Here is a 144,179-nt window from a genome sequence, read left to right on the forward strand (position 1 = left end):
TGAAGTTGGATTTTGACACAAAGCAAATCAAATCATAGATGCAAACATGCATCAAATAATCACAAAATCCATTTGAATCACCTTTTGTTTGAACAAAAAATCTGAGCATTAGACAAATGATGATGGTGAGGACAATGATGCAAATGACGTCGTATTCGCTGAGTTAGTCTCCATCAGGATGAGAAAAGAAGAACCAATTCGCCTCAGTAGGGGGTTTCGAGAGAGGATGGGGGGCGGGCTGTGAGAGTTTCCGAGAAAGGGTGGGAAGAGGGCTCGACGCTGGTGCAATATGGTGGGTTCGTCAACGCCAATGCGAGGTGTTTGCAAGAGGGGAGAAGGCGGAGAAGAATTTCGAGAGGGGGAGAAGATTTCTAAATCCTCTGTAGTGCGGTTACAATGTTGATAAAATATAACTCATACGTGGCATTTTTTTATTGAATGACTGTTATTTGAAGAAAAATAAATCGACCGGTTTAAAGTTTTTCTCAATAAAAATAGTTTCGTAATATGACATGTTACATATAGTTACATTAGTTTATAAAATAATTTTTGTGATTATTTTTAAACAAATTAAGTATTTTAATATAATGGCGATAGATTTAGAGAGTCTGTTATTTGGTATTGTTGAAAAGTGACTAGTTAAATTTATAAAAGTAAATTCTTTAGCCAAATTTTGGCCAAACTTTTTTGAGTTCACTACTAATGCTATAAATAGTTTTCAAAGAAAAACATAGGGTCGTTGGGCAAGCTGCAGCATGCAAAACAAATCTGTATAAGTATATTATTGTATATTCATGTATTAGTTATATAAATATATATATATATATATATATATAGTATTTAGTACATTTAATACATTGATCCCAAGCAGTAAAATGAACGTTCTAGTTAATTACTCTCAATGAATATAAAATCTCTTTTTATTATTATTATTATTTCATATATATATATATATATATATATATCCAGTGACCATGCATGTCTTTGAAAACTTTAATAAAAAGTGTAATTAATTAAGATTAATTATGTACTTCTTTCCTTAACTATCACGCTATCGAAAATGATACACATACAATCATTTTTACAATTCTTTACACAATTATATTTTAAATAAGTGACATTTTTATAAAATAATTATACGAGTTGTACGTATATGATTACTCTTCACACTACATATGTCATCCCATCACGATCGTTCAAATTGTTCGATATAACCTGCAATGGTGTTAACCAGAGATACTGGAAAGTCTCTATTTTCTTGAATTTGCACGAAGCCAAAAGGGAAATGAGAGAAATCTATGGATCATTCGGAATGGAAACCAAGTGGGGTTTAAGTAATTTGCAACACCAAGTGGATTTTTTCAAAACAAAGGATGATATGATTTATTTTTGGAAATGAACACTGCATACATAAATACATACATACATATATATATATATATATATATATATATATATGTATGTAATGTGCTTTCCACATAATGATATGCTCTATTATTATTTTGGGAAGAATGGGTTATAAGGCAGCTTAATTGGGAGTATAAAGTAAAGAGGACAGACCGTCCTGTTTTCTCTGATGCATAAAGTTTTCCAGCTTAAGTAATGGGGTAGTTTAATTTTTCACTTTCAAGCATGGCATACCAATTGCATGGCGTATGCAGATTGAATAGATTTGGTAGTTTTTACTTCCAGACGCATCTCCATATCATTAATTGAGTTGTCTACTGCTTGGATTTGTATTCTAATTAAGGTCTGCAAGGGATGCCTTTTTCACTTGCCTCGTTCTTTCCAACTCAAGTACTGTGTTTGGAATGTAGAAAAACTATCTGGGGAAGCAGTAAAAAAGTCTTCAATGGTGAAGAATTCCAGATATGTCTGCATTGTGTTCATATTGTGAAGTTTTTTCCTCATGACTTCGGTTGCAAGCATGGGTTGTTCTCAGCTGCTGTTATCAGTGAAAATACCCCACCATTCTTGTAAGAGACATTAATTCTCAGAAGCTTTGATTAGACATATGCAACTCATCAGCTTCTTACCTTTCCTCCTCATCTTTTTTTATACAGACAGGCTCCTCTCTCTCTCTCTCTCCTAAAAGCAAAAAAAAAAAAAAAAACTAGACTCAAAATAAAAGTACCTTCTTAATTGAGTGAGACTTTTCTCTCTGGGGGGCTGCTTCTTAGTTCTTATATAGTAATTCAACTCACTTTCTCAGCTGCAACTTCATTTTCTCAACCTCCCTGTCACCTCTCTCTCTCTCTCTCCCCCCCCCCCCCCAGCAAAGCTCCCTACAAATCCATTCTGAGCCGCCTCCAGTTGTTGCTGACAGTTCATCTAGGATTCAGCACCGTTGCTGTTTAAGGATAGATTCTCCCTCATAGGAGGTGGGTTTTACTCTGAAATGGGAAGGCACTCTTGCTGTTATAAGCAGAAGCTAAGGAAAGGCCTTTGGTCACCTGAGGAGGATGAAAAGCTTCTGAGGCATATTACCAAGTTCGGCCACGGATGTTGGAGCTCCGTCCCTAAGCAAGCAGGTAGCCTTTTTTTTTTCCTCTTCCTCTGTGCTTTCTAATCTCAAAAACCAAGTCTTTCTGCAATGTTCAGAAAAACAGAGATCTAATGTTCCATCACCGTGTGATGAATTCGCAGGTCTGCAAAGATGTGGGAAGAGCTGCAGACTGAGGTGGATCAACTACTTGAGGCCTGATTTGAAGAGAGGCACATTCTCACAGGAAGAGGAGAACCTTATAATTGAGCTTCATGCAGTTCTCGGGAATAGGTAAAATTCCTCTCCTGTTCTGAACTTTTTTTCCCATGGTTCTGGCAATCTTTGACTTTGCTAACATTTTTGGGATTCTGTGCCTTCCCTAGGTGGTCTCAGATTGCAGCACAATTGCCTGGAAGAACCGACAACGAAATAAAAAATCTATGGAACTCTTGCTTAAAGAAGAAGCTGAGGCAGAGAGGCATTGATCCCGTCACCCACAAACCACTTTCCGAGGTTGAGAACGGAGAGGACGAAGATACAGCAGCCAAAAGCCGAGACAGAATGTCGGTGGTTGTGTCCAATGAACTGAATCTCCTCGAGACACAGAATTCAAAGCAAGAAGCAGCTTTACTCGAGCAGAGAGCGTCTTCAATTGCTGCACAAGGCTGCTACCCTTTGGATGTTCAGGGCTCTTCTATCCCCAAAACAACAAACTGCAATAACAGCAACAATTTGATGACACCCACATCAAACAAGGACTTCTTCCAAGACAGGTTTGTAACATCCCACCAAGAAAGTTCCTCCACCGACTGCCGGTCTTCAGATTTCGTGGGTTACTTTCCGCCTCAGCAATTGAATTATACATCCAATGCCAGGCTTCCCACAAACTCCAATCCCATTCACTGGTTCACCCAAAGTGGGAAGACCTTTGACATGAATTCAGAATTTACCTCCAATGCAATATCTGTTCTTTCACCTTCAACCAGTTCATTTCTGCCTACCTCTACTGGTTACAAGCCTCCACCTACTTTTCCCTCAGATAACGTATCCATTGGCTGTTTCACGGTAAATGGATCCCGTTACTGGGAACCCAGTGCCGCAACAAACAATAACAATTGCGGCAGCGGAAGCAGCAGCAGCAGCGCTGAGTTGCAAAGCAACAGCTTGTTTTCATGGGGATTGGCGGATTGTAGCACGTCAAACAAAGAGACCCAAATCCATCTGATGGAAAGCCAACCGGAAGAAATAAAGTGGTCAGAGTATTTTAGTAATCCATTACTGATGGCGGCTGCTTTTCAAACTCAAACTCCACAGTCTTTATACAACGAAATAAAATCGGAAACGCATTTGGAGAATGATAATTCAGGTACAAAGTGGCCTCACAACCAGCGGCAAGGACCTCTTCAAAGTACTGATATATGTGGGAAGGATATCCAAACTCTTACAGCTGCTTTCGGGCATACTTATTAGCTAGCATTTACATGTCCAGCCTCTGTTCAGTGTGGCTGGAGAATGAAAACTGCAGAATTTTCAGTTACAAGAGGCTCCATTCAAATCCTAGCTAGCTGTTTTCTTGGTTCAGATGTGTGCCATTTATTCTTCTTTTGTATATAAGTCATATACAAAACATTTCTCCAGCCTCTGGGTTTGGTATATTTGCGAGGAAACATCCATGCTGTTACCTTATTTTCTTCTTTGGTTTGAGGTAGAACTGCAAAACAAGGCTTGTACCGGTGTCTTTTTACTCTTGTTTAATTTCCTCCATGCTTATGCTGATATACAGCGTTGCAATTCTATCTATCTGGTGAACATTTTGGAATATTTTCTGTTATTTATTCAATGGATGCATTCTTCCATTTACTAGTGCATTCAATATCTTCATGACTCTGATCACATACATCATTCTTCAATGAATCCGCTAGACACGCCAATAAATATTTGATGAAAATTACATGGATTGATTACCCATTGAAATCAGTTCTGTTTGAAGCTTATGGTTCAAAATTTCAGATGGTTGCCAATCACTTTCTCCACGGGACGGGCTTCTTGTTCACCTTTATAACATCGATTTCACTTTTGCCCATCTTTAAATTTGGACTGTTTTGAGTTATGGTCGGCTGCCTTGTGATTTTTGAAATAAAATATCATGACATCTGCAATACGTCTCATTTGCTAAGACTCGAATCTCTCTGTGTGTGTGTGTGTGTACGTGTGCACGGACGCAAGCAAGCGCGTGAGAAATGGCTGAGTTAACTCCATAAATGAATCGAGACTTGTTCACTTCTGAATCCGTACAATGGGATGTTGATTCCCAGTCTGATAAGGACCATACGTTTGTTTGCGCCATGAGCTTTGTTGTAGCTTCGAACTTTTGAGGCAATAAGCATCATCTTAACAAACACTTGGGGGGTATATAAAAAGGAAGAAACTTCCAATTGCAAAGGGCAAAAAACAAGTACGATTATTTTTTTCCCCCTGGCCTCGCTCTTCATGGATGCTCTGCTAAGATCAAATTAGTTTGTGTGGTTTGAAAAGTGAAAGGGCGGAGCGGAAGAACACAAACTCAAAGTGAAAGATGTTATCTTGGTGGACGATCTAAAAGACACTGATTTAACACTCACTTTGTCTGCTTTCTGAAATCCAGTAAGTTCATTGACATGATTGACACAACTGGGGAGCTTTGTCGCTGTGACAGATTTGGGTTTTCTGAAATTTTCAACTTCCTTTTTAAGAGCCAGTTGGAATTGAAATCTCAATTATCTCACTATTATTATTATTATTTTTTTATTATTTACAAATCATTTTAATTTTACAAATCATTTCAATTGGATTCGTCTCGTCTCTCAATCAAAAGGGGGGCTATATCTGTGGAAATAACCCAAAAGATATAACCATTTCCACATCAAGTCTGAAGACATGTGAATAATAGTAAGAGATGGCTTTGGCCTGATATTGTCTTATTACTAAATTTATAGAGCCATGAAGATCGAGGAGTAATGGAGCCAGCCATACTCCAAAGACAGAATAAACAGTGTCTTATAATTGATAAGAGCATTATCACCATGAAAGCAAACTCATGTGGGATATAGAAATCCTACAACGTGTGAGAGACTGTGCGTTAAATCAGTAGTTGTCCCGAAAATTTAAGCTGATAGGAAGATAGTTATATTTGCCGTAACATTCTCTCTCATGTGTGGACAAGAATCACTTTCAATAAGTAGGCTCAACACGTAGAATATTTAATTAAATGAATGAAATGTAGCTTTGTGGTTTGAACTTAAGACCTCTATGAGACCATGGGATTAAGTATTCTACATATTAGGTCCACTTATTGAGAGAGAGTATTAAAACAAATGTAAACAATTAAATATGAGAAATGCTTTTTTTCTCGAAAATGTGCCCGAATTTGTGTCTGGAATGACTTTTTTTTTTTTTTTTTTACTTAGTGATTAAGAAAGTGTTTTTTAATGATGTTGTGAATTTTTTATTTTTTTTTAAAATTTTTATGATGACTAAAAAAATACATGAAAAAAAAGAAAAAAAAAGTAAAATAGCCTATTCGGAATGTTTTTTCAGTCAATGTAGCAGTTCTCATTAAATATACTTCTTTCTATCAGCTTTAAGATTATACGTGAGAGAATTATCTATTGTGGAGAGCTCAATTTCTCCCATATCTCAAAGGTTAGCAGATTTTGTGGTGATAATAAATGTCAAAGAAATAATTTAGTCACAAATAGATTATACAAAAGTAAACTTATAAATTGACGTGACTTGATACAATATATCAGATAATGAAATTAATTTTATTATAAAATAGATTTAAAGGATCACATAAACCCACATAAATTTGTGAATTTATTTATGTATACTCTCTTTTTATGTATAACACTTCTCAAATGTTATGTTAAGGTGAGAGAGAGAGAGAGAGTTTGGGCTGCCTTTGCTTAATAAAATATGGGCTGCCACGTTTACAGCACTGTACACAAACTGGTGGGCCTCTTTCCTTGTTTGCTTTGTTCAAACTTCGTTTTTCAGTTTAGATAGCCAGTTGGACCCTTTGTTCACTAGTCTACGATCATTTTTCCTTCTTCTTCATTTTCTTATAACTAACAACTAATGCTATTTGAAAATCTTTATACTATATATTCATTATATATATATATATATATATGATATAATTTGATTTATAAAATTAAAATTTTAAAATTTATTTTCTAAGAGCTGGTTTGTTTAACAAAACCATCTCATTTCATCCCATATAATCATTACAATTTTTTTTTAAATTTTTAAATAAAATATAATAAACAATTCAATTTTTTTAAATTCAAAACAAAAATTATATTCTAGTAATAATTTATTCAACTTTCATCTTATCTCAACTCACTATACAAATTAGGCTCAAATCAAATTATATTACGCGGATAGTGTGTGAGGTAAATACTTTCAAATAATATAATTATTCATAACTATATACATAATATTTTTTTAGAGTAATGTTACTTTTTTCAAATTTGTCACACCCATTGATGCTGAATATGTTGGTCTATTTCTATATTTTCGGTGAGAAAAATAGCATTTCTCTTATTATTATTATTATTATTATTATTATTATTATTATTATTATTCAATACTTGATATTGTAGATATTAATTATACATTAATCAGTCATGTTTTTCACAATCGATTTTCATCCCATTAAGCAAACGATTTCATAGGCCAAAGAATCACAGATAAATAATGATGGAAAGAGTTTAGTGTTTGGACATAGTTTTTGGTTGGGACAGCAGGAGGAGGAGGAGGAGGAGGAGGAGGAGGCTATCTGGGATATTAGCAATCGACAATTGCAATTTACATCAATATCACTATCAAAAGCAGCGATTAATTAATAAAATATTTAAAAAAAGTCTCTAAAAAGTAATAAAAATTAAAAAGTCTGTCTCCTTGAGCCACCGTCCCCCGATGAAAAAAAAAAAAAAAAAAGATCGTTCGTGACTGCAGGAAGAAAGACTTCACAAAAAACGTGTATGTGGGTACCATTTTATTGTTTAATAATATAAATAAAACCCTCCAAAATCGAGTCCTTTCTAACATGATAGAGGAAAAGGACCTCTTCAGCCAACTTTTGGGAGGATAGTGGTAAGTAATTAATAAACTGTGTTTTTTTTTTTAAATTAATTAATTAATTAAACAATGCAATTACCTATATATATATATATATGTGTATGTGTGTATATGTTATGTGTTTGATTAATAACTCATTTGAATTCTAGGAGCATTTTAAAATTTTGTGAATAATAGTAAAAATAATTTAAATTAAAATATTTTATTGAATTTTAAAAAATAAGAGAGAAAATATTGAATAAAATTATTATAAAATTAGAAATTAATTAATTTTTAATTTTATTTTAATTTTAATTTTTTTTAAAAAATTAATAATTAATAATTAAAAAATATTTTATATTTTAAAAAAATTTATAATAATAAAATAAAATAAAATATTTTTTATATCCAAAACGGATCTAAATAAATAAATGAAAGAAAGCCAAAAAAAAAAAAAAGAAGGGGAATGATGAATCAATCAATCTCTTCACCAAAGTTGCATTAACTCAATTCTATCCGCACATCATATCAAAAAATAAAAAATAATTCTATCCACACAAACTCCAATGTCATTTGTCCTCTCCGGCTACTACCCTACTCTTCCCCGCTCTATTGGACCCACATTTCACGTCATTGTTTTTATCGGTCCCATCTTTTTTGTATTTTTCCCCTTTCTATAATTACACTTTATTTTTTATATAATTACAAAAAATTACTAAGACATATTTAAATAATAAATTGAGATGAAATAAAAATATTATTTTTATTTTAAAATTTTAAAATTTTAAATTATTTTTTATATTTTGTTTTAAATTTTTTTTAAAAAATATAATAATAATGAGATAAAATAAATTAAGATGATTTTACTATCTAAATATAGAGAAAATGCATTATTGGAAGGGTCCTATAATTATATTATCCATTCTTTTGTATTTTTTCCTTAACTAAAATCACACTTTGTCTTTTTTATTATTATTATTATTATTATTTCTCTTTTTAAAATCACGAAAGAAAAATATATGAAGCAAAAAAATCATTACATGAAAGGTAGTATTTTTCATAACTTTGGAATCATTATTTATATTTTTAAAAGAAGAACTAAAAATTTAATAAAATATATCACCTCATCATAATATGATAAGAGTAAAATAAAAGAATAATTTTACTCATTATCCCTATAATATATACTTACTTTAATTTTTTTATTTTTTTCCTTAATAAATATGTAATGTAGAGGTGATGAATAGAATAAGTTAATTAATTTAATAAAAAAAAATTAAAACAGATGCAACGTGTAGTAAGTGTAGATGACTAGGTAGCAAAGCCCAAAATAAAATTGTAGTTTGTAGAATTCTTCTAAAACGAAACAACGTGAACAACTGAATATTGGAGGATACCACAGATTAATTTGAGATATTTAGGTTTGAAGAACATGATAATGTGTTGCGAAACAGTGATAATTACAGTCTAATTGAAATTATTATAAAAATAAAAACTTGTCATTCTCAAATAATATAAGATTCTATACACTGTCTACCTTATAACTCGATACAAGATATCATAATATATTTATCACATGATTAATATATATTTGTGATATTTACATGGAGTTAAAAGAGATTTTTTTGCTAAAAATATATAGCCTGATTGGCATAATTTTTAGAGTGTGTTTGAATGTTGAAGTGAGTTAAGTTGAGCTGATAAAATATTATTATAATATTATTTATTATTATTATTATTATTTTGAGATTTAAAAAAGTTGAATTGTTTATTATATTTTATGTTAAAATTTAAAAAAATTATTGAGATGAGTTGTATTTCTAAACGAAATCTAAAGTCTCTAAAATAGAAGTTTGAGTTCAAAATCTCCCTCCTATAATTTAAAAAAAAAAAAAAAAAATCTCTAACTTAATAAGGGAAAAATCTCCGTATATAAATGAGACATAAAAAAGAATGAAATAGGTGTGTGCATCGAAATGGCCATCATGGGAAGATCGAGCCGTCCATTTACGTTGCCATCAACGAAAGCTGGCTTGGGGAATACGAGCGGTCGGAGAGATCAAGGGTCGGTGTTTACTACTGATTTTAATTAATTAATGCAGTCCCCAACGTGGAATTAATAGTGAATAGAAATATCAATTTTTTTTATAAAAAATTATTCGTATCAACCTATAACCGCTCATGTGCTGTGATAAATAAATAAATAAATAAATAAAATTATGAAGTGTGCTATAGCTATAAATTGATGCGTAGTTTTACTCTTCTTTTATATACAAACGTTAACCGATATGTAATTGTCTATACTATATTAAATGCATAATATTTTTTTTTCTCTAAATATATATATTATCTCTCATCAACACTCTCTATCTCTCACTATTCGAATCGTTCAAGTCATCTCTATCTCTTATCAACTCTCTCTCATCAATTTAATTTTTGCCTCTCGTCAACTTTCTCTCTCATCAATTTAATTTTTTTCTCTCATCAGCATTCAGCTCTCTATCATAATTTGATAATATTTTGAATTCAAGAGATTTGGGACGATTGATTTTCATATCAACCTCGTTTGCGCACGGTTTGTACGAACGCTTGCAAGTTGCAACTACCGTTTTCGAGAAATATATAGAGAAATCTGATGACCCACTTCTCCTACATTAGAGGCCACGTGGTAAGGTAGCTGCTGACTGGACCCCACTTTGACCATGAGGTGTTGCCGTCATTTGTCATCATGACAGTAATTTAACTGATAAAAACTGGTAAAAGGGCCTTCAGTAGGGAATGAAAACGCGGACAGGTGTCGCCTATTTCACCTCTCTGAGAACGCCTACAACAGTGAACACGGTTTCATTTATTTTTTTATTTTTTTCATTAGCTTTAGCTGCTGAGGCGGAAGGCATGCGTATAGAATAATTTTACGTATAATTATAAATAAAAAATAAAAAATTTCATAATCGTTTAAAAAAAAAAAAAAATTTATTATAAAAAAATTAATTTTTTTAACTAATTTAATTTTTTTATTAAAATTGAACATATTCACGAGCTATTTTATTTAAATAAAATAGAGTATTTATATTATATTTTATAATTTTATTTACAAATTATGATAAATGAATTTGATTTTAAATAAAGATTAACAAATGAAACTTAAGAATCTACTAATCACGTCCAAAAGAAAGCAAATGAAACTGTTTTAAGATGGGAAGATGAGCTGAGCACCCCCAAAAAAGTTAGGAAGAAGAAGTCATGTATTTATTATTATTTTATTTTTTGTGGATTATTGTAAGGGTGGTGGGGCTTTGCTCTTATGGATATGGCAAATGTCTTAGGTATTCGTGCTGGCAGGTTGGATAATGTATATCTGATCTTTTTCGTCTCCTTTTAAACACCTGGCCAGAAATCTTAGTTGTCTGACCCCACTCACCCCCTTTTCTGTTTTTCTCTTCCTAATACAATATGTAGGAATTACAGCCACGTGTCTCTGCCATAGTGGCGTGGGCTTCTCTGTCCTTTAGAGTTTTAGGCCAATTCAATAAGTGGGTCTATTTTTTTTTTATATAAATATAAATATTAATTTTTATTATATATATTATAAAATATATTAACGGATGGCATTTTGGATTGTATTCATATAGTGTAAATCATAAATATTTGATTATATGAGTCAACTAAACCTAATCTATTAAATTAAACGTATCAAACTTTCAAATCATAACTAAATTTATTTAAATAACAGATCATGTTGTTCAATATTTTTTATCCTTATAATAATTAATTATAAATAGATCAACATAATACGACTCGTTTAAAATCGTTTCATATAAATAGATTGAACTAACATACATAATCTATTTGACTTGATTAATATAATTTTACATAAAAATTAAAATCTTTATTTATTAATAGCCACAATATCTTACAAAAAACAAAAAAAGATGGTAACTAACAAAAAATATCAATATTTTTTAAATTTTAACATATAATAAAACAAATATTATAAATTCTACAATAATAAATATGAGCATAGTTCCATAACTACAATCTCAACAATAAAACGTAAACATACTAACAAATACCAATATTACAACTCAACATTAATAAAGTTGTGATTTTGAAATAAAATCTAAATAGGTCATGACAAGTTGATTTTGAATAAAGCGGATTGATCTGTTATTGACTTGTTTATAAATCGTGATATAACAAGCCTTCTAATTTTCTCATAATAATTGTTTCAATTATCTACTCTGGCGACAATAAATTATATGAAACATTCATTATCTCAGTGGATTTCAAGCAAAACATAGAATACATGCGTGTGAGATAATATTAGTTAAATACCGCACATAATTATACTAAATATTATAAAATTAATGAAGCTTTGAGTTCTATAAACATACTATTTACAAGACTTATTATAGTTATAAAAAAATTAAAATAGATTTTTCGTATAAATTAACATGATAAATTTATAGTTCAATAATATATTTATAATAATGTTAGAGACTTAAGCTCTAGCTGCTACTTTTAGAAAATAATACAATCTATTATTAAAAAATAAAATTTTTATATAAATTTTAAATTTATTTATTTTTATAAAATGAATACGCAAGAACTATGAAAATTATTTTCAATAAATGAACTTGTGGATAAACTCTTGCTTAAATTTCAGTCAATGAGTCATAACAACCCTATCTCCCACCTCACTGTCGTTTCAATGTCTTTAGGACTGAGAAATAGTAATAGAAAAGCGATACACACTTGGATGACAAGTGACACGTGGACTCATTGCCAATGGAAAATGAAGCCACGAAGGTTGGAGGGCAAATTAGGAAATAGTAGAAAACGAAAGCTACTTGTATAAATAGGGTGGATGGCTGCTGTTATCTGGCTTACCTTTATTCCTTTTTATCCTAAAGTAAAACGAATGATTCACAACAGCCCAAACCCCAGTCTCTGCTCTCTTTTCCTCACCCTCTCCTCCAAAAAGTTTCGCTTTGATTCACTCATAAACGCTTCACTTTCCTTCTTTAGTTTTGTGTTCTGCCCATATCTTTCTCACTCGTGCTTGTACCATCATCAATAATTGATCATACTTTGATTGATTGTTATTAAGTTGATATCTGGGTGGAGGAGATTGCAGGACATGGCTTCGGATGAGACTATGAAACTCCAATCTTCAGCGCAGGAAGATGACTACGAAGATGATATCTATGATGGGTATGATCATGAACAACATCCCAATCCCCACAACTTGTCCAGGCTTTCTGTGTGTACCAGCAGTTCCATGTACGGGAATGATGAAGATGAGGAGGAGGAGGAGGATGGGAGCTACTTTCGAGCTATCGAAGCAGACAATGGCATGAGCATTTCAGTTGAGAGCTTTTATGCAGACGAAGAGTTATCCGATGAAAGAGAAAGTAAAGAACTAGTTTCAGGGCTGTGGTCTGACTCCGATAGCGAACAGGGCTTTTATTCACTGCCGGCGACTCCCCCACGACGTAGGAACAGGCCGGGTGGGGTTCTGAATCTGAATCATCAGCAGCTGATAGAGGTCAAAGAATATGCCAGCGAGAACGAAGCTCAAAAGGGTCTTTTGGGAAGGAAAAAGAGGAGGAACAATGAGAGGAGGGAAAGGAGAATCTTAAGGGAGAGATGGCTGCTGGAAAAAGCTGGTTGGGACAATTTTGATTGCAACAACAAGAGCAAGAACAACATAATGAGGATGGGAGTAGTTGATGTCGCTGGTGGTAATTCCAACTGCCATAGCTTCAGCGCAGAAAGTGACCAGGGCGGTGGCGATGGTGGCAGTGGTATTGGTACAGGGTTGATGGTGATAACAAGGCCAAAGGGAGGAAGAAGATCTCTGTGCATGGATTTGGAGGAAGTGAAGGCTTGCAGAGATCTTGGGTTTGAGTTGGAACACGAGCGCATGCTGGAGATGCCCTCTCACCTCTCTGTTTCTGGTTCCACGCTTGACACCAGCAGTGGTGGCAATTCCCCCATTGGCAACTGGCGCATATCCAGCCCAGGTTAGTAGACGTTGCAACTCTCTGATCATGCATGCAAATTGCTTTGTCTCAATCTAAAGCTAGAATTTGTTTTCTTTCAATATTTAGGATCCCCAGAGTTGCCAGTAAGTTAGCGTTTGAACCGTTTTTTCTTTCTTGTTTGGCTCGAGGGAGAATTTAGAAACACGTGCATATGTCAAATCTGATTTGAGTGCTGAACTTGTGGGTTTAGGTGATGATCCACGAGATGTCAAGGCTCGGCTCAAAGTATGGGCACAGGCAGTGGCGCTCGCATCGACATCTCGCCAGGGAAGCTGACAACTTTTTCTAACCATCGGTTACCCGTTTTGTGTTTCTAATTGTTTTCTTCAAGCCTGTGTTCTTTGTGGGATTAAGAAAGTGGCTGCTTCATTTTCTTTTGGTTTTGGATGAAAGAGTGATCCGTTTGTGAAGCCTTTCTCCATTTTCGTTTTCCTTGGGAGTGTTGGGATTTCAAGGTTCAGTTTCCTTTTTGGTTGCAATCTCCCCACTGTAAATACAGCATTTTGGCAGAATTGAGGATGGAACCATGATGACAGACTGATGAAACAATTGAATGCTGGTATAAGTTTAGAGTTTGGTCTGCCCTTTTCTATTCACTCCGTCCAGCTTTTGCTTCTTGGTTGATTTGAGTTCTTACTGCGTTGTAATTGGGATTGTGTAAAGTACCATGTGCTCAAGAGAAATGTATCTCAGCTTGTTCAGTTATTTACATGATATTGATGGCCAATATATATTTTGGTGAAACATCCCATTGACTTGAGTTACTTAAAAGTGTATCCTTCTTTCCTCAAGTACTCAAAAGTACATCTGAAAGGCTGAAACACAAAGATGATAAGAGTAGAACATCTGCACAAACGGAAAATACCTTAATAATGGTGATCGTAGGTTTATTCTCGATTTTTAGGCAAACTTTCTCGTATCATTCATTGAAATCCATAAGCCGTGCGTGGAGACAGAATCGAGGATGTACTCGAGACTCCCAACCGGAAAAATAAAAACGCCATGGTATCAAGAACATGTTCTGAGCATCAAGAAGACACTTTTAGCAGATGGAGAGTTTATGGGTACAACGTTCTGAACTAAGGTTTTGTTGTGAAAAACACACCAATGATGGCAAACAAATCAAAATCACACGACACAGTTTACGTGGTTTGACAACGTACCTACGTCCATAGAACTGTAGAAGTTTGATTGATTCTAGGAGATTACAATCACACAATCTCAAGTCACACTTTCTAGGACTTTTTCTCTCTCTCACAATATACACTTGCCTCTCTTGTTTTCACTAAAAACGTGTTTAAAAGAATCAAAGTATAACATAGATATAGAGACGGCGCTATAAATCCTAATTTGGCAAAAAATAGGTTCTTCGCTCAAGCAGCATATTGAGTGCGCTTCTAGCGAACAACCAATCAACATTAGCTTGAGCGATGTGTTGATCGCAACTTCAGCGAATACTAAGATTTGTATCTCGCTTGAGCCCACTATTATGTGAGACTCGAGCAAACTCACGGGTTGAGTTTCGCTCGAGCCTACTGTTGAGTGCACCTCGAGCGAACCCATGGGTTGAGTTTCGCTTGAGCGACAACCGAGCGAACTCACGGATTGCACCTTTTCTGTTCACAAACCAGATTCCACATGCAACACAACCAGTTTGTGAATATGCCATGGTGGCTCCATCAACACTAACTAAGAAGATCTCATTCTTGGTTTCTTACAAGTTACAACATAGGAAAATGATGAGAAATTGAAAGGGTGTATCTGGATATTGGAAGCGAAGAAACCACCTCAGGCCAATTGCAAGCAAGGAATGACATTCGGAAATTCCTCGCCTGAAGAAGGAATTGAAAGACAACGTATACGTGCATTCCCTTTATAAAAATAGAAGGTTCATTATTAAAAAAATAATTTTTTGTATGAATCTCAAATTTACAAATTTTTTTTTGAAGTGCACGAAACATACATACTGTAGAATTACTAATATAATTTCTATTGATATAATTATCAAGTTGTTGGGTCCAAGCTGTCCTTAAGACTGAAGAATAATCACTTATAGTCCTTTCATCTTGTAAGGGTTTATTTAAGATGCTGAAATTAAAAATTTTGGGAGGTCTAGAACCTCCTAAGCGTTCTATTGAAGAAGACCCATCATCAGTTTGACAGCAAAGCAGTTGTTCTTGCTCTACATCTCTTAAGGCACCCCCCAGTTAGGTTTTTATGAAGTAATAGGATCCACTGGTTAATATGCCTATCCAGATGGGGTTGGAGAGAGGTTGGTCATGTACAGATTAGGAATTACAAGGTTAATTGTGAAAAGTCAAAGTTGGGTTCCTGCAGACAATTTGGATATAAAGAACTAAATTTTGTGGGATGTACAAGGTTTTAAGGTAAATTTTATTGAAACAAATGAAATAGGTATAGCCCGTATACATAGGAGGTATTCAAAAGAACACTTAAATACTGTGTGATGTATAAGGTTGGGAGTCATCTCTGGTAATTTTTGTCTGAGAAACCTTCAACTTATGCTTAAACAACATTCTCATTCATATATGTATGCCAAAAACCATGAGCAAGAATGTAGTAGCTCTTATAGTTTTTGCACCCTTCAGCAAGGCATGACTTTGTTACTTGAATCGATAAATGTTGCAATTTTACAATTGGCAGTGGAAAGCAGGACAAATAAGGATGCCATACAAGCAGAAATCAACTAATTTGGCAGTCACTTGAAAACTAGATTGTGGCAGGTGTTATCACAAGGGTATGCACAGTCAATAGCTTTCACATCCTCTCGATCGAAATACCAGTCTCCAACAGACTCTGCAATCCCCTGCATAAAGAAATAATGTAACCATATCACCATGGACAAATTCCATACAGGATGATGTAACCATATCACTATGGACAGATTCCATAGATATTTTTCTTTCTTTTCTGAATTACAAAATGTGTACTGAAAAATAAAAGACATGCATCAGATATTAATCCAGGGAGTAGAGTCCACTTTAAGACCTATTTAGACCTCACTTACATATCGCAGTACAGAAGTATTACTACCAATCCTCAATTCTTATAGCATGTTGTTGCAGTATGTGGCTCATATTTAGTACAACACGTATATAGAGAAAGCAGGCTGATGCTGAGAGTGAAGCGGGGCGGAGTGAGTAGGAACGATGGCTAGGGTTTAGTATAATAAATATGATGTATCCCTAATTTGAGTTTCAGTAAAAATTCAGCCCCCACTCCTGTGGATATAGATATCCACACACTGCCGAATCACATTAAATCTATGTTATTGTTATTTTCTCTTTTCCGTAATATTCATCATAATTGCCGCACGTAGCACAACACATGTAAAAACAATAGAGTAAAAAACAAGGAACTCCACCTCACATCACAGATAAATTTTAGGGGGAAAAATGTGCTAGAAACTAAAGCCTCCATCTCCATGGACCGGAAATGAACCGAATATGCTGCTATGCATCATACGTATAATTTTATGTCATCACATTATGAAACGATGTGAGATATATCTCTATAGATATCAAGATAGTGCATACCTTATTTGCGATTAGAGGAGAATCATCAGCGAACCATGTGTCCTGCCTCTCAGACTGGCAATGGGCAAAACAGGAATTTAGGAATAATCCATTTTGACTGGACCTCGAGAAATCTCTAATGGCATCGAGCATTTGATTTCTAAAGTCTGCTTCATGGAATAAAGAAAAAAACATAAAAATTACTTGATATTCCTATTTAAAAAGTCACGTCAATGTTTAATGAAATGTTGTAATGAAAGCATAATAACATAAATAAAATATTACCCTGGAGAAACTGGATCTGTGATGAATTACAAAGCGCATGGTTTAATGTGCAGTCATTCCAATGGCCACGAGGATCAGCCGATCGTGGAGCTAAGCTAGCTTGGAGCTGATGAAGAGAAATATATGAGATTTCCAAAAGAGATTTAGTCCTAGTAAATCACTAGTTATCTTGGTTAGCAACCATATTAAGTCAGAATATGGTGAAAACGCACAGACCAATGATAAATCTGCCTGACTCAGAGGTATTATTTTAAGCTTATAGGAAATCTATTGACTCTGCCAAGCTATGAGGGCATTACTGTTGTTCAACAAAGGCCATTTAACCAAAAGAGCCAACACAGGAGAGGGCTCAAAAAATGAATTGTCTAAACCAATCCACATTTGAAACTTGTGGGCAGTCAAGGAAGCATAGATAACAAATTATCAATCCTCGCCACTCATGCATAACTAAATGGCAGTATAAATTGGGTAAGGAAAAATGCAACATAAATTTAAAAACACAAAAAGAAAATAAGAAAGTTACCTGCCATGAATCATAGGCTGCATTAAGAATAAACAATGGTGTCTTAACATTTGCAATCAAATTCTGAGGAAAGAAGCACTGAGAGAGAACGAGCGAGAGTTCAAATACGTCAAAATCTCAGATTATCTCTCTTACAAAAATCAACTCATGAAATTTCATTAAAATAAATAAAGATAGAAAATCACCGAAGTTGGATCCAGGTGGTTGATGCAAGTCTTTGGCAGATTCTTTTCAACTTCCTAAAATTGCATAGAGATAAGTAAAATTGAAAATTGAGACATGCTACGAAAACATAAAAAATATTCAGAACCCATAAATTTTATGTTGCTTCCATTGAAATAAAAAATCTTCATGAAGATAGTAGTTCTTCACGGTTAAATAACATAACCTCAACAACTGATCAACCAAGACTTTAATGTTTAACAGGTAAATGCCACTGAGTTTGGGATAGTAGTTTCAAAATTTTCAGCATAGAGCAATCAAGCAGTTTAAATTAAAGCTTACAACTTGTCCTTTTAAAAATCACATGAAAATCATTTCTTAAGATTTTGAACAGGGGTTTGACATCCATGGAAATAGAAATATTATTCAATTACCTGTAAGTTAACCACACCTCCAAACATATTCCTTAAAGTGCGGCCTCCAGACACATCAACTCTACATGGTCAAGTGAAATTATCAGTATAACATGTATTTGTGAATCGACAGCTTACACTAATAAAGTCATAAAGGACTTTAAGCATTATAGCTGATTACGCATCGAGGAACAATCCAGCATCACTTAGACATTTCACTTTTGTAGTTCCTGGAAACAAATCCCGAAACTCATCACAGTGTAGTATGGATGCTAGACCCCCAGCAGAGCATCCGGAAAGAAGAGCCTACAATACATTTGGCATAAAATAAAAACTTTATCTTAAGACAACAAACAAAAAAATAAGCAAATGTTAAACTATAAACCTGGTTAGCATTCTTCATTCCCTTGGACATTAAATCTTCCATAGCAGCTAACCAAATCTGCTGTCCTCGAAAATTGAGTTGTGCAGCCTAAAAGGAGAATCAGTCCACAAAACAAATTTAAAAGGGAAAACTTGTAAGTCCAAAGAATCCTTTTACCCCAATTCACCATGCAAATTCCTTCCATAGCATGCATTAAAAATACCTAAGAATATCTAGTCAGATAAGGAGACAATCTCTATACCAATAAAACAATTCACTAAATGGTAAAACGGAGTTTTCATGCTATATATAAGTTTAGAAGAAAATAGAATTTGGTTTATCAAATAAAAATATGTCCTTGTTCTTACATGAAAACGGGTTTACCCAAGTATAGGCCACGAAAGTCGCAAAACTATCACAGCACTGGGTCTAAAGAGAAGGATGAACTATTAGCTTCCAAGGCAAGAAACAGTGTATCAATCTAATTGTCTAAAATAAAAGACGAGTGTCTAAAACTGAAGCAGCATAGGTAGAAGGGCCTTGTCATATACCGAACTCATGTCCTGTAATAATTGGCAGCCAAATCATGATATACACTGATCTTGGGGTTCATCATTTTGCAAATGATTGCACTTCACCTCTTTAATAGGGTGATCAAATGAAATAATATATTTTCAAGGTCTAAATTATTCACGAAACTCATGCCATAAGTAGCTACGGATTCAGGAAAAAGTGTTAAGAGCAGATATCGCTCCAACCAACCTCATTCTGACCACTCCCACTGAAAGATGCCCCATCACAATATCGTAGCTTGACTCTGTTCCAGTTGAAAAAATCTGCAAGCATAAGAAGCCTGTCTATTGGTATACGCCCAGGCAAACATATATTCAGAGCAAAAGGGAGTGAATTGACAAATGAAAGAAAGTTATTTATATTGATAGAACGTATCAAGGCTTGGAGAAAAACCAGGATTTTCTTCAGCTTTATTGCTCAATATTCCCGTGAATGGTATTTCTTTTTCCATAAAATTCGATGAACCACGGCGAGTATTTTTGCGGTAAACACAACTTCTTCTTGTATAACACCATCCCCCTCCCTGCATCAAGACATAATGAAGTATAGCCACAAGCATTGGCCACAACAAAGCATAAGGAATAGAAGGCAACACTAATTTTTAGTGTAAAAGCCACATGCCATTTGCATTTAGCACCTAACACAGTATAAGAACCGATGACAAGCAAGGAAACGGGCATAAACTTTTCAAATTAAAACATGGATACATATTGGAACCACCGTTCTTCAGAATCCTAGAATCCAATCACTTAAACGAGGTGTCACACACCTCTAAGTGAATGAGCCAACTGTTTTCACCAGATCCGTGACCACGATGCAGATGATAACCGGGCAGGGTCCCATCCAAGCAAACTGTTGCAATAGAAGACAGCTAAGAAAAACTCAATTCCCACATGATACTAATTATGTTGGGCATTTAATGATACTCAAATTTATCAGCAAACAGACATCTCAGACAATCGTGAGAAATTGAAACACGTAATTTCTCTCTCGACATTGAACAGCTGAGATAGAAGAAGGAAGACGCAAACTTGGTTTAACTGTATAAGACTTGATAAATCATGTTAAAGGGAACCACAAATAGTGCGAAAACTGAGGACAGTAGTAAATTTTAGCATTAAACAGCAATGACATTGTGGCAGTGAATCAACAATTTGATTGGATAAAGATTCTAACAAAGTTCAGTGCTGACAGCAACGAACATTAATTAAAAAAAAAAAAAACAGCTGCCATGGTTCACACGGAAAACAAATTGCTGTCCACAACCACAACCCAAATGTAAGCTGAAAAGTTGAAAAAAAAAACAAAAGAACGAAAGAACGAAACTTTAAGAAAGAAATCAAGTTGTATGAACGATGGCAAGAATGGAATGCAAATATAATGAAGACATGAGTGAAGCCAATGTGCAAGACATGCATTTCACAAGATTATACATGCAAGAAGAGAGAGAGAGAGAGAGAGACCAGCTGCTTTAGAAGCAGCTCCCTGAATAAGAGTTAGGGGGACCATGAGGGGATTTGGCGAGGAAGGTGATGCTGCTGCCGCATGATTCTCCAAGAAAGAAAGCAGACCCTCTTTCTCTTTGTCTATGTCCAACTCCCTGGCATTGAATTCCTCAAAATAACCAGGTTCAGATCCGCTCAGGACGAACCCAGCAACACAAAAAGCATACCCCAGCACGGTCAGAACCACCCTCATTCTTCGTCTTCTTCCCCTTCCTTTTTCTTAGAATTGATTTTCCCCAACTCACTCTCCTCACTTGGTCATTCTTCACTACACATTTCCCACGTTAAGTAGAGCGGAAACAAAGAGATATGAAATGCAATGGCGGGCCACCACCTTTACTTTTGTCTTTGGCAATTTCACTCAGCACGATGAAAAGCATGCTGTTGTGATTAAAATATTTTTTTGGAGTAAGTCATCATCGTTAAACATCATTAAAAACAGGTTAAAATGTCGCAACAAATGGGAGGAAAGAGAGAGACACGGGAGACCTTTGTCCGTCTCCTCTCTCTCTCTCTCTCTCTCAGTCGGTAGAGCGGGTACGAGTTCTGGAAGCGGAAGCCAAGTCTAATTTGGATTCTGATAATATTTTAGAGGAAAAATATACTTTGCCTTCTAATTTGACGAAGTTGGCCGCTTGATAATTTTTTTTTCTTAATAATTAAAAAAGTGATTTTAAGTATATTAATATATTTTTTATTTTTTTAAAAATATTTAAATATATTAAAAAATGTAAATAAAAAAAAATTACAAAACCACTATGGATAAAAAAGAGTGGACTACTATATACGGTAGAGTAGTTCTAGTTCGATTCATATTTTAGATATTTTTAGAATATTTTATTTTTATTTTTTATTATTATTTAATATTTTATCATTACTTTTTATTACTATTCACATAATATTTAAAAATATCTAAACACAACCTAATCACTGGTTTTTTTCTTTTCTTGTCTTTGTTGCTGCTTTTCTATTTCCTATGCTCTTAATCATTTTTTTTATCAATTTCTTATTATAATTTATAAAAAATAAATATAATATGCAGATCATACAATATTAAATACTGTATCTATAAAATAAAAATTAAAGCTCATATTGCTATGTTCATGAATTGTAAAAAATATTTGAGATGAGTTATTTTTCAGTCATTTGATAAAAAATAGTAAATTTCTTTTATTTAAATTCAATAGTGATTCTCAATTAAAGAGGAGTTGATTTTTTTTTTTTTTTTCTTTTTTGAGAAAAATGGTACTAACTTTTTAGACGGCTTGCCGACAGTACATTCACAAATGAACTATCTGTCATCACCTTTCCCAAATCAACTTTCCATCAATTGCGCTGAGAGCTGTCCTTTTTCGCGCCCTTCACCACCCACCTTCTTCCTCTGTTTATGTTTCCATGAATCATAATGACCGGTTTGGGCAAAACTTCATCTCAATTCAACACAATTTATTTTATTTAATTATTATAATTTTTTTAAATTTTATATAAAATATAATAAATAATTTAATTTTTAAAATTTAAAATAATAATAATATTTTATTCAATTTCTAATCAACTTACTATCCAAACATACTTAAAGTGGACTCAAAGTGATTACAAATCTTTAGTCATAAATAGATATAAAAAAATTAATAAATCGGTATAATTTGATGTAATATATTATATTATAAAATTATTTTTATTACAAAATAGACTTAACATAGAATAATGTTATATATAATTCAAAAATATATACTTCTCGCATACTTCTTTTAAAAAAAAATGAGGATTACTATTAAAATTATTTTTTTAAATATGTGAAAAATACACTCTAAAACTACAAATATTATTTTCTTTTTCTAAAGCATGAAATTTACTTTTCTGAATTTTTTTCCCGGTTGTGATACTTATTGTCTGCAAAACAAGCTTCTTTTGGTATCTGAATAAAGATTTTTTTGGAGAAAATAAAAAAGACGATTCTTATTTAAACTTACTATATTTTTAATCAATTTTCTTACTCGAATTTTGCAGTAATCAAGATTCAAAATAAATCCTGATCCCATATTATATGGCTGAAGGATCCCTCACATGCAACTGGTTCGTTCTAATTGGCACATAGACTGGCATGAAGGTAAGACTGTCTAAACTGGAGCATGGATCCACATGGTACGCTTTCAAACTATATTTCTTCATATTTCATTGACAAGTATAAACCTCAAGAGTCTTGTCTGGTCTGGCTCAGATTCTTGCTTGCTTTTATCTCAACAGGGAAAGAAAATTACAACTCTCTCTCTCCAGTTCTGGAGCAACAACATAAGGAATTGATGATGCTCGCCAGGCATAATTGCAGGCGATTATTATTACATGTATGCAAAATAATTCAATTGAGTTATACCTATGAAGAACTAGAGCCACTTGACAAGATCTCCCCATCTTCTTCACCAAATTGATAATGGTCATAAATCTTTAACAATACTTCCCTGCATGGTACAACAGCCCCAAGCTTCATGCAAGCCAGAAAAGCACCAGAAAGCTTCCGATGAAGACTGTAGACTTCATCAGGCGGTGGTGTCTGCCTGTGCTTAAGCATGGTTGCCCCAAGGTTTGAGAGGTTTTGCGTAACGTTGGTGGAACGGAAGTCATATCCACCTGGCTTCGAAAAAGGCAATCCCACAACAAAACCAGCTTGAACATGGGCATCGAACATTATCTCCGACTCCTTTCCTGTGAGGAACCCTAGTCTTATTGACATCTCAATGACTGCATCTCTATCACCATTTGCACATGCAATCACCTGCTCAAACACATAATAATAATAACTCAGGAACATAGTGCTCGGTCTAAAAAAGGTATAATGCACTCAACTTTTTTTTTATCAGGAAAAAAAAAAGCACTGTAAAAACCAGCAGCATTAATCCAAATATCCAGAATAAACTTGAAGGATTTAATTGTAGTGCATTGAGGTCTAAAGACTGAAGTTATCTATCGCACTGTCAACCTGATTCACCCCACTATGAATTAATGTCAAATTCCCCAGAGCCAAGTTCGGGCACTAGAGGGGCCTGCCACAACTGCTGGCCACAACTGCTGGCCACAACTGCTTATAGCCTGCACGAACCTATCTTATTAACTCACTTTAAACTGAAACAAACAACGTGGGGCTCTACAAAAGTGTCTTGTCATGGAGGTTGAGAAACCCAGAACATTATAGAAACCTACATACACGTCTAGAACATTAAAATTTGTCATTACTCATCATGCCCAAGCTATTTATAAATTCCCCTTTAAGTAGAAAAATGATATATGAATGCTATCTTATCTACTTGGAAGTGTTCCAGAAAGTAGGACAGGTGAGTCAACCTTAACACCTCATAATATGCTTTTAGATGCGCACACAGGGTTCGACAAAGCCTTAATCCTAACTAAATTGGGTCTTCCAAAGATTCAGAAAACCAAATATGTACACAAGCAACCAAAAAATAAGAGTGTCATCACTGCCATTATAAGGTTTAAGAGATAACGTAGACTGCTCTATTAGCTTCAACAGCCTTCTTTGCAGTGAAATTTAAGCCTGTATTGTTACTATTGTCTCTCCTTCTGTGTGATCTGCCATATCTTTCTTTTTATTTATTTATTTTTTTTTTATAAGTAAAATCTGCCATATCTTATAGATGTATCAAGAAAATTGTTATTAAATGTGAACCGCAGACTTCTGAAGGAGGAGAATCAAAACTTTAAACATTGATAAGCGCACATCCAAGAGAAGATGAAAACGAATACAGATCAGGGATAAAAAAGTTAAGCCAGATATTAAGCTCACCATTCTTAAGTAGTCATCAACAAAACTTTTAGGAAAATCACGAGCAGCTCCAAAGTCGATGAGATTGATTAATTTTGTTGCATCATCATACAAGAAATTACTCCAATTAGGATCAGTCTGCACTAGGTCAAGACCAAATATAGACAAGACAAACATAGACCATAGTTAGGGGCAAAATCATCAGAAATACCAATGGGTAATAGCAGAGAATCCAATAAGTAACAACCATATCGACAGTACAAAATCATGCATGCCAAGTAAAACAGATGCTTTCATTTTCGATATTACTAAGGAAATGAGTAGAGAAACTATCAAAGATGTAAATTCGACCAGATCGCTGTTTGGGCTTTACGCTTCTAGTAACCAGAATCCATTCTTATTACAAACTTTCCAATAGACGAGGTCTTAACATTTTTTATTGGACAAAATTTCCCTAATACTTTACTCCATGCCTCTGCCAATTACATTATCTGATCCAAGAACTCCAAACTATTTGAAGGGGGTTCGATTTCAGATGATTAACTCATATAAATAACTGCAGCTATGAACAACCTCAGTAATTGATAGCAAATGCTCAAGCCTCAGGCGAGGCAAAATTGACCATGTAGAGGAGGAAGTTAAAGAAACTCAAACAAAAAAGTAAGAATGACTACACATAAAACTATAGAAACTTCTTTTTGATAAGTAACTACACACAAAATTATAGACATAAAATTATAGAAACTTAATTACATGAAAAAGAAGGAAAGAACATGCCTGCATGAAACGGTATACAAATAACTCATTCAACGTGAGCTCCAGCAACTTTTTGCCAATATAATTACGAGTTTTCTGGTCCAGTAATGCCACTTTATCAATTGGAATTCCTGTAACAGAGGAAATCAATCCTGCGTATACTCCATTAATCATAAAACCAATTCTTTTATTTTGCTTAATTTTTTCTTCTCAGTTAAATGATCAAACGGATTGTGCCAGCATCATGCCAATATAAAAAGAAGGATAAACCAGGAATAGAGTTGTTTAATATTTTCCACGTGAAACACAACAGAAAATACCATTTGCACTTGTTAAAATTACTGTTACCATATGAGGAGCAAATATAAAATTTCATTAGAAGGAGAAATAAAAATATATGAATCAAATATTGAAACAATTATTGGCTCAACATGTGGGGGCCTCCAATAAAAACTAGCTGCCAATTGCTTTATAGTGGTAGTAAAACAATCATATATTTTGATGCCTTTTTAAAAATGCCAATTTGGCTAAATGGCAATTTTAGTTGATGGTTGCAACTACTTAAAGCATGAAGGTGGCTTTTCTGCTGGCATTTGGGTGCATATCACATGTGTCCTGTTTAGGTTAAGAGCAGCTCAGATTTATTAGAAAAACCTTGGAGAAGTTTACAGTCTCTCCACCATAAAAATTCATTGATAAACTCCCCTCTTAACATCGTATATTGTTTAAAAACAATACTTCAGAAAAAAGGGGAACTTTCTTATTTCAATGTAACTGCAGAAACTCCCCCCGCATTTTTCAGTTGGAGTCTTGAGCAGTTGAAAAGCCTTGGGTTCAGATTGCACACATCTTAATTGAAGCAAAGTAGAGGATGCAGTGTTCTTACCAGAAACGAGTTCTGTACTTAAGACTTTTCTGCTAGAAATATTTTCCACAACCAACGGAACATAAAACCCCTCTGTGCCAGATAAAAAATTACGGAAGTGTTTTTGATTTGCTGCTTCCACTTTATAGTCACATTCACGAGCTAATTCTTCTCTTGCCACCTATGACAATTCCCACAAGAAGATAATCATAAATTTTAAACAGGTCAATAATATAATTCTTGATCTTTCTTAAGCTTCAGCTAGCATCCTCCATGAAGCAAACTCCATCCCTAATCATTCAGTTGGAAAAGAGAAGATAACTGGGATTGCGAAGAGCATCAAGTTATTTTTAATCTCTCAGAGATTGCATCTGGACGAATGTGGTGTTGAAGGCTAACCAATACTTTGACAGAAAATCAAGACACATGAATATATGAATGCACATAAATATACCTACCTTCATAGCTCTGTCAAGATAAAGTCCTTCTGGAATTAGATTTGTATAATCTAAAAGAAGTCTCACGTTCTCTATGTCACTTTCAATGCTATCTGCAACACCAGGGTACTGAATTTTCATAGCCACTTGCATACCATCCTTTGTGACAGCTCGATGCACCTAAAATTGTTGTAGAACTGTTAGGCTAACAGAAGCAACATCCTGAAAATATCACATCTTCTGATACCAATCATCTAAAACAGTACTCCATTTTCTTCTTTCAAAGGCAAATTCGATAACACTACCTATGGGATGGGGTTCAGACTTGGGAGGGAGGGGGGTGTGATGGGACTAGCCCAGAGAGTACCAAATAATGTAGCAATGTCTTATCACCTGTCCTATGCTTGCCGCAGCTATGGGTTCATAATCAAAGCTGGTCAACTTCGACGACCAGTCAAGACCCAATTCAGCATCCAACACTTGATTGAGCTGGCTCCTTGGCATCACATCTGCACCTTGGCGGACTATATCCAGAGCAGCCAAGATCTACACAGAATTGAAAAGGGTCAAGAACATAGTAAAACACACACTCAGAGACACATATACGTAAATATCCAATAATTTTTTTTATAAGTAAAAATATTATATATATATATATCAATATGAGTAACCAAGTATATTGGACGTATGCAAGAAAACATCTAGCCCATACTATAGAGAGCTCCTAATGACCCAAAAAGCCCGTGAAAATTAGAAATCTATCCGAAATACACCAAGCCTGAATGGAATAGAACACACCTCCCCATCCCCAACCCCTTTATTCCCTTAAGACTAATATTCCTCCCAAAACTCCCTCTACAAGGACGTCTTCATAAAGCTCTATGTTTAGTCTTCCCTCGACTTGCTCCCTTAGCGTCGTTGTTGATTGCCCAAGAAAGACACTTTAACTCCCCCTACTTTTCTTAAAACTTGATTTGCTTTCAAGCGAGTAGCCCGCCTCAATCACAATGAGTAGTGCTTTAAATTGGTCTTCACATCCTCCATATGAAAGCCCCACAATATGCTGGATCTCGTTAACCTTACACATAATCCAATCCGATGGTGAACCCGCTATATTGTTTATCGGAGGGATAGAAACTAGGGAAACAACATTATCCCCAGACATAGTTCCCAACTGCACTCCCGCCCCTAGACAATCCTCCTCACAAGGCACCAACGACAAACCCATAATTTCCTCCCTGCCATATCCGGCATTCAAATCCCGAACCTCCTCAACAGCTATATTGTTGCTATCCATGTTGCTGTCACCATTAAAGGTTCCTTCACCTCCAGCATAGGTGTTGTCGTTCCATTGACAAGGACATTGCTTGTAGGTGCCCCACCCCCCGATTATCATTTCTGTGCCACTTTGTCAGACCCTATTGCTAGGGATGGCAATATATGACACAACTCGTTAACGCAACAAGAACATGACACGATAAAAACGGATTTGGATTTGAGCTTAACGGGTTTGGGTCAAAACGGGTTGACCCGTTAAGACACGATTGCTTAATGGGTCACTAACGGGTCAATCCGTTATAATCCGTTAAGAAAGTTGAATTTACATTTATATCATATTTGGGATTGTAACATTAATATTTTACAATGTGTGTTTATTATATTTGGGATTGTAACTTTAATATTATTACAATGTATGTTTATTAAATTTGTGTAATTGTGTGTTTATCATATTTGGTACTGTTGGGATTTTAATGTCGGTATTTTTATTGTTTGGATTGTAATTTTGGACTTATAGTTAGTTTTTATTTTTTATAGAAATTGTTTATATTTTAATATTTATATAAAACCAATCAGGTTAAACGGATTGAAACGAGTCTGTTCAACCCATTAACGTAAACGGGTTGAAACGGATCATGTCGTGTCGTATCGTATCGTGTCAATCTATTTCATATTCAGTAACGGGTCAAAACGGGTTGTATCGTGTCAATCCATTATCTTAATGGGTCGTGTTAGGATTTGAGATTTTGACACAAAATCCTTAACGAGTTGTGTTCGGGTTGATTCATTAAGTATAATGTACATGTCTTAACATGACACGAACACGACATGTTAACACGATTTGACACCCCTACTTATTGCTCCCTCAGGAGGCATAGACCAGGTAGGAAAAGCACTACCTTTTGTTACCCTATTTTCATCTTCTGAAAGAGGCTCGTCTACTTCTTCCAAAGTACTCAAAACCCTGGAAAAAGGTACCAACCGCATTTGCAATTGCTGACTGAGGGCAGTCAGATGACAAGTTGCCGAAGTCTTGAGTGATACCGGCGTTCAACAACCCTATCGATGTTGGTGTCGAAATGTCTTGTGCCGGCGCACACAGACTTGATAAAATAGGAATGATAATAGATCCACATTTAGTTAAATTACTTCTTTTTTTTCTTTTTTATTTTTTATTTTTTATTTTATTTTTATGTCGGTGAACCTCTCCAAGGCAGGGCCCTTCGGACCCACACTTGCAAAGTAAACTCCGGTCCCATGCACTACACCCTCATAAGTTTCCCTACACTGAACTAGTTAAATCGCTGGCTTTTCACCAGGGAGTGTGGCTCCAAAGGATTGTTTGCACTCATGAGGTATTGAACCTTAGATCTTGAAGGGAGTGATACCTCAAGACGAAGACCTTCACCCCTTGGGCCAACCTCTTGGGATTCACATCTAGTTAAATTACTACAATTGACAAACAATCCTTCCCATGGAACCTGGCACTCATCTTGCAAGATGCCAGTTCGTTGTCACTGTGCTCAGCCACTATCTTCAGATGTTAATATCATCCTAGCACTGCTGATCCAAAAGCCATCTTTTATTTTATGAGCAAGAAAAATTACAACAAATGGGGAGTTGAATACAAACTTGGGGTCAAGAATTTGGGTTGGGAAGGAATGTATGGAAACGCTCCTAATGATATGTTGGAAGCGACTCATTTGGCTATGTTGTGTTGGCACTTCTTTTGATCTTTGAAGTCTTCCATGATATGGTGTCTCTGAGTGCCCATAATAGCTTTTACAAAGGGGGCAACTTTCCAAACCACAGTGGGACGATCATTTGTATGGCTGTGATAACGTCTAGAGAGTCTCCTTCTAGGATCAGATTTTTCAAAAAGTTCAAAAGTCATCTGGCAGATTTACTTCATGGGATAACAAACAGTTTAAAAATGTATTGGGTCCACTTGCTTTCAACCCCAGCTTCAGCTCAGAAATGCCGACACTTTGTAATTGATTCTCATTTGTCTCTTTTTCTATTTTAGTGGGGTGTTTCTCTTGTATGCTTCTGTGTACTTGGGCTATGCCTTTCCGATTTTCAACAGAGACCTCGTTTACTTGGCAAAAAAAAAAAGTAACTGATTCTCCAAAGTCTATAAGAAGTTAGAACAATTATCATTATCCATAACGAATTCTTCATCTGTTAATTCTATAATACACCTCATGATAAAAAGGAGTCTCAGGCAATCAAATTACGTTGCATAAAGGAGAAGAATTGGAATACCGGAGGAGGGACAAGGGATTCGTCCTGTATACTCAACATCTGGCCTATTTTGAGTGCTGCTCCACGCATTCTGCAAAGCGCAAGGGCCAGACGCTGTGCATTTTGTTCAGAGAGGAATGGGGAGACCGCAGATTGATTGTCTTGTGAGCGTGGCGTGCCAAAGACAAGCCTCCTGGCAGACTCCTGAACCGTTCCCCACGCAAGCCCCGCACCAAGGCCAGCAAACCTTATATAAAAAGTTCAAGAATTTTAAGTCAGGAATCGATGAGCAAGATTTTATGCCACAACACAAATATATGATACACTAACCATAGAACAGCAAATCATATGATAAAAGCATGAGTAAGGCTATAATAAACATGCAGAAAGAAGCACTGACCCAAGCGCTCTGGAAAATGGGGTGGAAGGAACTCTCCTCTCCCTTGGCTTTCGCCTCTTAAATGCCACTTGGGCATTGTCCTTCTCCACCAAATCCTGGAGCTCACCTTCATTGACAGGCCTAAATCCGTCTCTAACATCCGAATTCTCCGCCGCAGAGTTAGAAGAAGAAGAAGAAGCTTGTTCTATACTACTAACAGTATCACCCTGATCGTCGAATGATGAGGAGTTTTGTTGTTGTTGTTGAAAGGCAACAGGCGTGACCTCCTCCGAGGACGCGGAAGAATCGTCAGCGGTGGCGGTTGTGAAGTGAACGACGGAACCGGAATTAGAGGAGCTTGGGTGGGAGAGGATGCGGACCTTTCCCTTGGTGAGGCCAGAGATATCAGTGGCGGATAGAATGGCTTTCTTGATTAGGCATTGAAGATCTCCATTCTTGGCGGCTTCCACAGCTTGAGAACGCCCCACGACCTCCTTGGCGACTAACGATAGTCCATTCACGACCCTACCCAGCTCCTTCAGCAACCCCATACCTCGCACTATTTTTCGCCAAATTTCCTCTTCTTATGCTTTTGCATCCGAATTTCTCTTTAATATATCATTTTTAATAAATCATTCGATATCTTACACATCAATTTAGCCGCGAAAATGGTAAATGGTGCAGAAGGTTAAGATAACATTTCTCTATACCATATAATTTGACTGACTATATTGAATTTTTTAACGACTGTTTATCTATGAGAGAAATTCAGTTTTAGAATGTACAAATCTCGTACATTTTTTTTAAAAAATTTAAATAAATATAAGATTTACATGAAATAATTATTTTTTTTAACCATGAACCCCACTTTTTTTTAAAGGGAGTGAAAGAGCTTATACATCTTAAAATTGTATTTAATATTACTCATATATTAAACAATATATGGATAAAATAAATACTTTAACTACAAATAAATTATATAAAAGTAAATTTACAAAATAACGTGACTTGATGTGGTACGTCAAAAATAAATATAATAGATCACATAAAGCCGCGTGAATTTGTAAGTTTACTTTTATGCAATCTTTGTATATATAATTTATCTTCTAAAGAGATAAAAACGGATTGGTTGGACATGAATAATCTAATCCTACTTGAATGACAAAAACTCGATCGACAAGCTTAATAATATTAAGGGTGTGGTTGGAAATACAAATATTTTCAGATATTTTCAAACTACTTCATTACTATTTACAAATTATTTTACTATTATTATGAGATATTCTTAATATCCAAACTAGCCCTAATATTAACCTTTCTTATGACCTAAATTCGACTTGAATGACACAACCCCTCGCAAATTAACATCCCTAATCAAAAGATGGAGAGAAGGATCATAAGTTTGTCTACTACATGGTGGTCCAAGCTAGACGCAAGTAATAAATATGAAATACCCGACTGATTGGGATGGGCAACCGAATCCCAATTTGGGCTTAGGCCGAATTAAATTTTGGACTATCATTTTGTAGTACAAGAAATCCAGAGATCAAATTACAAATTATAATGATGTTTCTTTTTCAGAGGATCACTATCTTATGATTTAATTTACATGCACATTTCATTCATAAGGGTCCGAACTCCATGAATTTTGATTCAAAAGTGTGTTGGACCGAGCTTCATAATCTTCCTCTAGTGTGTATGGCGAAGGAAATTGGGGAGAAGATTGGTAATACAATTAGAAGGGTGTAAGAGGTTGATATGAAGGAAGATGGCATAGGATGAGGGGACCTACCTCAGAATAAAGATTGAAATCAATTTGAGAAGACCTATTGCTCGGGAAAGAATAGTCAATCTGTTGGGAACTGAGAGATGGGTACCATTGCAGTATGAAAAGTTGGCCAAAGTTTGCTTCAGATGTGGATGTTTGGTCCATGGGGAAGAATGATGTAGCAATTTTGATTCAAATGATAGACAATTAGGGTCTGGGAAGAACTAGTACAGAACATGGCTAAGGGCAGAAAAGAGTCATAAGAAAAGATATTTTACTTGTAAGGAGGAACAAGAGGAGTCGACGGAGGGAGGTAGGGATACCTGTTAAGATAGCACAAGATGTGGTGGGGTGCAGAAGGATCCAGCAGTGGCGATGGGTGGTGGAAGGAAGAGCGGAAAGCCCACTGAGAGGAGAATAACATAAACTAAAAAAAGTGGGAATTCAAAATTAAATTTAGAAGCTGCTAAAATCTCAGATGATTGTTCTTCTTTGAATTTCAAATGGATTGGAGAGGAGAGCAATATCAAGATTGTGATCATGGAAGGAACAACTTGGAAGCTACTAGAATTTTGAAATTGAGCAGAAGTTGGGTAGCGGTAATTACGTGGAGGAGAGTGGGGTAGAAGTTGATATTATAAAGAAGTGGGCTAAGGCCCAAACAAATAGAGATGGACTCCAAGCATTTAGGAGAAGGGATAGCAGACAATGTTGCGAATAAAATCCAGCCTAAGAAATCATGGAAGAGACGTGCTCGACGGCAAGGTATTACTACTAAACTTTGTATTGGTAAATTGAGTAAAAGAAGTAGTGAAGTGTTGGATGAAAACAGTAGTGAGGAAAGACCTGAGAAGTTTAGTAGAGGAAATGTGGTGGATCAAAACACTAAAAATACTGAATTATTTGAATTATTGGCGGAGGCTATGTGGCAGCCTCGCCAAGCATTATGAATACCTTTTATTGGAACTATCGAGGGCTTGAGAATTCTCGAACAGTTCATGATCATTACCATATGATGAAGGATAAGAAGCCCAAAGTAATTTTTCTTAGTGAGACAAAATTACTTGCAACTAAGTTTGATATGGTGAAGAAGAAGTTAGCTTTTAAGGGATGTTTTGTTGTTGATCGATAGGTAGGAGTGGAGGTTTGACCTTAATGTGAAATGGGGCAGTTGAAATTATTAATTTCTCTCAGTACCACATTCATGCCAAAATACCTTATGAAGAAAAAAATACAAGCTGGATTTTAACTGGTATATATGGTCACCATGCTAGCAATAAAAAAAAAAAAAAAAATTGATATGGGAGCTATTATCAAGATTAAGGCCACAGTCAGATTAGGTCTGGTGTGTGAAGGAGATTTCAATGAAATCACCTCTCAATCTGTAAAGTGTGGAGGAAGGCAGAGGCCTAAAAGTCAAATAGAAGATTTTAGGAATGCACTTGAGGAAAACAGTTAGATTGATTTGGGTTGGAAGGGTGAGAAGTATACCAGGAGCAATAGACATGAAGATGAAACCTTTACCAATGAGAGACTAGATAAGGGGTGGCAAACCTAAAGTGGTCAGAACTCTTTGGAAGAAGGGAGGTCGAAGTCCTAATTGCCAGATGTTATGATCATAAGCCTCTCTTCTTATCATTGCATGATGATAGTGTGGTAAAGAGGAAAAGGAAGGGTATGTTTAGGTATGAATCAAAATGGGTATTAGAAGGAGGTAGTGGTGTTGTGATTGATGAAACATGGGATAGAAGCATATCTGGACATAATAATTTAAAAGTTATACAAAGAGAATTAAAGGCATGTAGAGGGGCTTTATCCAGGTGGAACCTACAACAGATTAGAACAAAGGAAAGGGATATCAGTGTTGTTATGACATGATTCAAGTAAGAATAATTAAATGAGGGACCTCACAATGCTGCCACGATTAAAGAGTTACAAGATAAAGTTAGAATTCTCTTTGAGCAGGAAAGTATAAAGTGGAGAGAAAGAGCTAAGAGGAATTGATATCAGCTTGGGGATCAAAACACAAAATACTTCCATGCTTGTGCAAGTCAAAGAAGAAAAAAGAATTGTATTAAGCAAGTTAAAGATCAAGAAGGAAGAATAAATATTGAGCAAGAAGGAATTGAAGCAGATTTCAAGCAGTACTTTTAGAACATATTTAGCTCATCAAACCCAACTCAAGAGGCTATAGCAAAATGTCTTGAACCTATATAGAAGAAAGTAACTTGTGAAATGAATAGAGACATGCAGAAGAAATTCACAATTGAAAAGGTAGAGGCAGCACTGAAGCAGATGGCACAATTAAAGTCCCCAGGACCTAATGGGTTTGGGGCATGCTTTTATCAAACTTATTGGCACACAATGAGAGAGAATGTATGCCAAGCTATTTTAAGTTTTTTAAATAGGGGTAGTTTAGATCATTGTATCAATTTTACATATATTGTTTTAGTCCCAAAAGTAGTCCATCTGTTGTTAGTGAGTTTAGACCAATTAACTTGTGTAATGTTTTATATAAGCTTGTGTCTAAAGTACTAGCTAACAGGTTAAAGAAGGTGATGCCCTCCATAATTTCCAACTACCAAAGTGCATTTGTACTTGGCCGACTCATCACTGATAATGTGATGATTGCTTATGAAACTTTGCACGCCATGAAAACAAGAAGGAAATGCAAAGTGGGAAGCATGGCTCTCAGATTGGATATGTCACAAACATATGATAAAATTGAGTGGAGGTTCCTAGAAGAAACTATGAAAAGGCTTGGTTTTGGAGAAAGATAGATTAAGCTAGTTATGGAGTGTGTTACCTTCGTGACATGCTCTTGTCTAATAAATGGGCAGCCTGGTGAGATCATCGAGCCAACGAGAGGGATAAGACAATAAGATCCATTATTCACATACATCTTTATTATCTGTGCTGAAGGTTTGAGCAGATTAATTGAAGAATAAAAAAGAAAGGGTGAAACTAAAGGGGTTGCTGTTACAAAAGGTGGAACTAGCATTAATCATTTGCTATTTGCGGATGATTGCGTTATCTTTAGAAGGGCAACTACTAATGAATGAGTGAAGATACAAGAGATCTCGAATATATATGAGAGGGCTTCAGGGCAGTTACTGAACAAGCATAAAATAACCATGTTTTTCAGTTCTAATGCTACAATGGATGTAAGGAAGCAGATTTTGTAAAAGGCAAGAATTTCAATTTGTGGAAGTTATGAAAAATACTTAGGCTTACCTTTTGTGGTAGGTAAATCAAAGTATAATACTTTTAGGTTACTAAAGGATAAAGTGTGGAAGAAAGTATGTAGTTGGAAGAATACCTTCCTATCTCAGGCAGGAAAATAAGTTATAATTAAGGCAGCATTGCAAACATTACCTACTTATTCTATGCCTGTGTTCAAGCTTCCTCAAAGATTGTGTGCTGAAATGTCTTCTATGTTACTGAGGTTTTGATGGGGACATAAAAATAGTGAAAGAAAGATTATTTGGAGAAGCTAGACAAAGATATGTGAATCAAAGGGAAGAGAAGGGTTAGGATTTATAGATTTGGAATAGTTTAATGTGGCATTGCTGGTAAAGCAAAAATGGAGGCTGATGATGAATCCGAACTCGATGGTTACCACTATTATGAAGGAAAAGTGTTTTAAGCAGAAGGATTTGTTAAAAGCAAAGCTAGGATCCAGACCATCATTCATCTGGAGAAGCCTTTTCTCATCTCTAGAATTAATTCAAGTAGGTATGGTGTGGAGAGTAGGTAATGGGAAAACATTAAAAATATGGAAGGATAAATGGCTGCCTAGACTATCTTCTAACATAACTCAATCTTCCTTTAATACTCTTGACATGGAATCCAAAATTAGTGAGCTGATAGAGGAAGGGGTTGGTGAATGGAAGAAAAATATTGTAGATGAAGTTTTTGGTGCAAAAGAAGCTGCATTGATTAAAAGTAATCCTTTAAGCAGATTAAACAAAGATGACAAATTGATATGGGGGCCAACTAACACAGGTATATTTATATTTACAGTAAAGAGTGCTTACCATTTATAGCACTCTAGATTGAGATTGAGGTATGAGGAATCTTCTAATGTAGCAGATAAAAGGAGGGATTGGAATCTGATATGGAGACTAAATGTGCAGAACATTGTCAAGCAGTTCCTATGGAAGGCCGCACATGATATACTACCTACAAGAGAAAACCTCTACAGGAAGAAGATATTAGAGTCAGATTTGTGTCCAGTCTATGAGAGGGAAACAGAAACTACAATACATGCACTTTGGAGTTGTCCTACTTCTAATGATATAAGGTGTGAGGGAAACAATCCAGTTAAAAAATGGGTGAGTATGGAGATATATTTTTTGGAGCTTTGGAAGAGATTACACGAAAGATTAGCAAGTGAGGAGATTTAGTTGATAGCATACACCATGAGGAGAATATGGTTAAGAAGGAATGCCCTTTTGTTTGAAAACAGATTTGACCATCCAAACAAAGTATGCAAAATTTTAGTCTAGCACAAAACTCCAGACAGAATGGAGACCAGCCGGGAAAAGTAGAGAGGCAACAAACAAGATGGAAAAAACCACCTGAGTTGATATATAAAGTCAACTGGGATGCTACAGTTGATTCAAAGAGTAATAAGGGGGGAATTGGAGTTGTGATAAGAAATAGTGATGGTGAGTTGATTGCTTCTCTATGTCAAAATATAAACCACTCTATTACACCTGCTGTAGCTGAAGCTTGTGCACTTAGAAGGACAGTATTCTTGTGTCAAGAGTTAGGCATACCTGATGTTATGTTTGAAGCTGATTCAAGGGAGGTAGTTATGGCTGCAAATAGCAAAGAGATTATTAATACTAGTTTTGGGGTTGTGACTGAAGATGTGCAAAGTTTGCTTGAAAATCATCAAAACTGGAACATTTGTTTTACTTATAGAGAAGTAAATAACGTAGTTCATTTGTTAGCTAATCATGCTATGTCTTTATCTGGTGAGAGAGTGTGGATTGATGAGGGGGGCTATGTAAATAATCCCTTCAGTTTTGAAGGAATAATATTGTACTGATCAAATGCTATTCAATAAAGGCACTATATTGGATTTTCATAAATAATTATTGAGTAATGCTAGATACAGTCGTGCAGTGTGTAAACGTTGTGCAATCATTTTGAAAAAGTGTGGAATCCACTATTAAAAAATTAGATTTTTTTTTTCAAGTGAGTCCAGTATTTACTCACTTTTTCAAAAAGATTGCATGACACCTGTGCACTCACGACTGCAAATATCATTTCTCATAATTATTTGTTGCATGTAACATAAGAGTGTACAAGTAATACTAGATACAATAATGAGTTATGCAAGCACCACACACTCTTTTTGAAAAAGTTTGGTTCTATCATTAAAAAATTAATTTTTTCATATGGATCTCATATTTATTCATTTTTTTTTAAAAGGGATGCGCAACGTTTGTGCATTCAATAACTACAAATATCATTTTTTTTTACTTTGTTGCCTCAATTTATCTTCCAGAGCATGCAGAATCCATTAGGTTTACATCTATTCGTGGATAAGAACAATATTACCTCAAGTTCTCAACCAACATTTCTTGAGAAGCACTGGCCAAGGGCCCAGAATGAACTTGGAACGTGGGCCATAGGGTTTTCTTTTTCATACTGAGGCCCAAATATGCCATGTGAAAACCGATGGGCTTCATACTGGACCCTTGGACCCCGATTATTCGGGTATATAAGTCCTCGGAGCTTGCCGTCAAGCAAGTTTGCGAGCAAAGCAAAGATCGAAGGCAAACATGCCAAGACGAAAAAAAGCTTCAAAAAAACACACGGATATCTCAAAAGCAAGCTCTGTTCCTCCTCAAAATCAAGAGTACGACACTTTTTCTGCCATGGGTTTCTTTTCTAATACTCAGTTCTTCTTCTTACTTGTTGTGGATGAATGCTAACTCTGGTAGCGTCTTCATATATGCAGTTGTTACGAAGGGGAACGTCTCGCTAGTCTGCTAAAATCGATTCGGAGGTTAAACTTCGAACCCAATACCATATTTCTATGTTTTCTTTTTTTCCTATTTTTCTGAGGTCTTGTTTGATTTAATTTGTTAATGGTATAATACTCTTATCATGCTTCAATTTACTCTTTTGTTGACGTACGTGAATTGGGTCTGCCTCTCAGTCCAAGTGGTGTTGTTGAGGCTCTATCAAATTTACGTCGTTTAGTCTATGAATTCAGATTCTCATTCACTAGTAGTCATCAATGTGATGGAAACATTGTACAGGGAGACAGAGACAGCAAGACTCTTGGATGGGAACTCCTTACCTGAAAAAGTATGGTTCAAGGTTTGCTTTCCGATTTTTCGATTTTGTGTTTGGTTATACATTGTTAACTTCACCATTAAAAGTACTTCTTCCTCTGATAGATGTGCGTTTCTCTTTGTTTTAGCAACAGTTCTCAATTGGGGTCAATGATGTCACTCGCGTCCTTGAACGCATGGCACCAATACCTCAAGTGGGAAGCTATCCTGCTCAGCCCCATTCAATCAGCAGCAATCGTAAAGTGTCTTCATTTCAGCTTCAGGTTGGTCACCTTTTGATTGGTTTCTTGTGCGGTGAAATTCCTCGTTTATCTAACATTGTGGAATCATATCCAAACTTGAGGGATTAAAATGAAAAGATGGTGAATGTGATCTTACATTTTTTGGAAGGGAAATATTCAAATATTATTGCAGATTATTATAATTTCGACAAACTGTAATTGTAAGATTGACTAGTTCTTTTGGAACATAAATCCTAACGTGGTTTGGACTTTTCTTGAATTGTTGGAAATTGTATCGAAATTAATTTCAACTAGAGGTATGAGAATTGAATTGTGCCACCTACAACAGAATGACATGGCTGTTGTTTATAACAGTTTTAAGAGAACTCAATTATAACACTAACTAGTCTTTTTGAAATACACGTCCGAATAGATATGACTTGAAATTTCTGTTATTAAATCTAATGTAATATATCAAGACCTTGTTTGGATACTTCTTGGTTAATCTAATGTAGCGATCACTCTTCCTGCCCATTAAACATTCATTTTCCAATACATATTTCTATTCCGACATATATAATGCATTTAGTTTTGCGTTTGTAGGCCGTGTTGCTAGCTTCTGACTGCAACCCTCGGTGGCTCACAAAGCATCTTCCAAGCTTGGCCTCATCAAGGAGGGTTCCACTGATCTATGTCAAAGATAAGAAAGGGGGCTCTTTAAGGTTAGGTGAACTTGTAAAACTCAGAACAGCCATTGCTATTGGAGTGAAGGTAAATGCCACCAGTTACAAGGTGAACATCTTATTCTTCTTTACCATAATCTTGCTAATCTCTCGCTAAATACAGGCTACAGGAAATGCCATTAATGAACTTTTTGGGAAAATTCTTCATGGCGATGAAATAAATCGTGAAACCAAATGCCTGAACACAAACGAAATGCCGGATGCAGCCGTCAGTGACACGTAAGATGCACAGACATGAAAGGAGTAATGCGAACTCATGGCAGAAAGGGAGAGCCGTCGGTCCAGAGTCAGCCACTTGAAACAAACTCGCACAGTTTGTTGGTTCTTGTGAGATTTATAGTTTCTTTCAGGACCCTGAAAATATGCATGTCAACTTTTTGCAACGATGTGGTTCTCTACTTTCCTCGGGCTTCAAATTGGTCTTATGTATATATTTATGTTCTTGGAAATCACGGGGATTCATGAAATGCTTTGAAAGCTAGATAGATATTTGATGTCAGTGTTCCAGACTTGCATATGAGACAATATGGTTGGATTAGCCCCTTATTTGTATGTTTTATATATTCAGTTTAAGCACAAATATCATTGCTTTCGATAAAGCATATTTGATTTCTTCTATTTCTACATCTAGGATATGACCCCCTTTTAGAGAGAGAACCTCCCCTTCTCTCTAGAACTCCTCCAAACCGAAATCAGCCAGAGAGGGGTGAGAGCTTCGTCTCCTCCCCCCTCCCAGCCCAGCAGCTCTGTATGTTCAGGTTGTTTTCTTTTCCAATCTGTGTTTTCTTTTGTTTCTTCTGGTCAAAGCATGGTGAAGCGCTGTTTGGAAGTTTTCTGGCGGCCAAAGGGGCCACAGGCCCTGCCGAGGGTTTCCCCAGCCGCCAATCATTCAGCTTGCCAAAGATCTCCCAAAAGGAGCGGCGCGTGATCTACATGCTCGGGTCAAAGTTCGCGCGTGGCATCCACGCGCCACCACACGATGTGCATTGCAGCCGCCACGCGTGGCGATTCTGGAGTCAGTGAGCTTGGTAGCTTCAAGATTGACCGCCCGACACTCTCCAGCGTGGCACGTGTCCTTCATGCACCACTACAGCCTCTTTTTTTTGTGTTTTGTTCGGTCTTAGTGCATTTCCAATTTCTATTTTGTTTGTAGATCTGTTTTTTTAGTATTTTCTATGTATTTTCAGTTATGTTGTTTTGCTTTAGGTTAAAAAAAAAGAAGCTATTGGACTTGATGTCCTTAGTAGAAGAGTCTCGCTCCTCCTTTGGAGGATAATGAGTGGTTGCCCTTTCCTCGTTTGGAGGACGGAGGGTGGTTGTTAGCTCTGTTTTAACATAGTGGTTTTCTCTAAGACAAACCAGAAGGTTTGTCAGTAGAAAGTTTATAGAAGTTAAGACAATGTCCGTCACAAAAAAATTTGTGTGCGGGAAAGTCCCAAACAAATGAGTATTTTGGCTTGTAATCTTGGTTTTTCCCCGTATTGATTAGTCACAAATGTAACTTTGGTTTCATTAAATAAAATGAAGTCTATTTATGATAAAAACCATTATGGCAAGAGAAAGCTAACAGGAAGATGAGACAAAAATTATAACAATATTATTTAATTCGTAGATCCCAAAAAAAAAAGTCGTATTGTTTAGCGAGAAGTAAAAAATTCATGGAAGGTAACAACCTCCACCACATAATAGTTTAGGTAGCGTTGGTTCATTGACACAAAAACCTTCCATTAACAGTCTGCCATAGAGTGTGAATATCAATCCGGGTAATAGTTGATGTGCAGCTCCACCTACTTGATTCCCACTTTGAGAAAATCCAAACTTCAATGAAAAATATGTAATTACTATGTTAAAACCATGTGGATTTACAAACATCATTGTGGTACATATCTACTGATATAGATATAACTTAAGACTCATGTACTCACAAAAAGTCTGAGGAGCAATTAATTAAACGAGCACTTACATGAGAATGAACTCGAGCCTTTTTAACTTGTTCTTTCTGAGAGCTAGAGATCTACTAGATCTTATGCGCTAGCTTGGTTGCTGGTAACTGATGAGGAAGACTACGCAGCAACAACTGGATCAGGGTCATTTTTACTCCTACCAATTTTGCCTGATTTCTCATTTTGTGTTTGCTGCTCATCCTTCTTTACCATCACGGGTTGAAACTGCCAACAAACCAAAAACCAAGATAATTTAGAACAAAACAACCAGGTATATTTAAGCGGCGTGATGTCATTTTAAACCATCATGTGAATCATAGATATTGCACGAACCTGATATATGGAATATATAACATTTCTTCTTATTTGTGCCATCATGTCCAAGAAGAGATTATAGCCTTCAAGTTTATACTCAATAAGTGGATCCCGCTGTGCATACCCACGTAAACCTACAGCTTGCTGAACAAACTTAAGAGCTTGCAAGTGTTCTTTCCACAAACGATCAATGTTGCTCAAAATTAAGAACCTCTCAGCTTCTTTCATTAAGCCTGGTGCTTGTTTCTCCACAATATCCTAAAATAACATTCAATGAAAAATAAATAAGAAGTGATTGAAACAAGTGATTGACATGTATCACCCATATATATCATATTCACAATTAAGCCAAAACATTGGATCCCACACCGGGTGGACACCAAGCTTTTCTGAAGTTTCCTGTCATCTGATTATGCTAAAAGAACACCACCTATAGCTAAAAGAACTGAAGTTTTGAAATAAAGTAGAGTCAGATTAAGCAGCCTATGATACCAACCTTCTTCTGCAAATATGCTTCACGACCACGAAGACGAAGGTAATCCTGCAATTCCCGTAGCTAGAACACTTGCTCCTTAGCAAATCTGGGGTCAGATCACCCAAAAAATAGCAATACCTAAAAATACAGCAATACGATTGTCAATTGGGCCAAGCAAAATAAGGAGATCCACCACACTATATAGTGCAAATTAAAATTATTCCCACAAATTAGATAGAAATTAATGCTCAATTTACAAGATAATATCTCAGATTTTAACAATTGAATTTGGCTGGGAGAATATTTAATTTAAACATATCTACAAGTTTATCAGAAACCAAAAGCTGTGACAAGCTGCAACACTAAAACCTTTTTTAGCCATCCATTAGAATTCTTGTCAATTTTGAACCAATACAAAAGCAAGGGTGCCCCTTACTGTTGAAGTTTTGCAATGAGCTTTTCCAAATCCCAGCTTTCCTTCGGGGCATCCGAGCCAATATTTGCCTATTCATTATAGAAGTACAAAAGAGATTTACTTGAGGATTGCATACATGTTAATTGTACCAGAATTTTTTTGGGTGGTGTAGGGAAAAAGTGTTTGGGGGGGGGGGGGGGGGGGGTGTTAGGAGAGGAGATGGGAGAAAAACCCAAAATCGTATATTAGAAACATACCTCTAAGATATCATCCATTGTCAGTTCAGCAAACTCAATAACAAGAGTTTGGAGATCATCAGATCCGAGTGCTCGTCTTCTCTCTTTATATACACGGTCTCTTTGGCTGTTTAGAACTTCATCATACTCAAATAATTGCTTCCGAATGTCGAAAAAGTAATTCTCCACTTTCCGCTGAGCTTCATCAAGAGCTTTAGTCAGCATCTTGGACTCAATTGGTAGATCTTCAACTCTAAAAGCTCTCATTAATCCCTACAAATTGCAAAATCCACAATTTTGTTTTAAAATGATATCCTAAAGAAGCATTACCCACTATCCTGATACAACCACTTACCAAGAATTAAAAGAAAAAAAAACAAACAATTATCCTACTGCAACTACAGTTTGAACCTGAATTCTGTCTCCACCAAAAATCCGGAAGATGTTATCTTCAAGACTTAAGAAGAAGCGCGAACTTCCGGGATCCCCTTGCCGGCCACTTCGACCTCGCAGCTATATGAATACACATTGCAAGTTCAATTTATATCAAGTTCTAGAAAAGCATTCTCATGTCAAGAATATGTAGAGAGGAAATTTTCAAATAAAAAGGTGGATGAAGAGCCCTGAGTTTGATGGGAAAAACTAAACAATTTGACAAAATTAGACCTGATTGTCAATGCGGCGAGATTCATGGCGCTCAGTTCCAACCACATGAAGTCCACCAGCTGATACAACCTAGGGGTTTGGAGATATAAGAAATTGTAATCAACACTTATTAAGTATCAAAAGAGAAATTGTAATCAACACTAGCAAAGAGAAGCAACTTAACTTTACTATGGAATATCAAAACTAACCTTCTTTCTCTCTTCCTCAGTGTAGACCTTGAATTCCTTAACTATTTCGAGAAAGGCATCACGCAGTTTGGCAATGACTTCATCCTGAGCAGGACCCTATAAATGCAAAGATACAAATATTTCATTTTGCGATTACATAGAAGAAATAACTTCATGGAACACATGAAGAAATAGGTCATATTTCATTCATTTTCTAATTGTCTGTAATGTTGATCTGCAAAAGAAACAAAATCGAAGCTACAAAGAGGTTCACCTTTTCACAACAATAAGATAGGCGCTCCTCAGCTTCAAGCTCACTTAAAGATCTCAGACCCCATGTTTTGACAGCTAATTGTACAGCTTCCTCAGCCAACTTGGTTTTTTCATTTGATAATTGGCATGGGAATAAATTTTCATTCACCTGGAAAATTATAAAATAATGAGTTCCAGGATTAATCATGTCACAGAAAATTGTAACTTTCAGAAAAATAAATTTACATATGTAAAATACAATTACAAATACCATGAACAAAACGAAAATCACACCTTCCATGTCTTCTTTGGAGGAGGTTTCTTCACTGATACAAAAACTCCTTCGGTTGGCTTAACAACTCTGTGATTATATTATATTAAAAAGGTTGCAATGCATGTCTAAAGATGCATCATCTAGTAGCTGATGCAGAATACATCTATCAGAAATTTCAGAGTAGAAATGGAGTTAAACAAGTCAACTATAAAGAGGCAAGGCAGGAAACTTGTGTAACATAAAAACCATCAGAAACAAAACATATATTGAAGCTCAGATGATACCTTGGCATAAGCATCTCACGTAGCTTCAACCTTGCCATAAATTCTGCATTACCACCAAGGATTATATCTGTACCACGACCTGCCATATTGGTAGCAATTGTCACTGCGCCTAGACGACCACTCTGTGCTACAATTTCTGCTTCTCTCTCCACATTCTCTGGTTTCGCATTGAGAACCTTTAAAATATACATCCATTAAAGTTCTCCACAAAGAAAAGACTTGAATGAGATGTTCAGTTTTATTCCCTGATTTTCAGAATGAATGGCGGTTGATTTAACAAAATGAATACACAAGCATGAAAAGTGATGTAAGTAAAAGACCTAAGATCCTACTTGGTTGATCCCTGTAAAGTTATTTGCAAGTCAGATTCCCCCAAGTTATAGTGCTTGTATCCCTAGAGATAAGAAGCCCCACCTCATGAGGAATTCCAGCTTCTTGCAATTGTTTTGCCAATACATCACTCTGCTCGACGCTGGTAGTGCCAACAAGCACTGGGCGGCCTGTCTTGTGCATTCTAGAAATCTCTACCACAACTGCCCGCCATTTTCCAGTAGTTGCCCTGAAAACTACATCAGATTCATCCTGAAAGATGAAGAGATCATAATGAAATTGATGGACTTCAAATATTTAGATAAATTCTGTATTATCAACAAAACTCACATCTGCACTAAAAATATTTTCCAGGCATTTTTTTACAAGCAAAAAGGGCACCAGTGGTGGGAGGGAGAGAGACTAGATGTTGGTATCTTCTATCCCCGCATGACCACAGTAGCATTTTAACTCACTAAGGAACTCTTCACAGGGGTTTAGACCGGCCTCCAGAGCGCCTGTAAAGGGGGGCTGATTCTTTACAGGCACTGAGCAGAGGAACTTGAGGCACTCTCAAGATGGAGTTGAGTCATGGTTTGACCCCAGCCCCACCAAAGGCAAAATGGTACTAAACTGGTGGCAGGATTTTGAAAACTTAAAAGTCAAAACAAAGAAAAAAAATTGCCTCTCCTTTAAGGGAAATCTAATTTTTTTCTTTTCATTGAAAAGAAAAAAAAATCCGGTAGTATAGTTCCTCTTTGTTTGCCTCGGTACACATAAAGTGATTATGCTTTACAATCTGCATTGCAATGATAATAACCAGCTGCACTGTTGATATTTCTTATATGAATGGATCACTAGGAGATACCTTTCTTATCATAGGCTTGTTTGTAGGCACAATTGTAACTTTAAGTTTGTATATGCTCTCAAATTCTGTACTTTCAGTTGCAGCAGTACCAGTCATTCCACAAAGTTTCGGGAACTGCAATAATGAAAGGAAAAAGGCATTGGTTATGGAGGATAAATTTTCCCGATTCTTCAGCTAATGTAATGAGACTACAAAGCTCCCACCTGGAGAAAGAAATTTTGGTAGCTAATTGAAGCCAGAGTTACAGTCTCGTTTTGTATTGGCAGACCTTCTTTCGCTTCAACTGCCTGGTGAAGCCCATCACTCCATCGCCTCCCCTAACAAATAAGACAAGCAATAGACATTATGTTGTGCTTTGAAGATCAACATCTTACTTTTTACCTTTGTTTTCCTCATATCCTTGAGATTTATATGTGTGTAATTCCATGGGTATTATAATTATGGTAGAATTATGTACAAGACCAATAATTTCAATTATGCAGCAATGAGAATCTAATTCCTAGATTTATAGTTTTGGCATTGGCACAACCAAAGTCGCTCATTCTGTACTCTTATGCTGCTACGATATTTACAAGCAACTGTAAGTTGAAGGAACTCATTGAAGTGCTTGCCACATGCAGTGTATTTTAGAAGGATTCTCTTCTGCTAACTACACCATCAAGTAAACTGTATATTACATATGCACAGAGCTAAACAGATTTACAGACTCATTAAACTCTTTAACCCAAATCTATCCTAGCATCATTGTTAATTTTATTGAAGTTAGGTCATAGAGAGAACGAAGAGGGAAAATAGCAAAAATGGTAGGTGATTCAAAGATCTTCCCTACCCTCTTACTCTTGCAATATATTAACTTAGCTTTCATTTGACATTTATAGATGGGGTACACAAAATACAGTTATTCTTTAACACTCCCCTTAAGCTGGAGCGGAGTATATATATCGTATAAACCCAACTTGGAACAGATAAATGTCAATGTCAGCCTCAACAGGAAGGACCAATTAATGATTAGGGACTGGCTGCACTGTTCATCATTTGTAGGAAAGAAAAATTCTTCTCATCAGCCACTATTCACTACCCCACACCCCACACCTTATGAAAAACACCCCCACATTCTATGGAGAAAAAAAAAAAAAAAAAAAAGCTATAGATGTGGGCTGTGGGAGTGAATAGTGGCTGATGAGTAGAATTCCTCTTGTAGGAAAATCTCCTTCTCTAGTTAGAAAATTGAAGTGACCTGCCCACATAAGCACCAGATTTTTTTCCCAAGCAAATCATTCTTCATCACATAAGCCCATGATAAGTCATTTCCAGATGCTTAGAGAAATTGGTGGTTAAAAACCGAGATGTAGAAATCTCAAAAAATTTGGGGGTGAAATTGTTTACACCTTATTGTGATCTAAGAAAATAAACCACTCTCCACCTTGTCTGCTGAGGGCAGTTACCTTTGTATCCATATAGAAAGAAGCATCAGGAAATACAGAGATTTCTACAATGAAAGAGAAAAGAAGCAGGTAAATGCATTGCCTAAAGAATTCTGTATAGAATTTCCTGTTCAAAGAAAAGTTGTTTATACGCATGTCTGAATAAGTTACAGGATCCATATTGGTTATGATATCAGATCTTTTTCAGAAATCTCTGAGGGAAGGAGAACGTGACTTCTATGTGAAATTCATTTCTTTCTCCTCTAGTGAAAAGGGTAAATGAAAGGAACAATCGACAATCATATGCAAAGCATCCAGTTTCACAAATTTCTCGACTTGCTAACAACTTTCTTTGTGAGACACAGAACCTAGATGGAGATTCACCTGCATGACTCGACCAGTAAACTCATCCACTATTAGAACCTCCTTGCCACGGATAATATAGTTTACATCTCTAAGAAATAATTCTTTGGCCTTTATTGCATTCAGAACAAATAATGCCCACTGCTCTCGAGGATCATACAAATCCTTTACAGCCAGAATTTCTTCAGCATCTTCATAACCCTGTTCAGTTAGTAGAACTGTCTTCTGCTTCTCATCTACCTGCAACAACAACCTTGGTAAGAAAAAAATGAAAATATTTATATTTCTCCCTGATCCATGATGCATCTACTTCGCTATTAAGTCCAAGGACAATCTATTTTAAAAGTATTTCATAATGGAACCTACATGGGATCAACGAAAGATGGGTGGATATAGTTAAGTTACTGATGTAAACTTATGAACTTGGTTACCAGACAGATCAGACAGTGAATGGAAATGATGTGGGAAACTGGGGATTCCTATAAATACAGGACACAGATGTTGCAAGGACAAACTAACTATAAATTACATATTAATGCATAAAAGTGAACCACACAAGTTTGCAAAATATAATCATATCCTTCTTCTAACACTTCTCTTTCTCATTCCACCTAAAAATCAACGTCTTACTCAAACACAAGTCTTTCAAGAATGGCCATTTCTATTTCTTCCTAAAAGGAAAATCTATATTGTAGTTTTTGTTGCAATTTTATTCCCTTTTCGGTATGATAATAGAATAACTCTTCTCCTATTGATCCATTTTCTCCAAACAATAGCAGTCACACATGTTCATGCCAAATCAAACTGTCAAATTATGTGCACGTCAATAGCATGTTTGGCACATGGACGGGTGTTGCGAAGTTATTTATGCCTGACACAGTGCCCCAGCACCAGTGCAGAATCAACTTATATTGAACACTTCATGAGATGATTCTGATTCACCGTTTTTGGGTCCAATATTATTCGTTAGTTGAGGAAGAAAACCTGTAAAAAAATGAACATACATTAATTGAAATATATGCTTAGTAGTCTTACAGTGTAATGCATATCCCGTCCAAAGGCTGCAGCTATCTTTGCAGCTTTATAATAACGATCACTAGGTCTGTCTGCAGATCCAGATATGATGAGAGGAGTTCTGGCCTCATCAATAAGGATGGAATCAACCTCATCAATTACGCAGTAACTGAAACCCCTCATAACAAGCTCCTCAACGCTCTGTACATTGCCAGAAAATTCCTTCAGCTAAGGCAGAAATGAAATTTAGCAAGCTTTAAATTGATTGAAATTCATGCAATCAAGTGATAATCGTACAAAATAGCACAGTAAAGAAAGAATTACTTTCCGTGGCAAGGTTGTCTCTCAAATAATCAAAACCAAGCTCGCTATTGGTCACATATGTGATGTCACATAAATAATTTTCCCTTCTTTGTTCACTTGTCATGTTCTCTGCCACAAATGCATCCAGTTGTTAGCTAACAATGAAAAGCAAATTTGGCAAGGCAATATGTAGAAGCAGTAACCATGGACTATTAATGAAAAAAATATCAACTCCCCAGATAAGAAGAATGCAGATCAATACGGTTCAACAAGTCAACTAGAAGCATCCAACGACTAGAATCAAAATGAAAACTCGAAAGCTACTACTATTTTATAAATTAAAATATATGTATAATTGGACAGTATAAGAATATTTTCCATCGTTAATGTTTATTAAAGCGGAAAAATGATGGGCACAGATAACAAAATGAAAAGAAGAGTGATCTTCAAATCAGGCACAATTCATTGACATTTGGCATTATTTTTTTTTTATAAGTAAAAATATTATATATATCAATAGGAGTAACCAAGTACACTGGATGTATACAAGAAAACACCTAACCCATACTAAAGAGCTCCTACTGACCCAAAAAGCCCGTGAAAACTACCCAAAATACATCAAGCCCAAGTTGGAATAAAACACACCTCCCCAACCCCAACCCATTGATTCCCGTAGACTAATACTCCACCCGAAACACCCTCTATGAGAACGTCTTCATAATGCCCTCTCTTTAGGCTTCCCTCGACATTTGGCATTATGCACTGTCAATCATAAGAGGTGCTAAAAAATAGAATAAATTGCACGAGGGAGGAGAAATAAAAAATTTAATATGAAGTGGAAAACCCTTTCTATCTTATTAGTAAAGCACTAACATGCTTCACTGCAATCAAACTCAAGTTTCGCCTGTTGAGGCCATGGCCAACTCGAAGGGGCTGAAGTTCAATCCAGAACTTTTTAGTTGTTAAGTTATAGCAGCACCAAGCAACCTCCACAGGTACAATTTTTCATGTACTAAAAAGAAGTGAGAAAGCATATAACAAACTAGGGAAAGCCCAAACCATATTTGGGTTTATACCCCTAAAGGACTAGTCAAGTTTACAATTGGAGAGCCTAAGGCCTCGTTTGTTTTCACAACTCCTCTTAACTCATCTCAACTCATCTAATCATTACAACTTTCTCAAATTTCCATACAAAATAAAATAAACAATTTAATTTTTTCAAATCCCAAAAAAAAAATTAATATTAAAAAAATATATTCTAACAATATTTTATTCAACTTTTAACTTTAATCTCAACTCATCTCATCTCATCTGTGAAAACAAACGAGGCTAATTCTACCTAATAAGGAATCGATTTGGGACAACAAACAAACAGCTCATCAAAAAAGGGCACAAATGCACTCAAACAAATAAAATCAAAAACTTTAAAATAACCAATCCCCGAAAGATCACATGTGAGCATCCATCCATCTAAAAAAATGCATGGCAATAGATATTAAAGTACACAGAACATGGAGTATGACAAAAATAAAAGAATGAGACATACGTTGGATTAGGCCAACCTTCAATCCAAGAAAACGAGGAACTTGACCAACCCATTCACAATCACGTCGAGCAAGATAATCATTTACAGTCACAACATGGACTCCTTTTCCCGCTAATGCATTTAGATAGGCTGGTAAAATAGCAACAAGGGTCTTTCCTTCTCCAGTCCTCATTTCAGCTATTTCTCCCTTATGAAGAACCATGCCACCTGCATAACGAAAGCTTATTGAACATACACTGGCCACTTATGACTATGCATACACAACCTTAAATATTGATGTGGATACAAGTGTTGAGGTTTAATATGGACATCAGGTGAACTACACGACAAACCCCAAAATTCTAGATATGGAAGTATTCAGGCTACTATGCATTGACAATGCAGAATGTGTGCTTCTTGTTACATTGAGGCTTGACGAACCATAGGGGATAGCATGGAACATTCAACAGACAAAAATGGTTCCAAACAGCGAGCACAGGATTGTATATTAACAAGTGTTTACCTATCAGTTGGACTTGAAAAGGAAGAAGTGGGAGAGAATAATTATGCATAGCAGTTTTACCTATCAGTTGGACGTCGAACGGACGAAGGCCTAGCACCCGTTTTGAAGCCTCTCTGACAACAGCAAATGCTTCCTGCAATAAAAGTGCCTCTTGTTATAGTCAAAAGCAACAAATATATTAGCTATAATTGGGGGCTCTCTATTATGGGCTAGGTGTTCTCTCTTGTATACACTTAATTGGTTACGCCTATTGATATTAATATATTTTTACTTATAAAAAAAAAATATTAGCTATAATTGGAACCACAAACAACAAGAAAAGCATAAATAAAAAGGAAAAAATTGCAAGCAAAATTCCCTGGTTCCTTCATGAAGACAATGTAAGCAATTAACATTTTGTACAGACTACATTTGTATTAGGATTTATAATATTCAATAAATTCTGGGTCAAATTACAATCGAACCCGCTCCAAACTTACGATTACACTATATGAAAAGACAAGAAAAAGTATTTTTATTTAAAAAACAAATGATAATAACAGGCAATAAGAGTTTATCATATAAAACTTACAGCTAAAAGGGAATCTAAAGATTCACCCCGCTGAGCTCGTTCTTTCAACATCAGCGTCTTATCCCTTAGCTCCGAATCCGACAATGCCGACATCTGAGCTTCCATTCCATTGATGACACCTACAATTGAGGCGTACTGCTGCCGAGTGGATTCTCCAGTGTCGTTCCCTTTGAATATCCCACCTAAAAGCCCTCCCAACGAAGCCATTGCACGCATCCGCCCGCTCCTACTACCTTTCAATTTCGGTGTTTTGGCTCCAACATCAAACATTTGAAGGTATTTCGACGACCCCAAGTGGGAGATTTGGTAGTAATCTTTGTGGGCGTGAAGGAACTTAGAAGAGGAAGGTGAAACAGAGAGGTAGTGGTAGTGCTTCACTAAAGGTGAAAGAGAGAGTGAAGATGCCATTTTTTAAAATTTTAGCAAAAGCCAAGATATGGGATGATTGGGTTCAGTCAAGAACAAGGAGTTATTGCAACAAGTAAAGAAATTTGCAGCGAAACGTTGTGTTATGCTCGAAATCGTTGGTACTCTGTTTCATATTGCGTTTCTGTTCACTACAAAGGAGGCCGAGGCTTTGTTCCGGTTTGCAGAAGTTTCAAAAGAAATAAACGGAGAGAGAGAGAGAGAGAGAGAGGGGTGCGGATAAGGCAAGAACGGACTAGAAAGATCAACTGGTCTAAGGGTAATTTTCAACAACAATTAATGGTAGATTCTTAAAATAAATGGGGTCTCTTGGAATAAATAAATGGGCTTATTATTAAAAAATTTATATAAGATCTTATTTTTATTTTTTAAAAAATTGTATTAGATTGGATTTTAAAATTATTTCTTTGCAGTGACCAAGAAAATATTCATATTGAATTAGAAAAATGATTGAGCTCCACAGTTGTGCCGCTTGCAGCTTATCGCTGCGAATGACCGCTAGTGTAAAAATAATATTTTTTTTATTTATATTTTTTATTATTTTTAAAAAATATAAAAAATACATTAATAAACTTAAAATTATTTCTTTAATCAATAAGTTAAAAAACAAATATTGAGCGGCAAATAGAACAATAATCATTGGGCGGTATAGTAATTTGCTTCAAATGATTTCTACATGTAAGGTTCGCACTGTCTCTTTAAAAAGAAAGGAGAGTATATGAAGTGGTTTGAATTTAGAGATAAATTGAGATAGTTTATGAATAGTAAAATAAAAATTAAATTATTTATTATATTTTATATAAAAATTTAAAAAAATTATAATAATAAAATAAGATGAGTTGAGGTGAGTTGTGAATCCAAACGGCGCCTTAAGATTCATAGGAAAAATTTGAATTTTTTTTTTACAGTGAGTTCAACTTTTTGTATTAGAGATTGTGCGTTCTAAATTTCTTTTTTAAAGAGACTACTCATGATTTACACAACGTAACTGACTCGTTTGTTTTTACAGATGATGAGATGATATTAAAATTAAAAAGTTGAATAAAATATTATTAAAATATATTTTTTTAATATTATTTTTATTTTAAAATTTAAAAAAATTAAATTATTTATTTTATTTTGTATGAGAATTTGATAAAATTATAATAATTAAATGAGATGAGACGAGTTAAAAATTTTCCTGAAAACAAACGAGGCCATATCTAATGTTAATCAATAAATTATGCTAAACTACAAATCTATCTTCTTTAATCGCATGGAATAATATTTATATTTTAAATAACTTTATAAAATATAAAAATTAATCAATATGATTATTCGATTTTATTTTTTATTTTTTCCAAGTGGGGCTTTCCTAATTCCTACCCGGTTTTGTGTAACGGTGTTGAGTGGTATCCTTTGTGGATTTGGCCTGGTTTTCTTTTGGAGTGGCAGTGTTATCCTTCCTCGGGTTTTATTTTTTATTTTTTTTTCCGTTTGAGAACATAACAATTTCATTCATAGAATAACGGAAATAGTTATGACGATAAACCATGTAATTACACATCAGTATCTAATAAGACTCTGGATTAAATAAAATTTGGATATTGAGATTATTACTAGGCCTCATTTGCATTCAAAACTCACCTCAACTCATCTCATCTCATCATTACAATTTTCTCAAATTTCTGCGCAAAATATAATAAACAATTCAACTTTTTCAAATTTCAAAACAATTTTATCAAATTTCTATACAAAATATAATATATAATTCAACTTTTATTCTACTATTTACAAATCATCTCAACTCATTTCTGAATCAAAACTACTCTTAAATTGTATTATCCATAAGACGAGTATGTCTCGCAAGTAAATTTACTTTGTTTCCCAACATGAAGTACATCAAAGTCCTCAAAAGAATAAAGAAATATTTGGATCTAGATATTATATTTTCCTTTCTAGAAGAGTTAGATTCTTTAGAGATAATAGCTTCAATCACAAACAAAAAATCTCATTCCAATAACGAACTGGAAAACACCAAATGCGAGATCATCTGTAAACCCCTAAAAGCAACCAAAGCCTCAATGTCATCCACTTCAAACATTCAAAATTCTTTATGATGCAAAGCAAATAAAATACCTCATTTATCATTTCTTAAAATAGCCCACACACACTCAAAATCAGAAGAATGAAATAAAGACCATCAAAATTAAGTTTTATCGAGCCTTGCAAAGGAGGTTTCCAAGAAAAAATGATATTATTACATACAATCGATTGATGCAATTTAATGGTAGTGTAACCCTCGACATATGTCAAACAATTATCAACCACATCATTAAGCATACAGTTAGAATTCTGAAATAAGTTTATATTCTTATATTGCCAAACACATCAAGAAATAGTAATAAAATGTGAAACCGAAGTTATATGATATTGCATCAAAACCCCAACTCGATCAGAATAATTACAAACAATCTCCAGAAAAGGCATAACAAAAGGACAATGTGCAGCCATCAATTTTTTTCACATTTGGACAGTACCAAAAATATGACGGCAATCTTCCACTACCAATGAGCAAAGAGAACAATCTGCATTAGAAATAACACCCATTTTTAGCAGATTCAGTTTTGTAGAAAGACTATCCTTATATACTCTACACTCAAAGTTCTTAACTTTATTCGGAAGATTTAAATTCCAAAATTGATGTCAAAAGAATGAAGAACCTTAAAAATCAGAACTACCAGCACCAACAGTATAATCAAATAATGTGATTGCAAGATGATATCTAGACTTTAGTGAATACATGTCATTTTTAGTGTCAGTCCATACAAACTTATCACCCCAACCCCTTGACAATAAAAGAAGTTATACAATAGTGTTAGCAACAAAGGAAGAAATATAGATTGAATCAAATCCACATCCCAATAACCATTACGTTAATAATGGTTGATGCATAAGTATATTAACTTTCGAATCATCATGAATGACATAATTTGGTGGAAAAGACTCAGGTAACCAGAAAATTGAGAACTATTTTTCTTGAGTTATCTTTACATCAGCACCCTTCCCTATCTTCCAAATACCCCGAGCTAGCAAAAGAGATTTAGCAACACAAATATTCATCCATACATATGAGGGCTTACCACCCAAATGTGAATGAAAAAAAATATCTGTGGAAGGGAAATACTTAATTTTACAGGACAACAAGGAATTAGGATTTTGAATCAATTGACAATTTTGTTTTGCTAATAAAGCCAAATTAAAAAACTCAAGAAAACTCATACCACCTCACATCTTTGAAAAACACATCATCATCTTCTTCTTCTTCTTTTATATTTATAATTTTAAATTTTGGCCGAGTTACCCTATGATTTGTTTGTGAACTTGCATTTTTTCTCTCTTAGAATTATATATTTTTCCTTATCCAAAAAAATGTCCCCATAGAATGTTTATTTTTTTCCTCATAACTTAAATATTTCATTTAAAAAATCTGGAAACAAATATATACACAATGTTAAATTACCAAATAAAAAATGGAAAAAAAAAAACGAACGAACAAACGACCAGAGATAGCACCCAAAAACATAAATAAAATTGTGTAATATTACACCTATGTTGAGCAACGTATTTTATGGTATTTACAGATGCTTTGTCAAGCTCATTCCTTGTATGTCTAGTTTTTTAGCATTGCTGATTTCTTGGCATGCCAAACTGGTTGAGAAACTAGAAGAAATTGGTGCCAGAACCCAATAATCTAGTAACTTCGGCCCCAGTATGTCCACTTTTTTGCAGGCTTTCCAGAAGCAAAGCATTTAGTACCTGTGAAAAAATTCAGAATAAACATACAATCAAACTCGTGTGTGATGAATCATTCAGAGCACATAAATGTCTCAGAGAAACTTGTTCATTCAGTGGCACAATGTTGCATCATCCTACACTGTAACTGACATAAATATCATATTTCATAAGGAATAGCCATTTTACAACAATGTTGCCAGACGTTGGAGCAAACATCCAAACCAAGTGTAGTTTATGTTATCATTTTTTTAATCAAGTATACCATACCATTGGATTAACATGCAACTTTCAGAAAATAACACAAGTACTATTGACCATGCTTTCTTGATCCTTTGGTGATGCAAATATTTTTCAATGGAGGGCAAAATATTTTCAAGAAAACTTTACCAGGCAATACATCAATAATTAGATTATGAAATATAACAGCAGTCAGAGAGATTAGACAAATATCACAAGGAATAATTGAGACTAGGGGAGGGCAAAATACCCAATCCCAAGCACCAACGTGACCGATATTGACCCAAGAATGGTTCCTTTTTGTTGTTAGGCAGTGGTGGCTAACGAAAATAATGTTTCCAAAAAACTCAGGGTGGTTTTTGGAAATAGGGTATGAAAAACTGATAAGCTCAACCAACCTGACAGCCCTGGCACCTATTTTTGGTGGTGGCAAGGTGTTGAGATCTCTCAAACACCACAACATTCTTCCACTAGATTACTACCACTAGATTACTAGTGGAGAGGTATAGTAATCTGGTGGTAGTATCTCTCGCCACCACCAACAAAACGATCAACAACAATCATTGTCTGCAATTCATGACCCATCATTGGTCAGTTTGAGGAATCATATTAAATGGCTAACACCCATCAATTCACCCAGTGAGAACTGCTGCCAACCAGCCTGAGGGGGTTGATACCCGCCTCTATTTGAGAGACATTTGAAAGTAACATTCTACATTTTTGTGATACACTTACACCGATGAAGGTTCCAGTCATGGCTGCAATCAATCCCACATTGTTGCAGCACCAATTGACCAGAGATGGCCTTAACCACAACAAATTCTTAATTATATCCAACAATGACACAAATCAGAAAACAAGTGAACTAAACATCCAAAGGGTGAAATTAGTGCACATGTTGCGGTAACTAGCTGCAGCTATTGCCTAGCTAGTGACAACTCTAAGACAAACCATCATGGCCCTTTCAATTTTTGATCATCTTCAGAGGCAAGAACAGGTAAATTTGGAGCAGTATCAACTTGAGAAAAATGGTGGAAGATTATATAAGTTGAGTTGACGTCTCAAAGTGGAAAATGAAAGCCAATAAATGAAACAACCCTTGCATGAAACATGGGGCCAGTACCTTCTGGGAGCTCTAGCTAGTGAAATGGGGAACAAAGGCTCTTAGCGGCTCCCATCTCACCTTTTGTCCTTGCCTTCACATCTTTCTCCACCTCCTTAAGAGTTACATAGCAAATAAATCGTGATTAACCAAATTTATAAGAAGCACAAAAAGGGAAAAGAAAAAAAGAAAGAAAGAGAAGATCAAAATAATGTTCATAGCCTCTCAAGAGACCATTCTGCAGTATGCATAACAAAACATAACTTAACATCCCAATTTGATAGTGTGGAATAGAGTAATATGAACTGAAAAACCTAAAAGAAATACATTTCAAGTATTTAAATGAGTGCAAATGTCCATTGAAAAAACTAAATATTTGAAATGTATGCAAATGTCCATTGAAAAAATTAAACCTATTTATCCATTATTCGAAGGACAAGAAATCAATGGAAAACCCTGAGATACTGTAGGACATATAAAACCATATAGGCAATTGCTAAGCTGAAAAATCAATATTATACCTCCTCATCACACCAAGGAGCTAAGATCAATTTCTTTTGGCCGAGTGCTTCCACAAATTCATTCCAAGTTTGTATGGTCTTAACGCATGCATCTTGCTTTTGTTTTGCAACATCAAATAGGTTATGTTGGATATTATCAAGCATTTCTTTCACTTGCTCAACCAAGTTGGTTCTAGAGATGTCTATTTTCAATGAATTATCACAACAAATAGCACATACCTATGAATAAAACCAGGGTGTAACAATTCATCTGGTTGATCGACTAAGGAATAAATATTAGAAGACAATAGGTTCTGCAAATCAATGGCAAGTAACAATGATAGAAAATCAAAATAGACTGGCTAACCTGACTATTAGCCAAGTCTTTAGGCCCAATTTCAATGCTTAGAGGAACACCTTTCATTTCCCAATGTGAGTACTTCCAACCAGGAGAATAGTTATCTCTAAAGTCTGCCTTAGCACGAATACCGGCCCCAGACAAGATATCCACTACAGAAGCACAGGCATCAAATATTCCCCGAGTATTAGCATCTTTGTACGACACAAGAATTATAATAACTTGGACTGTTGGTACTTTAGGTGGCAACACCAAGCCTTTATCATCCCTATGAACCATTACCATCACACCAATATGAACATAACAAGTAAAATAAAATTAAAAAAAAAAAGTAGTCATATGTAGTAGCAGATGTCAATAAAAAAAATCCTACTGATGTACACATTCACCGTGCGGACCCACCATCTAAACACTCCCTCCCCCCAAAAAAGAAAAAAAAGTAAATATACCAAAAAAAATCCTCCGAGACCAGGCATGCTTTCATTTTTTGTATTATATACCACAACGAAATGCACAAGCTAATTAATTACAACAGTTCATCAAACAGTTAATAGATGTTGAAAAATTACTGTCCGAGTGCTATAGGCCCATGAGTTATGCTAGACCATACCCTTCTGTCCCTTTTCATTTTCAAAGTTTATCTCAAATATTTTTGCAAAATTTTGACCCAAACAATGTGAAGTTGCACCTTGTATACCACGACCGTTGTTTGAAATAAATGCCTGAGATACGGTACACAGAAAATATTGACAAACAGGTTTCAGAGTAAGATTTTAAACTTGTCAAATATGACAGAGAGTGAATTAAGCATGAGCAGATTTAGTTGTTATATGCCTCAACACTAGTGGTGTATAGTCCACCGGCAAATTTCTCCAATTCACTTTTATTTCCCTTTACAACAGGAAAGGCCAAATATTCTTCATATATTTGTCTATAAAGCTCCAAAATATCTACAACCTGCAATAAACCATAAGCCAAATAGACCATGCAGTTAAACTATGGTACTCACGTGCCAATGTTTCTTTGTAGATATAAAAGATTAGAATAATTTTTTTTTTTTTATAGGGGAAAAGAAGGAAAAATATGTAGGCCCAGGACAGTGGAATCATAACACAGACACACTAGGGTTTTCCCAAAAAAAAAAAAATTTATTTTAGTGATAATAAGTTAAAAGTATGTCACATACTTACCAAAATAAAAGTTACAAGTATGTCACACTTGTTGCAGTTCTAACATTTGATGCTAGTACACACTGACACATGAGTTCACCCTTTTTCACATGCTTTCAGAAAACTTCATTGAAGATGACCATTTTGCCAGCAACATCAAATAATTTAGGTTTCTGTGTTTTAACAATATAAGCCCATAAACCCCAGAAAACAACTTAAAAGATTACAACAAGTACTATGAAAAAACTGGGCTATTCTGATTTCAATCTAAGAAATTCTTAAAGTCTTTTTCTTTGTTATTCCTTATCAATATCCAGAAATTTATCCAGATCAATTAATTTCTTATTTAAAGCTTCTTATCAATTGAAATTCTTCTAAACAAAATTTGGTTCTCAAAGGTGGTAAGCAACTTGACATGATCGCAAAGCAACTGCAATACTTGGTTCGGGATAGGGGCATGCAAGAACAAGATGCATTGCATAATGCAACGGAATAGAAGAGATTAAACAAAGAAAAACATGTTCTCAAGAAATCCTCAAAGGAACCGAATGGGGGGATGACAATTCTAAGATATATGAAAAGATAAGCGACTACACAATAACTTAGGATGGAAGCGCATATCAACAATTCATGAGGAGGGAAAAGTTACCAACTGGTCTCTTGCTCTTCCAACTCCATTAATTTCTATGTATAAACTATAAACCTCTATGATTCCAATTTTGGGGAAAAAACAATCCAAAGATCAGAGTTTCATACCTCAGCATCTGCTTCTTCTTTTGTTGCAAAAGCTGTATGCCCTTCCTGGCCAAAGAAACTCACGACTCCTAGAATCAGAGAACACATGCAACCTATTACCATACAGTATTCTAGATAACTCAAGAAGTCATCTTAACAATTTCAACCAACTTAAACGAAGGTTATTTAGCAATTAGCAGAGACAAATTCACATCATCTTATCACCATTTCAGGAACAAATGCATGCCATCAACATGGCTAAATGAATATCAAGACAAGTAAAAAAGAAAAATTTGAGAAAAAGACTACCTGATAAATGATATGGGATTGCTGAATTCCCATCGCACAACATTGCACCATTGATTAAGTTTCAATGGCAAGTCACGGTGTCCCCTTATCCATTTGGAATAATAGGGATACATGACCGTCTCACTAGTTGGGCGAATTGCAATGTGCTCTTCCAAATCAAAATCCCCAGTTTTTGTCACCCATGCAACCTAAGGAACCCCAAGATCTAATGAGGTTGGCAACCCTCTCTTCTAATAAAACAAATTTGCCAATGAAAACAGAAGTATTCAAAAAAATAATAGGGAACAAACTATTTCAATCAACCAAGAATCGCCAATATAAAGTATTCTAAGATCCTGCCCCACTTTAAAAAAATTATGAACTTTTGCACTGACCAAGAATCCAATGGTAAGAATTAGTCCTAACAAAAGAAACAAACAATGAACCATGTTGGGCTAGACTCTAGATTAGCAATAATATCTCCAAGATCAATAAAATTGCACTTTTAAAAGGAAAAAGTTCAAGAGAATGTTTCAGTTTCCAATAGACACCAGCATTGGTGCCATAAGTGTAGCCTAGAGTGAGTTCAGAATGATCACATCAGTATAAAGAGAAACATTCATACTATGCAAAATGAGTGTATCCAACCCAAGATAGTAAAATTAGCTTCGTTTGGAAGCCAAACTCCTCTCAACTCATCATTACAACTTTTTCAAATTGTAATACAAAATATAATAAATAATTCAAAATTTTCAAACCCCAAAATAATAATAATATTAAAAAATAATATTCTAATAATATTTTATCATCTCAACTCAACTCAACTCAACTTAGTTCAACATCCAAACACAGCTTAAATACCGCAACAAAAGATTGTGAAGGACGAAGATTTCAAGCCTCACCTCAGGAGTAAAACCCTCCACATGATCCTTCTCCTTATGCAATACGCCTGGAGAAACAAAAAGTAGGAAGTAGCAGTTCTGGATGTTCATTTTTTTTATTTTAGCATTAAAGAATTTATGCAAAAATAATATAAAATTAGTCATTCAGACGCTAAATCTGAAAAATGAAGGGGAAAAAATACACTACTCCACAAACAGATTGAAATAATCGGAATTTTTAGCCAAGCTTACAAAATTTCATCTACATCAATCTTAAGGAATAAAATAAGGGATTTAAATAGGGATTCAAACTCACTTGCATGGTCTCCCAGATCGACATTACCCACGGTCTCAGAATATAATAGCCCGAGATATCGTAATACTCTATTAATTCTCCATTGACAACTACCTACAAAGGCCAATATTAGGATTAATAGAAAACGGCCTGAAAATCATATATTTCGTTGAAGTCAGTAGGAACCATATGGATTAAGACCTGACACTTCCCATATAAAAATTTTGTACTTTTGTGTGGTCTGTTTCTTTGCACATGAAAAGGCTAAAAGGCCTAGCATCTGTAAACTATCTACACCATATGTATAATGTCTAATGATGGATTGATTCTCTATCCAAAGTAAAGAGTTCTTGATCTTAGTATGTGAATGATCTTGCCATGATTGAATAAGTTACTCTATCTGAGAAATTGTAATGAGGTAATTAAATGGTATGTAATTAGGACGGGCAATTTTTTACACGATCAACAAGCCCAAAAGGAATTTAACACAAAACGGGTTAGGTATAACAAGCTTGGGAAATCGCTAGTAAGTAGTCAACGCAGGACTGAATATCTATGACTACTTTATAACCTAACCACTCTGTACGGGTTAGAGCACTCTCATTGGATTTGCCAAAGTTAAAGGATATTTTTTATGAATGTAAGTGAAATTTGATTTTTAGCTATTCCATTCACATAAATCTCCACATTGGAATAGCTATTTTTTTATTATATAACAATAAAATAATATAAGATGAATTTGATTTTGGTTATTCACATCAAATCTCCACATTAAATTATATATTTATTCATTATATAGTAATGAACAACTAATAATTTCAAAAATATTTAATTTTTTTAATTATTAATTTATTTTATTTTATCATATTTTACAATTCTACCTATTATATCTTAATTAATAATCATATTCTTATTAAATTAGTATATCACTAACTTAAATTAATATACCAATTATGATAAAATATGTGATAGAAAGAAATGGAGAAATAAATAATTAATAAAATATGTATTTGATGTATGTACAATAACCTTCAAATTTGGAAAAACTTTTGAAAGTCATTGTAGCTAAATTCCAAATATTTGGAATTTGGAATTCCAAATATTTGGAATTTAGCTAATCCATTGTGAGCATATTTTGCTCTCTAATAGCTAAATACTCAATGGATTTAGCTTTTAGTTAATCCAATGAGAGTGCTCTTATCCATGTTGGGACTAGAGTGTTACAAATTTTCTCTCTTAAATTCTGATATATATTACAATGAGGCAATGAAATAGTAAGGAATTAGGACCATCAATTTTTTATATGATCTGCAAAATTAGGAACAACGCAACATTTACACTATAACCCCAAAAGGACTAGTCAAATTGAAGCTTCCCTAGAATCACTTATAAAAACCTAGTTCACCAAGTATATAGCCAATAGGACTCAGCACCCATGACAACATCTATAACATACCCATTCTATGTGTGTTATCTATATTCCCAATATGGAACTTGAACGCTACATTAGGATGGTGGGGTTGGACTCGTCCAATTAAATGGATCAGGTTAAGGTTAATTCATATACATTCCAAACTTTATTTGACACAACCCGAACCGACACACGGCATATAGAGCTGATATTTTTTGTCACAATCTACAAATCTGACACAAACCTAACATGAAATCGACAGATTAGGATTGAGAGATCTCCTGTTTAATTCTGGATTGGGTTATTAGGGTTGACTCATTATGACACGGACTTGATTTGACACAAGCCAAACCCAACACAGCAACACAAATTGCCAACCCTTGTATAATCAAACATATAAAAACACACTTAACCAAAGCTGTAATGCACAATTGAAACATTCAAACAAACCTCAGAATACCATTCCCCAAAATTATCATCTTTGCAATTGGTTATTCCTAAACCAGTTTCCTTCTTCACCTCTTTCCTTTTCCCCCTATAAAATCAATTATACAGCATAAGATAAATGAATGAACAAGGGAAATGATTTTCAAAATGGCCAGAAATACACATGAATGCACGCACATAATTAGCCATATACATAAATACCATCAGGCAAAACTCGCAAATTACATCAGGGGAAAAATACTCACCTTCGCTGGCATTAGCATCAGACTTTTTCACATCATCACCGGCCATGTTCCTCTGAGCACAATACCCAATGAAAATCAAGCTAACATATTCAGAGAAAAACAACAAAGGCTCTGAACCAAATCCAGTATGGTGCATGCAATATTTATAAACATCACCACGTAAAGCACAAGTACCATAATCAGGATTGAGGCACACCATGAAACTTGCAGAAATGTGTATTCAGCAGGTTATTCCAAACTGATGAGTAGACTAGCTCAAAAAATAGGAGTCTTCTAGTAAAATAGTGGATTAAGAGAAAGACTTCACTGCACCACAGAGGTCCTACTGTGCTTGTGATAGACCGTGACTCGTTAGAGGGCCTAATTGCAAATTGCAAGTATGCAAAATTGAAAATAAGGCAGCAAATGGCTGGAAAATTCATTTCATTATCAGGTATTGTCATCATTTATTGCGTATACAATCAGTTATTGTGCTTATCTGTAACGGCTATGTAGATAACTGTTTGTAACTATTTGGAAGAAGTAGCCAAGATCGTAGGGGATAAGGGCACGACAGTTGGTAAATTTGAACGTCTATGTTTGCGATTTATGGCTTCCACCTGAAATGGAGTTCTACAATAATATCATGACTCTAGTTTTTGTTTTTTCAGAAGATAGACTCCAGTATTTTTTATTTATAAGTAAAGATAGACTCCAGTATTTGTATCACATTAATGACCTATTATTAATATCAGAGTGGGGACCATGTCCAGACTTCGAGTCACGACAGGGAAATTTATAGGTTGGTTTAAAATATCCTAATTTTATAAATGGGCATTGTAGTCATGGGGTGGGTTTGTGGAAATATATTAGAAAAGGTTGGGAGATCTTCCAGAGACATGCACATATTGTGGTGGGAGACAATCTCGCGTCAGATTTTGGTACGACAAATGGTCTGGTGAACAAAGCCTTTAAGACACCTTCCCTGCCCTTTTTGAGCTCACTCGAGCGAATCTGACGTCTTGGTCTTCTCTAGTGGCTCCCTTCAATGGAATGTGGATTTCATTAGGCAAGCCCAATATTAGGAGTTGGAGGCTAACACAGAGTTTTATGTGGCACTGTATTCTATAAGCCTGATTGAGGGTACTAAAGATAAGATGAACTAGAGTCCCTCCAAGAAAGGTAGATTCAGTGCCAGGTCGTTTCAACAAGTTTTAACGAGTCCCAGAATGACCACATTCGGTATATGGCAAACGAAAGCTTCTTCAAAAGCAGCTTTTTTTGTTTGGACAACATCCTTGGATAAGATTCTTACTACAGATAATTTGAGGAAACGTAGGTTGATGGTGTTGGATTGGTGTTGCATGTGTAAGAAGAGTGAGAAATCAGTTGATCACCTACTTTTACACTACAAGGTGGCCAGGACCATGTGGGGTGATTATTTTGCTGGAATTGGGTTATCATGGGTCATACCTCTTAGGCTGGTGGATTTCCTAGCAAGCTAGAGAGGCCTCCGAGGTAATCCACAAGTGACAGCAATCTAGAGAATGGTTTCTATATGCATGAGTTGGTGCATTTGGCGAGAGAGAAATAATAGAAGCTTCAAGGACCGTGAGAGAATAATGGATGAGATTAAATTTTCTTTTTTAAAACAATGTTCTTATGGCCGGGGACCATTGTTTTTAATGGGCTAAAATGTACATGATTTTCTACTTACGATTGTAAACCTTAGTTAGGTACTTCTCATATATACTTCTATGTAATTAGGCTTTGCCTCCTTTTATGAATAAAATTTCTTGATTACCTATAAAAAAAATTGTTTCAAGTCATGGAGCCACCAAAAAGTGAAATGGTTACCGACGTTGTCTTCAAAAGCATGGTGAAATATCACGATCCTAAAGGGTAAGGGTTTAACGAAATTAGCATTCACCATCTTCCATTGCCGATGTCCTCGTCAGGCTATTTCATCATTAGCGGTACAACTCAAGTCCTACACTTTTGATTAGAATTGCTCTGATACCATTTGTCACAACCCAAAGAAAAGCCAACACTGTGTTTAAGCCCATACTCCAAAAGGACTAACTAACATTACAATTAAAGTCCCTTAGAATCATTATAAAAGGCAAGAACTTTCTATTACAAGCGATGTGAAATCTCATTCACCAACTTCCTATACTCGATATGGTATATTAAACTAAGCCTTAAGGTTGTGTGGGATTAGGGCACAATAGTCGGTGAATTTGTATTTTTATGTATGGGGTTCATGACTCACATCCGAAGTGGGAATTCTGCTATAATATCATAACCTCAGTATTTGTAGTCAATTAATCTGTGACCTACAAGCTTGCGAAGACAAGCAGGGTATATCGAGAAGGGTGGAAATGTGCAAAAAACGATGGCGACAAAACCTGCAAGGGTACTGAAAAGAGAAAGCAAAGACAATAGAACAGGGCAACAAAAAAAAAAGCATTGGATTTTACATATTGCCCCAATTAAGAGATCAAAACCTTATCTATTTCAAGCAATTTAAACTGTTTTGAGCAAGACAGAGCTAACAAATCCATAATGTAGTATAAACAACAATCCAAAAAAAAAAAAAAACTAGTCACCCAAAAGGTTCATCAATACCTGAAACAAAAAACTGTAGGCATGTAATGGAGAGAAATGAAAGAGCAAGAATGATAGAAGATCAAGTTGCAAAGGAAAATAATGTGCTTTACTTCGACCTTTTTTTTCTCAGAGTGGTTTCGAACTTTCCAGGGAAACTACAACGGAAATCAAAACAGAATATGGGAAGAACTGAAGAAAGATAGAATGGATGGTAACTTCGAGGGAATTGGGCCTCATAACATTGCTCAAGCAATGTATGCAAGTCCTCATTAATAGGGGCGATTTCAAGCCGAGTATGAAAAGCCATAAACGTAGCAATCACGCAAAATCCCATATTTAAAAAGCATAAATGCAATCCTCAAGCATAAGCGTGGCGAGCAAGGTGTGGTGAGCAAGCAAAGCCTGGTGAGCAAGAAGAGAAACTAGTGAAAAGGATTCCATATTATGTCTGGTTTGATTTTAAGGAACTTTCAAAGTGTCTCATCCCATCGCATCGCATCAACATTCAAATATCATTAAAATATAAATATTTTTTAATTTTTAATTTTCAACTTTTTAATATTTTTTTAATTATTATCTAATTATTACAACTTTTCTAAATTTATAAAAAAAATATGAAAAATAATTCAAATTTTTTAAATATCAAAACAAAAACAATATTAAAACATAATATTTTAATTCTCATCTAATTTTATAATTTTTTATTTAATTTTTTTTATCTATTTTCTTAAAATTCTATTAAAATCTTAATTTAAACTATATAACTATTATTCATAAATTATGTCATTACTATTTACGTATTTTTTTTTTATCTCATATCATATCATAATATAACCAAATGAATCTCTAATATCTCTCTGCACAGAAAGAAAGAGGAAGTACAAAAGCATTGAACCCCAGAGAACGAGCTCCTCTTCGACCAGTGAGAAGGCGCCAGTAGGGATAGCAAGATGAGCGGTGCTACTCCGACCGCTGCGGGGCTCCCGCTAGTACTTTTGGAATGAGTTTTTTTATTTTGTATTTTTTTACATGTATTTTTGTAACACATTTAAATATATTTTAAAAAATAAAAAATATTATAATATTATTAAAAAATACTTACTTAATCATTAAGTAAAAAATAATAATAATAAAAAAATAAAAAACTCATAGCAATAAAAACTAGCGATAGAAACTAACGATAAAAATAGTATTTTTCTAGCAAGATTCCTATCCAACCAGTTATATTAAGCAAAAAAAAAAAAAACAAATATCGGGGCGCATATTCTCAGACCAGGTTACAAAGATTTTCAGTCACTTCTCACATAAATATTTGTGCGAATAATATATCTCTGAGGCTAAAAAGATTGTCTCTTATACGTAGGATTGACTTTAGTTAAGGAACTTCATCTAGGTGGTATTCATCGCCTCATAGGAAGCAGTGATCAGTGTTAGCAAATAGCAAATGAGCTTTGCTGTTCATCTTCGTATACTACACATCACATTTATTTTTATTTATTTTTAATTTTTTAAAATTTTATTCTTCTTAAACTAATTAAGCTCTTCTACTCATCATCTATACACCACACATTTGATAAGAAAAAAAAATTATGTGTAGTGTGTAATATGAGGATGATGAATAGAATTTTTCAATAGCAAATATAATTGAGCTTGAAGCATGGAAGATAAAATTGTTGTAAAAGATAAGTACTGTGGAGATAAACCTTAAAAAAACCCAGATTGAATATCCTGATCAGATAATTTAGCTGCTTTTGATTGGATGACAAAGTTGAATCAACAAGGTACATCTTTATTACAATGTAAAAAGCCATTTTATCTGAGAACCAGATGAGACAATATTTCAAGCTCCTAAATAGTAATGTATAATAAACGTTCCTTACAAGTTTGACAAAAAAAAAAAAAAAATTTGAGGAAGGGAAGGATGAGATGGCATCAAATTATCAATATGACCACCACTGCCAGTCTGGACCGCATTGAGGTACTATTCCTTTTACCAGTGAAAATGGAAAGAAAAACAAATGAAACAGATGACTAAAGTATCCCACCAGTGCTGGAAGGATGCCAACTCTTCAGACTCGTCCCAGAGGTACATCGGCCAGCAAAATCTCTTTCAAAACTTCTTAGCTTGGTTCTGGTGGCACCACTTTCAAACTTCGCATCCACTCGCAGAAGCTGGGCTCATCGAAGTGAAGAAAACTGCTTTTCAGTTTCATTCGCTTTTCTGTTGACAAAGTCTGCAACTGGGGGAATCTTGCCTCCTGCAATAGTTGGCATCACTCAATATGTAAGCCATTTCTTTTGAAGTGTTACTTCCTACATTGGATCAATCAATATGCAAGCCATTTGTTTTGCCATGTTACTTTCTCTCACCTGCTCATATGGAGGATCCTTGTGTGCTGGTATGAGTCGAGAGACAAAATACCGAGCCTGAGAGCTCCCCTCCTGTTTCAAGTCCAGGCTATTAGATTCATTTTCATTTTAGATGCCTGATAGAACAGAAAAGGAATATGATACACCCCAAAAAAGTGTGAACCACAAGGGAAAGAACCTTGAAAGCAAGAATCCGAGGAGCAGGAAATCGCACTTCAGTTAGCTCTTCAGCCAATGTTCTACAAGCTGCCAAAGCAGCAGCACTTCTTCCCTCGTCGGCAGCAAGTTCAGCACCCTGAATTCAGGGGGAAGAACAAAAGAAATGTCATACTGAGAATCATAATAGACAGGTCATGGAACTGCAAGTACACCTTTGAATGTGATACATAGACTATGGGGATGTTTGGATATAAGATTTTCTTAAAATTTCTGAAACTTTTGAGAAAATTTTTAAGAACGGTTTTTTATGGGACTTTGTGATAGTGGTGGAACCCCATTACATTGCCCATAATAGACGGGTCATGGAACTGCAAGTACACCTTAAAATGTGGATGTTTGGATATAAGATCTTAAAAGTTTCTGAAACTTTCAAGAAATTTTTTAAGATGGGATGTTTGGATATAAGATCTTAAATGTGGATGTTTGGATATAAGATGGGTTTTTTATGGGACTTTGTGATGGTGGTGGAACCCATTACATTGCCCATGATCCCCTATCCTTCCCCAGTCAAGCAACAATAGTGTGCCACAGAGGCAAATTATAGGGGCAAAAATGGGTGTGTGTGTGTGTGTGTGTGAGAGAGAGAGAGAGAGGGAGAGAGAAAAGCTACAACATGTGACATACATTATCATATAAAAAATCCTCATATACTATAAAGATGCCACACAAAAATAGCAGGAATATGGGTAGACTGACATACCAGCCAAATGAAGACATCCGTGCCATGGTCAAGAACAACTGCTGCATCAGACTGCATAGCAAGGTCATGAGCTGGCAGTTCCTCGAAAGTGCCTTCTTCCCGGTGCATTAGACAACGAGGTGCTACCATACGGAGTGAAAGGTCAAAGGATGCATTCAAAAACAGATTCCGTAATACAGACCTCTCGTCTTCATGGCCAATAATATTTCCCAAAAGTGGACCCCTTCTAAGATGAAATAGGAGCTCTGGGAGTAAAGAGAGCTCTTTAGGGAACCGATAAAGCTTCGACTTCGGTACTTGGGACCCAAGTTTCAAAGCAATGTCTTTAACTCGTTCATCTATTGTTGACTGCATATCAACTGCATTGGAATAGTTTTTGGCACGCAAAAGAGTCCTCTTGGCAATAAGAACAGCTGCCACTTCATCTTGAACACTCTCAAGATATGCTGAAATACTATCCACAGCTGGCAATCTGATGGTAATAACTCTGTATATATCAGCTTGATACACATTTGAAAACCGAATTGCAAACTGATAATATATGTAATCACTCTTGATATCTCTTTTAGTTTCCATGAAAAGTGAGAAGCTCTGTGTTTCTTCAACACTAAGCATTTGAATATATAAAGAAGAGTCATTCTTAAAGGTTTCATGAGTATCTACATGTGCCTCTTCACCAGGACCCACAACTTGAGATATAAGAATATCATCGGAACAACGTATTTCTAACAAACCATGAGAACCTGCTGCCCTGGTAGCTGCTCTCTGCAAGTTTACTCCAAAGGCTTCTCCAAAGTCATCATGAAGAACCAAAACACCCCCAGAAGCTTTTGCGAGAGGCTGCAACACAGGAACTCTTAAAGGGCATGTTCCAGCGCATAGAATGTCAACCACTATATTGCGCCGATGAGCCTCCTGACCTAGATGTTCCATCCATTTCAATGCTGTCTTTTCCATATGAGGATAATTCGGATGACTAAACGAATGAGGGACAGATCCAGGACCATAAGTATTAGGTCCACCGGCACACACAATAATTCTACTATTTCCACTGGACCTTTTAACTACCCCTCGAGACATTTCTGCTGAAGGCCCTTGAATTATCGCAAGAGCAACCTCAACTGCCGTACCCAAGCACCGGTCTCTAGAAGCTTCTGGAAGGTTTAATTTGTATGGCCTCAGTGATGAGAATATAGCATGAGCTACTGATAATGAGGCATGAATTTGTGACAAATATATGCCACTTCCATAGATCAATGCTTTTAACGACTCCTGAGTTGGTGATTTGTCACCAGGAAGCACATCAGCTGATGCAATTGATTCCTCAGAAAAATCATAAACTGATACTGTGCGGCCATACAAAATTATTCCTAATTTTGTTGATGGGTGCAGTGAATCAACAAATGCATGTAGGGAGCTCTGTAAGTGCTGAAGGTGGGGTTCATCTAAGCACTCATCTATGACAAGAACAATGGGTGCAGATATTCTGGAGTCGGGAATTGGAATAAAACCAGGTCTCTTGTTACCAGTTTGAACATAATCAACCATAGGTGATGACAGTTCTGGGAAGTTACGAAGATCTTCCTTGCTGGGAGCTACATATTCGCCCTCACTTCCATTCAGCTCACCACAAATTACACACTGCCACTGTCCTGAGCCAGGTAGTATGTTGCAATAGAAATTTGCATAGGCCCCACAATTTTGGCAACGATGGGGATCGCGTTGTATTACCTGAGGACCGGGAGAAATCTCCCTCCCAGGAGACACCAATGCCCCAAAACATAAACTGGGTACATTAGCTTGCTTTTTCTGTTTCAAAATCTGTGTAAAAATACATAAGGAGATGAAAATATTCAAATCTGTGGCAAAAAATGCAAAAACCATTGTAGGAGCATTGAAGGAAATCTACTTAAATTAAACTTTGGGTGGGGGTAAACTGGAAATTGAAATCAGTTATTAAAAGAAATAAATTAATTTCATAAAAAAAATTCATAAAGCATATGAGCTGGAAAGTTCAGATGATACCTTATGAGCTGAAAATAGAACATATGGTGATTCCCCAGCTGGTATTGAGTTCTCTGTAACGTCGGAAACTTGATGTTGCAACTCGACCGATCCATTTGAAAAGTGGGAAGGTGAAGATGCCGGTAAAAATGACCCTGAAGCAAATGCAACCGGCTGAGGAGATGCAGGTGAAGAGCGGAAAGGCACAGCAGCAGGGCGAACCGGCGAAGTAAAGACAGGAGGTCCAGGGGGGGTGCTTAAATGAGGAATGGGGCTGCCACTTCTAACACCATTGGCTGAAGATGGTAAATTTGGGCTTTCCCTTGAAGGTGAAGCATTCTGATCTTGTAATCTTGGCGGGGGAAATCTGGGAGGTGTGGGGGAAATTGAAGGAGGAGGAGGAATCGGACTTTTCTCAGTGGGCGGGTTTGAGGGAGTGATAGTGACAGCGTATCCAACGGAAGGCTGTGGTGGATTAGCCATTGATACTCAAGGTTCAATACAAATAAAATAAAATAAAAGCTAAGGACCCAGAATCAAGAACCGGTCTTTATAGACAATTCAAACCCAAACCGAGTCCTATGATGAAGACATACAGCAAGTTCTTTGAGCTATAACATAAAAGTCCGCAAATGATGAGAAAGAAACAAGTTTGCAAAGCTATAACATAAAATTCCGCAAATGGATCTTATTCCAGTCCTCCGATTTCGCTTAAAGAATTCACAAAGTTAAGCTTTTGATCAACTAAACCCTCAAAGCAACCTAAAACCCCAGCGATAACTAGGTACAAGAACGAATTCTCCCGGGTACCCACTTGAAGATATCCACGGCAGAGTCATGAGCAGGATCGAGAGCACAAAAATTTAACCTCCCTAGATCAAATTCAGGACCAAGCATTACCGGGTTCTGATAAAAACCCGATCATTTGGCCCTCTATCTCTTCACAATTGAAGCTTCCAGAAGAACTCCATCCCAAGGAGAAATCTAACAAACCAAAAAAAAAAAAAATTGCATCTTTGAACTAAACCATGTGATCTAGGGTTATTTGAAACGGGAAATCAGATATTGGAATGAATTGAACGAACCAAGAATGAGAATTGCGTACCTGAGAGGGACAGATAATTGTGATAGAGGGTAATGTTATTTAAAAAACCCAAGACAAAGAATTGACTCTTTTTCTATTCAAAGTTCTTTTCTTTTTCCTCTTCTGGGTTCGATTCGGATTTTATAAGACGGCAGGCCACACAGGCTGGCGACGCTGTACATAGCCTTTTTTTCCCCGTTCTCTGCGTTCGCTTCTCCAAAGTCTAATAATGTTCATAAATTCAAATTTTTTTAATATTATTATTATTTTAAAATTTAAAAAAATTATAATTATCATTATAAAATCCGTATAATATCGGTCGGTGTGACTGGTATATATCGTACCTGCTACTGATCTGGTACAGATATTATATATATTTCGTACTTACTCAAGTACCGATCGTACCAACTTATATTTTGATCGGTACCGACTTGTATTTTGGTCCGTATCAACCGATATTTCAGCCTTTATTTTATTTTTTTATTTTTTCAAACTATAAGCTCATTTTTTTACCATTAATTCAGATTAGGCTATTTATAATTTAAATATATATGTATTTATATATAATTTATTCATATATAAACTATTATTTAGAAATATAATTTATATATATAATTTATTCATATATCGACAATCTCGAAACGGTACATGAAACGGTACCAGTATCAAAATATTTCGTTCCAGTACTTTGACCAATACGGCATCTGGTACGCTATTCAAAATATTAGTTATAATGATTAAATGAGATGAGTTGGAGAAATTTTTGTATACAAATTGTGTCTAATGGTTTATATATACATATATATATATATGAAAAATGTTAAATGTATTTAAAAAAAAAATTTATAAAAAAATTATTTTTCTACGTGCCAATTATTGATAAAAATAAGAAATGAAAAAATGAGGAAAAAAATCAACACAAAGTTAAAACAAGTCATAGATTTCCATAAGTTAAAGTAAACCATTGTTTCATTGATGAGGTTAATAGTGAATATGTTCAATTTCTTTTGACGCTGTTGTCTCAGTTGATTTACTTCTATATTAAGATGGATAATTCATTCATTTTCTAAAATTTGTGTTACAATATTTTGGAAATATGAGAGATGATTCTGCATGAATTAACGCAAAGGTATAAACAATAAATTCTTCTGAATTAATTAAATGGAATAGATAAGTTTTTTTAAATAGATCTACGGATATAAACGATTTTTAATTTTACAATACTTTTTGTTTCTTAAACTAACAAATTAATTTAAAAAGTAGACTTAATGAATTATAAAAAACTAAAACCAAACTTATAGAAGAATGTGTAGTTTATAAAAGCTATTGTTCTTTTGTATATATTGATGTTCAAAGTTTTTTGCTCTCTTCTTTTCTTTTTTCTATTTTTGCATAAATGCTTACACTCCTAATATAATATAGTCCATATATTAAATATATAGTTTATAATCTGTTTAAACTGTGCAATTTATAATCTATTTGTTTTTCTCGTTTAAAGTATGGCGAAACGCCGATTTGCTGTTTTTCAAAATCCAACGACCACCATGTGCCCCTCTGCAGGATTTCCAAGCTGTCGATCCTTCAGATGGCCAAAGGCTTTCGTCGAACGGAGCAGCGCATGAGTCACATAAGCGGGTCATAGCAGCACGTGAGATCCAAGCACCATCGTATCAAGAAGTTTCAACTGCCGCCATGCGTAGCGTTTCTGGGGCTAGGGACTTCGGTTTCTTCAGACTCGACTGGCCGCCACACTCCTATCATGCCGCGTGTCCTCACGTGCCACCACAGTCTCTTTGTTTTTTGGTTTTGCTTTCCTTCAAGCTAAAAATTCGGATCTACAGTTGTAATCTGTCATTTTCACATCTATATTTATGTTTATTGTTATTTCATTTTGTTTAGGTAAAAAAAAGAAAAAAAAAATACTCTTTTAGACATTTTGTCCATAGAGTGAAAGTCATCTCCTCCTCTAGAGGTGGGGTTTAAAATCTCTGCTTTAGGCAGAATGTAGTCTCTCAAACGCTTTGTTTGTAAAGAGTTATAGAAATTAAGATCATACCAGTCACAAAAGAATTTATGTACTGGGAGAGCCCTAATCGTGAGTAGTTAGCTTATAATTTGGGAGTTTTCCTGTATGTATCAGGTCACAGTTATAACTTCGCTTTTATGAATGAATGAAATCTATTTCCTATAAAAAAAAAAAAATGTGCACTTTTTTATAAATGTAAGATATTCTAAAATTCTAAACAAAAACAAATTGTGTATAAAATACTATGAAAGTCATCAATCCACCAAACTAAACATGCAAGTTATGAAACATAATTCCCCAACATGAGGATTCAATTCTCCCTAAAAGGTTGCAAAACCATTCCATATAGTCTGAAAAGGTCCCAAACCAAAACTATTTGAAAGCAATAACACACTCCTCTCTATCTAAAGCCCATTTCTGTTGGAAATATTTTTGAAAGAGAATTCATTAAAATGTCTGAAAAATAAGAACCAACATTCATTAGTCTAGGCGTTGGTGACCACAAGGTTGAAATCGGTACCCCTACCCAGGTGTTTGAATTCAAAAATCTTTTCTTTCAAGGTACAAACTGAGATGAAAGGACTATATGTGGGAATTGAATAAATGTCTTGCACTCTTAAATTTATAATACACCGCCATTATATTTTCTTTTTACTTTTTGAAAAAAATTACAACAATAGCAATTGTGAAGGTTGTCATGAAATTAGTAAGTAATTATTTTGACCAGACAACTGAGAAAAGTCTTATTAGACATACTATATACAAAATGAGAAAAATGTCTGTAATTTACCATTTTTGAAAGCATAGATCAGCACTGAACACACTCCCTCTCAGTCAGTTTTGAGAATATCTACCCACAGGTACATCCGATTTACTCCAAACAACAGCATCTAATGGGGGCCATCCACATAGATCCCACTTTTTCTTAATGGTAGACCGCACTGCAAGGGAAGAAAAAAAAAATTATCCCCCACTTTCGTCCTCTCTCTCTCTCTCTCTCCCCCACATCTGATGTTGAGCAGCTGCAAGCCGCAAGGGAGTACCTTGAATCAATGGCCTGCTTGATGAGTCTCCTCTGTTCTGTACAGAGATGGATGGCTTCATTTTTCTTAGTTTTAGAGTTTGTACAACCCATTTTCACCACAATTTTGAGGTAAGTTCAAAAATATATATCCGATTTTTCAGAGTCCAAACACAACCTCCAAAAGAAGAGCAAAAACTTGCATCAATAAAATCATATTAAATGAAAATTTGACAAACCCCATTTCCAAAGCCACCAAAATCTCACTTCAACAAGATTTAATGCGAAATCAAAGAGTCATTATTTTCCATGAACCCTGACCATATAGTTTTGATTAGAGGAAAACAAAGCAACCTTTTGCGCGAAAGACCCACTTAACGATAAAGCTTGGCTCAGAGAAAAGGGAAAGACCCGTATGATAAAAATGAGAGGAAATTGTAGGACCTCCTTTCACACACTGCTCAGAGACCGAAATAGAGGACTGGTTGTTTTCATGAAAAACAATAAAGCAGAGCATGCAAGAGATGTAGCAGGGGTGAGGATAATAAAATCGAAGCCATCCTCGAAAACTTGAACAGATTGAAAGGGATTAATTGAAGAAAATAAGCGTATTCACTTCCCCATACACGGGTGGGAGGGAGTTTTGTTTTGATATGCTGTGATGCAGTGCATAAGTTTATTATAAGAGAGTCTGATGTGTCAAAATATTATTAGTTGCCATTTAACCCACAACGTAGAAATTTCCATTCCAAAGAGGAACTCGTCAGTTTTCATGGGTGCCACTTGTCTTGCTAAGCTAAACCATTATAGATCCTTCATATCATATCTCCTCCTCACGTGTCTTCCATTTCATTTTTCTAACATTTTCTTCAATACTCTTCCTCCCCTTCCTCTCCTCTTACTCTGACAACCCCAACAATCTCTCACAAACATCTCTCTCTCTCTCCCATCTTTATTTTGCCGATCTTCCACTAACAGCAGCAACCACCGTCTGTCTTTGTAACTCTTCTTTTTCCATCTTCCTCTCTCTCTCTTTATCTCTGTCACTTGGTTGCACCTCTCCTCTCTCGTCTATGTTCCACCCAACTTCCACCAACAAGAGCTGCCGCCCTCCATGGCCCGCAATCTCACTCTTTCTCAGTGCCCGAGTGTAAGGATCTCACAGATATTCCTTGTTTTTGTTTATTAAATCCTCTCACCACCAATTTTTTTAGATCTAAACATTTACTACATGGTGTTTGTTTCGTTCGATTTGGTGTTTGGTTTCATCCGATTTGATGCATGTCTATTGATTCTGTTATTTCAAATGAAGGGTAACTCAGAATATACCTATGAGTTATTTACACATCTTCTAAAAATCCAAACAGCTTTAACTGAGAAGAGAGACAAAGAAAACTCAACCCACATAACGCCAAGAATCACCAGCAAGAAGAAAAATTTCAATGTTAAAGAACCCATAAGTTTGTGTGAGAAAGCGGAGAGTAAAAGACATTGGAAACAGAATAAAGTGAGAGGAAAAAGATAAACAAGTTTCTACATACAAAGGCTCTAAAGCGATAAGTTAGAGTAGAAGCATTGTAAAATTATAGTTTCCACAGTCGGTGAAAGGAAGAAAAAACATAGAATGGAAGGAAATTTTCTTAGAAAACACAGGCAAAATTGAAAAAAAAAAATAGTAAACAAAAGATACTATTCATTTGGTATAGACACTTGTTTAACCAAGGTAGAAAAGAAACTTTCAGACAAATTCACGAGGAGAGAGAAGAATGATCATAAGAAATATATGCATTTAGAAAAAAAAGGAGAGTAGACACATCATAGGTGAAAGAATGTTGCACCAAGCGAAGAAACGGAAAAATGAGAAATAGAGGGATAAAATTAGAAAGTAAAATGTTGGAACAAAAAATACTATTGCTTTTCGAATTGATGCTTTTATATACGGAAGATATGTAAAATAATATTAAATACAGTCTTAATTATGTAAATATTGTGTACTTCTTAAAAAAAAAATAAGTAGAGCCTATTGTGTAAAATTAAATTTTTTACACGTGTCCGAAATGAGTAATACTAAATACAATTTTAAGATATACAAGTCTATCGCATTCATTTTATATAAATTTTAAATTTATTTTTTTAAAAAATAGTGCATAATACTTATCTATTCTAAAACTATAAATATCATTTTAAATATATTTCTTTTTTTTTTTTCGAAGAAGTTTGCAAAAGAATGTGTAGATTATATATATAATAAACCGGCCATGTGGCACTTTTTAAGCCAATCACTAAACGTGTATGGTCCAATTAAATCGAAATCTTTCTATAATTTTTTATTCATATTTTTTCCCATAATTTGTAAAGATAGACATGCTACTTAAACATATGGGTGGCTTTACAGTGACAACTGGGAGCTCTCGTTAGTCTATTTTATTTATATTTATATTTATATTTATTTACTTTTTTTACATGTATTTTTTTAATATTTTAAAAAATTGATAATATTATTAAAAAATACATTCTTAATCATTAAATAAATAAATAAAATAGCAGAAGGAACCCCAGCCGTGGACTAGCATTTTCCAATATCTCTCTCAATTATGATAAATATTTGAATAAAAAAAAATATAAAAATCGATTATCTCGGATTAATTACCGCACTTGGATTATTAGCCAACCTTGCATTTTGTCCCATCAAATTGTTTGCCTGTTACGGTTAAAATGGTTATGTATAAAGTTATTATTATTATTATTTACTTTTTGAAAAAAAATAACGAAAATGCTAGTCAATCTCTTCAAGTATTTTATTTTTTAATTTATTTTTTTCATATTTTACAATTACACTAATCATATATTAATTAATATGTTACACCAACCATATTAGATATTTTAAGCAGGAAAAGATGTCGAATCCCTCCGGTTATCTAAAAGATTTCTAACCGCCTTAATTACAAGATTTACCTTATTATCAAGAATCTGCAGTGCATAATTAGCTATTAATAATAACAATAACAATAATAACTAAGAAAAAGAAGCCAACGAGTTCCTAAAATAAATAAATAAAAAATTCAACTAACTGTCCAACCTTGTCATGAAGAATGCTTAACAAATTTCGTGATGTTAAAGAAGAATGAAAAATTAGATAAAGAAATCAGTTTTGAATCATATATACTAAGATATCAAGTTTCCCGTACTGGGTTTTGATGAAATCTACGAAAGAAGTAATGCTAGCAGGGTCAGACACATCAAGCTGATGGAAAACCACTTGATCTAAAAGACCTGAGTATTGCAGTAAACTAGAAAACCTTGTATGTCTACATAAGCACCAATATGTTCAATTACTCTTGGTTTTCGTTTTCAACTGGTGGGGCAACCTTTTCTGCTAACTTACCTGATCCTGCAACTAGCAAAACATTAAATCATGTAAGTCTAGACAGATGAAAAATTGATTATAGGAGAATTGCAGAAAAAACAAAATGAAGAAAAACAATTTCTACAGCGAGGCATGTTGAATAAACTCTGATATTAATTGTAATATCCACAATGAGGTAAAATAACAGTTGATGCAGAGTTCTCGCGACTCAAATGAAAAGAGAAGCTTACACATTCAAACCCCTAAAAACAGTTGTCATTCTCAGACATGGTGACCAGTGATAGTAAAACCCCTTCTCACAATCTCCCTAGCACAAAACCATGCAAAGCATTCCAGCCCAAATAAAGTTGCAATACCAGCATTTTCAACCTTCAGCTCTTGCCTGTTCTTCCATAAATGCTTCACATAATCAACTTCCTTCTAGAATGCTTCGTAACGGCCATAAATACTGTACAGAACATAAGAAATAAGTCCCATAAAGTTTCATATGTATGTTTGTAAATCTGAAGCATACCACAATAACATTTTACTAACATGTATAGAAAAACAATGTATTTGTCATGTAAGTTTTCTCCAAAAGAGGGGATAAGCTATTCATTTTTTTTCCCCCTTTTGAGACAACATTTACCATATAGCAAGAAACATTGTAACCAAAAATAAATATTAGTGAAACAGGTATCAAACACATTGTCACTGACTGATTCTAGCAAGCACGACCCAAGGCAAAGTGAGAATAAGAAACATCATAAAACCATTTTCATGAATGGATTCTCATGAAACAGAAAAATATAACCTTATATCGTGATTTCAAAATTACAAAAGAGTTTTTTTTGGCAAGTTCTGTAAGATTATTCAATAGATTTTCTATTACCAAAATCCTAAACAGATTGAGACTTCGAAGTTCAACTGTGCAGAAGACCTACAAGACCTGAAACACCCAGTAGGAAAAAGAAGACCTATAGGGGATTTTCGCTCGGGCTTAGAGAGAGATGCACCCTTCGTTCGTATGGCTATTTCAACAGGTCTTTTCTCGTACTCCCACTCTGATGTGTACGCGATGATTCTCCTCATGAATTTCTCAGTTTATTCCATGGGGCATAACAATGCTGCGTTCGCAACCTCACTGCCACCGAGGTCATTTTCAACGACAACCGAGATGGCTTCGGTAGTTAAAATCGATTGGGACCATACGTACCAGAGGTTTGATTCTTCAGCAATTAAACCTCACGACAAAGGGAATGGATAGCTTGGCAAAAAAAAGGAAGAGGAAACAAAGAGGAAGAAAGAGAATCTGAGAATCGAGGATAAATGGAGAGGAAGAGAAATGAGATTTCGGGCTGTTGGGAACTTGGGAGAGGAAGAAAAGCAGAGTAAGAGTAAGGGAGAGAAAACAAAGAGAATGCGGGCGAAAGATATGATTTTGCTAATAAAATAATACCAATAGCAATGAATAGTAGTTCTTTAAATTTGAAGATGAAATGAGATACACTGTAGTTCATAGTTTCAGATTTTGAAATATGGTGAATCCAATGTAGTACTTTTAAAGCTAAATTTATCAAATTTTAAAGATTGTGCCAATGTTGTAGCACCATTCAATGATAAATTCTATAATTAATTTACAACTATTTTAAAACTCTACTTAAAATGAAGGGTAATCCTTTAAAATTAAAATTATTTTTTTATTAAAGTGACACAATTACATTAATTAATTTAAAATAAATTGTATAATTTTATCGTTATTCCCAATTTATAAAATTTGTGCATTACTGAAGGCACGTTGGCATTCTAATGGAAAAACAAAAAATGCACGTTTGCACTATTGCTAGGCTTTGATGCAGCCGGGATTATGTGAAGAGTTTAGTGAAAAACAAATAAATAAAAGAGAGATGTTGTGTTTATAAAAAGTATTATAAAACAATTTACAAATTAAAGTCGGTTGAATATCTTACAATAAAAATAGACTTATAATAATGATATATCATATTAAATTATTTTAATTTGTAAAAAAAAAAATTATTAATTTTATTTTATAAATAAAACATTTCTCAAATAAATATGGCGTTACCCCCAACTAACTTTTATTTATTATTTCCTTTATCTAAGTTATATTTGTTTAGTGTGGGACAATTTTTTTTTTTTTTTTTGGAAAAATGTGTTACACATTTCGTGTGTTTTGCACAAATAAAAAATATACTAATCACTTAAGGGTTTTTAACTTTTACTTGAAGTTAACAGGAGATACTGTAACGTAAAAAATAAGTAAATTGTTTAGCATTTTACTAATAGAAGTTCATAAAAGAAATTAATTTGATAATTCTTAATACCAATTAAAAATAAATAAAATCCATTAAAAGAGACTATCAACAATTCAACTTTACGTTGGCACGAATCCATTTAAATATTAGAAATGATATTTATAGTTATTAGATGCGTAAATATTATACATTTATTTTAAAAAAAATAAATAAATACGGATGTGCATGAAAATATTAATATTTTAATAATAAATTTTATTTTTTTAAAAAGAGTACACGATACTTATATAATTCATAATTATACTTAATATTACTTTTTAAATATTTATTCTTTGTTTTGAAATACAATACCAAAGGCTCTCACATGAAAATCATTCAGAGGACTTGCCGTTTTCAGAAGTCGATTGTCCGTATTTTTATCACAAAACGACCCGTCGTTTCCAATGTTCCCCGTTAACATACGCAGCTACGCTGGTTTTATCGTCGTTCTAGTCAAAACCGTTGAAAAAAGGGATACCTTGGGAGCAGAGAGAGAGAGACGGCATGGCTGAAGAATCGAGCCGGCCAATTCGGCTAATGAATTTCGTCTCGGAGGAACAGGTTTAGGGCTTTTCTTGAAACTTTCGATTCCCATTATTTATATTATTACGAGGAAGCCCAATTTGTTTTTTGCTGACACTTCATTTTGCAAATTTGGGTTTGCTTCGGTGGTATGAAAAAAAATTGTGATAATTAACCAAAGTGAAGTTGTTGAACTTTCTGGGTTTTGGTGGTGTGGCAGTTGGATGAAGTTAAGAAGACAAGGGGCGAACGCGTCGAGGATGGCACTGCCCAAAGAGATAGACCCCTTTTTGAGGTTTCTCTTTCTTCCCTTCTCTTTTCCTTTTTAACATATATATATATATATATATATATATATATATTGTGTGCGGGTGTGGGTGTGTGTAAAAATTTTGTAGCCACTATTAATTTGGAATACGAGCTTAATATTCAGAAGAAGAGTTCAGTAACTAAATAGATATATGATTCGTACATGCATACAACTAACTTAGAAGGAAAACTCATCCACAAGAGTGAGTCTACAATTTGAGAAAATTTTCCATGCGGGTGATATATACAAAGTTTAGATACTTGAAATTCCTGTCACTTGCTAGTAAGGGCCTTTTTTTTTTTTTTTTTTTCCAAGACCGTCTGATAAAAATGGGAGCGATTCCATTTTCGATACCTATCAAGAGTGCAAGTAAATAAATTGAAGCAAATTTTTTGCCTACCGTGATATGGCTCTTGCTATCCAACAAGAACTAAATTCTTGGTTTAAGGCACCCAATACCTTTGGGTGTAGTATTATGCTTCCTGCTATTCACACATTCCGAGCCTTTGGGCCTGTTTGTGCTTGCGTTAGAAGTCTTAAAAAATGCTTAAATAGCCTTAAAAACTCTTTAATAGAAAACTTAGGTTGTTTGGATGTTACATATTAAAATAATTTTTAATCTCAAATAAACTAAAAAGTATGTTTCTTTTCTGGATAATGCGGAATGTAGTTTCAATTTTGACTATCAATGGGCGAAAGTAACAATACAACTTTTAGATAATTAAAACTTTCAAACTTTCAAGAATATGGTCATAATTTTTAAAGAATCAAATGATCTTTTATGTCATTTCTACCTTAGAAAGTACTTTTTAAATTTGTTTCCAAACAAATGTAACATGTTTGAAAGTGCTTTAAACATATGATTGCCAAATAATAAATAACTTTTTAATAGTAGAACTTATTAAGCTATAAGCCCTAAAGCTATAAGTTATATTTTCTACCGTAACACCAAATATGCACTTTATATTTTCTGATTGCAGATCCTAAAGGAAAACAAAGACAAGCAGGATGCAGAATTTAATGAACGATTCAAGCACAGTGAGTCCGCAACTCAAAATATTCTTTGTTTTTTTGAAAAAATAAAAATTTCTGCAACAGATATTTAGAGCAACAACACCACAACAGGGGAAAAGAATGTGGTATAATGCATTTCTTGTTATCTCCCAATGGGACCTAAACGAATGGGGCCTTAACATCCCTTTTATTAACAGGACCACCCAAAGCTTTGGATGAGGATGAGACTGAGTTTCTTGAGAAGTTGGAAATGGTAAGACTATGTTCTAAGATCTGTATATATTCTGTGCTACATGGAGAGCAATTTTTCTGATTAGTACTATTTGATATACCTATGGAGTCATTAAGCTGCTGTACTTGTAAATTGTAGAGTGTGCAGAATCAAATGAAATATTTTTTTTTTTTTATATAGTGGCTTACAATAAAACTATGAATCATTTATTATCTCAATTTGCAGGACTATTGTCATCTCTTCCCGTTTTATATTGTTAAGAGTTTTATTTTATTTATGTTATTTTATTTTTCATAAAGTCAAGGAGGGAGTATGATCAACAAATAGCAGATGAGGAAGCTCAAGAGCTGCTGCGTTTCCAGGTAAATTTTTTAATGTTTCACATAATTACTCTAATTCTTTATTTTCTTGTAAGAAACACAAAATTATCTAGCTTGAGAATCGCGGATTTGTCTTGAGATCATTGTTGTAAAGTAACAATGCAGTGCATTGAATTGGCCTAGTTTACAATCCTAAGTTAGGATCTTGACTCGTATGCATAAAAAATTAGGGTGAGATTAAGCATTTTGTGATATATGATGAGTAGTTAATGATCAATGAAAGGGAACTCCCCTATATAGGTAGGCTCAACTAACAAGGTTAAGGAACCATAAGTTTTGGTAATTTGGAGGTCAAGGATTACAGGCCCATTAGTCTCGTGAATGGGGTGTATAAGATCATTTTCAAGGTGCTTGCAAATTGCCTAAGGGAGGTTGTGGGGAGGATCACTACGAAGTCCCGAAATGCATTTGTAAGGGGTAGGCAAATTTTGGACTCAGTCCTCATCACCAATGAATGTCTAGATGATAGATTAAAATCTGGCAGTCCAGGGATCATATGCAAGTTGGAGAAGGCTTATGACTTTTTTTTTTTTTTTTATAAGTAAAAATATTATATATATATTAATAGGAGTAACCAAGTACATTGGACGTATACAAGGAAATACCTAGCCCATACTAGAGAGCTTCTAATGACCCAAAAAGCCCATGAAAAACTACCCAAAATACACCAAGCCCGAATTGGAATAAAACACACCTCCCCAACCCCAACCCCTCGTTTCCCGTTAGACTAATACTCCACCAGAAACTCCCTCTACGAGAACGTCTTCATAATGCCCTCCCTTTAGTCTTCCCTCAACTTGAGCTATCAACCTTAGCGTCGTAGTTGATTGTCTAAGAAAGATGCTTTAACTCCCTGTTTTTCTTAAAACTTGATTTGGTTTCAAGCGAGTGACTTGCCTCTATCGCAGTGAGTAGTGCTTTAAATTAGTCTTCACATCCTCCATGTGAGAGCCCCACGATATGCTGAATCTTGTTAACCTTATGTAGAACCCAATCCAATGGTGAACCAGCTATATTGTTTATCGGAGGAAGAGAAACCAGGGGAACAATATTATCTTCAGACACAGTACTCAACTGCACTCCCGACCCTAGACATTCCTCCTCACAAGGCACCAACGACAAACCCACAATTTCTTCCCCGCCATATCCTGCATTCAAATCCCGAACCTCCTCAACAGGTAGATGGTTGTTGTCACCATTAAAGTTTCCTCCCCTCTATCGACGAGGCATATCGTGGGGCTCCCTCAAGAGGCATAGAGCAAGTAGGGGAAGCACTACCTTCTATTACCCCATTTTCATCTTCTAAAATAGGCTTGTCAGTTTCTTCCAAAGTACTCAAGACCCTGGAAGGACCTCCATTTTCAATTGAAAGTGATTCCTGGAAAAAAAGTACCAACCCCATTAGCAACTGGTGATTGAGGGCTGTCAGACGACAAGCTACCAATGTCTTGAGTGACACCGGCGTGAACAATGATTTTGGCGTCCAATGACCCTATTTGTGACAACGTCGAAATGCCCTTTGCCAGCACACTTGAGGCCTTCAAACCATTAGGATCTACCCCCTGCCCCCCTCGTCTGTTTTCGACCTACCACCCAAACCCACGACTAGGTCCAACTCATTATCCACTTTAATCATGAGATCATTCACATATTCCATAACTCTCGTCAATTGAGCTTTGACAGCCCACAAGACCCCCTCCACTTCTTCCAATGTCACCCGACGACCTTTGTCTCATACAAGTGCCTTACCCTTTCCTTCCACCACAGAGCTATTTTCGGTTGGACTATCCTCCAGTGACCTCAACACCGAAGCGTATGAGGCACCTTTGACCGAGGAAGGCTTCCCACTGTCTTTCCATCAACAAACTCCCCTCTGTTTGCATGCTTCAAAATAGCGGCTTTGGACCCAGTAACGCTTGTAATGGGCTGCAGAAAACCTTTCCACCCAATGCCATTTGCGCCTTCCGGAATCACCAACAAACCTTTCCTCCTTCCATTTCGGAATTCTGAGAGTTGCAGAAAGCTACCCCTTGTGTTAATATGATATTGAATGATGAGAACTCCATTACCTATCCTTAGCTCCCTGAAGAATCCTTCATGACAATTGAGTTCTAAACAATCCTTTATTCCCTTAGCCGCCTTTTGTCTTAGACCACGATCATGTTAATTGGGATTTCTTACTTTACTTGCTTGAGAGGTGTGGATTTGGGGAGAGATGGTGCATATCAACGGCGAAGTTCTTAGTTTTGGTGAACGGCAGTCCAGTTGGTTTATTTAATAGCTCTCAAGGTCTAAGACAAGGGGATCCTTTGTCCCCACTCCTTTTTTTCATTGTCATGGAAGCGCTTAGCAGAATTATCTCGACCTTGGTTAACAGTGGCGTTGTGGTTGGATTCTCGATTGTCGGATCCAAAGGGGTACTCTTAACGTTTCTCACTTGTTGTTTGCAGATGATACGTTGATATTTTGTGAGGCAGAAAAAAACCAGATTCGGGTATTGATGGCACTTTTACTCTTTTTTGAAGTGGTTTCGGGTCTAATAGTGAACTTTGATAAGTCAGAGTTGGTACCAATTGGTAATGTTTGAAAAATTTGGCCGTTGGCTAATATTCATGGATGTAAGGTCTCATCTCTTGCCATGAATTATCCTGGTCTTCCTTTGGGGGCAACTTCAAGGGCTAAATCAATTTGGGATACAGTAATTGAGAAGATTAAACGTAGATTGGCAGGTTGAAAGAGATTGTACTTGTCAAAAGGTGATAGGATCACCTTAATCAAATTATCTCTCTCTCTCTCTCTCTCTCTCTCTCTCTCTCTCTCTCTCTCTCTCTCTCGCTACTATGAACTTTCATCTTCCAATCTCGGTGCTTCTAGCCAGGAATGAGTCTTAATCTTTCTATTCTTTTTCTTAATCCTTCTTGTTGGGCTTTGATTTTAATTCTTCTAAGTTAGTCAGTTTGGAGATGGATTGTAGTTTTCGCATAGAATCTAAGTTGTTTGTGTTCAGGAGAAAAGGTGACAATGTATTCTATATCTTTGAAAAGAGTAGAAAGATGATGAAATCTCTTCAATTTTCTGGAGGGATGGTTGTTTGGATTGTTAAAGTGATGGAAGTAGTGCACTATGGAGGAAATTTGGAAATTCTTTGTATTTTCTTTATTGCAATGGTTTTCTGCTATAGGGCTTGATGGAGCTTCAGCTCATGATTTTCTGTTTTCATTTTCCCTTCATAGAATGTAATTAGGTGTTTTCTTTTGTATACTTCCTGTGTACATGGACTTCGCTTATTACATTTGATGAATAAAATTTCTTTTTACTTATAAAAAAAAGAAGTGATGGAGGATTGCTTGAAAAACTTTGGAAAGATGGATTTGTATCAAACTGAAGGGAGGGAGACAAAGTTTTCATGGTGCAAAGAGGTCAGAATTTGTGAGGAAGATTTGTGAAGTTGATTGAGTACGGTACGGGGACGGGAAAAAGAATTCTAGTCATTTGTGAAGGGTGCAGAGGAAGTTGATGGGCTGGTTTGGTGAGGAATATGAGAGTTATGGTTGGGTCTTCTTCCTCAAGTTTGACTCACGTTAACAAAGTTGATTCTAAGCATGGGACTGTTTCTTATGTGTTGGCTCTGTTGAAACTAGCACCAGTGATAGAAAGCTATGGTTATGGAAATGAGAGGAAGGTGGAACAAGTGCCGGAGGGACGTTTGAGGACGGAAAGTCCGATGATGGAGTGTTGTCGAAATAGTTATGTTGGTGGAGCTACTGGTTGGTCTTTTGAGGTGTTGCATAGACTTGGAGAAGCGGAAGGGTCACTGTGGCATATTCGATCTGAGTTGTTTGGATGGAGGGAGAAGGTTGATATTATGCTAGAGAAGGTTGATGGTGGTTTGGGCTTGATTATGGGTTTGGGCCATGTTTCGGTGGTCTCTAAAGATAAAAAGAAGGTATCGGGGGAGAAGCTTGGGTCAAAGAATATGGGGAATAGATTTGGGCTGTAGAGAGACCCAGTTGCTAGGTTTGTTTCTTGGAGCCTTAAGTCTCAGCGGGGGAAATCGAGCTTTTCTGGCCTGATAGACGCAATGGCGGCTCAGCCCAATGGTTTGAGGGCTTCGATGGAATCGGCATCCTAACATAAGGGATCGACGACGGCTGGCGATCTTCCAGGGGGAGATGACATCAACTCAGTGTAAACTTGAGAGTCCGTTAGGCAAGGGAGTGCAGGGCAGCCCAAAATGAAATCAGATGGAGGGTAGTGTTTCATAGAAAGGGTCGATGGAGGATGGAGAATGTATTGGGGGTTCTCCGACGACGGGAATCTTTCTGGCATTAGCATTTTCTCTAGATTTTGGGATGGCGCAACCGGTTTTGGTTAAAGAGAAGGGCAATAAGGAAGGTAGGATGTCGGCATCGATAATCCAGTTGAGTGATGGAGGTAAAGCCAAGGAGGTGGGGGAAAAGATGGTGGAGGAGGCTGATGGGGATGAGGGGGTGAGGGCAAGGCAGAGGGTGCTGTTGAGATTACGGAGTCTGGGGACTTGTGTCCCCAGAATAATAATTGAGTTGTAGTTGGCCCTTTGTAGAAAGAGAAGACTCTGAGGGAAGTGAATTTGGGGAAATAATTGAATCTGATGAGGACTTTATCCCTGACCCGTTATGTTCTATCCCCCCTGGGATTGATTGGAATCATAAATCTTCTGATTGGGTGTTGAGAAAGGTGGATGAAATCAAGGATTGTGTGGGTGTTTCTTGTGATGGATTTGAGGAACAATTTAGAGCTCCCTTGATTGCTATTGAGGTTGGTCAATCCTCTTTGGCTAGATTTGCTTTAAAGAAGGAAAGAAAATTGAAGAGATTGTTGTGCACAACTAATTATAGTGGAAGGAGAGGGAGTGAACATAGAAATAAAGGTAAGGAAAGGCCTGTCGCTGATTATCTATGAATCCTTATTTCATGGAATGTGAGGGGGCTTAATGACTTTAGAAAATGCCTCTGGGTGAAGAATTGGTTGCGTAAATGGAGGGTTGATGTTATTTGTTTACAAGAAACAAAACTGAAGCTTGTTAATCAATCGATTGTCAACAGTTTGTGGAATTGCACTTGTGTGGGATGGGTTGAGTTAGTTTCAAAAGGGGCATCGGGGGGTATTATTATCATGTGGAATAGGAGGGTGGTGGAGTTGATTGATCATTATGTGGGGGAATATTTGGTGGCGTGTCATCCTAAGAGTATTGAGAGTGGATTCTAATGGGAATTTGCTGGTGTTTATAGTCCAAATGTGGACAGTAGTAGAAACATTTTATGGGATGAAATGGCGGGTCTACATGGTTGGTGGGATATTCCTTGGTGTTTTGGAGGGGATTTTAATCTTACTTGTTTTCCTAGTGAGCGAGTGGGGGGGACTCTCACTTTTCACATGCTATGACTGTTTTTTCAGATCTGATTTTTGAGTTAGATTTGGTTGATTTACCAATGGTGGGAGGAGATTATACGTGGTCCAATGGTAGGGCATCGTCTAGATTGGACAGATTTTTGGTTTCGACTTCTTGGGAAGCTCATTTTCTTGTTTGAGTCAGAAAAGACTTCTGAGAATTTGTTTTGATCACTATCCCATTATGTTGGATTGTGGGGGAATTGTGGGAAGGCATAGGTATTTTAAATTTGAAAATATGTGGCTGGAGGATGAGGGATTTGTGGATAGGGTGAGGTGATGGTGGTCCTTTTATAATTTTTCTGGTACGTTGAGTTTTGTATTGGCTGGCAAACTGAAAGCGCTTAAAAAAGATTTGAAGATATGGTATAAAGAAGTGTTTGGGAATTTGGACAGCAAGTGGAAGCTTCTTCTGGAACAGTTGTAGTGTTTGGAGGATAAGGAGGTGCGGGGGAATTTTTCCGGGGAGGATTGTGAAAGAAAAAAAGGGGTGGTTGCTGAATTGGAGTCTATCCTTAATGGAGGAAATTTCATGGAGGCAAAAGTCCTGGGTGTTGTGGTTGAAGGAAGGTGATAAATGCACAAAATTTTTTCACCAAATGGCAACCGCACATAAAAGAAATAATACTATTGAGATCCTTCATGATGTGGATAACATTATTTCGGATCAAGAGGAAATCAAGGATCATATTGTGAATTTTTATGAGAAGTTGTTTTGGGAAGATTTCTCTTGGAAACCCAAATTAGATAAGCTGTTGTTTATTCTATTGATCAAATAGAGGTAGAATGGTTAGAGAGAGCTTTTGAAGTAGAAGAAGTTATTGATGTTGTTAGAGGTATGGAAAGTTGTTGGGACATAGTGCGAGAAGATTTCATGAAGGTTTTTCTTGAATTTCATTCATATATGAAATTTGAGAAAAGTTTTAATGCCACGTTTATTGCACTCATTCCTAAAAAGGTGGGGGCTGTAGAGATGAGAGACTATCGGCCTATTAGTTTGGTAAATGGAGTGTATAAAATTATTTCAAAGGTGTTAGCTAATTGGATGAGCAGGGTGATGGAGAGGATTATTTTGAAGTCTGAAAATGCTTTTGTAAGGGGGAGACAAATCCTTGATTATGTTTTAATTGCTAATGAATGTTTGGAGAGTAGAATCAAGTTGGGCGAATCTGGAATTTTAATTAAATTGGACATGGAGAAGGCTTATGACCATTTTAGCTGGGAGTTCCTTTTGTATTTGCTTAGGAGATATGGTTTTGGAGAAAAATGGTGTTTGTGGATTAAGCATTGCGTTTTGACGTTGAAATTTTCTATTTTGGTGAATGGTTCTCCGGTTGAGTTCTTTAACAATTCAAGTAGTTTGACAAGATGATCTGCTTCCTCCTCTCCTTTTTGTTCTTATTTTTTTTCTCTTTTTCCTTTGCCGGCAAGGGTAGCAAGAAGAATTGAGAGGATTTATTGGAATTTCTTGTGGGGAGGTAAAAGAGAGGATAAAAAGTTTCATTTGGTCAGTTGGAACAAGGTATGTCAACCAATTTCTTGTGGTGGTTTGGGGTTGAGAAATTTAAGGCTGTTTAATAAAGCACTAATTGGGAAATGGCTTTGGAGATATCATATTGAGAGAGATGCCATATGGAAAAATGTTGTTGATGTTAAATATGGGAGTTTTATTTTTGTTTTATTTTTTTTGGGGGGGGGGGGGGGGGGGGGGGGGGGTTGGTGTTTTAATGAAGTTAGAGGAGTGTATGGGGTGAGTTTGTGGAAGTTCATTAGGAATGGTTGGGGGTGTTTTCTAATCATATTAAATTAAAGGTGGGGGATGGAGAAGAGGATTCTTTTTTGGCATGATATTTGGTGTGGGGATTTAGCTCTTAAGGTTCCCTTTCGCTCTCTTTATAGGATTGCTAGGGATCAAAATGCTGCTGTGGCAGATTCTTTCTCTTGTACAAATAATAATATTCAGTAGAATGTAGATTTTGTTAGAGATGCTAATGATTGGGAAGTGAATGTTGTTTCTGAGTTTTTGGGAAGAATTTATAATTCAAGAGTGGTGCAGGGAAGGGATGACAGTCTACTGTGGGATCATGCAGGAAATTCCAGATTTTCAGTTAGTTATTTTTATAAGGAGTTAACTTGTCACTGTGGCTGTGAGTTCCCTTGGAAAAGTATGTGGAAAGTGAAGGTTCCTACTATGGTGGCGTTTTTCTGTTGGGTAGTTTCTCTTGGTAAAGTTTTGACCACGGATTACTTAAGAAAGCGCGGTATGTTTATAGTGGATTGGTGTGTCATCTGTAAGAAAAATGGTGAATCTGTAAATCATCTTTTCCTTCACTACGAGGTGGCTAGGTCTTTGTGGAATGAGGTTTTTGGTTGACGGGATTAGATTGGGTGATGCCTAGGGAAGTGGTGGATATACTTGCATGTTGGTATGGTTTTGAGGGAAGAAAACAAGTTGCTACCTTATGGAAGATGATTCCTTTGTGCTTGATGTGGTGTCTTTGGCTGGAAAGGAATGAGAGATGCTTTGAAGACAGAGAACTTTCTTTGGAAGAACTTAGGGATCTCTTCTTTGGTACTTTGTGTTTGTGGGCTAAGACTCTTGTACTGAATGATGAAATTTTTCAGAATCTATATTAGCCTCTTTTTTGTTTTCTAGTGTGTAATAGGTACTTCCTTTGTATACATTTTGTGTACTTGGGATTTGCCTATTCTTGGTAATAAAATTTCTTATTAACTAAAAAAAAAATTACCAAATTATTTATTATCTTTATTCCCAATTCCAATAAGTGTGGCGACTTGTATTGAGAAACTTTTGCGTGATTTCCTTTGGAGTGGCTTGGGGGATGAGTTCAAATTCCATCTGGTCAAGTGGGATAATGTATGTTCCCCAATCTCTTCTGGTGGGTTGGGAGTTAGAAAAATGAGGATCTTCAATCAGGCCTTACTTGAAAAATGGTTGTGGTGATAAAATATGGAAATGGAAGTCGGTGATTGACTTCAAATATGGAGGTCTTTTTTTTTTTTTTTTTTGGGGGGGGGGGGGGGGGGGGGTGGGCTTGGAGCACCATGAAGGTATGTGGGGTATATGGAGTGGGAGTATGGAAGCACATTAGACGAGGGTGGGGGGGTTTTTCTCGTCACACTAGACTTGTGTTGGGAGATGGCTCTAGAATAAAATTCTGGTATGATTTATGGTGTGACAATAACGTCCTTGAGGATGCATTCCCTTCAGTTTTCGGGATTGCATGTGAGAAAGAAGCTTCAGTGGCTAACTTCTGTACTCCATGACACCGAGCACTCAAGGATCTGACATGTTGTGGTGGGTACCCGTAGGATAAGGTACATTCTCGGCTAGTTATTTCTATAAGTCTCACACACAATCGCAGAACAATCATTTTCCGTGGAGAAGGATTTGACGAAATGAGGCACCTCCGAAAGCGGCATTTTTTGCTTGGACAACTTTTCTAGGTAAGATTTTAACGATGGACAATTTACAGAAACGTAGGGTGATTATAGTGGATTGGTGTTGTATGTGCAAGAAAAGTTGGGAGATTGTAGATCATCTTCTACTGTATTGTGAGGTTGCTAGAATGTTATGGGAAGATGTATTCAGCAGGTTAGAGCTAACTTGGGTTATGCCTGCCACAGTGGTTGAGCTACTGGCCAGTTGGACAAATTTAGGAGGTATTCCACAAATCACAGCTGTGGGGAAGATGGTCCCTATTTGTATTTTGTGGTGCTTAGGGCAAGAGCGCAATGACTGGACGCTCGAAGACAAGGAACGCTCCTTAAAGGAGCTTAGATTACTTTTTGTTCAAACTTTATTTTTATGGGACAAAGCTGTAGATTTCAATGGCTTTGGCTTTTATGATTTTCTTGTTTCCATTTCTTTTTCCTAAATATGTGTTATCTCTTGTATACCATTTTGTGTACTTGGGCTATGCCTATTCTTATAATACAATTGTTTACCTATAAAGAAAAAAGTATTGGTAATTCAAACCCTTTAGATTAGAACCATTAGGTCAGCACTGCATATGTCCAAAACAATTTTGGTTCATGATTGCTTTGTTTTTGTGAGAATTGTTTTGTAATATGAATCATGATTATCACTAGGTAATGTTTGGGAATTGAGATGAGTTGAGAACATCTCATCGCATCTTAAAACTTGTCACTCAAAACTTGTCATAATTTTCTTTCCAAACATCAGTAAAACACAAAACACTTTCTAATTTCAAATCTTCAACTTAATCATTACCTAATCATTACACTTTTTCAAACTTCCAAACAAAACACAAAAAACAATACAACCTTTTCAATTTTAAAATAAAAATAATATTAAAAAATTATATTCAAACAATTCGTTAACTTTATAATATTTTTATTCAACTTTTTATTTCTCATTTTCCAAAACCCAATAAAACATCTTTAACTCAAACCATTTTACTACTATTCATAGAATTCTCATCTTATCTCATTACCCAAACATGCTAGAGGAATGGGGAATCCATTGGCTATCTTTTACTCCATTGTGAGATGACTAGTGCTTTGTGGAGTGATTTCTTTAAACGGGTTGGTTTGGATAGGGTCATGGCCATAAGAGTAGTGGACCTTTTCATATCTGGAGAGGGTTAGGATGAAGCCCACAAATTTCAGTGGGTTGACTTTTCATGATTTTCTTACACTTCTAGGTAGGTGACTCTCTCGTGTATACCCTTTGTACCTGGATGCACCTTTTGCATAGTTTAATAAAGTTTTATTACTTATCAAGAAACGTTTTTCACCATAATGTCTATATACACCCGTGTACTTAGATGCGCCTTTCGCATAGTTTATTGAAGTTTCTATGAAATCTAGAGATATTCAGTTTTAAGTGGACTATATTGTCTGTGGAAGGGGTGTTTATGCATCCAAGTAGTAGGGAATTAGAGCCAAGGACTTTATACATGATATACATTTTGCTTAAAGTTTTATACTGGTTTTACTTATATAAAAAAAAGGAAGTTTTATACTGGCTTTGCATCACATGGATTGTTCTCTTCAATAGAAAGGTTTGTAAGTATCATATAAATTTTTGAAGTAGTTGTCCTTCGGCATATGATGTTGCATGGTCATGTTGAGGCTCAAGACTGTACTTAACGTTATCTCTTGCCTCTGGTTGTTATGATATTTCTTCTTCAGGCAGCACTGGCAGCACAGTCTAATATCGTGCATGAGCTCAAGGAAACACCCCCAGCTGGGCCAGCTCCTATAGTCCAGGTATATTTTTTTTATCGGTAATCCAGGTTATATTTAATTTGATATATGTGCATTTCTATCTTTATGACCTTTTTCTTTTCCTTTCTTTTTCTTTTTTCAATTTGAGGCATGGACAGACCTAACTCCCAAGAATAGCGAACCAAAATAACGAGAAGAAAACAAAAATCTTTGAATATTAATTCAATTTTAAGGTTTTTTTCATGAGGTGGACTATAAAAACTAATTTCCCCCAAATTTTTTTTTTTTTTTTTTTTAATAGTTTTGCACCGTCCCCCAATTTTGTGATTTGGCCCCTGATTGGAAGTCACTTGGTCTACACATTGGAAGGCAACCCCCTCCTTCCCGCAAACCCTTGCAACCCTCTCACTCATATTCACAACCACATTGAAACCCAGGTCTCCGATACAACCTCATGGGCCTTTACCAATAAAGCAAGTCGCGACGTTTCACTTGAATCTCTACCATGTGATTTAAGGCTTCTATCTAGGAAAATTTCTATCTAGGAAAATTTGATGCGTCAAGTAACATTGTAGAACTTGATGGTATGCACTTGGACCATAGCCAGATTAAAACTTGCATCAATTGCTTGGTATACATTGAACGGTTGTGAGATGTTGGTCCTACGACTCCTACCTCTTGCGGATTCCACCCTAATGATGCTCAACCCAAAGCAGTACACATTCATCCTCCCTCGTCTGTGGTGTGATTATTGTGTGACTGCTAATAGGGTGTCTCTATATTGAAATTAAAAAGAAAAATCAGATTCTAATGATTAATGGTCGTCCAATCAAGTCAATTTGGCTGAGTAAAGCATTGTTCTGTATAGCGATTAGAAGTTGGTAAAAAATAATATTTACTTACAAAAGAAGTTGGTAAAAAAAAATCAGATTCTAATTACTATTGGGCGGCCAAGTCAATTTGGCTGAGGCTCTGTTTTGTATTGAGTTCTGTATTCTAATCTTTACGAGAGGTTTGCCAATTCTTTGTAGTGAAATATCACCTCTGGAATTATTAGTTTGCATTGGTTTCTGAATGAAACCTGTTATTGTTTGCAGGAACAGAAATCAGTTGGCCGGAAAAATCGGCCAGCTCGTCCATTTGATATGATTATAAAGGTCAAGCCACATGCAAAGAAAGCAAAGTTAGACCCAGGTGCATCCAAAGAACTCTCCGATGTGGTGAAAGTCCCCACGGAAAAAATTCTAGAGCCGGTGGCAACCACTAATAGAAATACTGACGATGTTGGTAAAATTAGTTTAGTTTTATATAGTGACGAAAGTGAAGAAGATGAATAGCAGATTTACATTAGTATTCTAAAGAAAAAACTTACTTTTTTTTTTTTTTTTTTTTTTTTTTTTTCTAGTAATTTTCTTTTGTTGTGTTAATTATTTTGTTCTTGGATCAATTTTCTGCGTAAACACAGCCTAGATGAATGCAGGCATTGTTTCAGATATGCAAGATTCAGGATTCGTTTGTTTTCAAAGATGAGATAAGATAAGATAATATGAGATGAGTTGAGATTAAAATTAAAAAGTTGAATAAAATATTATTAGAATATATTTTTTAATATTATTTTTATTTTGAAATTTGAAAAAGTTAAATTATTTATTTTATTTTGTGTGGGGATTTAGAAAAGTTGTAATGATGAGGTAAGATGAGATGAGATAAGAAGATATATTTTCTGAAAATAAACGAGGCTGTTGGCAAGTTTGGCTGGTGATGGTGTTGTATTTCCAAGATATAATTGTCCTTTATATGCTTTTAGCATAATTATAGATATACTAGCTGTAGTTATTAAACTTGTTAAAATAAAAACTACAATGCGTAATTAAATTTTAAATCTTTTATCATAAGTAATAAATAAAACCTTTCCCATATTTCATTTAATAGTAAGGAGGAATCAAGAGCTTATTTATATGGTGAGTCAATGTAGCATTGATCATCAAGAATTATAATTTCATAGGCTTATTACCTTCCACTAAAATTCAATAGTCTTTATTATGACTCAGAAAAAATTCAAAAACCCGACTCCGAATATGAATCCAACTCTGCTTTAGCTTCGGCTTTCGCTTTGGAGTTTTTTTTTTTTTTCTCCTAAAAAAGTCGGAGTCGGAGGTGGAGTAAAACCGACTCCGACTCTGACTTTAACTCTGATTTTGTACACATGTTATAAAAATATATATATTTTTCTATACATTCATCATATATACTTTATATAACTATAACTTATATAGTTAGTTAAATTCAATAATAGTATGAGCTAATTATTATAAAATAATATATTTATACTATAATATAAATTGACTAATAATAGTTTAGTATATATAAGCATCATACTATTACTATCATATAACACTAACGTATAATAGCATGTAATACTAATTTATAACTTTTTTTTTATCAATAAATATGAATTTTATTGAAAAAGGTGAAGCCAAGTACACGGGATATATATAAGAGCGACACCTATGCATGGGTGTCTAAAGATACAACGAAATTATGTATGTTCCTGCCATAGTATATTACAATCGACCAATATTATAAAGTTAGAAGAAAAAATTATGGGTGTCTGAACTCATTCATTGTCTTTTCACGATCCTCAAAATTGCGACAATTCCTCTCCATCCAGATGTCCCACCATAGACATATTGGTATCATCTTCCACAAAGATGCAATTTGAGAGGTGCCTCGAAGGCCTTACCAACTGGCCAAAAATTCAACAACCCTTTGTGGCATGCAATAGTAACATGTAATAACATGTAATACTAATGTATAATAACTAAAGTATAATAACATGTAATAGTAATGTATAATAAATAATGTATAATAATATGTAATACTAATGTATAATAACAATATACTAATGTATAATAAGACTAGTATAATAACATATAATACTAAGTTTAGTATATAATTAGGTTAGAAATAAGTTAAAAATTAATATAATAACATGTTATTAAACACTATAGTACAAAGTTTATAATAAGAAAAAGCTAGACATTAGTATAAAGCATTATAGTGAGTTAATAACATTTAATACTATAATATAATAATATGTAACGTATAATTAGACACTGAAAATAATATATAATACTATAGTATAATAACATGTAATTAGACACTATAATATAGGTTTAGTATAAAAATAAGTTAGATATTAATATAGAAATAAGTCTAGTATAAAAATAAGTTATATATTAGTATAGAAATAAGTTTAGAATAACAAGTTAATAACACGTAAATTGTAATACTATATCATAATAACATTTAGGCCCCGTTTGGATACAAGAACCGCCTCATCTCATTTTACCATTATAATTTTATCAAATTTTCATACAAAATATAATAAATAATTCAATTTTCTCAAATTTCAAAACAATAATAATATTAAAAAATAATATTCTAATAATATTTTATTCAACTTTCAACTTTCATATCATCTTAACTCACTATTAGACACTAGTAAATTAGTATTTATTAATAATCAATACTAACAATTGAATTTAGTGTACATTCTAGAGTAATAGGTAAGAGTTATATCAAGATATACTTATAATTATAAATAAATTTTTTACAAAAAAGATTTGTTTGTTAATATGCTTTCAGTAAGAATAGTTATTAATTTGATCATTTTCATAATCTATTAATCATAAAGGTACAATTTAAAAATCTAATTAATTAATAATCTATGTGTATATCCTATATAGTTTGTTCTACAAAGCTAGCCCTTATATATGTTTAAGTGTGTGCAGGAGTGTGAGGTTTATATATAGAATTTTTCATAGTTATAGACTATGTGGTGCCTACTGCCCTTATATACCCTACGGCGCCGTTTCGCATTTTTGTTATAAATAAACCCTAAAAAATTGCACTCTCAGATTGCGTTTGGATGTTAAAGTGAGTTGAGTTGAGTTAAGTTGATATGATAAAATATTATTAGAATATTATTTTTTAATATTATTATTATTTTGAGATTTGAAAAAGTTGAATTGTTTATTATATTTTGTGTTGGAATTTGAAAAAGTTGTAATGATGAGTTGAGATGAGTTGATGATCCAAACGAAGACTTTCTCAATTTCAAGCCGCTGTTCATTTCTCTTTTATCTCTTGCTGCTGCTCTGCTTGCCACCGAAAGCCCCTAAAATTATCTAAAGTATCCCCTTGTGATTGTTTCCTCATTTGTTGAAGACGATATAGTCTCTAGATTCCTGAAACCCGTTGTACCTGAAGAGCAAAGATCGATTTCGAAAGAGCTTCAAGCTTGAGTATAATGTTTAATGTAAACATTATATCTTATATTTTGTTTATATTGTTGATCTGTTCTCTATTTGAGACGAAATGCAAGTTTTTTTCCGATCTATTGCTACTAGTAATTTTTCTTAATTTTGTTTGGATTTTGATTGAATTTTGATCTATTTTTTTTTTCATCATCAAAGCGCGTTACGATGTGTAAATCCAACTCCGCTCCGATAAATTAGAGTCGGATCGGAACCTATTGAAGTCGGAGATGGGGTTTAGAGTGAAATTCCGACGAAGTCGGAGTCGGAGTCGGAGTCGGAGACGGATTTAGAAGGATATCGACTCCGATTTAGTTCGGTGCTCACCTCTTTATGAATCCAATTGGTCACAAAATCACAAAACTAAAAAGGTATGAGTTATAACCATCAATACTCAGGAAATTAACAAAAGATTATAAGCATAAATATAACATTTTCTTGTCTTTTCTAGTTGGAAGAGAGAGAGAACTAGTACCACCTCCAACAAGTTTTTTAAACGGGAAAAAGATTAAAAAATCTCAAGCAGTTGAAGCACTTGTGTGAAGTGCAACTAAGGAGGCATAAAACCCATCCTGATTTTTAATCAAAGTCTCGTGCTTTCCTTTCTCCACAATAATTCCATTCTTAACCACAGCAATTAAATCTGCATTCTTGATTGTTGACAATCGATGAGCCACCACAATTGTGGTCCGGTTAACCATGACTTTGTCTAATGCATCTTGAACCACTCTCTCAGACTCAGCATCCAGTGCACTGGTAGCCTCATCTAGAAGTAATATCATTGGACTCTTGATTATAGCTCGTGCAATGGCTATGCGCTGCTTCTGCCCTCCGGACAATTGCATTCCTCGTTCTCCTACTACAGTATCATAGCCCTGCATTTTTGCATCAAGTAAGAACAAATGTCTTTAGTTCTAGGTATCTGCAAAAGTTGTACCCTTGGTAAGTGCTACAAGATCATGTACATTGAAACCCATAGTTATGGATCCGAATCTATTAGTATGGAATACTTTCTTTTTCAAGTGAAATCCCCAAGCATGTGAAAGAGTGGAAGTGCTTTCATTGTAGGGTATAAGATGGTTTTCGAAAAAGAGTAGGATCCACTATTAAAAAATTAATTTTCTTTTTATGTGGATTTTGTATTTATTCTTTTTTTTCAAAGTGATTACGTGACGTTTACACACACACGACTGCAACTATCATTGCTCGGAATATCTCTAGTAAACGTCTTTTACCCACTATTATTAGTGTATGTACAAGAGTGTTGCATTTTTACTGAATAATTGCTCATCAGGCATCTTAGCTCATGTGTATCCATGAACAAGCATTGGCATGGTTCTTACCTGTTGTAATCCACTAATGAAACTGTGTGCATTGGCCATCTCTGCTGCAGCTACAATCTCTGCCTCAGTTACATCCCCTCCCTTTCCATATGCAATGTTGGCACGGATGGTGTCATTAAGCAAAATTGGTTCTTGCCCCACAAGGCCCATCTGTTGCCTCAACCACTTCAGTTGCAGCCTTTTGATTTCAATTCCATCGAGTGTAATATAACCTGAATCAGGATCATAAAATCTTTCCAATAATGCTATTACTGTAGATTTCCCACTCCCACTTTCTCCAACCAAGGCAGCTGTCTGAAAAAGAGAGATTCAAGAATAAAAACTGAAATTAAATCAGGGTACCAGTCACAACAAACAGTGGAATTCAAGGCAAGATATCAGAGAATACAACTTTACCTTGCCTGCACGAATAGACAAGCTGAGGTCTCTGAAAATCTGAATATCCGGCCTAGATGGATACTTAAAGCTTAGATGATGAAGCTCGATATCTCCCTTGACATTATCTGGTGTCATCCCAGATCCATCATCCGGGTCAATCTTCGACTTCCTATCTAATATAGCAAATATGGAAGCAGCTGCATTCTTGCCTTTCTCAGTATCAGCTACAAGGGAGCTTGATTGAGTAACTGCGGTGGCTGCCATGGTCAAAGCAAAGAAAACCTGAAAACCACACATGCGTGCAAAAAATATTAGAAGATTTTTTTTGCAAGTTTGATGGGATGAATGACATCGAAGTTTTTCTGCAAGTTTCGAAGTATTGTAAAAAGTACTCTTGCTACTGAAGACATTTACCTGGAAAATAGCCGAGAATTTTGCTTTGCCATGCTTAATTAATTGGGCCCCTGCATAGAAACTCGTGGCATAGACGCAATACAGAATGAAGTTAGACATCCCAAATCCTATTCCACTGATCAAGCCCTCCTTTATGCCTGATTTCTTAGGGCCTTCACATTTTTGTTGATATAGTTGCATCACCTTCTCTTCAGCACAGAAAGAAGCAACAGTTCTTATACTGCCAACTGCATCATTGGCTATTTGGCTCGCATCCTCGTACATTGCCTGCAATCATGTTCACCCTTGATGAATAATCCATTATATACGGTTAACTGGAGAAAGTGAGCTTAAAACTTCCATTTTATTGAATTAGGACATTGTTTTCTTACTCCCCTCCTCCTTCAAAACTCATTCTATTTTGCATTTTGCTGCAGTAGAAACTGTGTCAATTGTTTTAGAGCATACCTTTGCGTTTCCACAGAATTCTTTCATGGACCTTTCCTGGATATATCCATTAACCCCAAGCAAAGGAACCAATGCAAGGACAATTAATGCCATCTCCCAACTAGCAGTAAAAGCGATCACTAAACCCGCTACCACTGATGCAAGACTTTGAACAATTTGAGACAGTGAATCTCCTACTAGAGCACGTACTGTTGCTGCATCTGCTGAGAGCCTCGCACCAATGCAACCGCTTGAGTTCTCAGGCTCATCGAACCAACCAACCTCCATATGAACAACCTTTTCAAAACACATTGATCTGATACGTTGAATTAACTTGGATCCAGCCACAGCAAAAAAGTATCCTCGTGCTGGAGATGCCAGAAATGCTACCAGGCCAATGACTATAAACATTATTGCCCAAAACTTTGAATCCTTTCTTAGTTCGTGAGGTGGTTCGAAGAATATTTTGATTACTTTGGACATTAGCAAACCAAATATTGGGAGTATTACTCCATTGATGGTTGCAGCTAGAGTTCCAATCAGAAGGACCGGAATCTCTGGCTTATTGAGATAGGCAAGGCGGCGAATCTGAACTTCCCGAGATTGCTTTCGTGCTACTAAACCATTATCTGGTTCTAATGCTGCAGTATCAATTACATCAAGTCCTGCAGGCACTCCAAATGCAGATGAGAACGAGTGATGGCTGCTATTTCCCACTCCAGATGATCCCCGACTTATGGATCGTAGGATTGATGCTCTTTGACTCTTCTGACGAAAACTTGAATTCCTAGAAGATTCCACATTAATTTCAGGCCTGTTTTGATCATCTGATGTATGCTTTGACTTCTTTTTTCCTTCTTGCAAGCGTATAAGCTGAGAGTATGCTCCCTCTGGATCCTTGAGTAGTTCTGAGTGCGAGCCTGATCAATAGCCAAATGGATTATGGGAAAGGTATGTCTATGCTCTTCCATGATTCAGAAAACTAACAAATTTTTATAAATTTAAATATGATCATAACATAAAAAAGATATGCACTGATGATTCAGAAAACTGCTGAATTTATACACCAGGACTTAATATTTTGCACTCTTCATGTAAAATTTAGAATACACCAAACCTGGAGAATATATATATATATATATATATATATATATATATATATATATAGATTCTTAAGGTACCTTTTTCAACCATCTTTCCTCTGTGAATGACTGCAATCATATCAGCATTCCTCACTGTGCTCAAACGATGAGCGACAATGACAGTTGTTCGATTAACCATGATCCTATCCAATGCCTCTTGCACTATTTTCTCTGATTCTGCATCAAGTGCACTTGTAGCTTCGTCCAGAAGTAGAATTCGTGGGTCTTTCAAAATTGCTCTTGCAATGGCAATCCTCTGCTTCTGTCCACCAGACATCTGTGTTCCGTGGTCACCAACAGTGGTGTCTAGTCCCTGGCAGTAAAAGTCAAAATCCAATACTAAAATAACAATTTTCTGCCATTAAAGATGAACACGGGGGTCTAAAAGTATGAAGATTAGAACCTGTGGCAATTTATCAATAAATTTAGCAGCATTTGCAAGTTCAGCTGCAGCTCTTATCTCTTCAATACTTGCACCATCTTTTCCATATGCAATGTTATCCTTAATGCTGGAGGCAAACAACACAGGTTCCTGGCTAACAAGACCAATTTTCCCTCTAATCCACTTGAGCTGAAATTCTTTGAGGTTAATGTCATCTATACGAACTTCACCAGCTTGTGGATCATAGAATCTCTCTACAAGACTGATCACTGTTGACTTCCCACTTCCACTTTCTCCAACTAAAGCTGCAGTCGAGCCACAAGGGACGTAAAGAGAAAATCCATTGAATATTTTCTCATGAGGTCGGCTTGGATAGCTGAAATAAACATCCTTCAATTCAATCTCTCCACGAAGATCATCCAATACTTTTCCGCTTGTGTCAAAAGAACTTATCTCTGGCTTCCTCTCGATTGTCTCAAACATCTTGAAGGCTGCAGCTCGGCCGACAGAAAATGCACTCAAGGGGGGAGATAACTGGCCTAGGGACCTGAAGCATCCATATGATATCGAAAGGCAAGAACATATAAACAAATAAACCAAGAAAAATCATAATACGTCGGGTAAATTCATATATTCAGTCATATAAATAACTTCAAATATTTATAAACATATGTCCAAATTCAAAAAAATAAAATAAAAGTATCAGTTTATTTTTTTTTTAACTTCATGAAAGTAAGGAAAAATATTGAAAAAAATCCCAAGTGAAAATGAAGAAAAACTACTCATTGAAAAGTGAAAGTAAAAGAGAACAAGGAAAAACTTAGAGAGGATTTAAAGGAGATTGAGAAGAATGTGGTGCAATAAGCTAAAGGAAAAAAAAAAAAAAAATACAAAATACAAAATGCAGCTCACATGGAAGATGTTAAGACAGCAGTAACCACGTTCATCACATCACCCCCTTTGTACCCTTTCTCAATTATCAGCTTCGCACCACTATATACAGCCAACGCATAGCTACAAAACACAACCAACAGTATTATCCCAAAACCTGCTCCTGCTGTAAATCCTTCACGAACCCCAGCTTTGTAAGAATGTACAAGACATCTGCCGAAACTTGCTATGGCTTGCTTCTCTCCTGTAAAGGATGCAACCTACAATTGAAGCAATTAATGACATATTTCATACTTTTGCCAAAGATTCATTAGTATAGATCAAAATCAGATTAACTGTATCAAGATTTCTGCTCTGATATCATGTTAAAATGTTAAATTATCCTAATACTTTCCAAATGTATATTTGCTTTTGATAGATTGACGTACGGTTCTGATTGCGCCAATTGTTTGTTCAACAACATTTGCTGCCTCTGCAGAAGCTTCTTGTCCTTGGGATGCCGTTTTGGATATAGCAATGGCCACAGCACCAGAAGCTGCCGCAAGAAGAGGAATAGCAGAGCAAAGAATAATGGTAAGAAGCCACCCCCTTATAAATGATACTATGAAGCCCCCAATGAAAGTTGATGTCAACTGTAGAAACTTCCCAACCTGCAGGAAATAGGCAGATTTAGTTGACTACAAGATTGCCTTTAGAGTGATGAATATTGGCACATTATATTGTAAAACTGTAAATAAGCAGATTGATTTGGCGTACTATGTCAAGTCATGTCAGTTTGTAAAAAACTTTTTGTAGTAATCATCTTTGATGTATTATAGCATATGTTTAATACCTTCTCACCCATGGCATCCTGTATGGAAACAGTATCACCAGACATTCTCCCAACAATCTCTCCAGTGTTAGTTTCCTTGTCAAAGAAAGTAACGTCTTGTCTCAATATAGCTTTCAGATACAAACCCCTTATTCTTGAAGCCTGTCTTTCCCCCGTGACCATCCAGCATGTCACCTCTGACAAACAACCAAGCAGAGTTCATAAATCTTGAAGAGGTTATGCCTAGCAGACTGTCTATGCACCTTGAAAAATGTAGAATGATTTTGAACAAGAAATGTGCTTACGAAGGTATGCTGCACAGCCAATCCCCAGAGCCAAGTAGACAAATTCTAGAGCGATCTGTAATATTTCACAAGGTGGGATAATTAGCGTCTTCATATCAATAAAACAAACACATGAAAGAAAATAGAAGCTTTTTTTTTTTTTTTTTTAACCTTGGAAACTACATCAACGATTTCTTGGACATTATTTTGGTTATTGCCAAAACTATTGACCAGTTTTCCAAACAGTACTGTCATAAGCGGCGTGCCTAACCCATTTGCAATGGCTCCAATTGTGCCAACAATCATCAATGCAATATCAGTGGAATCTGCAAACGAGAAAAGCTTGAGAAAAGGAACTGTCTTTGTTTCTTGATGATCATCTTCTTTGCTTCTCTGAGAATCTTGCAGCTGGTTCCCATTTATGCCGGCCGGGTTTTCCTCTGCTTCGGCATTGCCTTCCGAGGTGGTGGCCTTATCTATACCTGTATCGCCTTCCAGGCCATCCTCCACCACCATATTTCCTAGTCCAAGAGATCAATCTAGTTTTCAGGCCTTCAATTGCAACTGCAGAACGAAATTGAGGGCTTAAATTAGCAACATAAATATAGATAAACAATATATAAAAGCTGGATCAGTGGAAGAATATACGGAATTCTAAAGCTACTAGTAGTCTTGAAAGATGTCACAAGTAGGAATGAGCTGGTTTCTTCTCCTTGAAATGAATTGCCTAGAAGACTCCCCCTGCATTAAAAACGACATCCTAATTCCCATTAGTCTTTGAAATCTTAAAGATGTAGCCTACTCTAGGGCCACAAAAGTCGACAAATGTGCCAACTTCATTGCGCACAACTTAGCAAAATGCAAAATGGGCCGTGGACGTCGAATTCCGAAGTATGGTGGAATGTTATGATCATGAGGGTTAATGGCTTAACCAAATTAGTATTCAATAGTCTTAGGGCTTTTGGATCGATGGTTGAGTTTTTAACAAAAGTATCCAACTTATTAGTTTGATTAATCCTACTGAGCTTCATCATCCACTTCTTCCATCAAAATCAAGAACCTTGCAAAACTGAAGTTGCCAAACCAATAATCGTTATTCAATAACAACACGATATATGGTAACTGAAATGAACAAAACCAAATGCCAAGAGATTCCCAAGAAAAGTGAGAAAGAAGAAGAAAAGACAGATGAGAAGGGCACCTGAAATTGTCAATAGAGTTTTACCTACGTACGTACCCGGACAGAGAGAGAGAAAAAAAAAAAAAAAAAAAAAAACCCTTGAGATCAAGCCAGCTTCAAGCTGCATGCATGTATTTAACCTTACACGAATGCATGGTTAATTATCTAGGTTTAATACCAGTCTGGAAGCCGCAAATCCAAGCCAAAATTTAGTTGGAGATCATCATGAATAGCAACTTACTCCAGCTTAGTTCCCTTTTGACATGCATGCACGTTGGGAGAAAACGATAAATGCAGGCGCAGCATAGGAATTTTAAGCGAAGTCTGGTGGGAAAAACGACTGATCATTTACCAAACGTCACTGAAAACAAAAACAAAAACTCCACCATAATAAGAAATTCATATATAGAAACGGCAAACTGTTCAACGAGTCTACTAGCCTTGTACCGTATCTCTGGTCCAAACCCCATATGCATGTGAAGCCTGATCTGCATGTATTATTAATGTACGCAAAAATTAACTTTGACATTTTTTGATTTCCGATTAATGAAAAGTTTACGATAATAAAGACGGGGTGCGTACGTCCCGGCCTATTTTCTAGCCTGCGGCCATGATGCCATCTTCTAAGGGCCGTTTGACAATAAAATTGCTCTAAAATATTCTCATATTTTGTGAGATTTAAATATAAAACACTTTTTAATTCTAAAGTTTTATTTTTTATCTAATTATTATCTAATTATCACAATTTTTTTAAATTTGTAAACAAAACACAAAAAATAATACCACTTTTTCAAATTTCAAAACAAAAAGAATATTAAAAAAGAATATTTAAATAATTTTTTAATTTTATAATATTTTTATTCAAATTTTTCTCTTTCATTTCCGAAAACAATCATTAGAACTTTTCCAAATTTTCATATAAAATATAATAAACAATTCAATTTCTTTAAATCTCAAAATAATAATAATGTTAAAAAATAATATTATAACAATATTTATTTAACTTTCAATTTTCATTTTAACTCATTTCATCTCAACTCACTATCTAAACGACACCTAAAATATCTTAACTAAAATAATTTCATTACTATTCATAGATATACTGAGATATTCTAAATATCCAAACAGGCTGGTTTGTTTGGGAATGAAATCTCATCTCATCTTATTTCCTTCTCAAACTTCACTTAAATACAAACATTTCCAAACTAATCATTACAATTTTCCTAAACTTTCAAATAAAAAATAAAAAATAAAAAATAATTTAACTTTTTCAAATCTCAAAACAAAAATAACATTAAAAAATTATATTCTAACAATATTTTAATTTTATAATATTTTTTTTCAATTTTTTTTCTCTTTTTCCAAAACTCAAAAAATAGTTAACTCAAACCATTTCACTACTATTCACAAAATTCTCATTTCATCTCATTTTCCAAGCATGGATCCCCTATAATTTCATTTTCAAACTTTACTCAAATACAAACATTTTTTAATTTTAAATGTTTAACTTTTTCATCTAATCATTACTTATTCATTACAACTTTTTCAAGTTAAAAAAAAAAAATAAAAAAATAATACTACTTTTTTAAATTTCAAAATAAAAATAATATTATAATATTATAATATTTTTAATCACTTTTTTATCTTTCTATTTCTAAAATTTAATAAAATATCTTAACTTAAATAATTTCAATATTATTCATAAATAATTTCAATACCATCCACAAAATTGATCTCATCCTATCTCAAACATCCTAAATCTAACCCCCCATGCATAATGTCACTGGGCGTGTGCGAATAACACCAGCTAACACAAGAAAGGGCAAAAAATAATTCAGGGGATTAATTAACAACTACTCCAGCCGTCTTTTGTGACCGGTCAAACTTAATTAGTACTGATCTAGTCTGCATTTTGAACTTTGATATAGAATGCTAGCTAGCAAGGGCCATATAACTATTAATTGTGGCCGTCTTTTTCTATTAAATCTCATTTATAACTATTAATTAGTCTGAATTTTCCTCCGGATCTCAATTTCGCTTCCTTCCCCCTCTCCTTTCTAGTATATTTTTTAGTATATTTTTCTTTCTTCAAGGTCAAAAAAATGAGATCTATAATTTTTTAATAACTCTCAAAAGACATACGCAGCACAAAAAAACTCTCAAGCCGTAAATTATTTGGAGGATAATAGCAATTTTGTAGAAATCATCGTGTGTGGTCCTCACACGCCATCTCTTTCGACTGCTCTTCTCACCACACACGCCGGATCACCAGAATCTCACCACTACCAAATCTTTCAGATATTACTTTTATAGTTAAAAATAGACAAACTTGTTACCTTTCACGCGCCGTCAAAATTTACTAGAGTTAGTCCAAATTGTAATCCATCATTTTTCGTTATTGTTTTCCTTATTATATAGTAAAAATAAAAGAAGAGTTTGTCTTTTGGACGATTTGTCTCTAAAAGGTTGAGTCATCCCTTTCAATAAAGGATGAGGTTGAGTCTCTATTTAGGCACCATATTATCTCTTAGACGTTTGTCTGTAGAGAGTATCAGTAGCAATAAAGACTAGATCAGTCTAGTAGCATACTAGTTGAGCTCCAAATGGTTGATATGGAGATATTCCCACATGTATCTAGTCATGGATGTAATTTTTTCTTAGTGAAGGAATGAATGATGACATTTTTCTTAAAAAAAAAGTTTCATATAAATCTTTATAAAGAAGTGGACCCTATCTAAAAAGAAAGTATAAAAGAAATTATTTTTTATTAGTGATATCCACTTTTTTACACTTTTTTTTTTAATAAAACTTATCTATTTAGAACTTGTACTTAGTATTACTCTTTTAAATTATATATACTATGGATGACATATCATCATTTTTCCTAGGGGTGAATTCGGTCCGGTCTGGTCGGTCTGAAGGAGGTGTTATGGATCGGACCAGACTAATTCGGTCCAGGGTTTTTTCACCCTAGACCGGACCGAATAGGCAGAAGGACCGGTCCGGTCCGGTCCAATTCGGTCCGGTCCGGTCCGGTCCGGTCCAATTCGGTCCGGTCCGGTCCGGTCTGGTCGGTCCTATTCGGTCCAATCCTAATCGGATGGGCCAAAAGCCCAATCTTCTTCCTCTGTTTTTTCGACCCAATGGTGCCAAAAGCCCAATCTTATTCCTCTGTTTTTTCGGCCCAATGGTGAAAGCCCACTAACAATTTATCCAATTTGAAGCCAAAAAATACAAAAGAACTTAAAGGGAAAATAAAAATAATCATAAAAAAATTGTCAATATAATAAATTAATAATACTTGTGTTGCCAAGCAATGCTAACTAAATTACAGTGAATAAATTTGAATAAAAGGTTTTAGTACAAAAAATAAATTTTGTCTATATCCATAAAAAACTTTAAAAAAGGAATAGCTACTTGATTTTCTTACTACTAATCCATCCAAAGATTCCAAACAATTTAAACATAGTTAAACTAAAAATTATACTAGATAATGAAAGAAAATTGAAATAACATTCCAAGCAGATTTGGCTTCTAAAAGTAAGAAAGAAAAAAAAAAACATTTCCAAGCATAGATAAATTATAATGAAAATTAAAAATTATACAATTCCCAAATAACTGAAAAATTAAAAGCTTTAAATACAAATTACAATAAAGATAATTCTTCTCTTGACAGCTCATAAGCCATAGCTTCCTACATCTTTTAGCTTGACATACTTTTCAGTTTTCACAGTATTCTGTAAAGTGTAAACAAAGAAATTATTAAGAAATAGCATGATATCATGATGCATGCATGTTACTGATCTGATTATGGTGCTAGGTAGATCATGCAAGCTAATTAAACATGGCTAGCTGTGGTGCAGGTATTTGGCTTCAAGGAAATTAGGTCGGCCAACTGTTTGATATATTGTTGCAGGGCGTTAGGCTCCACTTTAATTGCAGCGTAATGATACCAAAATAGATGCATATAACTACTACTTCTACTACTAGTCTATGATTTAAGACATAATAAACTATAGTCTATAATCAGGTTATTAAAATTTAAGACATAATAAACTATAGTCTATGATTTAAAAAGAGAGATTTTTCTGTAATCACCGATTCACCATTAAAAAATTTTCTAACCAACCAAACAAGAGGGCCAATAAATAAACAAAATCAAGAGAAAAAAAGGGTTTCATATTCGGGCATCCGAAATTTTATACCCCCACAAATTCACAATATTCAAGATCAAGATACCGAGAATTACAAGTAGATGAAATGAAATAAACATACCGAGAGTGAGGCTTTGAAGTCTGAGGCAGTACCGGAGCGGTTGAGTGGGGCTGTCGGTTGTAATTTTTTGGGGACCCAACAAAGACGACTTAGACGATGGACTGCCGACTGGAATTTTCAGGAGACCGAACGGAGGGGCTGGGCTGCTGGAGAGGGGGGTTGTCGCGCGGCTGCTAGGGTTACGGAATTGGGAAACTAAGAATTCCAATTTCGTGGCCCGTGGAGTGGGGGGTTGGGGGCCGGGGGCTAACTGGGGAAGTGGGGGTGACGAAACGGCGCCGTTTGGATTAAATTTGAACCCAAACGGCACCATTTAAGTAAGCTTGCACTCATTTAAAAAAAAAAGGTTGCGTGAAACGACGCCGTTTCACGCAACCAGTGAATGCATATCCGGACCGGTTGGGACTTAAACGGCACTGTTTAAGTCCAATTTTGTTTTTAACGGCGCCGTTTGATGTTTTCCAAACTTGATGTGTTTTAATTTTAAACTTGTGATTTTTTTTATCTTTTTGGCACATAAATTAATTAAAAAAATTATTTAAATTAGTAAATTTAATTAAACTATTTAATGGTGATTATTCTTGTAACTCATTGAAAAAATAATTAATGATAATATTATATATTATACTCTAATACTAATAGTGATACTAATAATATAATTATATATGTTATATATTATGGAATATATATTATATAATAACACATGGATACTAAATTATGGACTATACTATACTAAATTACTAATAGTAAATTAGAGTCATAGTGAATCAGTGATATATCATATAGACTCATTACTCATACTCATTAGTAATACTCATTAGTCATTAGTCATAGTATTAGTTGTATTGATACTATATATAGACTTGTAGACTTGTAGTTACTAGTTATAATATCTTATAGACTTACATTGATTTAGTTATAAATTTAGTTTAGTTATAAACTTATAATTATATTGATGATGTTAATTGTTACTTTATTACAAATTTAGAGTATGTCAATGTATTACAATTTATTATAGTTCTAACTTCTAACTTATAAATTAGTTAATGGTGAATTAGTCATAGACTCATAGGTGAGTTAATTGATATTCATGTCATACATGAATCATGAAGTTAATTATAATTTACATTAGTTACTTTTAAATTTTTAATAGCTTTATACTTACTTACAATTTAGATATATTAAAAAATGTTATCTAATAATGTAGAATCTAGATAGATGTAGTCTTGTATTTGTAGATGTCTACTAATTAGTTAGTGGTGAATTGATGATAGGTTAATTGGACAATGTGGTAGGTTAGATGAAAATTACATAATTTATTATATAAAAAATATAAATATATAATTTAATTTTTTTGTCGGTCCGGTCCGGTCCAATTCGGTCCGGTACGGTCCAATTCGGTTCGGTCCGATCCGGTCCAATGCTTCTCGGTCCGGTCTGGTCCGAAAACCCCTAAACCCGGGACCGGACCGAAGAGCGAAAATCTCATTTTGTGAGGACCGAAACAGAGAATGCCTATTCTCGGTTCGGTCCGATCCGGACCAACCGGTCGGTCTTCTCGGTCCGGACTGGCCGACTTACAGCCCTAATTCTTCCTGTAGATTACTTTTTATCATAAATACATAACTTTTAATTATAATTATTTTATAATTTATTTTAAATTTATAGTATTTTTGGGAAACAAATTAGTTATAAGATTATAATTATTTTAGTATTAAATGAAATTGTTAATAAAAAAGTAACAAAAAAGTAGTAATACTAAATTTTCTATTTATGTGGTGAAAGATTATGGCCGCTTTTGGGAAAAAAACAAAAATAGTTACAAAACGAGTTATAGGAGGTGTATTTCCTATTTGGGTGGGAAGTCACATACCCTCCCTTTAATAAGATTGAGCCATAATTTAAACCTCAGTCTTGCCAAAAAAATTGAATTACTACTTAGACGACTAACATTATAATAGTCCATTGAAACGTCTAATATTTAATGCATACAAAACCATTTGGAAGTAACACAAAAATGTTAAGGCCTTGTTTGTTTTTATAACTATTATCATCTTATTTCATCTAATCAATACAACTTTTTCAAATTTTCATACAAAATAAAATAAATAATTCAACGTTTTCAAATCTCAAAACAAAAATAATATTAAAAAAATATATTCTAATAATATTTTATTTAACTTTAAACTTTTATATTAAATCATCTAATCTCATCTTATCTGTAAAAATAAAGGTAAAATATTGTTAGAAACAAAACAAAATTAAAATATTATCACAATTCACCACAACAAATAAGGTCTTTTAGGATGAAAAGTTTCATCCAAAAAGACTGGATTTTCGAAAAAAAAAGTGTCATAAGGTCATCTCAATATAACTGTCCCAAAAGGTATTTTGGGATGAAAATCACAAATTCGTCTAAAAAAATATCTTTTGGGACAAAATTTTGCTGGACTGTGCAATTACGGTCGAATGAAATTTCTTTCCGAGATGATTGAAATTCATCTCAAGAAGTCGTTCGAATGACCAAAAAAATGTTTAAACAATATGTCTGTTTGAACGGGTACTTCATGGCCGGTCAATTGATACCAGTCCATTCGACCAAATACACATGAAGAAACGTTCAAACAAACAAATTGATGATCGAACATAAATGATATTAATTTTTATAATTGATTAAATCGTTCGAACGTGTTTGGGACGGAAAAAGTGAGTTGCCTGTTTGAATGTGTTTGAATGAGTTGCAACGTTTTTTTACCATTCAAACTCTAACTTGTGAGGTTCGAACGGTTGTGTTCGATGTATATATGTTTGAACGTTTGATGATTGTTCGAACGGTTAGTATTTTCATGGAGAATACTAATTTAAAACCAAATAGATATTTATATTTCAAAAATACATTTCAAATTGTTCAATATAAATAAAACTAATATAATAAGTCAGAGTTAAATAAATAAAATAGTAATAATATTAATAATGTTATTAGTACATAATTTTATAAATATTAAAATTTATGCAAAACGCGAAAATCAATTGTTTGGAGGCCTAAATTGTTGCATAAGCGTCTGCATTTGGAGTTGCATATCTCTTTGTTGATCTTTTTGTTGTTTTATGCGTATTTCTATATCTGCTTATTTCGTCAATTGAGCCTCTAACTCATGCTGTTTCGTAATCAATTTTTCGATTCTAGAATTCGCATTCTCTAACGCAATGACAGTAGTACTTGATGTTGATGAAGAACCTTTTGGTTTTACATAACGACCAAAATCTCTCAAATATCCTGAACGTTGACCCATAATTTGTGTAAAAATTTTAACATAACTTGTTGATGAATTCTGATTTGATGTAGTTTCAATACGAAGGGCAACCATTTTATCATACACACAACATATAAAATTAATATTGACACAATAATTTAAATATGTTTAATTAAAACAAATTATAATACTTACATAATTCTCATGAGCATCGAAATGAGTCCACTCTTCATTACTATTAACATGTGATGTAACATATAATTTTGTCAAATCATAATTGGTGTCTGACTCTTTCTACAATAAACATTGTTAAGATATAAAGTCAATATTAAAAACAAACTATATAGAATAAAAAAAAATACTTTACCAATTTTAGAGATAGGTGATGTAATGATCTTGAGCTTGCATGATGATGAATTTTCAACTTCGATCTATTTGTTTTGTTCATAAAACTTCGCTCCTGCTTAGAAGTTGTAAAAATTAGTAAGTGAAAATTACAAATATGACAGATAAAGAATTCATTTAATTTACCTTATATGATGGATCCTCAAACATGTTACAATATTTTTTCCAATCTTCAGGTTAGACATCCAGAATAGGATGCTAGCATGCATCTTCTTTGTTATCGTACTTCTTGTAATGCTCGTGATATCTCGCCTTATACTTGCGGAATGCATTACACATCAGCTCATCGACAATCTTACACTCATCTCTCCAACCAAAATTTAGTTCGAAGTCATCATTGAAAAAGTATATATGCAAATATATTATCATTTAAAATATTAAATAATATCAATATAAATTTATTATTTAAATATTACATACCAAATAAAATTTCTTTATAAGCTGTTTCACATTTTGCTAGATTTTATGCCATGAACTCGTAGCCAAAAGTTCATAAGTCCGTGTAAGAGTACCCACATGCAATGCAAGTCAAGCTGTTTGTTGTCCCTCGCCTTCGGTATGTTCGTCAGGAATTTTAACCTTAATCTTACCCATTTTACGATATTTCTCCAACGTCACGCCTCTAGTAGTGCCTCGTTTGTGACGAGATTGTACTGTTATCTTTATAAAATAATATTTAGTTATTTACTTCGTATCAATTATCAATTATTTTAATTAAGAAAATGAGTACTAGCTATTTACCTTATTCTGTAGAGTCAGTTTCTAATAGTGAGTCAGACGAAGAGTTAGGAATAAGTAGAGATGGGATGCGAACTTCCTTCCTTGGTATGCTTCTTGAGCAGAGAGATCATTTTCTTTTTCATTTTATCCCTCTGCCTCAAGGATAACGTCATAAATATTTCTAGAAGAAAATTTTTGTACTACTTGACATTGATTTCCTAACTCAAAATCATCTAAGTAGAATACTTAAGATGTTTAGGAAGCCAAAATAAAATGATCATCTTATGAATTAATATTTAGAAAATATTCATCGTGGCATTTTTTCATGTGACGTTCGTACAGTTTGAACTAAACTAGATGTTTTCCGTTCTACCACAATTTTGTCCGTTCAAACGTTATAGTGTCTGTTCAACCACTATAGATACTGTTCAAACCAATTATTTTATATTAACTTATTAATTTATTTTTATTATTTTATTAAATTGTTCTATCGATTAATTTATGAGATTTCTATTAGTATATAATTTTTTGTATATAATTTTATGAATCTTTTCTCATATTAGATTTTATCACTAATGTTGAATATATATTTTATTTTTTAAATTTCATTTACAATAATGTCTTATAGGGGCTGAAAACGTGGCATACTAGACAAACCTTCCATCCAAATAATTCGAGAGCGGACTGTTTTACTGGAGTAGCAGGTAAAACTGTATGATTTTATGACTCTTATATGGGAGGGTCATTCCCTCCTATCAATATTCAATGATCATGGTTGGGCACCAATCTTAGATCAGTAAGAAGAAGAAATGGAGCTCATTTTCTATATTGACATTTTCGCTGAGTTCTATAAAGAGTTCGGTGGTGCCAATCCAGACGATGAAGGGGCATACAAGATCTGTGTCCTATGAGCTCCTATTATATTTTTAACGGACGGACTCGTTGCATATCTCAGTATTCCAAGGCTGGTTGATGCCTATCTGAACCTGCTGCTTAGAGAGTCTGATCATTCAGTTGATGCGAAGACGGCTCAGGACGAGTGACCAGTTTACATAAATGAGGTTGATACACTCCCTGATCATGAGGTCAGAGATCTGATTGTTGGTCTAGATGCTCTAGTGTATGATGGGATGAAGAGTATTAGGCAGACAGATTTATCTCCTTTCTTCAAGATTATGAATATGATAATTGCCAACAATATTGACCCTCGGCAACACAAGATCGAGGTTGGCTTGTGACATTTCGATCGACCTTGTGGAATATATATTTGAAAGGATCCGATCAAAGGCTTGGTACAGTACGACAAATATATTGCCGTTCGGGATCTTAATCACTCGATTTTTTCTATATTCCGGGGTCGTGCTAGATGTTGTCGAGGGTGCACGAGAGCCGATGAGACCGATCAACAACACCACCCTGTCACGGAGCACGAGACGCTCGAGACTTCGTTTTCGTGGACTTGTTCCTGACCGGGTTGATATTCAGAGATATGTACAACTGGGAGATCTTGGAGTATTTGCTGGTGAGACATCTACACAAGCCGATGCATCATGCACATCTACTTGCGAGGAGATGGCCAACATACTGCGTGCTGAGATCGGCATACACACATAAGCGGTGATCGATGCAGTGCATACTGCCATGTCTGAGTTGTGTACAGAGATTACTATTAGTATCTTTGAGTTACGTACATAGATTAAAGCTAGCATCTCTGAGTTACGTACAAAGATTCATGCCAGTAATGCAACTCAGGTCACACTCAGCACTCGACTAACACAGGTAAAAAGACGATTAGCTACAGTCGACGATGTGTGCAGAGACCACCCATCACAATAGTTTCTATTTTTTATTTATATTTTTTTTGTTATAGTTATGGATAGTATATGGTGTTTTGATAATTTTCTTTAGTTATGAATGAATTATTTTTTGTCTTTTATGAATTAATTATTGATTTATATTATGTGGTGTATGACTGATAATATTTATTTAACTAAAAATCTTATCTAACATAAAAGAAATCATTAAAATATTTTTAAATTAATTACATAAAATTAATTTTTGAATTCGTATATACGATATATATTTTTTATATTTTGAATAATGTACCGAGATTAATATTATACACTCGGATGTATAAATATGGTGTTTGAATATGTTTGAACTAAATATGTTCCATTCGAATAGTCTAGAAACCTTTCTGCCAGATTTTGCCACGAAATATTTTCCGTTCAAACAACAAAATTTACTTTCGAACGATTTTGAATTTTTCCTGGCAAAATAAATTACTTCCCCACCAAGATTTGTTTGTTCGAACATACAAAACTTTTTGAGACAATTTAATTCATCACAGAAGATTATATTTGACCATATATTTATTCGGTTGAACAGTTTTGTAAAGTCATCAGTTTTTTGGAACAAAATTTAAATCTCGTCTCAAAAAATTACTTTTAGGGACGAGCTGTACTAAGTAATTTTGTACAAAAAAGTCAAATTTATTATAGTGATTACCATGCATTGAAATGAACAAAACCCAAATGCCAACTAAACGAGTTATATTCTTGTCACAAATAAACTTTTAGCGGTTCACAGTGTTCAATATAAAAAAGTGTACAGACAAATTTTTTTTATGAAAGTAAATTTATAAATTGGTGTGATTGCTTCATGTGATATGCTATATCTATTTTATAATAAAAATAATTTTATAATTTGATGTACTAACTTATAAATTTACTTTTATAAAATATTTCTTACAAAGCATTAATTGATTCTTCGGTATACAACAATAAAACTTTCGCAGTTCAAGCAAGCAGGGCAGATCGAAACGAAATTAAAGGCTAGGCTATTCCCACGCATAAATGAGGACGTGAAAGTAGAGAGGTGCAAAATAGAATAGCGTCCACATGATTAGGTTTTAGCGGACCATACTATATATATATATATATATATATATATATATATATAATGAAAATTTCTCTTTATAATTAAGTTGACGTGGATAACAAATTTAGTAAAGTCCCTACCTTACACAATTTGATTTGAAATAAAAAATTTTAAAATTTAAATCTTACCCATCAAATCTAACTATTTCAGTGATGTGGATGGTATGTACTATACACGAACTTGAGAATAAAATAACTCATACACACAAGAAACATAATTTTCATTAAATCCGAAAACATTACATAATCTGCCTATAAGTAACATTAGGACACTCTTCTTGTAACACCATGGTCCAACACCAAGCCCAATTTTTTTTTTTCTTGAAATGGACTCAAATCCCACAAGTTAACCGAAAGCACTGCATACGTGCATGGGCCATCATGCATGTTGATCTGCTTCTTCTCTTTCATTAGGGTTTCATCAGTATCCATATATATATATAGATAACATAAACCTAGATCATATGTAGACGATAGTTTCGTCCCACCACCATGACCCACGTCCTCTTTTCTCTCAGCAAGCTCTTCCTCCTTATCACTCCATATCCCACTCCCTCACGGTAGTTTTTTCCCCCTTTTCACACACCACTCCAATGTTTAACCTTATTTCTCTCGTGCGCTAAAGCCAAGAAACCACCATAGAAGCAATGCAAGTAATGACAGAACACCCTCATAGCCTCCACTACCACTGCCGCCAACCACTAGCCCACCCCATGCTAACCTAGCACTAGCATCACCAAAGCCCAAAGACCCACTAACATGCACCACCCACTAAGATAGGCCAAGAAACGAGGGCTGCAGGCTACCCAATGTGTAAATGGGCTCCTTACGACGCATGTGGTTACACTAGAGCTGTCGTTCGTCTCCTCCCTATGATCAACCATCTCTCTGGCCCATGTGAAACAAAAACCACCCCTCCTTTTGCCAACCACAGAAATTGCCAAGAGCAACAACTCTCCCTATAACAACTGAAAACCACCTTGTTTTTGCAACTCAAAATAGAGCACCTACTCCCTCCACGTCGAGCCATAACCTAGCCACCCACGGTGCCAGCTCTCTCTGCGTCATCATTACCAGCCTAGAAAATGTAGGTTGTTGCCACCCTGAGTTCGTTGTTCATTGACCTTCTCGATAAGCTCACGACCTCGTTTCCCTTCACGCTCCTTCTCTCTCACCGTGTTTTCTCATTAGCTTTCTCTCTCTCTCTCTCTCTCTCTTCCTGTCGTAACATTATTTTCTCACTCCCACAGTATGCTGTTGCTGCACCCAGTCACTAGCCGCCACTCGTTGCTGATCTCGGTAAGCCCACCACTACCTGGTTTTGTAGCTAAACTGATTTTGCTGTAGGTTCTTGAGTAGATACTAGATAGAAGAGAATTTTAGCTTGTAGTTACAATATTGCCCTTCCAGTCATGAGTTTGAACACGTGTTATGAACATATGTTATTGTGTTGGGCTTGATTGTATAATGGGCCGTGCATATCAAAATGGGCTGGTGTGTATTTTCGGTATTGGGCCATGTATATTTTTGGGTCGAGATCACGTGTTTGCATGGACAATATTATAAGATCAATTTATGGAGTAATATGATCATAAGAGTTACTCGTGTTTTTGTTAGGAGAATTTTTGTAAAAATCAAAATATTTTGGGGAGAGAATATATTTTAGGGTTTCAAAGATTTTAGTCATTAGGAAAAATAGAGATTTTTTTTAATATCTTGGGTTTGAATTACGAATTACGTGTTCAAATTGAAAATTTATGAAAATTACATGACAATTTTATAGGCGATGATTGATTTTGGTTTAGCATTGTTGCAGACAATTTCTAAAAAGCTAAGAAGTTCATATAAGCAGTGTCCCTATGCTAGATTTTGCATAAAAATAAAATGGGCTGAGGTTATTTTTGGAAAATATGCATGTTTTATTATGAAAAGAAATTTGAAACGACCTCAGTTATTTGTTCCGCATTACTCATGAAATTTTGTAGAAGAATAAAATATTTTCTGGCATGACTGATGTAGAAATGAACTTATTTTTGGCATTCTATTATTGAACTAAGAAAATGAGCGAATATGAAAATTTGACAATTTTTACATAGGACGTAAAGACGTTCTGAATCTGTTTAGAAAAATGTGAAATGATCTGAATTTCAGTACTCTGTTTTGATATGATGTGGCATCCGAAAAGCCTTTGGTATAACTTTCTGATTCTGATTCTATTCTGACTCTGATTCTAGTTCTGATATGGTGATCTTGATTCTATTTGGCTATGATATTTGGCCCTGACATGGGATATAGTAGTGATTTCTAGCCCTATCATGAAATATAATAGTGACCTCTGGCCATACCACGAGATATAATAGTGGTCTCTGCTCTGAGTGCAATCGCTTTGGTAACATGGTGATTTATATTCTGCTTGACTTTTTGCAGAATGCACAACCCTACCACGGGGTTAAACACGGTCTTTCTTCCGATATGATACTTTGATATGATATGACAAGATGAAACTGTTTAGTCATGTTGCACTAATAGGGTCTTTGAATATGAAAAGTTAGTTTTTGAACATGAACAGTTTGAAATGTCGCTCTAATTTTCTAATAATATGTATTTTTGAGATTTGTATATTGAAACTGAAATGTTTTATTACGCATTCTAAACTCTGTGAAAATGCTCATGTTTACATACTAGAATATGTTCTCTACTTACTGAGTTGTTGATAACTCACCCTTATCTCCACAATATTTTTCAGATGAAGTGAATGGTTAGATTGAGGATTGAGAATAGAAAGCGGGTCCAAGATTGCTAAGTGTAGGGAATAAGTACTGAGATTATTGAAATGTTATTATTTTGTAGATTGATCGATTGTCTTGACTAGATTTATTAGGATGTTGACAATTATATTAAGTCTTGAGTTGTCATATTTTTGATTATAGAATTTTTTAAAATGGATGAGGATATGTTTATGGAGCTTTTGGAATATTTATTTGTATTGTGAAAAAAGGATTTAGGTGACAAGTAGTAGCTCTCCAACTCCATTTGGGACCGGGGTGTTACAGTTGATATTAGAGCCTGGTTTGATATTCTATAGATTATAATATATGAGGTCTTGAATTTATACGGACTTTAGGAAATAATTTTTAGAATTGGGGTTTATAATTCTGTGGACTTTAGGAAATAGATTGCTGATTCATGATATATAGATTAACTGGTAGTTACATTTAAGCTCAGTTATTATTATTATTATTGTTATTATTATTTCTTCCTTTGAAATGTTTAACCAAGGATAAGTCTTCCAGGATGGCTGCTCGTCAACGTGTTCAAAATCTTGGGGCTTGAATGCGGGAAATGAAGAGGACGGATGGACCATAGAGTAGTTCAATCGGATGCACCCTCCCATTTTTGATGGTCATGGTGACCCGACCTTGGCTGAGGACTGGATCTAGGACGTTGAGGAGATACTTCGTGTCTTGAATTGTACTGACAAACATAAAGTTTTGTACTCTACCTTCAAGCTGTCAGGTGAGGCTAAAAGATGGTGGATATTAGAGAGAACCATCAGAGAAGCTGATGGGAGGGGAGTGTTTAGCTGGCCCCACTTCAAGTAGATTTTCTTTGACCGTTTCTTCCCAAGATCGGTTAGGGATGCTAGGGCTAAGGATTTTGCCGACTTAGTGTAGGGGACTACGATGGTGCACCAATATGCAGCCATATTTGTTGAACTGTCACGCTTTGCCTCATATTTGATACCCGATGAGGAGAAGAAGACCCGAAAGTTTGAGGAGGGACTGAATAACCATATGAGCGAGTGGTGGCCTTCTAGATCCAAAATTTCTCAGAGTTAGTAGATAAGACTACAATATTCAAGCGAAGCTTCAAGAGAAGTGCTGAACTTCGAGAACAGAGGAAGAGGTCGACACCATTAGAGTTCCCCTCTAGTGAGAATCGAGAACCATGGAAGATGAGGTATGTAGTGAACAACTCGGGTCATAGACATGTTCAGGACAATCAAAGAAATAACTTTTGCAAGTCATGCAATATAGTACACTTTGGAAAATGCAGAAGAGAAACCGGATGGTGTTCTCGATGTGGTAAGCATAGCCACCTCGTCAAGGTTGTCCAAGGCAATCAAATGCAAGTATGAACCCCAACCCGCCTCAGAGGATTAATTCAGTGGCACGAGGCAAGAATCAACACAATATAGTGTAGGCCCAAGTTAAACACAATACAGGTATTAGTCTACTCCTTTCTCCTTGAAGGCAATTGCTTTATTTGGCTTGGGGTTAGCCATCCTTGTATTTTAATGGAATTTTGCCAAGTTTTGTAGTTTAGAAGATTGAGGAGTGGATTGCAGACGTTGTGCTTGTAATAATAATAATAATAATAAATAAATGGAGGTATTAGTAGGTTTTTTAACTCCATTGTTGAAGTTTATATTTTTACACGTTCGAGATCTCAGAATGTATGAAGAAGGAAACTATGTGCATGAATGGAAATATTTAGAGGATTATGAGATTTTTTAAAGCAACAGGTGAAGATATTGGAAAGCTAGAGTGTTGGAGTATTAGGTTTGACGTAATTATCGATGGTTAAAATAGGCTTAGAATGGATGGAAGTGATAGATAAGTATGTAGGTGGCTTAAGGTCTAACAAATTTTGAGGACAGGATTTTTTTAAGGGGGGAGATTGTAACACCATGCACCAGTACCAAGGACAATTTTTCCCCCTCGAAATGAACCCAAAACCCACAAGTTAACCGAAAGCACTACATATGTGCATGGGCCATCATTCAGATTGATCGGCTTCTTCTCTTTCATTAGGGTTTCATCAGCATCCATATATATATATATAGATAACATAAACCTAGATCACACGTAGGCGACAATTTCCTCCCACCACCATGACCCATGCCCTCTTTTCTTGCAAAAAACTCTTCCTCCTTATCAGTTTGTATCCCACTCCCTCATGGTAGGTCTTCCCCCTTTTCCACACACCACTCCAATGTTCATCCCTATCTCTCTCGTGCGCTGAAACCAAGAAACCACCATAGAAACACTGCAAGTAATGATAGAACACCCTCACAACCTCCACTATCATTGTTGCCAACCACTAGCCCACACCATGTTAACCGAGCACTAGCATCACCAAAGCCCAAAGACCCATTGACATGCACCACCCACAGAGATAGGTCGAGAAACAACGGCTGCAGGCTACCCAACGCATAAATGGGCTCCTTATGACGTGTGCAGCTACACTAGAGCAACCGTTCATCCCTCTCTCTGATAAGCCACCTCCTTGGCCCATGTGAAACAGAAACCACCCCTCATTTTGCCAACCATTGCAACTGCCGAGAGCCACAACTCTCCCTATAACAACCGAAAACCACCTTGTTTTTGAATCTCAAAACAGAGCACCTGTTCCCTCCATGTCGAGTCACAATCCAGCCACTCACAGCGCCAGCTCTCTCTGCATCGTCATTACCTGCCCAGAAAATGCCGGCTGTTGCCATCCCAAGTCCGTCGTTTGTTTACCTTCTCAATAAGCCCTTGGTCTCGTTTCCCCTCAAAGCTCATTCTCTTTCACTGCGTTTTCTCATCAATTTTCTCTCTCTCCCTCTCTCTGCCGTAACATTGTTACAGTACACTGTCGCCTTGCCCAGTCACTAGCTGCCACTTGTTGTTGATCTTGGTAACCCATCGTTGCTTGGTTTTGTAACTAAATTGATTTTTCTGTAGGCTCTTGAGTAGATACTAGATAGAAGAAAATTTTAGTTTGTAGTTACAATCTTGCCTTTTCAGTCATGAGTCTGAACACGTGTGTTATGAACTTATGTTATTGGGTTGGGCTTGATTGTACATGTATAGTTATTTTCGGTATTGGGTCTTGTATAGTTTGGGGTCGAGATCACGTGTTTGCATGGACAATATTATAAGACCAATTTATGGAGTAATATGATCATAGGAGTGACTCGTGCTTTTGTTTAGAGAATTTATGTAAAAATTAAAATAGTTTGCGGAGATAAGATATTTTAGGGTTTCGAAAATTTTAGTCATTAGGAAAAATAGAGATCTTTTTTTAATATCTTGGGTTTAAATTACGAAGTATGTGTTCAAATTGGAAATTTATGGAAATTACGTAACAATTTTATAGGTGACGATTGATTTTGGCTCAACATTGTTGCGAAAAATTTCTGAAAAACTAAGAAGTTCAGATAAGCAGGGTGCCTATGCTAGACTTTGAATAAAAATAAAATAAGTTGAGGTTGATTTTTAAAAAATATGCATGTTTTGTTATAAAAAGAAATTTGAAACGATCTCAGTTATTTATTTTGCATTACACATGAAATTCTGTATAAGAATAAATTATTTTCTAGCATGATTGGTATAGACATAAACTTATTTTTGACATTTTGTTATTGAACTGAGAAAAATGAGCGAATATGAAAATTTGATAATTTTTGCATATGATGTGAAGATGTTCTGAATCTGTTTTGAAAAATTTGAAATGATATGAATTTCAGTACTATGTTTTGATATGATGTGGCATCTGAAAAACCTTTGGCACGACTTTCTGATTCTGTTCTGACTCTGATTATGGTTTTGATATGGTGATTCTGATTCTGTTCTGACTTTGATTTTGGTTTTGATATGGTGATTCTGATTCTGTTTTGCTATCATATTTGACTTTGGTACGGGATATAATAGTGACCTTTGGCCCTGTCACGAGATATAATAGTGACCTCTGGCCCTCTCATGGGATATAATAGTGACTTTTGGCCCTACTATGGGATATAATAGTAGTTTTTGCTCTGAGTGCAATCACTTTGGTATCATGGTGATTTATATTCTGCTTAGCTCTTTGCAGAATGTACAACCTTACCATGGGGGTTAGATATGGTTTCTGTTCTGATATGATGCTCTGAAATGATATGATAAGATGAAGATGTTCAGTCTTGTTGTGCCAAAGGGGTCTTTGAATATGAAAAGTTAGTTTTTGAATATGAACAGTTTGAAGTGTCGCTCTTATTTTCTAATAATATGTATTTTTAAGATTTGTATATTGAAACTGAAATGTTTTGTTACACATTATAAACTTTGTGAAAATCCTCATGTTACATACTAGCGTATGTTCTTTGTTTACCGAGTTGTTGATAACTTACTTCTAATCTCCGCAATATTTTTTAGATGAAGTGAATGCTTAGACTAAGGATCTAGAATAGAAAGTAGGTACAAGATTGCTAAGTATAGGGAATATGTATTGAGATTATTGAAATGTTATTATTTTATAGATTGATTGATTGTATTAAGTAGATTTATTGGGATGTTGACAATTATATTAAGTCTTGAGTTGTCGTATTTATGGTCTTTGAAAATGGATAAGGAAATGTTTATGGAGCTTTTGGAATATTTATTTGTATTGTGAAAAAGGATTTAGGTGACATGTAGTAACTCTTTGACTCCATCTGGGACTGGGGCGTTACATTTCCTTCCAACAATAATAAATCCCCTTGCTGTTGTAAGGCAAACTTAGCTAATTCGTGTGCAACACAAATTTCCTTTTCGGTATGTAAATCTAAGGCACCATTCCTGATAGTTTCTGAAAACTAGTTTGAGATCTTCAATTATTTGGCCATACCATATGAAGCACTTTTCTTTGCTCTGAATAGCCCTCACTACCATTAAAGCATCTCCTTCAAATATGACTTTCTGAGACCTATATCCAAACAAAGCTCTGCTGCCTTCCACAAAGCCATACTTTCAGCTTTAATTGGTTGTTTCACTTAATTTTTTTGAAAACAAGTTGTAGCCATTATTTTCCCGAGCTAATATCTAATTATAACTCTAATTCCTACTTTTTCATTAGCCTTATCAACAGCTTTATCAAAATTTACCTTAAATTCATCTCCATAACGACCCTTCTCTTAACAAACCAATTGTTGAACTTATACTTCTTCAGATAAATGAAGATGATGACCTTTTTTTTCTTCCAATTATTAGAGTCAGTTTGGATTGAGACTCATCTCACTACTATTAATAAATTTCAACTCACAAATCTTATTACTATTCACTAATCATCTCAAACCATATTTTAGTGTGCCTAAAATATTTACTTCTAAACACTCGAGCTACCAATGAGTCAGGTTGTTGTAAAAGTTTCCAGCATTGTTTGGCAAGCAAAACTGTGTTGAAATCTTCTATATCTCGAAGCGAAGTCCAGTAACCCCGAATTTTGATATCCCTACCTGACCAGTGTTTCAAATATTGTACCATACCTGCCGGTATGGCCAAAATATGCCATACCGGCCATTGGTCAGGTACATGTATTGCATATATTTTGTACCGGCTCAAATACTGGCTGTACTGGCCTATATTTCGACCTGTATTTCGACTCGTACCTGCCTGTATTTCGGCCCATACTGGCTGATAGTTCAGCCTTTAATTTTTTTTTTATTTTTTAAAACTACAAGTTCATTTTTTGACTTCTAATTCAGACTAGACTATTTATAATTTGTATATATATATGTATTTATATATAATTTATTCATATATAATCTAGTATTTTGGAATATAATTTATATATATTTATATACATAATTTATTTATATATTTATTATCTCGAAATGATATCGATATCAAAATATTTCGTTCTAATACTTTAATTGATATAACATCCAGTACGGTATTGAAAACAATATATCTTACTCAAACTTCTCCGATGAATACCTCTTTCCCTGTTTTTATTTCCCTGGCCTCCAAAATTTCGCTATTATGGCTGAAATATCCTGACACAATTTTCTTGGCAATTTGAAACCTGGCTTACAATTGATTGGTTAATTTTGTTCATATTCTCTACTTTTTCTTCTTTTGCTTAAAGGCGTAGGAAATTAGCATAATATTGACACTTCTTTCTGCTAAATATATATCTATATATATATATTGACACTTCTTAATTAAAACAGTACAATTACATGACACTTGTAGCTAATTGGATTAATTATTTATTTCGAGAAAATTACATTTCTTACCCCCAAATTAACTACCCCTTTATTGCAATATACACCATATATAAATTACGAATAATGTTAGGTACAAATTTAAAATAAACAAGTCTTATATAAGTCTTTTATAATTATAAAAAAGTAGATTCTACTAATAAATAATAATTTTTTTACAATTTTTAATATATAGTCTATTTTTTTACAAAGACTTGCATGAGACTTATAAATTTGAAACTTGTACAAATTATTTCTTATAAATTACTACCTAGAAATCGGCACATTAAAACTCTCAAACTTTGACAATTTTCATTATTTAAGATAATTTGACCCTTAAGATTATATATATAACATGTTTTATTTTTATAGATCTTAATACTCGATCGGATATTACTCGAGTGCGGTGCAAATTGTTAAATCTTGGTAATTTGGGGTATCAATTGCTTGTTTTAATAATTTAAGGTGCATATTAAAAAAAAAAAGTAGTAGCGTAGAGGTGTAAAATAAATTTTTTACATATATGAAGACAAATTACAATAAGATGAAATAGCTATGAATACAAAAAGGTTATACAAAAATACACTCGTAATCTTATTTTTTATAAATGTTTTTGTTATTAAAAGATTTCTCTATATCTTTTATTTTCACCATCTTTTAGTTCCCAGATAACTACGCAGTGGAAGCAATATTAGTACTGGTGTGAATTGAAACCAAGGAGGCATAAAAGCCATCCTTGTTTTTAATCAAAGTCTCATGTCTCCCTTTCTCAACAATAACTCCATTTTTAAAAACTGCGATTACATCTGCGTTCTTGATTGTGGATAATCGATGAGCCACCACCACCGTAGTCCGGTTAACCCTAACTTTATCTAATGCATTTTGAACCACTCTTTCCGACTCGGCATCCAATGCACTGGTAGCCTCATCTAACAATAATATCTTCGGCCTTTTAATCATGGCTCGTGCAATGGCTACTCGTTGCTTCTGCCCGCCGGACAATTGGACTCCACGTTCTCCTACTATGGTATCATAACCCTTCATTTTTGGATGCCAAGAAGGAAATCATATTAGGGTATGACAATGTCAAGGACATAAAATAAATCATAAAATCTATATCTTCTCTTCACCTTATATGTTTTTAGAATAAATAGTGATTTCACGTGATATCAGAATCAAGATCCAAAACAAAGCTATATTTGGGGCCATTAGAAACTCGCCGCAAATATTTTTATCGCAAAAAACTAAATAATAAAATACTAAAGGTCTGTTTGGGATTACAAGTGTTCTAGACCTTCTTCTCAGACTACTTAACTATTATTTACAAACTATTTACTACTATTTTACGACTATTTAAAGATGATCTGAGATACTCTTAACATCTAAATAGAGTCTAAGGATCCTTATCATATAAAATAAATAATAAATTCTATATCTCCTCATAGTTTTTGGAATAAATGGTGTTTTCACAGAACGAGAGAAATTTAAAGAAATGCACTGTTTTGTTTGTCTTGATTACCTTTTGTAAGCCACTAATGAAGTTATGAGCATTTGCCAACTCTGCCATGTCTATAATTTCGATCTCTGTTGCATTTCCTTCTTCCTTTCCATATGCAATGTTGGCACGAATAGTGTCATTGAACAAAACTGGTTCTTGACTCACGAGACCCATTTGCTGCCTCAGCCACTTCACTTGAAACTTCTGAATTTCAATTCCATCAAGTTTAATATGACCAGAATTAGCATCATAAAACCTTTGTAGCAATGAGATGACTGAGGATTTCCCACTCCCACTTTCTCCAACCAAGGCAACTGTCTGAGAAAAAGAAAAAAAAATGTAGTAGCAATGTGAACAACTTGTTCGAGTCTTTTGTGCTAGTTGTTGAAAACACCAAAAGTACTGAACCTTACGAACCTTGTTAGAAGGGATAGTCAAGCTGAGATCATGGAAAATTTGAACATTTGGCCTGCATGGATACTTAAAGCTTACATGACGAAACTCAATTCCTCCTTTGAAATTGTCTAAAGTTATACCAGACTCATCACTTGCATCTATCTTCGATTGCTGGTCTATTATTGCAAATATGGAAGAAACAGCATTCTTGGCTTTGCCAGTATTTGGACCCATGGAGCTTGTTTGAGAAACTCCCGTGGCTGCCAAGGTCAAAGCAAAGAAAACCTGAAAACAAAGCATCCACCATTATTTAACTTAACAAGGTCTCAAGAGTTCATGCCCTTGTTTGATTTCTTGTATTACTGTTCAAATCGTTGGAAAGCCTGTTAAAAGTAGAGAAGGAATTCATACTTGGAAAACATCTGAGGATGTTGCTTTCCCTGCCTCAACCAGTTGAGCTCCTGCATAGAAAAAGGTAGCATAGGCAAGAAACAACAAGCCAAAAGATGTCCCATATCCCGTTCCAGTGATCAAGCCTTGCTTTATCCCTGCCTTCCTTGGGCCTTCACATTTGCTTCTGTATAGATTCATCACCTTCTTTTCAGCACAGAAAGAAGCAACTGTTCTTATATTCCCAACTGCATCATTGGCAACTTGGGTTGCTTCCACATATATCATCTTCAACCACACAATTGAGATTTTGAGGGATCAACTTTCCAAATAATAAACTTTAAGAGTGATGAAAAATTAGATATATATATATATATATATATATATATATATATATAGCTCAGTTTAATAATATGGCTACTCAGAGTTTTTATTTTTTATTTTTTATTTTTTATTTTTATAAATAAATCTCAATAGTATACAAAAAATTGATTTAAGAAAGAGAAATGCTTTGCATCTGCACAGAATCCTTTCATCTCTGTAGTCACCTAAACAAAAAGAGATAAAAAGGAGATGATTAGTTTTAGAGCAGACCTTTGCATCTGCACTGAATCCTTTCATGAACTTTAATTGAGCATATGCATTGATACCAATCAGAGGAATCAATGCAAGGATAATAATTGCCAACTGCCAACTTCCAACAAATGCAATGACTAAACCTGCAACTGCTGAAGCAATAACATCAAGAATCTGACCACTAGCAGCATCTGCTGAAAGCCTAGCACCAATCGAGCCACATGAGTGCTCAGGCTTATCAAACCAACCAACCTCCATGTGAACCAACTTCTCAAAACACATCAATCTAACACGTTGAATTAGCTTGCACCCGGCCACAGAAAAAGGGTATGCTCGTGCTGGAATTGCAAGAAACGATACCACACCAAGGATCACAAATATTATTGACCAAAAATTTGTGTCCTTTCTCAATTTATGAGGCGGTTCGTATAAGGATTTGATTACCTTGGAGAGCAGCATACCAAATATAGGAAATAATGTGCCATTTAGGATTGCAGCCATAGCCCCAAGAAGAAGAATAGGAATCTCTGGCTTGTTGAGGTAGGCGAGACGGCAGATTGAGAGCTTTGGAAACTTTTCTTCTGGTTCTGTCCACGTATCATCAGGGATGAGGACTTCTATGGGCAATCCAAAGGCTGAGAATGAACGGCGGCTGCAACTATTAACAGATGATCCCTGACTTATAGATCTTAGGTGTGACATTCTTTGACTGTATGTTAGACTTGAGTGTCTAGAAGATTCAGCAGTAATTTCTGATCTGTTTTGATCGTCAGATGCCTGTTCCGACTCCTTGTTTACTTCTTTCAAGTGTATGAGTTGTGAGTATGCTCCATTAGGATTGTTGATTAGTTCCGAGTGTGATCCTGAGAAATTAACCAATACGATTTTTGGTTGATATATATGTATCTCTCCAATTGTGGCATAATTCAAGGTTCCAGAGATTATCATGAAATGACACAATGATGTAGGTATTTTCGAGAAAGTTTTACAGTACAAGAAGAAAATTTCTTTTTTCCTTCTCCAAATTGTAGCCTTCAAATAGTTCAAGATGTTACTGATCTGTACACATTTTTGTGGTCATTTATTATTTAGGACTTCAGATTTGAACCTTGTCTTAGAGAGTGCAAAGTAATGTAGTTAGAAAGATGACAAATTTGGGCAATGAAAAAACACTGACCACTGTGAAATTAAAAGATAAACTGGCTCAATGTGAATAAGCAAATGGATACAGTCATAGCTATGCTATAGCATACCCTTTTCAACTATCTTTCCTTGTCGAATGACTGCAATCATATCAGCATTTCTGACTGTACTCAAACGATGGGCAACAATAACGGTAGTTCGGTTGACCATGATCCTGTCCAATGCCTCCTGCACAATTCTCTCAGATTCTGCATCAAGTGCACTTGTAGCTTCATCCAGAAGTAAAATTCGAGGGTCTTTTAGAATTGCTCTTGCAATGGCAATTCTCTGCTTCTGACCACCAGATAGCTGTATTCCATGCCCACCAACCACGGCATCTAGTCCCTGGATTGAGAAATTCCAAGTTAGTAATTAAATGTACAATTTCTATGGTTATGAGGAGGAATATTCCAATCATGTCTAAAGTTCAAGTGGAGGCTAAAACTCAAAAAACCTGAGGCAATTTATCAATAAATTTAGCAGCATTTGCAAGTTCAGTGGCAACTCTTATCTCTTCAAAGGTTGTACCATCCTTTCCATATGCAATATTATCCTTAATGCTGGATGCAAACAACACAGGTTCTTGGCTAACAAGACCAATTTTCTGCCTAATCCATTTAAGATGGAAATCTTTGAGGTTAATGCCATCTATCAGAACTTCTCCAGCCTGTGGATCATAGAATCTCTCTATTAGACTTATCACTGTTGACTTCCCACTTCCACTTTGTCCAACCAAAGCTGAAGTTGTGCCTCTATTGATATAAAGAGAGAATCCACTGAATATCTGCTCATTGGGTCTGGTTGGATAACTAAAAAAGACCTCTCTCAACTCAATATCTCTATGAATATCATCCAAAATCTTTCCCTTTGTGCTATACGTATCTATCTTTGGCATCCTCTCAATAGTCTTAAATATCTTATATGCCGCAGCTTTACCGGCAACAAAGGCATTCATGCAGGGAGATGTCTCGCCTAGGGACCTGAAACATCCACATGGTAGAAAAGGCAAGAAATGAAAAATGAAATAGACAAAATAGGTTTATATAAATACATCTATTAGAGAGTATTGGTAGCTAAAGAATATTCAAAGTGCACGCAGCTTACGCAGATCCAGTCAACACAGCTGTAATCACATTCAGCACATCACCCCCATTGTATCCTTTATTCAGTATCAATTTGGATCCAAACCATACTGCCATAGCAAAGCTGCCAAATACTACTAACTTAGAGGCTGCAAAACCTAACCCTGAAACCAAGCCTTCATGAACACCAGCTTTGTAATCTGTTATTAGGAACCTTTTATAGTTCATTACAGCTTGTTTCTCCCCAGTAAATGATGCCACCTACACAAGAACCAAATGGTGGATATAATCAGTAATTTGCTAGAAAATAACTGCAATTTCAACTGAATTTTACTAAGAGATAAAGTTGAAAATCCCCTGGGATGGATATATATATATATATATATATATATATATATATATATAGTTCCAACAACATGACATACTGTCCTGATTGAACTGATTGTTTGTTCAACCACGTTTGCGGCATTTGAATAAGCAGCTTGTCCACGGGAAGCTGTCTTAGCTATGACAATTGACATGAGACCACCAGATGCCACAAGAAGAGGAAATGAAGCCAACATGACAAGGGTAAGAAGCCAGCCTTTGGAAAATGCCACAACAAAACCTCCAATGAATGTTGACATCAGCTGCAGAAATTTCCCAACCTGCACATGCAAAAAACTCACGGTGTTTTTCTGTCCAGTTGTGAATTTTGATGTACAAAGCGGCAGTATAGTACCTTCTCACCCATCGCATCTTGTATGAGAACAGTGTCACCACACATCCTCTCAACCACCTCTCCAGTGTTCGTTTCTTCATCCAAAAAAGCCACATCTTGTCTCAAAATAGCCTTCAAGTACAAACCCCGTATTCTCGCAGCTTGTCTCTCCCCTGTGATCATCCAGCAAGCCACCTCTGACAAGAACAGGACAACTTTCTCATTTTTAGTACGACCTGATTGATGGATTTTTTTTAGTGTTCAGTAATTTTCTTGTAATATTTTGTTATGGAATCTACTTACGGATGAATGCTGCGGCACCAACCCCAACACCAGGTAGACTATTTTTAGACAGACCTAAAACATTATACCAGGAAACTAATCAACGTCATCTTCATCTGATCGACATATTAGCATATAACTACTATAAGAAATATGATTTTTTGTGATGATTTTGTGTTTGTTAGAAATAAAATCGTCCCAAAAAACTTTTATTTATAGCAATTTTTTACATCATCATATTGTCGTGAACTTTTTACATCAAGCTCGGAACTAATCTTTTGGGGTAATTTTTTTTTTCCTTTCGCAACGGTCAAATTCATCCGAATACTAAATTGGTCTCAGCGATTTTTGACTTTTTGTGACGGTTCGTTGTTCAATGCAATTGCAAAAATGATTGATTTTTTAACTTTAAAAATCACCGGAAAAAGTGAAAGAGTATCACTCTCTTTGTTTACGGCGACATTAAATAGCCGTAAAACGTATACTATAAGAAACAACTGCTACTGCAGCGATTTTTCATTTGGTGGAAATAAAACTTACGCATTGATGCGGCGATTTGTGTGCCGACGAAACCTCCAAATTAATACCTTTGATTTATACGTTTTGCAGCGATTTTAACTAAAAAAATCGCCGCAAAATACACAAAACTTGCAATTTCGCTGGAAACAAAGCGCTAGACAAGTTATGCTGCTGCTACTACTGGTATAGTAGTAGAGATCATGGAATATATTAGACTTTCATCAGAAAAAGTAGTGAAAAACAAAGTGAACGTTCAGCTACACTTTTCCAGTGACAGATTGGAATTGAACTCGAGGAGCGTAGTTTTTACCTTGGAAACTAAAGGAACAGTGTCTGTACTACTTCCCAAACTATTAATCATTTCCCCGAAGAATACTGTTGCAAGGGGCAGACCTGAGCCATTTCCAATGGCACCCATTGTACCAGCAATCATCAGGAAAACATCAGTGGAATCTGCAAACGAGAAAAGCTTAAGAAATGGAACAGTTTTGGAATTCTGATCTCCTCCAGTACTCTTCTCGAAGTCTTCTCGATCACCGATCACGTTCGGGCTATTATTCTCAGCTTTTTCTACGTTGTTTTTTAGTTCTGCGCCCTCATGCGTGGTTGTTGTTCCGACGTTCAAGCCATTTTCCATCTCCATTTACGCCGTCCACAACAATAGCACCTTCACAACACAATTTGCTACTTCAAAAATGGGGACTAACAGAATCATGGATTATAATGACAAACAGAGAGGCAGCGAAAGAAATTACGAGTTGTATACATGATTTTCGTTTGTCAGAGTGAGTTATAACTTGTAAGCAAAAACATACCGGCAAATTTCAATTTTCAGTCAAATAGATCGCTCAAGACGGGAAAGTCTAGCTCACTAAAGTCACAAGAACAATAGAACAAGTAACAAGGGGAGAGAGACAGAGACAGAAATAGAGAGATATGCGGTATGTCATTTGGTGGTCATGAAACATAAATGAAAAGAAAAAGGAAAAAGAATGAAACTTCAGAGCCTAAGTGATAAAGATTTTTCAATGGAAGCCTGCACAATAGAAAATATTCCAACGAAAACATCTCTGAGTCATTCCTCTAAGGGTGTAAGAAAACTGAAGGGTCATATGCTGAATATGGAGGACCTTTTAGGTGGGTGTAGTCAGGGAATGTAGAGCAGAAGTAATCTGTTGTTTCAATGCCAGTGAACCATGATCAATACCGCACAAAGACTGCAAAGGAGAAGCTGATGCAAAATATAACAGTTGCTATTTACTCAAAGCTATACAAAATTCGGTTGGAAAATTCCTCTCTCAAAGAACCATTCGTGTTTGTGAGTGCCATAGACTTAGTAGATTCCTTTCTGCTTAGTATCACCGAGTTGATGAGATTTCAACTGGAAAATGCCATGCTTATTTAAAAAAAAAAAAAAAAAAAATGTAACCAGGTTGGTCTGGCTATGGTGTTTGAACTTTGCTCCTCGTGAAACTCCTGGCAATATTGCATAATATTAACAATCAAGAAAGACGTACGAAATGACCTGTATGTTGAGAAAGAATTATTCACCTAAGGCTCGAAAGGAAACATAAAACCACCAGATGGCTCAATATGATCAGGTTCCCAGGTGCAGAATTTCATGCACGTCGTGGATGCAGTAGCACCTGTTGTTTGAACCCCAAACTATTGTGTACTTAGGATCGAGATCGAGTTGAGGGATGTCCTCGTTTCCACATGAGTAATAGTAGTTCTAAATATAATCAGTGGACAATCAATATTATTGATCACGCGCGGATATGATGACAGTAGCCGGCAGGGCAATGATCGATGACAGAGACCAGTACTTATCGTGAGAATATAATAAATGGCAACTCCCAACCGCTGTTATGTAGCCGGCACGGCAATGAGGACAGAGACCAGTGATAGTGAGAAGATAATAAATGCCAACTCCCAACCGCTGTATATACGTTGCGGTAGTGTTCCGATAAGGATGATCATGAGACTGCGAAAACCTGCGAAATACATTATATACTATGATCAAATGATGATCTCCGGCCCCTATGTGCGTGCGTGGATATCGATATCTGATATTTTGTCTTCTCGAAAGTGCACGACGTCCTGCGTCCCTGCCGATCTAGATTTCCGGCCTCGTCCTCTGATCGTGTTGATCATTTGCCTATTCATGTCCAACGATACACTTACAATTATTTTTATAATTTTTTATATAGAATAATTATAAAATATTTTTATTTTTATAAATTATTTTGCAAAAATATTTTCTATTTAAAAAATGATCGTATAGTCGTACAGAGACCGAGTTATTTATAGATTAAAAGAATTATATATGTATCATTTTCTTAAATTATATATGAGTTATTCTATTCTACAATCTATCGATGTCTATAGCACATCATTCACATGCTTTAAATGATAAAATTTAATTTATAAAATTTAAAATTTAAAATTTATTTTTAAATTATGCCATATAAATAATATGTGATGTAGATATTTTAAAATAGCACTACTCGATATAAATTATGGTGCTTATGATCATCTCCTTTTTGTTTTTGGAGACTATGTAATCCAATATGAGTTTTTATTTTATTTTTAATAGGGAAAAATCCCCTCAATTTATTGAGAGCTATCGCTTAAGGCGGAGGAAAACCAATGTTACATAACAAACCAATAAACTAATAGCCTAAAATGAAACTAACAACATAAATAGACCACTAGAGATTTATGGCCTAAAACTCTTTGGACCCACCTTGTCAATAACAATTCCCCTCAATAATCTTTGCAAATTCCGATCACCTACATAGGAAATAGACCTCCCATTCCTCATCCACCGCTTGGTTTCCTTTCCGAAATTGATGACTCACCATGTAATTAACACCATGTAGCTCCTTGAATAAATCATCCCAAAAATCCCACAAATACCATATCCATCATCGGCCCTGAATGAGCCAATCCACCACCAATTTAGAGTCACTCTCAATAATCACATTGAAAAAATTAAGCGATTTACACAAAATGACACATTCTCTAATGGCTCTTAACTTAGCTTCATTGTTGGTACCAAAACCAAAATGAGCAGAGAAAGCCCCAGGACCCTGCCTAAATCAACCCGTATCACTCCCCCACCTCCGCTACTTCCCAGGTTCCCACGACAACTCCCATCACAGTTTAATTTAACCCATCCATTAGAGGGTCTTTTCCAAGCAACCAAACGATGTCTACGGAACCTTTGGACTGGCTGAATCACACCCAGATTGCAAAAAATTTGTCCATCATGTGAAGATAGAGGACCTGATGTCGCAAGATCACCTGCAATCATACGAATCCAATATTTCACTGACCACCAAACATTCTCAATTGAATCATGCACCCCTTCCATACGCGCCCTACACCTCCTTGTCCATAATCTCGAAGTTATCAAACATGGGATAAGACCTATCAACATACCTCTGAAAGTGGACCTTTTTGCACAACGAAACCACGCTGACATTCTCGCCCACCAAGTCGTCAAACGCAATTGAGGAAGCCCCAGTTCTGAACTTGCTTTTTCCCATAGACGGAGTGCAAACTCATCCCCATTCAATACATGATCAATGGTTTCCACGCCCATAGCATTGCAGCAATCACAACAAGACGCCAACGAGACAGCCCTGCTCTACACCCTCTCATCCACCACTAAGGCTTGAAATCTAGCTTTCCAAACACACACAGAGACCCTTTTCGAAAGCAATTTATTCCATATCCATTCATGCCATTGTAATGGTTCCCTTTTTAGCAGAACCGCTTCCCAAGCACTAGCTGAAGAAAAGACACCATCCTTGGAAGGTTTCCAAATAAATACATCCGACCCTGCTCTTCCAATCAAAATGTTTTGAATAATCTCAGTTGTGATTTTCACTCCCACCAGATCCAACAACCGATCATACTCCCATGAATTATTGGACCAACAATATTTTAATTGCAGCTAAGGGTGTTCAACCGGACTGGTTTTTTTCGGGATCCGGTTCGAAACCCAGAAATCCGGGTGCATTCGGGCGGTTATCCGCCCGGGTGTAAAAGATTCTGGATCCGGTTATGTGACCCGGTTATCTGTAACCGGGTCCTTTAAAATGAAAAAATCCGCATCTCTCTCATTCTCGAATCCGCTTCTCCTCGTTCTCGAATCCGCTTCTCTCTCACTTAGGGTTTGCAGCTTTCTCATCTTTTCCAAACTTCGAAGTGCTTTGTGCATCTGGGTGAGACACTACCATCGAAGGCTCTCTCTCTAAGCTCTTAAGGTACCTTTCTTTATACTTAGGGTTTTCTTTGGACTCTCCGGCCAATTATAAATACCAACCAGTTATCAAACTCACAATGCAACTACAACTCAAACTCTTCATCACATGTATTAGGTTTTCTGCCTTTTTCTTTCGTTTTGTTGAGGTTATGTGGTTTTGTTTTGATTCGGGATGACTATCCTCGTTCAGCAGCCTGAGCTTGGTAAATTTTTTCTACTCCTTTCCTTTTTTTTTTTCTCGTTCATTTTTTGTTTATATTTTCTTTACATCTTTATATATATATTTTTTATATAAAATTAATCTCTAAATATGCCCATCTGATCATTTTTTTTGTATTTTTGTTTATTAATCTGGATGACTATATATCCTCATCGAGCAACTTGAGTTTGGAAAATTTTCAACTCTTTTTCCTTTTCTTAAATTGTTATAATTTCTGATCTGATCAGTGTTCATCATATATTATAGGTATTTTCTTCTAATTTTTAAATTAATATTTTAATCTCTAAATATGCATTCTCAAGATTTTTTAAATTTAATATTCTTAAACCCTTTTTCGTCAGCCGTGCTTTTAATAAAAATGAAAATCGAATATTGGCTAAACCTTGGTGTTGGACGGTGGATTTGTTGTGCCACAGATAAATTCATTTGGCCAAACCTTTAGGTCTGCACTTTTTGCATAAATTTGTCGTTTCGAAACTTAACAACATCCATAAATGAAAGTGCAATGTTTCTACTACCTCTTGGGCCTCTAACACTTGAGAAATAAGGTTATGAGATTTGTCAAAAATTGATTTCACCACTAAAGAACATGAAAATATGCAGTGGATAGATTGTGTTTGTTGATCTGCAAACGTCGTGTTTATGAGCAAGAGAGAATGCCAAAAGCATTTGTGGCATTATGTGCATTTGGTTCCCATAACAGCTCATTTTATACATAATGCCTGAATATATTCACTTGTTGCTACCATAATATCTGTTTTGTTTTTTACCTTGCTTATTATTTAGGGACATACACCAATTTTTTCTTATGTATCCACCAAGTGTTACAAACACACTTGGATACATCTAGAGAGTAATCCAAATATCCATAAATTGCCCAGTCAATACAGAAAAACCATTTCGTGTTACACCAGTCAATATCCATAAATATCCATAAGCTTAAAGAGTTTAAAATATGCAATTATGTTGGCTCTTTTTCCAGAGGGAACATTATAATAATTTCAGTGAGGAGAATAAAACAGGGGAAGAAAGAACATCAAGGAAAATATCGAACTTTGTTCTGTTGCTTGCTTGTGTAGTTATGTGTTGGGTCCATGTTGCATTGATTTGTTTTCTGTTGCCTTGTTGTTGTGTCTCCCTTAGGCAAAAATAGAAATCTGCACTATACCGTTTTTTTGCATCCTAATGTTACCATGCACTTTTCTAACACTTTTATATTATTTTCCTTTTCTAAGGAGATATTTTAATATGTAGTCGTACTCATTTGGCTATCATGTTAGCTGTTGGTTTGATTTTTATTATATTTATTTTTTTTCTTATGTTTAAAACAGATGGAAGGTAGTTTTAGTAGTAGTGTTGGTGGATCAGCGCCTATTTCATTGGACATGGAGGAAAACACTAGTTCTTTAGTGCCTTCCTCTATGAATATCCAAAACCCCACACCATCTCTCCCCCAAAGTAAAAAAGAGCCAATAAGGCTACGAACCAATCTCATGTATGGGATCATTTTACAAGGATTGAACCTGTTGATCCCATTGCACCTAAAGCTCAATGTAATTATTGCTTTAAGATTTATGGATGCCATTATAAAAATGGTACTTCATCAATGTCACACCACCTAAGATTTTCTTGTCCGAACTCTTCCATTAGTGAGAATAAAAATCTTAGGAAGGATAAATCACCATCACACACTGGAGTCAGGATGGATGGTAAATGATCTAGTCCTTAAGTATTAGGACAATATGATCGTGAAAAATTAAAGGGGATGAATTCCAATTTGTTTATCCAGTGTGAATTGCCATTCAAGGTTATAGAGCATCCGGCATTTGTTAAACTTTTGGATTATTTAGAACCTAGACACACCTTGCCATCCCTAACTACCTTCCAAAAAGAGTGTATTGGTTTACACGAGGAGGAGAAGCAAAGGTTGAAGGCATTGTTGAGCAGTCAAAGAGTTTGTTTGACCACTAACATATGGATATCGGTGCAAAACAAGAATTATGTTTGTTACATGCCATTATATTGATAAAAATTGGGTATTACACATGAAAATTATAATGTTTTTCAAGATTCCTAATCATAGTGGTGAGACTATTGCTTGGATGTTAAAGTCTTGCTTGGCGGATTGGGAGATTAATCGCCTTTGTACGATCACCATGGATAATGCCTCCTCTAATGATATTGCTATTGATCATGTGAGGAGGAACATAAAAGATAATGAGTTCACAATTTAAGGAGGCGAGTTCATACATGTGTGATGTGCTACACATATTTTAAACCTCATTGTATGTGATGGTTTAAAAATTATTCATGATGCTATAAATAAGATTAGAGAAGCAATAAGATTTGTGAGGTCCTCACCGGCAAGGCTTGATATGTTTAAAACATGTGCAAATGAGTTGAATATTGTATGTGGAAAAATGGTGTGTCTAGATGTTCTTACTAGATGGAACTCAACATACCTAATACTTAGTATTGCTGAAAAATACGAAAGAGCTTTTGTACTAATGGGAGTGAAGGAGTCACAGCTTTTGGCTCCTCCGTTTGAAGATTGACAAATGGCTTGTATTTTTATCAAGTTTCTAAAAGTTTTTTATGATGCCACTTTGAAAATCTCTGGCTCATTGTATGTGATCTCTAATATGTTATTTTAACAAATTTGTACAATTGAGAACACTTTGAACAACATGGATCAGAGTGTGGATGATATGCTGATGAAGATGGCTTCTACTATGAAACTTAAGTTTGATAAATATTGGGGGAAAATGGATAGGATGAACATGATTGCTTATGTAGCTTTTGTCCTTGACCCTTGATATAAGATTACAACCTTGTCATATTGGTTAAAAAGGTGCAAAGGTGATGAATGTGGAGATAGGATTGAGGCCAACGTAAGATTGCTCATGAATAATTTGATTGAGCAATATCACAAGTTTCATGGGCTAGGTAGTGGAAGATCAAATATGGTCCATAGAAGTTCCTCAAGTATTATTGGTGATGACCTGGAGTGTGAAGATTTTGATACAGCTATAGAGCAATATCTTGAGAAGCAAAACAGTTCAGTACTTAGCTCGGATATGGATAGGTATTTTTCGGATGTGATTGAACCAAAAGTACCTGAGTTTAATATTTTGGATTGGTGGAAAAAGAACTCATTTAGATATTCCATCCTTACGGAGATCGCACGTGATGTATTGGGCATCCCTATTTCCACCGTTGCATCCGAGTCTGCATTCAACACCTGTGGACGTGTAATAGATCCATACCGAAGCTCATTAGCGCCGGAGACTGTCCAAGCACTAATTTGCACACAAAATTGGTTGACTTATGAACCACTTAGTTCTTGGGAGGTGGAGGATCATGTAGAATGCGTTGACATCAAAAGTAAACACTTTTATTTGTTAAGTTTGATTTTTTATTATTAATTTATCCATTTTAACTTAACCTCTACATTTTTTTCTGCTTAAGGTAACCCTCTTCCTTCAACTTCAGCAACTCCAACTTCAACTTAATCCTCTTCTTAAGGTTCCCTTTATTTCCTTTTGTTTGTTTGGTTTATATGAAATGAAAAAAGGCAAGTTGTACTATTTTTTCTTTTTGTTCTTGTCTCCTATCTTTCTTATGTTGTATTCTTGTCAATGCTTAACATGCTTTTAATTTCCAGGATGACTATTCCAAATGGGTTGTTGGAAGTTAGATAAGAGTGGTGAAGAATTTACCACACTTCGATATGCGAAGAGTGGGAAAAATACCTAAATTATTGCCACTTCGACTTTTTCCTTCTGCTAGGTGAGAATGAAGCTAGTTAGACTATTGAAGGTGTTTCTTGTGATGCAGTTGATAATAAAAGGCCGTAGTCCCTTGTACATGTAACTGTAGTAATTTGTGTATAGTCCTCTACATTTTCATTTATTTGTCCATGTATGAAAATATCATGGATGGCAAATGATATTGATGATTACAACTGTTATCTACTGTAGGGACTAGGCATCTAATTCAATAAAGGAAACTGCATATATAGTAAGCTAATTTTGAACTAATTTTTATAATAGGGCATATGTAGGAACTGCTTCTACCAGGCTGACGGATTGAAAAGATTTAATGCCTCGGATCCAAACAAGCTTCTCCCTAGCAGTATGCTTTTATTCTTTAATTTCAAAACTTGCAGCTATACACACTTCTATCTACAATTTACAGCATAATTTGCTTCCTTTTTCAATTCTTTTTGGTTCCTTCCCTTTCAAGACTGTGAGAGGAGAGCCATAGCTAAGCAAGTAAGATCATGTTGTTTGGAGTTTCAAGATGTGAAGACTAATAAATTTTGATCTTTGTAAATTTATTTCTTTTGGTCTTTATAAATTTATGTTTTAGTTTAATTAGTTGTGATGTATTATTATTTCTTTTATTCTTTGTAAATTTATGTTTTCGTTTAATTAGTTGTGATGTATTATTATTTCTTTTGTTATTTGTAAATTTATGTTTTGCATTGTGATGTAACAAAAATATTATTTATTTTACATTTTTATTTATTTTGTTTGTTAATTTATTATCAGAATTTAAAAAAAAAAACTAAGTGCTATAAAAATATTTTTTTAAGTTTTAAAGTCTTTTTTTAAAAAAATAAAAAATTAAAATCGGATTTATCCGGTTATAACCCGGATCCGAATTAAATCCGGATATCTGGATTGAATCTAGATATCCGGATTGAATCTAGTTATCTGCCCAGAAGATAACCGCCCAGATTTTAGCATCCGGATCCAGATCCAGTTGAACACCCCTAATTGCAGCAACTTATTTTGAATGTCATCCACTCAAACCGAGAGAGGACCCGAGGCAAGCCATCTATCAAACCAGAAAGAAGCATTTCCGCCTCTCACCAAACCAGTATGTTCTCCATGACTTTCGGTAAAACCGATAGAATAGATTTCCAGAATCTAGATCCCAATGAATTTGAAAAGGCTAGAATAAGATGTCCAGATTTCAAATATTTAGCACGGAAGAAATCAATCCACAAATTTTTCATCGACATAATCCTCCAAGTAAACTTCATATGCAGCGACCGTTGAGTTACTATTAGGTCCCTCAGCCCCAAACCTCCCTCTAACATCGATTTGCACAACTTCGGCCAAGCTCACCATTTCAACATCTGAGTATCGTTGACATCTTCCCAAAAGAAACTAGATAAAATGGAATTTATTTGTTGAATAATAACCGATGGCACTTTAAGGATAGAGAGGGAATGAATAGTCATACTCGAAAGAACACGACGCAATAAAAGCAGTCGACCTCCTTGTGATAAAATTTTTGACTTCCATCCCACCACCTTGTTACGAATTTTAGACACAAGAGGTTCCAAAGTGCGCTTGTAAGCCTCACCACAACAAGCGGTACCCCCAAAAAAATCACAAGGAAGCTTCCATCCTTAACACCCATCATTCTCTTGTCAATCCATGCTTACGAGTAGGATTTATAAACTTGGAAGGATAAAAAGCAGATTTGTCTTTATTAATACTCTGACCCGACCATCTTTCATAAATTGCCAATGTCTCCATGAGCCACTTCATCGATCTTCTTCCTCCATTTACAAAAATTAAAAGATCATCTGCATACAATAAATGGGATATCAATGGCGCTCCAATTGGCTGAAAAAATCTACCAATCCGACCCTCTTCAAAATTCTTCCTAAGCAATATTGATAAAACTTCCTCCATCACAATAAATAAATAAGGAGATAGAGGCTCTCCTTGCCGTAAACCCCGAGAAGGTTGAAAGAAACCTTTGAAGGTTCCATTCATCATGACTGAAAACCAAAGAGACCGAACACATTCCCCAATTAAGTTGCAAAATTTTTTAGAAAAACCTAACGCTTTGAACACCGCCAAAAGGAAACTCCAATCCACCCTGTCATATGCCTCTGCCATATCAAGTTTTACCATTACATTACCACCCATTGATTTCTTATTCAAAGAATGCATGATTTCTTGAGCCAGTGTAATATTTTCAAAAATACTACGCCCTGGAACAAAAACACATTGCTCATGTGAAACCAACTTATGTAAAAGCCCCGCCATCCTCTTAACAAGAATCTTCAAAAAGATCTTATATGACACCGAACACAGACTGATAGGACAGAATTTATCAAAACTTCTTGGATCTTGCACTTTAGGAACAAGAACAACAAAAGAGGAAGAATAGAACCTGGGCAACGGTGTACCTCAGAAAAAATTCCCAGCCACTTCCACTAAATCTTTTTTAACAATACCCCAAAACGTAATAAAAAAAGTCGAGCCAAAACTATCAGACCCTAGACTACTATTTTTAGGGATGGAAAAATGTGCATCTTTAACCTCATCTTCCGACGGTTCCTTACAAGGCTTATCATTCTCATCATCCGTAATTGTAACACCCAGCTCGTGGAAGAGCCAAACCACCTATAAAACGACATGATTTTGATGTGTAATTTTTTTTTCTTTTTACCCCACTATTTACCTCTGACGTTTTCTCAGTTTTACCTCCTCGTGTTTGCCTCCTTCCCGTCAGATTTTATTCTCACCAACTCATC

General features: G+C 35.3%; 10 protein-coding genes, 1 long non-coding RNA gene and 1 pseudogene across 17 annotated transcripts; 4 read left to right on the forward strand and 8 right to left on the reverse strand.

Annotated features, from left to right (window-relative positions):
* The first annotated feature begins 2,001 nt into the window (after positions 1-2,001).
* On the forward strand, positions 2,002-4,283 carry LOC121263324 (transcription factor MYB61-like). Its single transcript, XM_041166158.1, has 3 exons — positions 2,002-2,531; positions 2,647-2,776; positions 2,869-4,283. The coding sequence occupies exons 1-3, from the start codon at positions 2,399-2,401 to the stop codon at positions 3,953-3,955; spliced, it is 1,350 nt and encodes a 449-aa protein (XP_041022092.1). The 5' UTR covers positions 2,002-2,398; the 3' UTR covers positions 3,956-4,283.
* Positions 4,284-12,462: 8,179 nt separating this feature from the next.
* LOC121263330 lies at positions 12,463-14,337 on the forward strand. Its single transcript, XM_041166163.1, has 2 exons — positions 12,463-13,611; positions 13,823-14,337. The coding sequence occupies exons 1-2, from the start codon at positions 12,726-12,728 to the stop codon at positions 13,906-13,908; spliced, it is 972 nt and encodes a 323-aa protein (XP_041022097.1). The 5' UTR covers positions 12,463-12,725; the 3' UTR covers positions 13,909-14,337.
* Positions 14,338-16,152: 1,815 nt separating this feature from the next.
* LOC121263328 (pectin acetylesterase 12) lies at positions 16,153-21,321 on the reverse strand. The gene is made up of 12 exons (XM_041166162.1): positions 20,952-21,321; positions 20,258-20,340; positions 19,882-20,011; positions 19,678-19,751; positions 18,937-19,023; positions 18,733-18,857; positions 18,573-18,633; positions 18,162-18,215; positions 17,977-18,054; positions 17,454-17,559; positions 17,190-17,335; positions 16,153-16,459 (listed from the first exon to the last, which is right to left on the reverse strand). The coding sequence occupies exons 1-12, from the start codon at positions 21,184-21,186 to the stop codon at positions 16,352-16,354; spliced, it is 1,287 nt and encodes a 428-aa protein (XP_041022096.1). The 5' UTR covers positions 21,187-21,321; the 3' UTR covers positions 16,153-16,351.
* A 1,818-nt stretch (positions 21,322-23,139) lies between these two features.
* LOC121263327 (protein ABC transporter 1, mitochondrial-like) lies at positions 23,140-31,322 on the reverse strand. Its single transcript, XM_041166161.1, has 8 exons — positions 30,752-31,322; positions 30,373-30,598; positions 27,223-27,375; positions 26,851-27,009; positions 26,414-26,573; positions 25,549-25,658; positions 24,793-24,909; positions 23,140-23,766 (listed from the first exon to the last, which is right to left on the reverse strand). Exons 1-8 carry the CDS (start codon positions 31,279-31,281, stop codon positions 23,368-23,370), a joined length of 1,854 nt encoding a protein of 617 aa, XP_041022095.1. The 5' UTR covers positions 31,282-31,322; the 3' UTR covers positions 23,140-23,367.
* A 6,935-nt stretch (positions 31,323-38,257) lies between these two features.
* On the forward strand, positions 38,258-40,356 carry LOC121263332. The gene is made up of 6 exons (XM_041166168.1): positions 38,258-38,370; positions 38,473-38,520; positions 38,777-38,837; positions 38,941-39,075; positions 39,637-39,804; positions 39,880-40,356. Exons 1-6 carry the CDS (start codon positions 38,294-38,296, stop codon positions 39,997-39,999), a joined length of 609 nt encoding a protein of 202 aa, XP_041022102.1. The 5' UTR covers positions 38,258-38,293; the 3' UTR covers positions 40,000-40,356.
* Positions 40,357-41,595: 1,239 nt separating this feature from the next.
* On the reverse strand, positions 41,596-52,385 carry LOC121263325 (protein translocase subunit SecA, chloroplastic). Its single transcript, XM_041166159.1, is given in 21 exon segments — positions 41,596-41,944; positions 42,053-42,292; positions 42,531-42,586; positions 42,589-42,647; positions 42,946-43,013; positions 43,182-43,433; positions 43,572-43,673; positions 43,827-43,895; positions 44,015-44,110; positions 44,268-44,414; positions 44,540-44,606; positions 44,804-44,979; positions 45,218-45,385; positions 45,981-46,094; positions 46,184-46,297; positions 47,789-48,007; positions 48,803-48,982; positions 49,110-49,213; positions 50,631-50,837; positions 51,193-51,265; positions 51,704-52,385. Coding segments are annotated over 21 exon segments (3,024 nt in total). The 5' UTR covers positions 52,112-52,385; the 3' UTR covers positions 41,596-41,839.
* A 3,295-nt stretch (positions 52,386-55,680) lies between these two features.
* LOC121262007 (proline--tRNA ligase, cytoplasmic) lies at positions 55,681-63,773 on the reverse strand. The gene is given in 13 exon segments (XM_041164453.1): positions 55,681-55,927; positions 57,267-57,360; positions 57,767-57,985; positions 58,113-58,398; positions 58,674-58,825; positions 58,938-59,060; positions 60,029-60,076; positions 60,078-60,096; positions 60,317-60,504; positions 61,198-61,314; positions 61,493-61,585; positions 63,333-63,417; positions 63,523-63,773. Coding segments are annotated over 13 exon segments (1,740 nt in total). The 3' UTR covers positions 55,681-55,862.
* A 4,158-nt stretch (positions 63,774-67,931) lies between these two features.
* Positions 67,932-72,745, reverse strand: LOC121263326 (protein transport protein SEC23). Its single transcript, XM_041166160.1, has 6 exons — positions 72,562-72,745; positions 71,478-72,440; positions 69,453-71,273; positions 68,712-68,828; positions 68,534-68,605; positions 67,932-68,421 (listed from the first exon to the last, which is right to left on the reverse strand). Exons 2-6 carry the CDS (start codon positions 71,937-71,939, stop codon positions 68,284-68,286), a joined length of 2,610 nt encoding a protein of 869 aa, XP_041022094.1. The 5' UTR covers positions 71,940-72,440; positions 72,562-72,745; the 3' UTR covers positions 67,932-68,283.
* On the forward strand, positions 69,324-95,845 carry LOC121263331. Of its 3 annotated transcripts, none has more exons than XM_041166166.1 (8): positions 69,324-69,349; positions 81,736-81,809; positions 81,991-82,065; positions 83,061-83,118; positions 83,292-83,347; positions 83,626-83,688; positions 94,315-94,392; positions 95,448-95,845. In XM_041166166.1, exons 2-8 carry the CDS (start codon positions 81,753-81,755, stop codon positions 95,685-95,687), a joined length of 627 nt encoding a protein of 208 aa, XP_041022100.1. In that variant the 5' UTR covers positions 69,324-69,349; positions 81,736-81,752; the 3' UTR covers positions 95,688-95,845. The 3 variants fall into 3 exon arrangements, with proteins under 3 accessions (XP_041022100.1, XP_041022099.1, XP_041022098.1); XM_041166165.1 differs by having other exon boundaries at positions 69,328-69,345; XM_041166164.1 differs by having other exon boundaries at positions 69,335-69,353.
* On the reverse strand, positions 78,720-80,435 carry LOC121263333. The gene is made up of 3 exons (XR_005940243.1): positions 79,911-80,435; positions 79,311-79,374; positions 78,720-78,978 (listed from the first exon to the last, which is right to left on the reverse strand). It is a non-coding gene; the product is annotated as an uncharacterized LOC121263333 (long non-coding RNA).
* A 3,184-nt stretch (positions 95,846-99,029) lies between the features above and the next one.
* On the reverse strand, positions 99,030-106,271 carry LOC121263334 (ABC transporter B family member 4-like). Of its 5 annotated transcripts, none has more exons than XM_041166173.1 (15): positions 106,099-106,271; positions 105,942-105,965; positions 105,389-105,481; positions 104,912-105,304; positions 104,762-104,816; positions 104,478-104,653; positions 104,074-104,295; positions 103,667-103,905; positions 102,776-103,301; positions 102,412-102,685; positions 101,252-102,150; positions 100,805-101,071; positions 100,409-100,672; positions 100,013-100,306; positions 99,030-99,544 (listed from the first exon to the last, which is right to left on the reverse strand). In XM_041166173.1, the coding sequence occupies exons 4-15, from the start codon at positions 105,254-105,256 to the stop codon at positions 99,188-99,190; spliced, it is 3,918 nt and encodes a 1,305-aa protein (XP_041022107.1). In that variant the 5' UTR covers positions 105,257-105,304; positions 105,389-105,481; positions 105,942-105,965; positions 106,099-106,271; the 3' UTR covers positions 99,030-99,187. The 5 variants fall into 5 exon arrangements, with proteins under 5 accessions (XP_041022107.1, XP_041022105.1, XP_041022106.1 ...); XM_041166171.1 differs by having other exon boundaries at positions 104,912-105,312; XM_041166172.1 differs by lacking the exon at positions 105,942-105,965.
* Positions 106,272-127,171: 20,900 nt separating this feature from the next.
* Positions 127,172-133,767, reverse strand: LOC121262008 (annotated as a pseudogene).
* Positions 133,768-144,179: the final 10,412 nt, after the last annotated feature.

Source organism: Juglans microcarpa x Juglans regia, chromosome 4S, assembly GCF_004785595.1.
Source record: "Juglans microcarpa x Juglans regia isolate MS1-56 chromosome 4S, Jm3101_v1.0, whole genome shotgun sequence".
In the NCBI taxonomy this organism is placed as follows: Eukaryota; Viridiplantae; Streptophyta; class Magnoliopsida; order Fagales; family Juglandaceae; genus Juglans; species Juglans microcarpa x Juglans regia.

Excerpts from the sequence above, each read along its gene's own strand:
- LOC121263324 (XM_041166158.1), top strand. The coding sequence starts at position 2,399 with ATGGGAAGGCACTCTTGCTGTTATAAGCAGAAGCTAAGGAAAGGCCTT. Across the intron at positions 2,532-2,646 it reads CTCCGTCCCTAAGCAAGCAG|GTCTGCAAAGATGTGGGAAG; the intron begins GTAGCCTTTTTT and ends ATGAATTCGCAG. Across the intron at positions 2,777-2,868 it reads CATGCAGTTCTCGGGAATAG|GTGGTCTCAGATTGCAGCAC; the intron begins GTAAAATTCCTC and ends TGCCTTCCCTAG.
- LOC121263326 (XM_041166160.1), bottom strand. The coding sequence starts at position 71,939 with ATGGCTAATCCACCACAGCCTTCCGTTGGATACGCTGTCACTATCACT. Across the intron at positions 68,829-69,452 it reads CGGATGTCTTCATTTGGCTG|GGTGCTGAACTTGCTGCCGA; the intron begins GTATGTCAGTCT and ends CCCTGAATTCAG. Across the intron at positions 68,422-68,533 it reads AGGATCCTCCATATGAGCAG|GAGGCAAGATTCCCCCAGTT; the intron begins GTGAGAGAAAGT and ends CAACTATTGCAG.
- LOC121263328 (XM_041166162.1), bottom strand. The coding sequence starts at position 21,186 with ATGAGGGTGGTTCTGACCGTGCTGGGGTATGCTTTTTGTGTTGCTGGG. Across the intron at positions 20,012-20,257 it reads GTTGGCTCATTCACTTAGAG|GGAGGGGGATGGTGTTATAC; the intron begins GTGTGTGACACC and ends GTCTTGATGCAG. Across the intron at positions 19,024-19,677 it reads GTGGGAGTGGTCAGAATGAG|GCTGCACAACTCAATTTTCG; the intron begins GTTGGTTGGAGC and ends TTCTCCTTTTAG.
- LOC121263334 (XM_041166172.1), bottom strand. The coding sequence starts at position 105,256 with ATGGTGGTGGAGGATGGCCTGGAAGGCGATACAGGTATAGATAAGGCC. Across the intron at positions 104,817-104,911 it reads TCGTTGATGTAGTTTCCAAG|ATCGCTCTAGAATTTGTCTA; the intron begins GTTAAAAAAAAA and ends GAAATATTACAG. Across the intron at positions 103,302-103,666 it reads GCTGTCTTAACATCTTCCAT|GTCCCTAGGCCAGTTATCTC; the intron begins GTGAGCTGCATT and ends TGGATGCTTCAG.
- LOC121263331 (XM_041166166.1), top strand. The coding sequence starts at position 81,753 with ATGGCTGAAGAATCGAGCCGGCCAATTCGGCTAATGAATTTCGTCTCG. Across the intron at positions 83,689-94,314 it reads AAGAGCTGCTGCGTTTCCAG|GCAGCACTGGCAGCACAGTC; the intron begins GTAAATTTTTTA and ends TTTCTTCTTCAG. Across the intron at positions 94,393-95,447 it reads GGCCAGCTCCTATAGTCCAG|GAACAGAAATCAGTTGGCCG; the intron begins GTATATTTTTTT and ends TATTGTTTGCAG.
- LOC121263332 (XM_041166168.1), top strand. The coding sequence starts at position 38,294 with ATGCCAAGACGAAAAAAAGCTTCAAAAAAACACACGGATATCTCAAAA. Across the intron at positions 38,371-38,472 it reads GTTCCTCCTCAAAATCAAGA|TTGTTACGAAGGGGAACGTC; the intron begins GTACGACACTTT and ends TCATATATGCAG. Across the intron at positions 39,805-39,879 it reads CCATTGCTATTGGAGTGAAG|GCTACAGGAAATGCCATTAA; the intron begins GTAAATGCCACC and ends CGCTAAATACAG.
- LOC121263327 (XM_041166161.1), bottom strand. The coding sequence starts at position 31,281 with ATGGGGTTGCTGAAGGAGCTGGGTAGGGTCGTGAATGGACTATCGTTA. Across the intron at positions 30,599-30,751 it reads CCATTTTCCAGAGCGCTTGG|GTTTGCTGGCCTTGGTGCGG; the intron begins GTCAGTGCTTCT and ends TTTTTATATAAG. Across the intron at positions 27,010-27,222 it reads CTGCGGCAAGCATAGGACAG|GTGCATCGAGCTGTCACAAA; the intron begins GTGATAAGACAT and ends CAACAATTTTAG.
- LOC121263330 (XM_041166163.1), top strand. The coding sequence starts at position 12,726 with ATGGCTTCGGATGAGACTATGAAACTCCAATCTTCAGCGCAGGAAGAT. Across the intron at positions 13,612-13,822 it reads CTGGCGCATATCCAGCCCAG|GTGATGATCCACGAGATGTC; the intron begins GTTAGTAGACGT and ends TTGTGGGTTTAG.